The sequence below is a fragment of the Ipomoea nil genome, unplaced genomic scaffold (assembly GCF_001879475.1).
Source record: "Ipomoea nil cultivar Tokyo-kokei standard unplaced genomic scaffold, Asagao_1.1 scaffold0805, whole genome shotgun sequence".
NCBI classification, from domain to species: Eukaryota; Viridiplantae; Streptophyta; class Magnoliopsida; order Solanales; family Convolvulaceae; genus Ipomoea; species Ipomoea nil.
Window position 1 is genome coordinate 290195 of NW_017617233.1, and position 129154 is coordinate 419348.

General features: G+C 36.2%; 18 protein-coding genes and 1 long non-coding RNA gene across 35 annotated transcripts in view; 10 read left to right on the forward strand and 9 right to left on the reverse strand.

Annotated features, from left to right (window-relative positions):
- LOC109177686 overlaps positions 1–1508 on the forward strand; it is a 4392-nt gene extending 2884 nt beyond the window's left edge. For both annotated transcript variants that reach the window (XM_019327113.1, XM_019327114.1), the window contains exons 3-4: positions 62–929; positions 1009–1508. In XM_019327113.1, coding sequence (XP_019182658.1) covers positions 62–929; positions 1009–1055 — 915 coding nt within the window. In that variant the 3' untranslated portion in view covers positions 1056–1508. The remainder of the gene's footprint in view (positions 1–61; positions 930–1008) is intronic.
- Positions 1509–6139: 4631 nt separating this feature from the next.
- Positions 6140–11699, forward strand: LOC109177689 (oxidation resistance protein 1). 2 transcript variants are annotated; one of them, XM_019327118.1, is made up of 9 exons: positions 6140–6383; positions 6460–6644; positions 8887–9410; positions 9536–9608; positions 10223–10303; positions 10397–10460; positions 11012–11099; positions 11223–11307; positions 11436–11699. In XM_019327118.1, exons 2-9 carry the CDS (start codon positions 6468–6470, stop codon positions 11517–11519), a joined length of 1176 nt encoding a protein of 391 aa, XP_019182663.1. In that variant the 5' UTR covers positions 6140–6383; positions 6460–6467; the 3' UTR covers positions 11520–11699. The 2 variants fall into 2 exon arrangements, with proteins under 2 accessions (XP_019182663.1, XP_019182662.1); XM_019327117.1 differs by having other exon boundaries at positions 6140–6644.
- Positions 11700–12702: 1003 nt separating this feature from the next.
- LOC109177688 (asparagine synthetase [glutamine-hydrolyzing] 2) lies at positions 12703–19388 on the reverse strand. The gene is made up of 14 exons (XM_019327116.1): positions 19106–19388; positions 18271–18409; positions 17657–17752; positions 17395–17536; positions 16857–16952; positions 16253–16347; positions 15441–15602; positions 14858–14938; positions 14505–14726; positions 14251–14385; positions 13669–13749; positions 13424–13510; positions 13223–13330; positions 12703–13134 (listed from the first exon to the last, which is right to left on the reverse strand). The coding sequence occupies exons 1-14, from the start codon at positions 19183–19185 to the stop codon at positions 12910–12912; spliced, it is 1749 nt and encodes a 582-aa protein (XP_019182661.1). The 5' UTR covers positions 19186–19388; the 3' UTR covers positions 12703–12909.
- Positions 19389–21293: 1905 nt separating this feature from the next.
- Positions 21294–23729, forward strand: LOC109177552 (CMP-sialic acid transporter 5-like). The gene is made up of 7 exons (XM_019326940.1): positions 21294–21433; positions 21907–21955; positions 22040–22266; positions 22435–22633; positions 22732–22875; positions 23152–23226; positions 23387–23729. Exons 1-7 carry the CDS (start codon positions 21294–21296, stop codon positions 23546–23548), a joined length of 996 nt encoding a protein of 331 aa, XP_019182485.1. The 3' UTR covers positions 23549–23729.
- Positions 23730–29693: 5964 nt separating this feature from the next.
- On the forward strand, positions 29694–32745 carry LOC109177912 (protein DYAD-like). The gene is made up of 7 exons (XM_019327407.1): positions 29694–29904; positions 30017–30400; positions 30507–30569; positions 30657–30747; positions 30846–30902; positions 31212–31862; positions 31950–32745. The coding sequence occupies exons 2-7, from the start codon at positions 30051–30053 to the stop codon at positions 32166–32168; spliced, it is 1431 nt and encodes a 476-aa protein (XP_019182952.1). The 5' UTR covers positions 29694–29904; positions 30017–30050; the 3' UTR covers positions 32169–32745.
- LOC109177911 (cyclin-dependent kinase C-1-like) lies at positions 32616–38475 on the reverse strand. The gene is made up of 12 exons (XM_019327406.1): positions 38218–38475; positions 36915–36996; positions 36744–36834; positions 36611–36640; positions 36337–36446; positions 36170–36242; positions 35950–36070; positions 35717–35834; positions 34169–34308; positions 34007–34064; positions 33532–33602; positions 32616–33393 (listed from the first exon to the last, which is right to left on the reverse strand). Exons 1-12 carry the CDS (start codon positions 38325–38327, stop codon positions 32859–32861), a joined length of 1539 nt encoding a protein of 512 aa, XP_019182951.1. The 5' UTR covers positions 38328–38475; the 3' UTR covers positions 32616–32858.
- A 1543-nt stretch (positions 38476–40018) lies between these two features.
- On the forward strand, positions 40019–47387 carry LOC109177790 (calmodulin-binding transcription activator 3-like). Its single transcript, XM_019327247.1, has 13 exons — positions 40019–40467; positions 41303–41422; positions 41527–41642; positions 41765–41853; positions 42337–42379; positions 42908–43118; positions 43230–43343; positions 43457–43767; positions 44248–44778; positions 44911–45608; positions 45832–46414; positions 46545–46868; positions 46979–47387. The coding sequence occupies exons 1-13, from the start codon at positions 40425–40427 to the stop codon at positions 47087–47089; spliced, it is 3294 nt and encodes a 1097-aa protein (XP_019182792.1). The 5' UTR covers positions 40019–40424; the 3' UTR covers positions 47090–47387.
- LOC109177792 lies at positions 47314–56362 on the reverse strand. Its single transcript, XR_002053637.1, has 3 exons — positions 56349–56362; positions 54785–54788; positions 47314–47393 (listed from the first exon to the last, which is right to left on the reverse strand). It is a non-coding gene; the product is annotated as an uncharacterized LOC109177792 (long non-coding RNA).
- Positions 47751–53319, reverse strand: LOC109177791 (ubiquitin carboxyl-terminal hydrolase 4-like). The gene is made up of 6 exons (XM_019327248.1): positions 52927–53319; positions 50938–51054; positions 49955–50053; positions 49071–49256; positions 48518–48699; positions 47751–48378 (listed from the first exon to the last, which is right to left on the reverse strand). The coding sequence occupies exons 1-6, from the start codon at positions 53041–53043 to the stop codon at positions 47973–47975; spliced, it is 1107 nt and encodes a 368-aa protein (XP_019182793.1). The 5' UTR covers positions 53044–53319; the 3' UTR covers positions 47751–47972.
- A 1645-nt stretch (positions 56363–58007) lies between the features above and the next one.
- Positions 58008–59260, forward strand: LOC109177968 (protein SENSITIVE TO PROTON RHIZOTOXICITY 1-like). Its single transcript, XM_019327485.1, has one exon. It carries the CDS (start codon positions 58088–58090, stop codon positions 59153–59155), a length of 1068 nt encoding a protein of 355 aa, XP_019183030.1. The 5' UTR covers positions 58008–58087; the 3' UTR covers positions 59156–59260.
- Positions 59261–62096: 2836 nt separating this feature from the next.
- Positions 62097–63997, forward strand: LOC109177764. 2 transcript variants are annotated; one of them, XM_019327215.1, is made up of 5 exons: positions 62097–62436; positions 62712–62796; positions 63268–63322; positions 63463–63601; positions 63735–63997. In XM_019327215.1, the coding sequence occupies exons 1-5, from the start codon at positions 62170–62172 to the stop codon at positions 63813–63815; spliced, it is 627 nt and encodes a 208-aa protein (XP_019182760.1). In that variant the 5' UTR covers positions 62097–62169; the 3' UTR covers positions 63816–63997. The 2 variants fall into 2 exon arrangements, with proteins under 2 accessions (XP_019182760.1, XP_019182761.1); XM_019327216.1 differs by having other exon boundaries at positions 62099–62436; positions 62715–62796.
- Positions 63874–79399, reverse strand: LOC109177761 (DNA mismatch repair protein MLH3). 6 transcript variants are annotated; one of them, XM_019327207.1, is made up of 26 exons: positions 72479–72764; positions 72276–72401; positions 71732–71783; positions 71501–71548; positions 71020–71174; positions 70881–70938; positions 70738–70795; positions 70536–70628; positions 70286–70451; positions 70182–70197; positions 69891–70087; positions 69391–69460; positions 68082–68966; positions 67530–68000; positions 67391–67463; positions 67203–67273; positions 66959–67032; positions 66654–66851; positions 66304–66348; positions 66184–66237; positions 65976–66082; positions 65695–65743; positions 65046–65105; positions 64857–64929; positions 64488–64573; positions 63874–64369 (listed from the first exon to the last, which is right to left on the reverse strand). In XM_019327207.1, the coding sequence occupies exons 2-26, from the start codon at positions 72399–72401 to the stop codon at positions 64196–64198; spliced, it is 3459 nt and encodes a 1152-aa protein (XP_019182752.1). In that variant the 5' UTR covers positions 72479–72764; the 3' UTR covers positions 63874–64195. The 6 variants fall into 6 exon arrangements, 5 of the variants coding, with proteins under 5 accessions (XP_019182752.1, XP_019182751.1, XP_019182753.1 ...); XM_019327206.1 differs by lacking the exon at positions 72479–72764 and adding an exon at positions 79335–79399 and having other exon boundaries at positions 67530–68966; XM_019327208.1 differs by having other exon boundaries at positions 67530–68966; positions 69891–70027; positions 70166–70197; positions 70323–70451.
- LOC109177763 (amino acid transporter ANTL2-like) lies at positions 74326–76114 on the reverse strand. The gene has a single exon (XM_019327214.1). It carries the CDS (start codon positions 75793–75795, stop codon positions 74515–74517), a length of 1281 nt encoding a protein of 426 aa, XP_019182759.1. The 5' UTR covers positions 75796–76114; the 3' UTR covers positions 74326–74514.
- LOC109177762 (pentatricopeptide repeat-containing protein At2g17525, mitochondrial) lies at positions 78021–82160 on the reverse strand. 5 transcript variants are annotated; one of them, XR_002053628.1, is made up of 3 exons: positions 81999–82160; positions 79083–81155; positions 78021–78178 (listed from the first exon to the last, which is right to left on the reverse strand). XR_002053628.1 is itself a non-coding variant. In XM_019327212.1 (2 exons), exon 2 carries the CDS (start codon positions 81097–81099, stop codon positions 79210–79212), a length of 1890 nt encoding a protein of 629 aa, XP_019182757.1. In that variant the 5' UTR covers positions 81100–81155; positions 81999–82160; the 3' UTR covers positions 78950–79209. The 5 variants fall into 5 exon arrangements, 2 of the variants coding, with proteins under 2 accessions (XP_019182757.1, XP_019182758.1); XR_002053627.1 differs by lacking the exon at positions 78021–78178 and adding an exon at positions 78300–78699; XR_002053629.1 differs by lacking the exon at positions 78021–78178 and adding an exon at positions 78649–78663.
- A 1927-nt stretch (positions 82161–84087) lies between these two features.
- LOC109177516 (54S ribosomal protein L19, mitochondrial) lies at positions 84088–85055 on the reverse strand. The gene has a single exon (XM_019326884.1). It carries the CDS (start codon positions 85019–85021, stop codon positions 84554–84556), a length of 468 nt encoding a protein of 155 aa, XP_019182429.1. The 5' UTR covers positions 85022–85055; the 3' UTR covers positions 84088–84553.
- A 3046-nt stretch (positions 85056–88101) lies between these two features.
- On the forward strand, positions 88102–92627 carry LOC109177850 (glutamate receptor 3.6-like). 5 transcript variants are annotated; one of them, XM_019327320.1, is made up of 8 exons: positions 88177–88313; positions 88696–88787; positions 88881–89179; positions 89281–90634; positions 90847–91122; positions 91207–91238; positions 91329–91735; positions 91911–92627. In XM_019327320.1, the coding sequence occupies exons 1-8, from the start codon at positions 88296–88298 to the stop codon at positions 92388–92390; spliced, it is 2958 nt and encodes a 985-aa protein (XP_019182865.1). In that variant the 5' UTR covers positions 88177–88295; the 3' UTR covers positions 92391–92627. The 5 variants fall into 5 exon arrangements, with proteins under 5 accessions (XP_019182868.1, XP_019182865.1, XP_019182866.1 ...); XM_019327321.1 differs by having other exon boundaries at positions 88187–88313; positions 88626–88787; XM_019327319.1 differs by lacking the exon at positions 88177–88313 and adding an exon at positions 88354–88461 and having other exon boundaries at positions 89281–90632; positions 90845–91122.
- A 315-nt stretch (positions 92628–92942) lies between these two features.
- On the reverse strand, positions 92943–98743 carry LOC109177851 (serine/threonine-protein kinase/endoribonuclease IRE1a). Its single transcript, XM_019327324.1, has 7 exons — positions 98444–98743; positions 97764–97989; positions 95848–97136; positions 95515–95690; positions 94921–95167; positions 94205–94505; positions 92943–93407 (listed from the first exon to the last, which is right to left on the reverse strand). Exons 1-7 carry the CDS (start codon positions 98599–98601, stop codon positions 93261–93263), a joined length of 2544 nt encoding a protein of 847 aa, XP_019182869.1. The 5' UTR covers positions 98602–98743; the 3' UTR covers positions 92943–93260.
- A 3459-nt stretch (positions 98744–102202) lies between these two features.
- On the forward strand, positions 102203–111011 carry LOC109177848 (LMBR1 domain-containing protein 2 homolog A). The gene is made up of 14 exons (XM_019327317.1): positions 102203–102671; positions 104175–104251; positions 104670–104828; positions 105641–105854; positions 106206–106292; positions 106393–106532; positions 107005–107085; positions 107525–107589; positions 107812–107987; positions 108178–108308; positions 108400–108487; positions 109503–109716; positions 109815–109921; positions 110168–111011. Exons 1-14 carry the CDS (start codon positions 102504–102506, stop codon positions 110657–110659), a joined length of 2199 nt encoding a protein of 732 aa, XP_019182862.1. The 5' UTR covers positions 102203–102503; the 3' UTR covers positions 110660–111011.
- A 6480-nt stretch (positions 111012–117491) lies between these two features.
- LOC109177849 (pentatricopeptide repeat-containing protein At1g28690, mitochondrial) lies at positions 117492–119416 on the forward strand. The gene is made up of 2 exons (XM_019327318.1): positions 117492–119149; positions 119373–119416. Exon 1 carries the CDS (start codon positions 117552–117554, stop codon positions 119121–119123), a length of 1572 nt encoding a protein of 523 aa, XP_019182863.1. The 5' UTR covers positions 117492–117551; the 3' UTR covers positions 119124–119149; positions 119373–119416.
- Positions 119417–129154: the final 9738 nt, after the last annotated feature.

Sequence of the window (129154 nt, forward strand, 5' to 3'; positions counted from 1 at the left end):
TTTGATGTTGCATTGCTTATTTTACGTAATTCTAAGATATTGATTATTACTACCTATATAGGTAATTGACAAGGCGGTGCCAGCGCTCGTTGACCTAGCTGAAATTTCGACTCTAGGGGATCACAAGAAGCTTGGGGATTCCATTGTTAATGTTCTTCAGGAATGCATTGAATCGCAAGCAACGGGCCGCAACTCGATTAGTGGCCGTGTGAAAGAAGAAGTTGAAGAGCTATTAAGTTCGAGGCAGAGGTTGAAGTGGGAAAAGAATATGCCTAAAGAGGATCTTCATATCAAACAGGCAGCAGCTCTTGTGGTAAAACTCGAAGGAAATTCCCTTTTTTCGTCGGGGAACATATCCGGGGCTGCGGGTAAGTATTCGGAAGCACTGGCTTTGTGCCCGATCCGATCAAAGAAAGAGAGAGTGGTGTTGTATAGTAACCGAGCTCAGTGTCATCTTTTACTTCAACAACCCCTGGCTGCGATAAGCGATGCTACGCGGGCCCTATGTCTTCATAATCCCGTGAACCGTCACGCCAAGAGCCTCTGGCGAAGAGCACAAGCGTATGACATGCTCGGTTTAGCTAAAGAGAGCTTACTAGACGCTATTTTGTTCATTAACGAATGCTCTCAATCTACCGACCCCGATCTCTCCTTGAGGCAAAACAAAGTTCCCGATTATGCCGAGCGTTTAGTCAAGAAGCAAATGCGGGCGGCTTGGCTGTTTCGAGAGGCTGCTCTTAAGCACGGCAGCGTTCACTGCGAAGGCGACGTTGGAGACATGTGCGGTCAAGACACCGATGACTCTGAATGGGAGACGGCAAGTGAAAGTGACATTGGAAATGACGGAAGGGACGAGATGGGCGATGACATTTGTGAATGGAGAAACGGCGTTGAAAGAAAGGAGAAGTACGATAAATCTTTGATGAAAGGTAACTTAACTTTCTTGTATCCCGACTTTCCATTGTTTGCTTCGTCTGGCTCAATCTAACCCCTCGGGATGAATTACAGATATGAAACATGGATACAGCGTGCAGCTTACTGAAGACGAAGCGTGATATCTATCTCTATGTGTTACCCAGATCACTTGATCTTTCGGGAACATGAGATCGATCGATCAACCGAGCCACTTGAACTTTTGAAGGTGTAGTTATCTAGCCCCGCTTTTTTCAATGCCTCGCCAAGAAGAGGCGTCGTGTGTGTCTTGTCTTTGCAGGTTGTGGATTTGGTTTTTGATTCAGTTTGCTACCTCCCCCCCCCCCCCCCCCCCCCCCCCCCAACTCCCCATTCTCCTTTTCCATAGTAAAAAAACAGATCAAGAACAGAATTGTAGAATGTGTGAATCTATTTCTTCTTGCTTTTGCTCTAGTTTTTGACATATTCTTTGTAATCTTCAGCCAGTTTCTTCTGTATAGATAAAACCTTAAGATTTTCGACTCTAAAGTACAGTCGAATGAGTTGTTCTTCTGGCATCTATATGACCAAATTTCATCATTTGTTTTTTTGGGAAACATTGTCATTTCTAAGCATGAGTTCGAGACAATTGATAAGTGAGTTGTTAATGCAACTATAAAGTTAGAGGATCAACTTTTGTAAATGTGTAGTTGTGTACTACTTCAAACATGATTTACTGAATTCGAGATAATTGGTAAGTGAGCTACTGAAGTGTTAATGTAACTATAAGATCATAGGAGTGACTCTTGTAAACATACACTATGTTAAAAGGCTCTAACCAGACCTTTTTCGGAGTAAGAGCCAAACTCTTAGTCGCTTCTCGACTCTCGAGGGTGACAAACTCAAGTTTCAATCATATTTTAACTAGAAGATCAAGATTCTCTCGGCATTTATGTCTATTACTGAATTTAGACTAATCTCAGTACATGCTGCCAAACTCAAGTTTCAGTTAGATTTTAACTAGAAGATCAAAGTTCTTTCAATGCTTATCGTTTTCATTGTACTATTTTATCATACTTTAAACATGATTTACTGTGTTTGAGACAGTTGGTAAGTGAGATATTAATGCAATTATAAGGTCAGAGGATCGACTCTTGTAAATGTGTGCCACGTTAAGAGGTTTTGGCTAGACTTTTTTTCTGGCGAGTAAGAGTCAAACTCTGTAGTTGCATCTCGAGTCGAATTTAGACTAATCTCCTAACTGCCAAACTCAAATTTTAGTTAGATTTTAGCTAGAATATCAAAGTTCTTTCAATGCTTAACGTTTTCATTGTGCTAATTTATACTACTTTAAACATGATTTACTGAATTCGAGATAGTTGGTAAGTGAGCTACTGAACTATTAATGTAACTATAAGATCATATAATTAGTAGATCAAGGTTCTCTATTTTATCCTTTACTTTTGCAGCAGGATACTATTACTTTGGAGTTCTTTACTGCCTACTTGATCGGCCTACTGATAGGATAACACAGCCAGACAGACACTTGAACTATGAACTTTGTACAAGGACTAGGTTTTGTCTTAGGAGAGGCCTTTAGTGTTGTAAAGCACTAAAGCAGTATCTTCTCGTGATCCCAGATATCCTTTTAAGGATTTTATCACATTATTTTGTTCACTTTCTTCACTTTCAGCCTTCCAACACCACAATCCCCTTCTTCCACTGGCTGATAGAATGAAAGGTGACAACCCCCCACCCCCACCCTGTGGGCCCAAATCAGCTCCACTCTATGGATGAACATTGAACCTTCAAACAGAAAAGGAGAGACTATATAGAATATTCTTGTTATCCGTATATAATATAGTCCAGAGGATAACTATTATAGCATAAGAAATGAAGAGAAGGTGAATTATACACTATAGTTGCCACTAAGCCTAGTTGCCACCCTCAAAAGCACTCTAACCCAATACTTATCTAAAGGGTCGTTTAATGCTCATTCTAACCCTTAGCTTCAAGAATTAAGAATCCCAGCAGCCAAAAAAGTGAAATCTTAATTTCAGCAGCCAAAAAAGTGAAATCTCCATTAATTTACGAGAAAATTCACAATCGCTATTCAAAAGTCACATATTGAGTGTAATTCGTCTTATAATTTTAATTGACAAAGGACTACACGGAGATAAACTAACTTATGTGGCCTATAAGTCTATAACTTAGCTTTGGAGTGACGAATTTGGAACCTTGTGAATAACTATCTGTCAAGCTAGGTTGAAGTTGTCAAAAAAAAGGGGGGTGAAATCTCTTTTGATTTACAAGAAAGTTCGCAACTACTACTTGAAAAGTGTGTTCTAGGTGAAACTCACCTTATAATCCTAGCCAGAGCTACGAAGTGGTAAATCAGTCTCGGTTGTCTTTAACTTTAGAAAGACAACTTTGAAATTTTGTAGTTAATTACAGAGTAAACTGTCCAACCAAACTCGTATGAGTCGTTGCCAAAATATAATAATAATAATAATAATCTCCCACACAATCAAACCAGGGATTCGTTATCTGATCTCCATTAAAAATTCTTTCTTTTATCAAACATATGTAGCTGCTATATATATATCCCATCAACTCCAAACTTGTCCTTCATCACCAAAACAAAACACAACTTAAAACCCTTTAATCCTCTCACAAAACATCATTAGGATGAAGACTACATCCCATGTTTCATGTTTGTCCTGCGAGTTGAAAATCATAGGAGCTAAGAACATTGACAATCAACACTACTCTTCTGGGAGTTTCTTTGTGAGATGCTATCTGTCGGCCGGAAACGGCCAGACGGCTGAGCTGAACAGCCGGGAAATCCCGCCGTCCGGCGACCACCTGTCTTGGAACGAGTCTTTCTCCTTGGACTGCCTAGGCTCCGAGGAAAACATCAACCTCTTAAAGCTCGCCGGAGATGTGGTGTTTGAGCTCCGGTGGAGGCGGAGGAGGTTCCCAGCCGGCCTTGGCTGCTGCAGCTCAAAACTCGTGGGCAGAGCTCAGGTTCCATGGAAACTCTGCTTTGAATCCCCAAACATGGAAGTTCAGAAATGGGTTTTCATGGATTCAAAGAAAGGAAGCTCTGCTAAGCCGCCGGGTTTACAGATCGCCATGAAAGTTAAGGCGGAAGAGAGAAGAAGAAGAAGAAGGTGGAGCCATGATGATGAGTGCGACTGTGGTTGCATGGACGGTGGAGATCATGGCTGCGCTGATTATGAAATTTTTGCACTTGGAGCTGCTTTAGAAGCCTTTTAATTAATTAGGAGAAATTAACTCACAAAACAACTTTAATTAAGATTAACCTTCTTTAGTTATTGCTTGATTTGTATTCAATGTTTCGTCAACTTTTTGTAGTTTCAAATATATATATATATATATATATATATATATATATATATATAGATAAGAGAATCACAATTAATTCTCTCATCTTTCCTTTGCCCAACTTTAACTTGATTGAGTGTTTTTAAAATTTTGTATAGCTTTTCCTTTGAATTTGTCATCCAGGGATCTGTCCATTTTAAACATAATTCTCTGTCGTCGCTGAGATTCGAACATTAATTTCTTTCTCCAAATATTGTCTACTAAATCATTAAGCTAAACCTGTACTGACTGCTTTAAGAGAGGTCTAGCCTGAAGAGATGGTAGTGGAAGTGTGCGGTGAGGTGATTTCCACTATAAGATAGACATAATAGTTAGTTTGATGGTTGATTTTTGGGCCATCCATTATGGACTTTGTTTGAGTTGGGAAAGGGGTAATAAAAAAAATTGAGTTGGAGAGCAATTCATATGTATAATTGAGAAGGTATACTATATGCCACAAGGAAGGAATAGTGGAAACCCTCATTTGCGCATTATTAGGGGGTTAGAGAGAAGACTCAAGGAGGAATTGTAAGATAGCCCGTCGGATGGAATACAACTACTTTTGGATATTGACTTTGTGAGAATGAGTCCACCACAATTTATGTTACTTTCTTTAATTTGTATCCAAAAATAAAATAAAGTAAAATAAACGCTTGCAGTCGGACCATTATCTATATTGCTTCGCATTTAATTTTTTTTTTTTTTGAGTAAATTGGGGTATCCATTATTGAGTCTCAACTTCAATGGACCCCATGTTTACACTTTACGGTGATGGCCCAACCCCCACTTACAATGCAATAACATAACATGATATAATGCATGTAAATATTTTGTACCATAATGCATGCAACATTAAGAAATGATCAAATATAATTTGTATTTTTATGCCATGTCATATGATATTATTCATATTATATTATTATATATTATCCAACTAAAACTCAAAATTTGTTTTATACTAATGTCGCTCTAATACACAAATTAATGTAAGTTAACAATAATTATCTTTTAATAATCGGTCGGAAGTGAAAGCAATACCCTGTTTGGTGAAGAACATGTCATGGTCTTAGAGAGTTAATTGTGCACAATGTAACTTATGAATTTTTTCTATGTTGTTGAAGGACAATTATACCATGGATCCGGGTTTAAAATATACAATTTACATATTGAATGTTCACAATTTGAACTGTAAACATTTAATATGTAAATTATGAACATTTAGTTAAATTATAAACATTTAGGGTGGGCTCATGTCCATTTTGCTCAAAATACATTATTTAATTATTGAATGTTCATATGTAAATTATAATATGTAAATATGGGTAATCATTCAAATTCCACCTTACTATCAAATATGTAAAATACTTTCGCTAAAACTCATATCATTACCAAGTATTCGATTCTCATTCTGATTTTGATTCTCCGAATCAAACATACCTTTAGTATGTAAATTATGAACATTCAATATCTAAATTATGTATATTTGAGCAAAATGGACATGGATCCACATAATAATTTGCCGTTGTTGAATAGGTTTTCAAATGCCAAAGAATTATTTCTAAAAAAAAAAGGCCAAAGAATTATTTCTAAAAAAAAAAAAAAAACCATCAAAGAATGTACGTAATCTAATGAAATTATCACTCACGAAATCACATAAATATTTAGACTAACACATCTATGAATAGTAAATTCCACGAATAGACATAATAACAATCTATCATGGTTTTTTTTTACTAAATGTATTTTCAAATTTCAAGCATCAAGTTAAACACATTATCTTTTATTAAAATTGTGGGATCAAAGAAAAAGAAATGAAACTAATAATTAATTACTCCGGATAAGTTAAGGAAAAAAAAACACAATTTTATGGCGGAATTGAAGAAAATGATGATGGTGGACGTGGACTTGGGCAAAACGAAGGAATTGATATTTCTGAAAGACTAATTCACGACTGAACCAAAGAGAATTAGCTTCAAAGACTCCATCTTCGATTTCTCGATAATTCCAAAGAAAAGGGGGAAAGATGGAAAAAATTCTGAGTTTTTTGTTTATTTGAAAGGTGACGGAAGGCGTGCAGATTCTGCTTTGAAGCATCACGATAGAAAAAGGTAGTGGAAATCTAATCATACAGAGAATAATGGCACTATGGAGGGCGGAGTACTAATTTAGGGAGCAATTTGGAGCACAAAATGGGCAGAGAAGTAGAAGAAGAAGAAGAGAAGTGGTCGCCACCGCCGCTGCTAGAGCATAAGAATCGGTCTCTGAGGAGTAAAGCGGCGCACTTTGTATCTGATCTTACCACCGTCATCCTCAATCCAATCTCCGATAAGCCCTCCAAACGCAAACCTAGACCGCCGCCGGTACCTGTAAGTGTATCAAGTTTATTGCTTTGTTTTGTCTTTTGTTCTACGGGTTGATTGCTCTAGGGTTTAGGATATACTGTTTTGACCTTGCTGGATTCTTTTGATTTCCTTCATTTATAACTGTGTGTGTGTGTGTGTGTGTGTTCTGCTGCTAGTAGTATCATTTAAGCTGTAGTTTGAATTGGGAGTGTATATGAAGAAGAAAATTATGGTTAGTGATTGTTGTTATGGTATGCTCTTTATCTGTAAATTATGGTTAGTGGTTGTTGTTGATGGTATGCTCTTTATCTGTTTGAAGAAAAGCCCTGTACAAGCTGCATTTGGAAATATGCAGTGTTGCGTGATGTTTCTTTTTCGATTAATAAGGATTGGATAAAGGAAGGTTGAAAACAAGTTTATGATTAAATGTATGTGATATGATGATTAAGGGAATATCTTTATTATTATAACTGATTTATTATCTTTACTATTAGAATTGATTTATTTCCTTTAGAGATAGCAAATAATTAGGGTAAGGATCTTTAGTGATTCTCCTTTCCTTTTTATGTTTTTGCTAGTCTTCCTTTCCTTTTTATGTTTTACTAGTCTTTGTAACCCTCTTATATAAAGGGGATTTTCATTCTAATAAAAGGACAAGCAAGAAAGAAGTTAAGTTAAAATCAAGAGGTGGGAAAACTCTCAAAACGTTCCTATTATCTTTGTTCCTTATATTTATCTCTCAACATAGACAACCCCAATAACCCTACTCGCCCTTTGACGCGTGCTTTCACCCGAAAACATAACATTTTGGTTCCGTTGCCGGGCGTCAATATGGGCGATATCAAGAAACTCCAGGACGAGGTCCGAGCTATCCAGGCATCCATCGAAAAACTGGAACACCTTCCTGCAGCTGTGGACTCTCTAACCGAAACAGTAACCAATCTCTCCCAGATGGTGCACTCTTTCTTCACATCGCAGGCCACCACTTCCACAACTGTGGCAGCCTCTCATGGCAACCAAGCCACTCCGGAGACTGCACTGCCGCAGCCAGCTGCTCCCATTCCGGCTACACGATTCACCAGATTGGAGTTCCCCACTTTTGATGGCAAAGGGGACCCTCTTGTTTGGCTCCATCGCTGTGAGTTGTTCTTTGATAAATCACCGCATTCTGATCATGAGAAGGTTACCACAGCAGCGTATTATCTGTTCGATAGCGCCCAACTGTGGTACAAACGTCGCATGCAGGATGGTCAACAATTTTCTTGGAATCAATTCAAAGGTGCATGCACCCTCCGTTTTGGACCACCCCGGAGCATCAACCCGTTAGGTGAACTGGCAAACCTCAAACAACATGGTCGGGATTTAGACGAATTCATAGATGATTTCCAGACCCTCCTCGCTAGAGCTGACAACGTCCTTTATTCTCAACAAGTCAATCTGTTCACAGCCGGCCTTGATGAGGTTCTACGTATAGATGTTGAAAGGATGCGGCCAGTTTCTCTTGATGAGGCCATTAACATAGCACGAGATTATGCTCGTAAAGGCCTCCTGCTTCACAATGCACCTCCCCGACAAACTTTCCCATCCCAAACACCCCCTAGTTGCGCCATAACAGTGCACCAACAGCCACAATCACGCCCTCAGTTCCATAAACTCTCCCCGACAGAAATGATAGAGCGCCAAAAGCGTGGCCTCTGCTATAATTGTGATGAACCATGGGTAAAGGGCCATCGTTGCAAACAACAACTATACATGCTTGGCTTTAATGGCGAAGGGGACGATGAGCCAATTGACGCAACGACCCCAGACTAATCAATTCCCACTTTTCTAGATTTCAAGCTTGAGGACAAGCTTGATGTCCAAGAGGGGAGTAATGATATGATGATTAAGGGAATATCTTTATTATTATAACTGATTTATTATCTTTACTATTAGAATTGATTTATTTCCTTTAGAGATAGCAAATAATTAGGGTAAGGATCTTTAGTGATTCTCCTTTCCTTTTTATGTTTTTGCTAGTCTTCCTTTCCTTTTTATGTTTTACTAGTCTTTGTAACCCTCTTATATAAAGGGGATTTTCATTCTAATAAAAGGACAAGCAAGAAAGAAGTTAAGTTAAAATCAAGAGGTGGGAAAACTCTCAAAACGTTCCTATTATCTTTGTTCCTTATATTTATCTCTCAACATAGACAACCCCAATAACCCTACTCGCCCTTTGACGCGTGCTTTCACCCGAAAACATAACAGTATGGTTGTGTTGTTGTAGGAAGATGGATCAGATTCTGAGGGAAGTAAACTGGAGTTGGATGAGGGGGAGCCTGGGGATATAGTTAACGGTCCTGATACGTCCTCATTTACTGCATTCCTGTATTCCCTACTATCGAATTCAGAGCCTGGTAGTCACTCTAGTTTGAATGGGAACAATGAGAAGCAAGATGATAAAGCTGAACCATCTGAGCCACCGGTGAAGGAACCTAGCAGAAGGAGAAGTTTTATCACGAGGGGCAAACAGACGATAGGCAGGGCGGTTTACCAAGTTGCTAGATTGGGTGGATTCCGGAATCAGGGATCAAGCAAGGGAAACTCTGACATGGGGATTGATGATGGAAGTAATTCCAAAGTTGATAGACCTGAGGGAATCCTTAAGCAAGATAAGAATGAGGAAGTGCCTTCAAGCAATCTTCCTGAAACTTCTGAACCCTCGTTGCTTCTCTCAGAGAAGACACGAACAGCTCTTTACACTGCACTTCCAGCACTTGTTAAGGACCGGAAATGGGTGATGCTCTATAGGTATGAAAAGGTGGATGCAACTTTCATCCAATTGCTATGGTACCTCTTTTAGAAAAATCTGCAGGAATTCTTGTTTTTTCTTTTGTCATCTGCATCATAGGGTTTTGTGTTATCTTTTTGTCCAGTACATGGAGGAATGGCATATCACTTTCCACTTTGTACAGGAGAAGCATGCTATGGCCTGGCCTCAGTCTTCTGGTAATGCTATTTATTCTCTAATATATTTTCTTCACATGCTCACTCTTAAAGCATGCAAATATGTGTGTTTTCTTGTTCTTATCATTTAAAAAAAAAATGTTGCTTTGGTAGATTTGAAGTTTATTAGCCAGTGATCAAACATCTGAAAATAATTATAATACATATTTGGAGGCAGGCCTTTTTACGCTGTTCAAAATATGAAATTAATGGTCAAGCTTTGATTCCATTGTCAACTCCCCCTCGTGGTAAAGGATTGACAACTGAATTATATCCCCTTCATTGCCCCCGTTAAGAAGCATAAGTGATGTCCTTAGGCATTGGGTCAATAAACCCAATGCTATATCCCTATTCTTGAACAACTTGGAGACAGGCCATCTTACACTGTTACAGATATGAAATTAATGGTCAAACATTGATTCAATTGTCAACTGTCAGAAAAGGATTGACTACCAATTCCAAACTGAAGGAACTGAAATTTCATGTCTTGTCCATTCAAGACTCGAGAATGCTTGTGTGTTTCAGACTCCTATTCTTTTGACAGTCTTCTTTGAGCAGGTTCAAGTCATTTCTGACACATTTGCTATATCTATCTCTTACATAATTCTAATGTTTAGGTTGTAGGAGACCGTAAGGGTACTGTATTTGGTGGGCTAGTTGAGGCACCTCTAAGGGCAACAACTAAGAGAAGATATCAGGTAAGGCTGAATAGATGCATGTTTAGTCATGCCAATATGACTAATTTGTTACTTAGAGATCTCTTTTAATCTTGATATTCATATCTAAAACAGGGAACGAATGCTTCATTTGTTTTCACGAATGTATCAGGTCATCCTACTATATTTCGTCCTACAGGTATTGCTTATACTTTCTTCCACCTGGCAGTCATACTTTTTAAGATTATTACCCCCCATAGAAAGGGCCTGATGCTTTACTTTCAATTATTTGTGGATATTTTAAATTTTGGTTAGGACATTTCTCTGGGTACATTTATTTATTGTGTTTATGTCCAATGGAGAAAGTGCGGAGACAATTTAGTGAGAAAACTTGGGGTCAGAAAACTACTATCGTCTGCTTCACAAATGTTAGTTGCTAGAGATTCTACGTCTCCAACTATGACAAAAAGTGTATTGTGTGGGATATTGGGTTGATGTAAGTGATGAATTGATTTAGTGTTATTGTACTAATTCATATTTCAAATTAGTTGCATTGGAGTTGCCGGAAAAGATATGGTTCCTCAGCTTGATGGTCTTAACCCTCGAAAAAAAATGCATACTATACTTTTTTCCTCTGAAAGCCTGAAATAAGGTTGTCATTTTGGATCTCTTACCAATTGCCCCCTCTTAGCACATAGTATTATATCATGAGAATATTTAGTTATAACACTAACACTAGGATATATGCAGGCATGAATCGCTATTATACTATGTGCTCCACAGAGTACATAGCCTTGGGCGGTGGTGGTCATTTTGCTCTCTACTTGGATGGGGATCTGTAAGATTTTTATCTTGTTTGTATATCCTTATTTTTGTATTGGACACTTGTTTGTATGTGTATTTCCGGTGTAAAGGAAAATTTACTTACAAAAATGACTTTCTGATGCATAATTCTTTACAGCCTGACCGGATCAAGTGCAGCTTCACAAACCTATGGAAACTCGTGCTTGTCATGCAGTGAAGATTTTGAAGTGAAGGAGGTTGAGGTATTGACTGAACTACCCCTGGTTCCCCTCAATCCTTCTAAAAAAGTCTGGGAAAGCATCTGTTCCCATATCTATTCAGCGCCTTTGTTTCTTAATCTATGTAAGGATTTCTCGTTTTTGCAATGCAGTTATGGGGTTTCGTATATGCTTCAAAGTACGAAGAGATACTCTCAGTCCTGCGAACTGAGGCACCTGGAATCTGCCGCTTTTGAACATTGCTCAGGCAAGGCGTGCTGCATTTCAGTTCGCGTTTTCTCAAATAACCTCAACCGGGTGCAGATGGTGCTCATAGTTTGGCCAAGTTTTCAACCATAATGTATATAATGAACAACTTTTGGGTTTGAAACTCTTTGATCTTTGCTCAATTCTTGCAATAGAACCAATTTTCTCAATCTCATGCCTCACATTCTCATACAAGTCATATATAGCAGGCTTCGATTTCGAAATCTTTTATAGATTTGAAAGTTAAAAAATTTCATACAAGTTGTATGTAATAGTCTTCGATTGAAAATATAAACCAATTAAAAGTTCTCATACAAGTCATATATAATCGGTTTCGATTCAAAATCTCTTACAGATTTGAAAGTTAAATTTTTTATTTTTTTTAATACAAATCAGTATGTAATAGGCTTTGATTGAGGGTAATCGCGTATACAGGATGTTAAAATTTGTGTTTGTGGTATCATAATGTGGATGGGTGTTGTAATGGATATTGTTGTTGTCCCACATCGGCTGCAGACTAAAGGAGAAGGGGGATAAGAGTATTATAAAATGGGAGGCGTGGGTATAGTTGAAGGCATCTTTGCGCTTGGGGCAATGACGCAGCTAGTGAGGTTCTAACCGAGGCGCGTCTATTGCTGGTTGAAAACTATTTCCAAACCCCCTCTATGGCTTGGGTTTATCCTAAGCCTTAGAGAATAACTCTAAGGCTTGGGTTTGAAGAAAGCCCTTTCAAAAATTCTCTAAGGTCATCAGAAAAACATTTAAGTCTAATGGTTTGGTCAATTTTATTTCGTCTTTACTAAATTTGCAGCCAATATAGGAGAGTATATTCGTTGTATAATTTAAGTGTATATATATATATATATATATATATATATATATATTCATCTGTATAAATTATTTTACTAAGTTATATATATTGAGACCTATTATTTATTTGTTTTATTAATTATTATTGAGTTTAAATGTATTTCTTTAAATTATTTAATATGTACCCCGTTATTAACCTTGTTATATTAATTTATAACCTTGTTATATTGATTAATATTGATTTACATATATGTAAATTTGTATTTTGACTGCAAGGTATCTCTACTCCATGGTATAACTTTGTGGTTTAGAAGATACTAAATTGACATAGTTTTGTCCTGATTCAGCTTTTTATTAGTCTACTTCAACAGGAAAATGGATTGCTTGTTCACCGTTTGTTCAACAGTACCAGTGATATAAAATACACAATCAAACTTGCAGAGCTAATGTTTGTTTTAACAGTGTACCAGTGACATAAAATACACAATCAAACTTGCAGTGCGATATGCTATTGCTCTTTTAAATTCTGCAAAACCAAAGAAATTGATACCTTCGCGACTAAATACACGATCAAACTGCAACACTAGCCTTCTCTACTTCCAGTTTCTGAACTGAGGTTTCAGATGAAGTGGTCGTCTTTGCATCCGGGGCATCTTCATACGCTGCTGCATGAATCCCGAGTGCTGCTCTGCCAGACGGATCTAGATTCTTTGACCAGGACGCATCCCATTCTACAGCTCTTGCAGTGCTGCATGCCACGCTTGGCCCCCCGGGAACTGTTGACCTTGCAGCGTTCTGATTGATTTCAAAGTAACCAAAAAAGATGTAATGAGAGGGAAGTAGCGACAGCAGAGAGAGAAATAAGAATCGAGTTAAAACACACCTTGGGGAAGAATTTCTCGAAGATTGTCCTATAATAGTATCCTTCTTTCGTTGTTGGGGTGTTCTCTGGGTAAACGAAGCTTGCATTTGCCAACATTGAGTCAGAAACCTGTAAAAAGTAGCCACACGATATAAATGTTTACCACACTGCCCAGGCAAGGGAAGAGATCGTGTTAGAAGAAAAGCAGGGAGGAATTCCCACCAGTCCATTTGCATGATCCTTCAAGCCATCAATCCAACTATACCCAACTCCATCACTGAACTGCTCCTTTTGCCTGTACAAAATATGCTGAAAGCACAATGCGACACAATTGAACCTCCAAAATCAAAGCTGAGGTATAACTTGACAGAAAGACATGAATACTGTGCACTTTTATGCATGTGCAAGATAGAAACAAGGTGGAAATAACAAGTTACTAAAATTTACATTAGAAACGAAACACAAACCTTTGGCAGATAAGGTTCTTGCTCATCATCAAAAGCATTGCGCAGAACCCACTTCTCAATTCTTCCAAGATCGGGCCTTACCTATATATTTAATCAGAAAAATGCAAAGACTCAGTGGATGAACAAGATTTAAAGCAACTAACACGTAGTTATAATCAATCAAACAATATCACAGTCAAGATTCCAGGTAACCAACACATCTATTATTTTCCATAACAAGACCAATCTATATAGCAACTAGCACATGACGACCTCACGACATCCAATAGTATATATAATTAACTGGCCAACAACCAAAATATTTGCACTTGGTTTTTCTTAGCTGGGATTTATAGCCAGATTCTTAAATCTTAACATGGACAGCCAGAGCTTGCACTCTGGTTAAGAAATCAAACTGGGAAGGTAAAGCAAGCTCAAAATTTTCCTTTTCTTTTCCTTTTGATATATTACATTGTACAGAAACATCATAATCACATTCTTTTTCATTTCTCATTTCAGGGGATACTTCAGGTTTTATTTATTTATTTATTTTATTCAGATGAGGGAGGCCTGGGGGTACAACACTTAAGTACTCGAGCTTACCATTTTCCATTCAGGATCAATACTCATTGCAGTGTTGATGAATTCCTTATCTAAGAAGGGCACACGAGCCTCAACACCCCATGCAGAAGTCGACTTATTGGCTCTCAAGCAGTCATAAAGATGCAGAGCTTTAATCTAGTTTTACATGAAACAAATAGCCATCAGAATTGCATAATGTGCATTCAATTAAATTCAGTATATTTCTAGAAAAAATCCTTCCTGAAAAGGGTCAAGAGAAAATGTTTGAGTAACACCTTTTGACAAGTTTCCTTGTGAAACTCCTCCTTGTTCGGTGCCTTGTGGAAATATAGATAACCACCAAAAATTTCATCAGAACCTTCCCCAGATAGAACCATTTTCACTCCCAAAGATTTTATTTTTCGAGACATGAGAAACATTGGAGTGCTGGCTCTGATAGTGGTCACATCATAAGTTTCAATATGGTATATAACTTCCTCAAGTGCATCTATTCCTTCCTGATGTAGCAGCAGAAGTCAAAATAAAATAAAATAAGAGCAAAGGGATGCTTGGTTGTTATTCAAACAAGCAACCCCACCAAAAAATTGGAAAATGAGATTACATTGTTTTGTGCAGAGAGAAAGAATACCTGTACTGTAAAATGAAACTCATGGTGACGAGTGCCCAGGTAGTCTGCCACTTCCCTGGCAGCTTTAAGATCAGGAGAACTCTGAGTAAAAAGTAGAAAGAGCCTTCAGACAGGATTAAAACTAAAAGGCAAAGTAGAAGAATCTTTAATGGTTTAAACTAAAAGATAAAGGTAGCTTTTCTAAACAAAACAGAATGAGTGGCAGAAAATAACCAAGGTTTTATGGTTACAAATCTTACAGTAGTTCATCCTCAGCTTTAAGCAAAACTATAATTAGTACAATAATAGCCATGTTTCCTCTTCCATTTACATAAATTGCAGCAGACAACTAGCTCAAAAGTCAGCCCTTCAATATAGAAGCTTTATGCTATCACCGAGCATAGTTTATATAGTTGGTCATGTAAGAAAAAACACATGTATGCAGATGGAACTTCAAGCATGCCATAAAGATATTTCATGGTTATTTCTGAAAATTCATGCAAGCAAGGGCCACTGAATAAACTCAATAAATGAGAGAAGACAAGATTTGGATTTCCTTAAATTCTCTTACAGCATGCTAGAATTTCTCTATAAGAACTCATACCTTCAAACCAATGCAAAAGGTATGCAACTGTGATCCCCATTGGCAGGCAGCGTCAGCGTTGGCCAAAAACCGGCTAGCCACAGCAGCAACAAGTGATGAATCCAGTCCACCTGACAAAAGTACACCAAAGGGCACGTCTGTCATAAGTCTTTTCATTACTGCCTGCATAAATTAAGAGAAGAAAAACAGAGATTAGCATCCATACAGTGATCCAGCAGAAGGAGACTGATAGAATTTTACTAGAAACAAATTTTTAGGGGAAAAAAAAGAGGCAAGTAAAATTTAACCACATCATTCCATGAAATTTATTTTTATGCTTTGAATTATTCAAAGTTCAAGGAAAATATTAAAGCAGATGCGAATTATAAAGGACAGAAAACAGCTACATTGTTATTTTAATAAGCTACAGAGATGGTGTGTAAGGAATAGAATGATTAAAACAGACAAAATCCAGAATAAGATTGTAAAGGATTCAAAAATGAGGACGTATCTATAGCATAAAATAATAGAGTACAAAAAACACCAACCTAGATTCCTGGTTACAAGTTAAATGATAACTAATGGTTCTTTGGATAGGCCAGGTCAGGACTTAAGAACCAACAAAAAATATCTAAACATTAAAGGTCATTACTTTTCAGGCTGTAGGTGCATTACTAATTCATAAAAGAAGATGTTAAAGTACACAAACGAGTCATAGAAAGCAGGACCTTTGTTTTTTGTTCTTTGTAAGTACAAAGGAAGCAGGAATTAAATTAAGGCAGTAAATAAGTAAATTCAAATTTAAATCTCAAGAAATTCTAGAATAATCATACCTTCTCAAAGGCCTTACGTAAGAGAAGAGGATCATATGGAGTCGAAGGGATGTCTTCCAAATACCATGGTGGGTTGTACCATCTTCTGAGCCCTCCTGTGAGCAAATAATATTGAGACACCTCATAAATAAAAAACATTTTAAGGAATTCCGAAGAAGAGAATAAAATATAAGCTTAGCACTTGAAGGCATAAAAAATGGCTTCACCAACTTCTAAAAAAGTTTTGCAAAACAGGTGTACATTTGCAGAAGAAATTAAAAATAAAAATAAATATATAAAGGAAAGACAGATGTGATTTTGTGAATCAATGTGATTGAAAGTAATAGACTAAACTGATTTTCTTGAAACATTTCCGCAACATGATAAACGAAATAATTGAACTTCTGAAAATTGATATGCAGTTTATACTGTACAATTTACCCTGCACATATAAGCATTTTTATACGTTCACAAGTGTGTCTATGACTCTATGAGTACAATCATCATCATGGAATTTTGATAGAATCAAAGAGGTAGTAATTGAATTGATAATACTGTTAAAGGATTATACATGTTGAATTATATTCAGTAATTCATGGTAGCCATCAGCTTAAAATCAGCATACCAGTTTTGCTTGAATATATATGTCCAGGAAGGAAACTCATGAATCTTTCACAATCATCACTCAAGGCTTTCATTTCTGAAGCAAACCACACAGACCCTGCAGAGAAAGCAACAATTAATAGGAGTGCATTTGTAAATCTATGCCACTTTGTCTAATAACAGTACTTCAATTCTTTTCCAGTTAATCCACTGCTTGATGAATGCATCTGAGGCTCCATCTAAAACCTGTAAGTCACTATCTTCCAGGCAACTAAGAAAAACCTTTCTTTTAAATCATTTTATATTGTTGAAGATATATATATGATATAATAAATGTGTATCCACACTACCAGTGTAAGCTTTTTGATAAGGTGGAAGACATCACACAATAGGGCAACTTGGGAAGCAAAGGTCCTAGATTTGAATATCGTGTGCTACCCATCATCAAAATAATTCCATGGGAATTGTTGAAGATAAATATGGAGTATAAAGTAATAAATGGGTATCTCACTAACATCTTTGGATTTAAAAATATGATGAAGCTGTGAGCAGTAGCATACCATCAAGTCCCCAGCCCATATAAAGTGGCGTAATACCAATAGCATCCCTGGCAGCAATGAAACTGTTGTTGCGGTTGTCAAGAAGCACAAAAGAAAACATTCCATCCAACATATCAACAAAATCTTCTCCATATTCTTCATACTGAAATAAAGATTGCAAATTCAAGAAACACAAGAGATAAATAAATACACTAGAAACACAAGCATTCATGTTTCAGTTATTAGATGAAATTGTGGGAAATATATCTGCTAAAGTACTTACAAGATGTGCAATAACTTCACAATCACTACCAGTCCGGAAGGAATGAGACGGGAGCTTTTCCCTCAGTTCTTTATGGTTATATATCTCACCATTGACCTAGAAGCAAAAGCAACAGAAATGTAGATCGAGCTTGAGGACAAGTTCATAGATGGACAGCAATAGTAAGTGGCTAGTCATAAGGTTGATAGAGAGAAAATGTACTCTTACTATCAACTATCTATAAAGTCCATACATGAGATGCAACAATGTTTAACCACAACTGTACTCCTTTATCTGGTTTTGATACTGGGAGTTTGGAAGTTTAGAGACTAGAGAGAGTTCACTAGCAATCAACTTAACAACAACAAAGGGAAATTGTATACAACAACCAATCAAACAGTTGGTTATGTCTACATACCTTTCAAACAAGACTCAAAAGAGAAATAAATAAACAACTTGTAATTCATTACACATTAACCTTAAGCTCAAAAAGAGATGCAACAACTCCAACAAGTATAGTTTCACTTAAACAGCAAGGAATCAGTATAGTAAATTTTGAAATATAGGAAGATTGTGAATATAGTTTATAAAAACTGAACATCACATACAGTCAATCACAGAGAATATTCATCTACCGTGACAACAATGGTTTTGTCTTCATTGTACAGTGGTTGATCTCCAGAAGTAGGATCAATAATTGCTAATCGTTGATGTGCAAGATAACAATCACCCTGGCAATGCAATCCACTCCAATCGGGTCCTCTATGGCGCAACCTACAGTTACCAAACATCATATTAGAGACAAGTGAGGAATATTTCAATACCACATGACTTTAGAATGATTTATGCAATTTCCCAATGAGAAGTGTAAAATATAGCTGATATGTTAGCTCTGCCATTCATTTGATGAAACATAAAATTACAATCATATGTACACAGTACACAAATACCTAGATAACAAGGCCACTCTCTACCACAATATTGCTTTACACAAGCTACTAAGTTTACCTCCAAAACCAAGCACATTGTTTACTCTCTCTGTTCAAACTGCTTGACCCAGAAACATGTTCATTTTTTAACAAAAAAGTTAACCAAAATTCAGTTTTTGGTAACATAATGTTATAAAACAGAGTAACAGACACTGCACACGTGATAAATTTCACAGGTTACAGGCAAGCAGATCTTACAAACCACCATATTCAATATGAAATGGATATTTCCATTTTGCATTACTTTTCAGGAAATATATTTGCTGTCCTCTGTTTTTTTATACTTTTTTGGGGAAAAGACAAAAACAGAACTGACGGACAGAATCAATCCATTAACCTAAAAGTAGCTAAAACAATAGAACTTTGCCGATGAAAATAAATGTGCAAAACATTAAACAATCATGCTTCCTATAAAGCTGAACTCAAGCATTACAACTCACAGACATTGAAAGGAAATGAGATCCAAAGTTGAAACACACACCTCCTAGAAAGCTCGATGATTCTGGACCGCTTCGCCTGAGAGTTGTCTGTGCAACCGAACACTGCAAGTATTCCACACATGGCGGCGCCTCTCTCTCTCTCTCTCTCTCCCTCTCTCTCTCAAGTTATCTGTACGTGCGTATCTATATGCTGTCTGAATAGGACCTATGGGAGAGAAGAGATAGGTTGGAATGAAATGGAAGTGGAGGCTGGAGGCTGCTGAGAGCTGAGCCGCCCGCTATGAGCCTTTACAAACTGGTGGCTTGACCCGGCGAGCCGCTGGCTTTCAAAAGATTCCGGGTTATGTGTGATTCTAGGGTTAAATTATACGCTAGTTAGTGCGGAAGATTCGTGTCGGCGGGTCCCAGCTTGGGGGTATCTGGGATCTTCAGCCGCAATTAGGTCCAACAAACCGGCGGCTTACGCGACTGACTCGATCTTTTTATTTATTTATTGTTCTGGCCTTTGGGAATAAAAAATTAAGCAATATTAGAGCATCCACATTGGTTGGGAAGAATGGGGAGATAATGTAAGAGTGATTAGGAAAAAGAGTGTGGGAAAGGAGAGAAAAAAAAAAAAGAAAAAACAAAACAAAAAAAGAAATTAAAAAAAAAAGAAAGTAGTCAGACGCGTCAGGCGCGCCGACTGGCGCGCCTGACGCGCCTCCGGGCGCGTGCACTGCACGCGCCCGGCTTTTGCCCAAGGCTGTGCGCGAACGCGCACAGCCTTGCTTCTTCTTCTTTCTCTTTTTTTTTTTTTTTTTTTTTTTTTTCTGACAATCTCCCTACATTTGCAGGGAGATTATTTTTCAATTATCTCATGTCCACACTAGCTATTATCTCATGAAGGGAAGATTTAATTCTGAATTCTCCCCACAATATCCACAAGTGTGGATGGCCTTAGATACTATATATTAATCCTTGTCTTTAAAAAAAAAAAATGACAGAACGGTTGGTATTATGTGAAATCGTTTAATGAGTGAAGATTAATACTTTTAAAATAAATTTGTAATACTTGATAGGTGTTAATGAATAATGAATGTTACCTTTTTTAATAATTATTTTTTAATAAGTAATACTTTTTAGTAAAAATATAGTGCTTATTGATTTATATAAATATTATTACACATTCCGTATTTGATATTTATTTGATATGTGAAACGGTCTCACACAAATATTTATGTAAATAAAATTATATTTGTTGTGATTATAAGATAGTCCAATTGGTCTAATAATTCAAATAAATTGTTTAACAAATGAGTGTTCCAAAGTATTTGACCCACCAAGGGTGATCAAGAACCACAATCAAACTCACTTGCATTGAGCCATACATGCTAAGCCAACCTATACCTACCTATTTGTTATGTTGTTGGACTAACTCACCATAGCTTCTTGACAGAACTATTGTTTGTCAGACCGCTTAATTGGTCGTCCGTGTCCTTTAATCGAAGCTCACAACATCAAAGCTATGACAATGGTTGTAGACTTGAGTATAAATATGACCGCTCTTGTATAAACAAGGCATTTTCTACTTTGTAACGACAATAGTAATGTAAACTAATTGGAGTTTTTCAATTTTCCAAGATCAATTGAGCTTCAGTCACATTATTGTACTTATTCATCAATATAAGAATTTCTCATTTTATATTCTAAGCTCTTACTTCAATTTAATTTGTGCAAGAGGAGAACCTGCAACTAATGCATGAGTGCATATTGAGTAAATCCCACATTGTGATCTTAATTGACGAATGATCACAATGAGATAAATAAGTCTAAGTTGCTCCGACTAAAACTAAGAAGGCCAATAGATCACTCCCAATAAAAATTGAACTTGAAACCCTACAATTATCAAACAAACAACCCAGCTAACTTATTTGGAGTTTGCGTCATTTAATAAAATATTCATTAGGCTATACTATATATATTGAAATAAAGCAATTAAGATAGACCATATAGTCAGTATAGTTAATACCGTTACAGATAGATACACAATTCAATGAATTCATATCTTATGTAAATTATACAATGGAGACCTTTTCCGCAAGTCGTTAACCAAAACAACTGAAAATCACAAAAAACGGTTCGTCCCTCCAAACACTGAATGACATCACCGCATCTGTGCTTCATCTCCGACCGCCCTGATAACCGGCGACGATAGAATTCGTGCTTCCTTTTGGCCGGTCTCCGACAATGCCGCAGATTGTTCACAAAGCTCCGATATTAGGCATAGAGAGCCCGAGTGCAAACAAAAGCTCCAAAGTCTGGCTTTTCTCGCTACTGCTTACCCTCCAGTACGGTGCTCAGCCGCTCATCTCCAAACGCTTCATAGGGTTCGAATTTCGCTCAATGCTATTCGATTTCCACAATGTTCCGATCCTTACCTATATATGCAAATTCGTATCAACTTCTTAATGTCGATCATGTGCTTAAATTTTATTTTTCCTTCTTTTTCCGATCGTGTCCTAGCTTCAATTCGATTGTTTTACCTGAATCTATATTGTATCTACTGAAATCCTAGACTGCATTTTCATGTTTTGGTTTATATATAACATTGCCATGGATGCATATATATTCAAGTTGGCATTCAAATTCCTATCAAGTTCAACCCATGCATGGTGTGATTGTTGCTTTCAAAGAATCAAAGATCCCTGATTTGAATTAAGCATGCCTGTTTCTATTCTAATGAGTAATGATAGCCAGTTACCATAATAACAATAATAAAATATAAATTACACTGCCTACCTTGATCTGTAATTACAACAATGGCGAAAGTCCAGATGTTCATGTAATAATTGTTGTGCAGGCGAGAAGTGACTGTAACTTCATCTGTTTTAGCATGTGAAATAGTCAAGGTAACATAATATTTATTCCACTCATATAAGTCATTTCAATTCATTGCTCTGTATGTATAGTGGCATTGACATTCATTTTTTCAGGTTACTTTTGCTTTTATTCTCATAGCAAAAGAAGGCACTCTGAAGAAATTATACACGCAGTGGAATTTGGTTGGCTCTTTGACTGCTTCAGGACTACCAGCAACTATATATGCACTCCAGAATAGCTTGTTGCAGATTTCTTACAAAAATCTTGATTCGCTCACCTTTTCAATTTTGAACCAAACCAAGCTGTTTTTCACAGCTCTGTTTGCATATGTAATATTGAGGTATGTGTTTATTTTGCATCCTTCTGAGATCCAAGTTCCATTACTAGTTTCAAAATGTTGCTATATCGAATATGATATCTTAGCTCTACCAAACTGCCATTGTTCATTTCACTTCAGAATTAACACTTTGGCATCTCTGATGGGTCTTCTTTTCTGAATTTTTTCTAGGCAAAATCAATCACTTCAACAAATTGGGGCTCTTTTGTTGTTGATCATTGCAGCTGTCCTTCTAACTGTTAGTGAAGGCTCGAATAATGAATCTGGTAGTAATAATCCTGATGAAATCTTATTCTTTGGAATTGTTCCAGTCTTGGTAGCTTCTGTACTCTCTGGTCTGGCTTCTGCATTTTGCCAATGGGCCACTCAGGCAATTAAGCAGACTTTTGCTCTACCTCTTTCCTGTTGCCAAAATTTGTTTATGGTTGTTCCTTTACACCCTTTCTTTTCCCTTTCTCGCTACTACAGGTAAAGAAACACAGTTCTTACCTGATGACTGTGGAGATGTCCATAATAGGGAGTCTTTGCTTGCTGGCTAGCACCTTTAAGTCTCCAGATGGAGAAGCCATCAGGCAACTTGGATTCTTTTATGGCTGGACTCCATTAACATTGGTAACTCTTTTCTTAGTTCATACCATACTTCATTTATGATTCGATCTCTTTTTTTTGGATAAAATTGAATTGCATTTACAATGCATCTTATTATTTCGGGATGCTTTTAAATTTACAAAGTTGGAATCTGAATGTTGAATTGAAACAGACATCTGCTCTGTGACCATCATATCGTTATATATAAGGGAACGAAAGAAAATGAAGCTAAAAATGACTAACAAACTACTCGACAGTGCCATAAATTTGAAGGTAATATTTATCTGTTTCATTTTTCAGATCCCTGTGGTACTAAATGCTGGTGGTGGAATCCTGGTTGGTCTTATTACCACCTACGCCGGTGGAGTAAAAAAGGCAAGTATCATTCACTTGTATATGTAAACAACCACCTCCCCCTTTCTCTCCCTTGCTCCCTAGCCATCTTAATTCTTGACATCTGATATATTTTGCTTTCTGTATTGATTGTATGTATTATGCTTCCCGGCCCACTGTTGTTTTACATCATTACATGCAGGGATTTGTGTCTGTGTCTGCACTTCTAGTTACAGGTTTACTGCAGTTCATCTTTGATGGAAAACCTCCTTCGTTGTACTGTCTTGTTGCACTTCCACTGGTTATTGCTAGCATAACTATTTACCAAAAATTCCCATACCGTGTTAGGAAGAAGGAATCATGAAGACACAAAGGTTGTGACAAGGAGCTTATCTATTTTTCCCATATTCCCATATTGGTGGCATAACACAGAAAATGGTTTTGGTTGTGATAACAGATTCTCGAGAGATATATAGCTAGCTAGGTGAGAGTAGTTGCAGATTTGTTGTTCTTTTTTGAATGGTTACAACCTAGGATGTTAGAAAGGTATATTTGTAATGTATGGTTATTAATTAATTATTTCGTTAAATGTGAAATAGTAATTGGATTTGTGGACTTGTGGTATTTGATGTTAATTGCATATTTGGTTTCAAATATATCTATTCTATATATATATGTTAAAGTTATTGTTGTGATTCATTGATGGTCATATCGTGCATTAAGGTCTATCATGAACATTGTGAACCATGATCCAGATTAATAGCACACAATGTTATTATTATGTATATAATAATAAGGTTCATCATGAACATTATGAACCATGATCCAGATTAATGGCACACAATGTTATTATGTATATAATAATAGGTTAATTGTATATGTGTAATCTAGACTAAGATCCACAATGCCAGCAGTGGATCGTGATCCATGAATAATTTGCGACAATTCATTTAAGTCTAACTAATTCGGAAGCACAAACAAATTTACTAGTCCAATTTAAAGAGCGTTATGCTGTGCAACTGTGTGCTCCATGCAAGGTGCACACGGAATTGGGTTCATAATTCCTATACTGTAGATTCATAATTTCTAAACTGTAGATTCATAATTTCTATACTGTATAGTTATCAAATTATGAACATATAGTTCAGTGATTTGTGAATATATAGTTCAACAATTAGGAATATGAACATTGAAAATTATGAACATAAAGTTTTGTAATTGTGAATATAAAGTTCAATAATTATAAATCTATAGTATAGAAATTATGAATCTAATTCCGTGTGCACCATGCACAACATAATTTGTCCCAATTTAAAGGGTTGGTCTAATACATTGGAACAAATCTATAGAGATATATATCCAGTTAACTCTAGTCAGAATTCAAGACTATAAAGGAAAAGAAGAGAACGAGAATACCATACAGATCTCTATATATATTCAATCTCCACTACACTATAAAATGTTAGGAGGACACTCTCATTCTTTCTCTAGCAAGTAGCCAACCCATCGGAGCCCCCTTTTCTTATTTTCCTTCATTTTCTTTTACTAAGAGTGTGTTTGGAAATCAGGAAGATGATTTTTGAAAAATTAGTCATTTTTCAGAAAACATTTTTATTTATAGTGTTTGGTTACATTCCAAAAAATATTCTTTGTATGGTTGGTTCATTTTCCAAAAAATGGGCTATATTGTATAATTCATGAGTGTATTTATTTAAAAAAAAAAATAGTGTTATTTAATAAAAGAAAGTGAGTGTCTAGTATAAAATGTGTTTTTTTTTTTTTAAAGGTGCAAGTCTCTAGACTCTAGTTTTCGACTGAAACCAAAGAGAAATCGCAACTTCTTCACCTTCTTGTCCTCACAGCCGGAAATTGAGTTCCGGTGACCAGCGCTCTAGTTTTCGACTGAAACTAGATCTAGTTTCAGTCGAAAACTAGAGCACTGGTCACTGAAACTCAATTTCCGGTTGTGGGGGCAAGAAGGTGAAGAAGTTGCGATTTCTCTTTGGTAGCAAGAAGACGAAGAAGTCAAGCTATGGAAGATGAAGAAACATCGCAAGAGGATAAATGAGAATCCTGGAAAATGATTTCCCCTACAAAAAGAAGTTATTTTCCAGAAAATTATTGACTTTGTTTTCCCTTAGACGGAAAATCAATTTCAATTGACTGTCATTTTCTCCCCTTGCCAAAATGATTGTCGAGTTTCTAAACACACCCTAAAATAAAGCCTATATTAATAATTTCAAAGAATGTTTAACCATGTAACACATAACATCACACCAAAATAGTGAAATCCCCCCTTTTAGATTTTTCACATAAAAATCATGTTACACTCTTTTTCTACCTTTTTAAAGCTATTATGCTTATTATCAACATTGAATTATGGGTCCAAAACCCAAAACATCCTTTGATTTCATATATTAATGGCTAATTTTTTATTATTATTATTATTATTATTATTATTATTATTATTATTATTATTATTATTATTATTATTATTATTATTATTATTATTATTATTATTATTATTATTATTATTATTATTATTATTATTATTATTATTATTATTATTATTACAAAGGAATGTCACTTAATTTTAAATATTACCCAATATTTAATTTGTACACAAGGTCCACAAAGATAGTAATGTATATATTTAAGTGGAGTGATTATTAACATTTTCATTAGATTATCTTGCATTACATCCAAAAGAAATAAAAGACACAATTGTTTCCTTTCATTTGGCGAATAATCCAAAAAAGAAAAACAATTAAAACATAATAATACATTAATTTTGAATTAATTAAAGTATTAGTAAGAATTAAACTTAACTTGCATGTGACTTAAAATTCACCAATAATCTACTCTAAATTTTCTGTAATTGATTAATTCAAATTGAAAAAATTAATAAACATCTCATCTCACTCAAATTTGAAACTTGTAGTTACTAAATCAATCTTAAAAACCCATTACCAAACAACTTCAATTCCACACACACACATATGTTAATTGAGCATTACGCAAGCATAGTGGGGGCATTGTGGGAAATGAGAATCCGAATGACATCCCCTCAAAAAGGAGAAGTTATTTTTCAAAAAATTGACTTTCTTTTTCTTTTGACTGGAAATTAATTTTGATTGACTCTCATTTTACTCCCCCAGACACCGAATAATGATTTTCAGAAATTATCTTTCGAGATTCCAAACACATCATAAAATAAAAGCCTCTTATTAAGATTTCAAAGAATAACCATGTAACACATAACATCACACCAAAATAGTTACTAAATTAATAAATATCTAATCTCACCTCACATATAGTCAATTTTGAAACTTAATTGTAGTTAACTAGTTACTAAATCAATCTTTCCAGCCCATTACCAAACAACTTCAATTCTATACATATATATGTTATTATAATTGAGCGCTACGCAAGCTGGGGGCAGTGTGGTAACTACACAGGCTGGGACCACCGGACGCGTGACATGCAGCACGAATGCCGTTATTGCAATCGTATCTTTCTCCCTCAGTACTCAGCTAGCTGCTCAGCCTGCAACTTCTGCTACCACCACCATGCTCCTCTCTCGCCCCATATACCTTCTACCACCCTCCATCTTTCTCTCCTTTTAGCTTCTACTCAACACATATTCACTAAATATTCCTCAGAAAAAATATATCAATATTCTTCACTTTATAGCTTGTTTATCCTCCATTTTTGCTAGCTTCTGCTGGAATATTGCTTCAGGAATAACTTGTTTACACAGCTCAAATCTCACTCCTTCAGAATCGGTACTTCTCAAGCTTCCTGCTTCTAAGCTCCAGCTCGCCGATCAACATTTCTCTATTTTCGCTCTCGCTCTCTCTCTGTATCTATATGTAGGTATGTCGCGTGGTGTGTGTGTATATATATATATATATATATTATATGCAGTAGTTCGTTGATGATGGCTAGGGTTTTTTTCAGTTGTAGTTTTATCATTTTTTTTTTCTCCGGAAAAACAGTTTGGTTTTCTCGGAGAAGAAGGCGGAGTGTCGCGGTCCGAACAATGGATCAGTGAGCTCCGGAAGTCGGATTCATCAGATACAAATTTTCTGCGATTTTCTTTGATCTATATATGTGTGTTTTTATACTATACTTGCTTATTATATCTTACAATGTTATTATTCTCGCTCTCTCTCTCTATATACATGTAGGTATGTCGCGTACGTGGTGTGTGTATATATATATTATATGCAGTAGTTGATGATGGCTAGGGTTTTTGTCAGTTGTAGTTTTTTCATTTTTTTTCTCCGGAAAAACAGTTTGGTTTTCTCGGAGAAGAAGGCGGAGTGTTGCGGTCCGAACAATAATGGATCAGTGAGCTGAGCTCCGGAAGTCGGATTCATCAGATACAAGTTTTCTGCGATTTTCTTTGATCTATATATGTGTATTTTTATACTATACTTGCTTATTATATCTTACAATGTTATTATGATCGAGTTTGCATATGAGAGCCCTGGCCAGTGGTGTACTAGCTCCGTATCATGTTGAGTGTCTGGTTATATTTTCTATTACTGGATGTTCATCTTTTTGTTTTCCAGCTGAAAGTTTTTAATGCTACGCACTATATGGGAAATCTGTTGTTTTCAGGGTTTTCAACTTTTTCCTGAAATCCTAACTGCAGCCCTTGCCACTTCTTCTGGGACTGTAGATAGTGACCTTCAACTTTATTTTTTCATGTATCAATGCAAAGCCAAAACCTCCGACTTTTACATCTTTCATGAATAATATATATATATATATATATATATTTCAATCCAATTCAAGCATTGTTTTAGTTTCGTTTTGTGTTTTGCAGACTATTACCATGGAAACTTACTACAGGAAACGATCCAAAATGGCCAATCAAACCCTCCCTGTAAGCATTCTTTCTATGTCTACTTTACGTATATTTATCTATCTTCTTTGAATAAAAGTTGCATTTTCAGAGATGTGTACAGTTATGCACTCATAAAGATGAATTTGCTTTTTTTCCTCTTTTATTTTTTGTTTTTGTTTTTCCAGTTTTGTCTTCATATCCATCTTAGACACGCGCCTTTAACTATTGCCGGATTCACATATATATATTCACGCGCTCAATTTCATGCAGCTTTCGTTTTGGGTCTGTGGGTTTTGCTGCATACTGTCCAGACAAAAAGACAAAACCAGATTTTTCTCTGATGATGCTAATTGTTCATTGTTATCTGCTTTACTTTTGTATTTTATTTCTGTGCCCACAAGAACACACAACATATTATAATGTAATCAGATCATTAAAATTTTACATAACATATATATAATCACTGAATTATACTGTTGTAGTGATACTATGTTTTAAGTGTAATTACGAAGAGATGCTGGAAAAATATGTAAAAATGTGCTGGCAATACTGTGTAAATAGTGGGTTTTGATCTCTGATGGAATGGTAGTTCTGAATGTACATATATGTTTGCAGAAAATGGACTATCATGGTAGCGTGACAGGCTCGTTGGCGCCAGTTATGCCCAGACACTCTCCCATGCCCACTACGCCCAACAACTGTACCCTGCAGTGCAGTGGTAGTGTTACTGTACTGTGTGTTTTTATTTATCCTTATCTGAATCATATGTTTTCTTCTTTCCATGTGATCATCTCCATTTGAACAAGTAAATTTATTTTTATTTTTTGTGATTTTGTTTTCTAGATTGACAAAAAGTGAGTTAGTTCTAGCTAGTAAGGAAAATGAAAGCTTTATTTTATGTCTTAGTTCCTTTCATATTTTGATTGATCAGCAGAACATGGAAATCCGGCACCTAATTTTAACATTGAAGTGGGTTCTATTTACGAGGTTGATCACATGTATCTTCCACCAAGAACTCCAGTTCAACTCAAGTCCATGAGAGTTGTTATGGTAAGAAATTAAGATTTACATACCTATCTAGCTTACATGTATATGGAAAGTTGAATTAATTGGTTTAGCAAATAAATGCATTCATCTTTCTTTTTTCCTTAGGTTAGTGAGAAGACAGCCTTGAGTGTAGCAGTAAGGTTTCCAAGTTTGGAATCTCTTCAAATATACTTATGCAATAGCATGAGAGAAATGTATCCAGCTTTGGACGAGAAGTTTGTGATGGGAACAGCTTTGGCATATAAAGTGCTTTACAGGCAAGTTCCTTCTCAGGAATTCGCGGAGAAGAAACATCTTGAGAGCTTCTGGTTGGTGAGTTCTCCCTCAGTGAATCATCTTTCTCAGGATTCTTCTGCTAGTAAGGGCGTGTGCTTGTCAGAGCAACTCAAAGTTAATGGGATGGTTCGTTGGGGAGTTCGCCGGCAAGTTAAATTTTTGAGGCCACATGAAGACAACTGCAATACTACATCTTCCAGTTTTATCAAAGGTGATGATGATGATGATGATGATGAAGAAATGCCACCGGTAATAGATGCTGAAAAAGAAGAAGACAATGAAGAGGAGGAGGAAGAAGAAGAAGAAGAAGAACAAAATGATGCAGAAGATGATGAAGAACAGGAGGAAGATATCAAGGATGAGGGTCCTGATGAGACCAACAAGATCTTCAAAAGAAAGAGGTATAGTTTGAGACATACTGCGACAAGAAAGGCAAAGAAAGCAAAGCGTGAGAAGCAAAAGTTGAAGAATAACATAAAGAGAAACAAATGCAAGCTGCTAGTACAATTCAAAAACCCCAAAGATAGATGGTCAGAAGAAAGGTAAAACTGCCAAAAAATAAATAAATAAAGTAGTTCTTATCTTATTATTTACTAATCTGTAATTACTGATAAATTTATGTGCAATAACTGATGGCTGCTTGTACAAGTGTAGGTATAAATTGGCAGAGAAGAACCTTTTGGAGGTGATGAGGGTGAAAGGAGCAACAGCTAATAATCCTATTCTTCGGCCTGAACTTCGAACAGAAGCAAGGAAGCGAATTGGGGACACAGGCTTGCTAGATCACCTTCTCAAGCACATGGCAGGTAAGGTTGCACCAGGAGGGACTGAGCGCTTTCGCAGAAGGCACAATGCCGAGGGAGCCATGGAGTATTGGTTGGAGAGTGCTGATTTGATTAATATTAGAAAGGAGGCTGGTGTGAATGATCCTTATTGGATTCCACCACCTGGTTGGAAGCCTGGTGATTGCCTCACTCCTGACCCAATCTCTGCTCAGGAGTTTAAATTCTTGAAACAAGAGATTTGCATGCTGAAAAGGTTAGACAGCTACTTAAGATGAAATTAACATTAATTCATATTTACACTTTGTTGATATTGGATATATATCTTGAATGATGAGACTTTAATCCTTTATATATAATAGAGACTCGGAGGAGATGGCACTATCCAAAAAACAAATGGAAGAAGAAGTCAGAAGGTTGAGAAGGTGAGGAAGGATGAGCATACACTCCAATTTAGTTTATCCGAGAAAGGATGACCCTTTGAAGTAATTGCTCAGTTTCTGTTTGAACAGAGAAATCCGGGAGTTACAATTAAAGAAAAATCAACAGGAAACTCCAGTTACTGTCATTTCCAAAGATTCTGAGATTTCACTAGTTACAATGGTAAATACTAGCAAATTGATATGATGTACATTTGCTACATCATCAATATATTGAAGCTATGCATATGTTAACTATACTTCATGCTTCGGTTATTGCAGGAGAAGTACAAGGAGCAACTCCTGTTGATGACCTCAGCTATCATGGCAAAAATGGAGGTATACTTTTATTAAATACTTTCAGTTAATCACCCTTTTCAACTATATTCATTGAACACAATAAGTTGTTAATTTTTAAATTGATGGATTGTCATTCATGCTACTCCATGATTGTAATTGATCACTTCTTACTACTTCATGCTACTCCCTGCCTTGTGATCTTGACCTAGTGATACATGCTTTCCTCTTTTTAAGTTGATGTCGAATATGTTTTACAATGTGCAATTGCATGCTTTCCTTTGCCATAACATCTTAAGTTAGCTAATTGTGATTAGTGAAGGGATGAATTAATGATGAATTTGGATATAGGAAAAATTTGGGAATTTTGATTCCAAATTGGAAGAAAAAGAAAGGTTTTTCTCTGCATTAGTGGAGGCAATAGTTAACTACGCTGAAAAAGGGAAAAGTCAAGTAGAAGTTGAGCAGAAAAGCAACAAACAGGTGCAAGAAATTGTTTTATCAGGGGAAGAGGAGGGGTCACAAGCAACTGGTGGCCAGTGCAATAAGCAAACAACTACAGATAAACCATCAGCAGAAAACGCTACAATAGCAGCAAATGAAGAAAAAGCAGCCAAGATACAAAGGCTTAAGAGTGGCTTCAGGATATGCAAGCCCCAAGGGACATTCCTTTGGCCCAACATGGTGCGCAGCCCCTCCCAGGTCCAGGTTGATGATCTGTTCATGATTCCAACACCACCCTCAGTTTCTTCCTCTACTGCCACAGCTCCTCCAAAGCTCCCCAATTATTTTCCATCCCACCAGCACAGTGGCCCTGTTTCCCCTGTCAAACCTGTGCCAGAAAGACGTCCCATTAAGCTTATTGTATCCTCAGTCTCAGATGGCTCCATGTATACTCCAACCAATCAAATCAACCTAAACGACCCCTTCAATAATGGAGGACGACTTTGTGGAACCCCAACATCAAGACAATCTATCACCTTGACTCCTATGATGCCAAATGTGAGTTTACATCATTATATAGGCTTATTTTATGTTCACTTCTTAGATTAAAGAAAACACCCTTCAATTGATTCTCACACCATGCAGCTATTTCCCTCTACCAATGAATTGATAAAGGGAGATCTAATTGATCAAGGGGAGCATGCAGTAGAGGCTGAAAGCACTAGCATTGGTAGCACGAAGAAGGGGGAGAGCTACATCACAAGAGAACCAAGCAAATCTGCCTCCATGCCTAAGCAAGAAGGAACTTGGCTTGCTCTTGCTACTCCAAACACTTCCACCTCAGATGAGTCCTGCCAGGGATGAAGTGCATCGTATATATATATATATATATCTAGACTAGACTATACATGAAACCTACATGAATATAATGGCAGTATTAGCTTTAAAAGGAAATCTTGGTTTGAATAGTTTACAAACACAAGTAGGCAAGTAGCAGTTAGCTAGTATGGAAGACAGCTGATCTCCTGTTTTTTGCTAGGCAAGAATGCAAGTAAACATTCTTCATAGGATCTTGGAAAACAAACATGGAATTTGAGACTTGGCATATCATGAACCTTAGTATGTTCTTACTCAACTTTTTGTTTGCTTTGATTCTGAGAGGAGATCATGCATAAGTTTTCAATGGCCTAGTGCATTTTCTTAGACATGCAGATGATTTTACAAATATATAAAGGGAAATGAAAACACAGTATGCTTGTATTGCTGCTCAAATGGAGATTAGGGTTGACACATTCCTTCTCTAACAGATGATTAGAAAAAATAAAAATAAAAATTTAGTTAATCCAAGTTAAGTTGAGATCAGTTTCAATTGACAACCCCACAAGAAGTAAGCTCAGACAAAAAGCTACATCTATACATATCTAGTCACAAGTTCCTACAACAACAAAAATATCTCCTTTGCAGCATTCTATTACGATTTTAAAATTTTCTGATCCAGTGACCATTGTTGTCTAGCCATTACATCCTCTTCTACATTGCATGTACATATGACGCCTACTGGTGCCATCCATACTGCTGGTTCCGGTTACCTCCCATTTGGTTTGGACCTCTGCCAGTATTGGAACCGCCATATTGACCACTTTGGGAGTAATTAGGAGGAACTCCATACCCACCACTTGCTCCCCGTGGACCACTGTTAGCCACGCCACTTGCAGGGTAGGGAGGAGCTCGTCCCTGCGGTGGATATGGGCCACTACTATAATTTCCACCTTGTCCCCCACGGTCTTGATAATATCCACCGCTGGGGTTCCCTCCTGGAGGGTATCTGCCCTGTCCTCCAGCAGGACCTCGAGACTTTACATACTGATGATTACTAGGTCCAGCAGAGAGTGTGGCCTGGGCATTGTTCATGGGATTGTTAGGTCCACTCCAGTGCTGAGGATTAGCATGTCCAGGTTGGATGGGAGGGAGGCGGGTATGCTGTTGCGGGTGCTGCAGCTTTTGTCTTTTTGCCATCTCCTCGTGTTGTCGCTGCTGTTGTCGTTTCTTCTTTGTCTGGAATTCATGGGATGATTCGTACTTCGGCAGACTAAAAAGAGGGGAAAAAATAAAGTTTACGAACATATTGTAACAATAAAAGGCCAGCAGCAATCGAATTATACATGAACCATTGGATGGAAATAACACAAACAAGGTGAAGCAAAAGCTGTAAAGACACTTATCATACGTCTTTGGATCACAAGGTAAAGGGTCTGTCCAAAAGTATTCAGCATCCAGTGCATCCTTTGCAGATATCCTCTACACAAATTGAGAAGCAATTATGCAACGTTGGTTAAAAAATGCACAGTTAGAATGCAGCTGGGTAAAAGTTTGTATTATCTATATTCAAGATGTGCCTCTAAAGAAACATAGTCGAGCAAACCTTCCCAAGTCCTTTTCACATGCAAGCCATAGTGTACAAGAGATCAATGGGAATATGTGAAAAGAGGAATACGACATTCAATTTTATTTTATTTTATTTTTTAAAACTTTATCGGGTGAGCTTCCTGGTTAACAAATACGGAGTAACATAACTCAATCCCACTTAATAACATTCAGTGTGTTTCACAGTTTAGAGTAATTGATAGTAAAATTGTTCTCATAAAATACAACACCTAAGTCAACCATAATAGTCTGAGAAACATCATGGCAACAAAAATTACCTGAGAGGGATCAAGAGTCAGCATTTTATCCAGAAGATCCAAAGCATGCCGATCAAAGCTGTGGAGAAGTTTATTATTAAGTAAATAGTTCACAAATATGTTGAGCATCTCGCCAGATAGGCACTTCAAATGATTGTATAATAGGAAAATGGTATACTCAACTGCCTGAACGTTTCTCTGACTCGTCTTTTCATGGGCCGTGCTGGCTTGAATTTGTTGTACCATGGAACCTTTGAAACCCCGGGCCAGTTAATTTCATCAGGGGTTCCACAAAGCTCAAATATTTTATTCAACTGTTCAGGCTGCAACACAAGTTCAAAGAAGGAAAACTGATCTTCAGTAACTACAGAGTAATAAAAGAATTTCGCATACGGGGAGTAATTTTTAAGAAAACAAAGCGTCAAAAAGAAAAATAAAGAAATATTCAGAAAATTTGCTAGGTGTCTTACGGACCTTATGTATTGCTTTATACTCCCCTCAAGTATAAATTAAGTTGTGATTATAGTTTTCTCACTTTAGCTTGTGATACGGCGAGATGTTTGCTTTTCCTAGCTAAGAAGGTTAGACTCTTTGTACCCCTCCTCATTGTACTTCAAAAATTTATTTTTAATAAAATAGTGAGGGGATGCTCAGCACCCCTTACCACTACAGTGGGCACCTTGCCACCCTAAAAAAATTATGGTTATAGTTGATATCCTGTTTCAAAAACAATGTCAGTAACTTCACTTGCAGTAGTTGACAGAGAGTACATCAAAAGGAACGCCATTTATTCATGTTAAGAGATTATCATCTCCTGTCAAGTCAAGAAAATGATCCCACTAAGGGAAATGTGCCTAGTGAGACCACAAATCACCTAATTACATTATTACAACGAACTAACAGGCAAAGCCCATTATGCACTTAGGAAAAAACAAATATATAGGGGCCTTTTACTTCATTTCTCTGTTTTTCCATTTTCAGTTTTCCATTTCTCCATTCCTCCAATTTTTCATTTTTTCTGATTTTATTAAATACAATCATCCTATATAGTATTTGTACATTTCTACAACAAATATATAATAATAATAATAATAATAATAATAACAACAACAACAACAAATCTGTGTGCATAAGGAGGAGGAAAAATGAAAAAAGATAATAATAAAAATAATAATAACAATAAAAATAATAGTATATATAATAATAAGAATTTAATAATAATAATAACAATAATAATAAGAATTTAATTTAATAATAATAATAACAATAATAATAGAAATAATAATAATAATAATATATAATATATAATAATAATATATAATAATAATAATAATAATAATAATAATAATAATAATAATAAATGTGAAGGTTTTCAAAAAAAAAAAATGTGAAGAAGATGCGTCAAAGTGTGAAGAAGAAAATTGTAGGAAGAAAATTTCAAGAAGAAGGGTCAAAACATGGAAATCTAAAGAAGAAGAGCCAGCAGGGTTCAAACCCAGGACGTCTGGCGGCACCGTTCACCCGTGTATTTCCATTTGGAGAAGTTGGTTTTCAGATTCTCCAAATTCCTTAAGAAAGGTGGAGAATGGAAATGGAATAAGAATTTGGAGTAAATTTAGTAAGCAAGTTTTCCATTTTCCATTTTTCTACCTCTCTAAATTCCTTTTTTTTTGGAAAATTTTCCATTTCTCCACTTTGGTAAACAACCCCATAATTTCTGATAAAGCTAACCTCATTTTTCCCAGGTAAGATTGGTTTCCCATATAAAAGCTCAGCAAATATACAACCAACAGACCACATGTCAACAGCCGGACCATATTTTGTGGCTCCAAGCAACAGCTCTGGAGGTCTGATCAAAACATTATAAATGTAAGAGGAATTGCAAAAACCAAACAGTTTCAACTTTCAAACTATCAAAGTGACAATTATTAACAAACCATGTTCCAATTAGAGTCGGGAATTACCTGTACCACAGAGTAATGACGCGGTTTGTCAGATTAGCATTCTGATCACCAGAAAAGGATCTAGCCAGTCCAAAATCAGCAAGCTTCAGGTTGCCCTCATTATCTATGAGAAGGTTGGAACCTAAAAAATATATAAATAAATAAATGAAGGTCAAATGGTTCCATTATCCTTCTGGAGGATTAAAACGAAGATCGGCATAAATGAGGCCTCGGGGATGACCTTTGATATCCCTATGAAGAACTTGGTTGACATGACAGTAATGAAGACCGGTGAGTAGCTGCTTCATGTAACACTGGAAAAGAATACCATTAGTGAAGCTGCAAAGCAATTGGATCAATATAATCTCACATGAAGATAATTATCTTTGCTAGCTAGGCTTACAGTACTTTAATTTGTGGAATCGAGAATCTGAGTCCAGGACGATCTGCGAGGCCAGTCAAGTCATGGTCCATGTACTCAAACACCATATAAATGTTGCCCTTGTACTTATTGTTATCTGTACTTGGGAAAAAATTCCAAATCATATATGTTATTCCCACATGTTTAGAAGGGAATATATATATATATATATATATATATATATATATATATATATATATATATATATATATATATATATAGAGAGAGAGAGAGAGAGAGAGTAATGTACACTTTCAGTACCTGTCCTTTCCGGCTCATCTCCTTCGGGGCCTTCAACAAAAGTTCAGATTATCAGGTTAATGAGAAAAGGTTACAAAACTCCTACAAGCTTAAAGGGATATGGCAGCTCAGAGTATCTAGAAAACCAAGGTACCTTGGGAAGTCACAATCTCTTTCAACTTGATTACATTTTCATGCTGTAATTTCTTTAGAATTTTGATTTCCCGAATGGCAGTTATTGGGAACTGCAGAGATAGAGGAAATTTACTGGCATTTGACTATAAGATTTGAGTATATGGTACAGAATAACTGAAAAAGATTATACCCCTTCTTTTTCATTGTCCATACGGATCTTCTTTAAAGCAACAATTTCTCCAGTTCTTTTTTCTCTAGCCATAAATACTTGCCTGTCGGAAAAGACCAGTAATGAGCACATGCAGAACATACAAGTCAAATGAATAACATTTTTTTTTCAAAAAATAATAATAATCCGAGAACAAGTTTGTATCATGGACATCCCATGTATAAATGCTTAATTAGACGAAGGCCTTTAATATCCTTTCTTATTTCTAAGGGCAAACTGTATAGCCTATATGGTTGTTGTCAACCTCTCATTTTATTACTCTGTACAACGTTCGATATTAAAACTACCCAAGTTAAGTGCACTATAACTAAAACGAACTTATCAATGGAAGAATCATGATTACAAATTTCCAACATATCAATGGTCTACAAAATTTTGCAATTTACAAAAAAGAAAAACAAGGTCCCAAAACAAAAGAGAAGCTCCTGCAGTTTCCAAATAGCAGCGGAAAGAAACACCATGTGGCAAACATGTCATCACCTAATGCTTGAAATGGAACATTTGATTATTCATATGGTAGCAAGGCTAAAAGTGATTTTTTTTTTTTTTTTTTTTGGAAACAAGCTAAAAGTATTGTGGAACAAAATGGAACACCTATTTTTTCCAGCATGCTCTTTCCAGAAAAAAATGTTACAGGCTTGACTCACGCTAAGTACACGAAGGTAAAAGAGTAGCAATTGCTCAATCTAAGCAGCAAACATGATTATTCATTATCCCATTGAGAACACAAGTGCATACAGGGGGAAATTGAACCAAATTTGTAATCCTGGATCAAATGAAAACTTACTCATCCAAACCCAGCAGTTACTTCTATCTAAGAAGCATAATTTTTAGGGAGAAAAACACTAATTACCAGATGGAACAAAGATGAATAGACAAAAGTAAAGGACAATGTGAAAACATAAAGAAAATAATATGTTGAGACTCAAAAAAGATGCATACTCTACTTTTCCCCTATACACAAAAACACCAGCTGAAGATAACTGAGCTATGAAGAAAGAAATAAATAAAGAAAGAGCCTGTGTATGAAACCCCAACTAAACAACCACTAATGGACCAAAGGGGCATTCTCGAATTTGGCGGTAGCTATTAACCCTAAGTCACATATTGAAAGTTTTACTTCAACAGTTGAATCAAATAAGAAAGATATGAACCCAAACACAAAATTGGTACATATGTCGCTATTAAATCAAAATTTAAATTTCAAAAATAAAAAGCTCACGGCCTTCTATCTTTCATCGATTAAAGAAGGGCAAAAGCTAACCCGTAAGTGCCTTCTCCAATTTGCTCCAGCTTTTCGAAGCAATCCACGCTCCGAGACCCCCATACCGGAGACTCGTCCAGATTCAGCTGCCCATAGGTCGCAACAGCCATCGGGCTTTCTAAAGGTACGGACTTTTTCCCCTCGGAAAAGAGATGCCTGCGGTGGTGGCAGGGGAGGGGTTTGTTCCGTAATTTGACGGAGATAGAGAGGAGCTTCAACTAGGGATTGGACAAGACTGAGAAGTCCTATTTTGAGAATTCAACGTTGAAGTAAAATCTATTTATATCTATTTATATCTATCTTCCTCTTCAACCAACTTTTTGGTAAGAAAATTTAATAAAGCTTAATTGGTAACTAAATTTTATATGAAATTTAATTAATATCTAATGAATTGTCATCTTAAGTTAAAAATTAATATATACTTAAAATAGAAAATAGTTATCTAATTATGAGAATAATTAAATAATTAAATCATTATAATTGTGAAAATAATATAAATAAATTGTGCATAATAAATATAAAACATCTTCAGAAATTCTGTGTAATTTTATAAGGAAATAATAATTTATTAATTATTATTTACATCAATCTATATTATTAATAAAAAGTAAATCTCACTCTTAATTTTTCCGTTTATACTAATATGAATACTAATTAATTGGTAACAACAATTTATATGAAAATTAACTAATATCTAATGAATTGTTATAAAAAAAAAAATTAAAGTCTATATATGTACTTAAAAAATGAAAATAGTTACCAAATTCATAGAATAAGTAACTTTATATTCATAATTTTTGAACTCTATATTCACAATTATGACAGCTTTGGCACTGTGACCACCTTCAGTTCCACAACATAATTTGTCTTTGAATGTCATTATATTAGGATCAAATGTCATGATATTTTGTGTTTGTATTTTTAGAACTTTTATTCCCATTGTAGGATCATACAAAACCAAACAACAATATTAGTAATAATTCCAATTTCACCATATTACCAAATATGCAAAATACTTTCACCAAAACCCATATCATTATAAAGTATTTGATTCTTTATTCTCATTCCAATTCCTATGTGTGAACCAAACACACTTTTAATATTCACAATTTACATTTTACAAAATTGTGAACATTTAATATGTAAATTGTAAACATTGGGACCTGGGTCCACAGAATAATTTGCTCTAAGACGAGTAGGTCTGCATTGACACCCCAGTTGGTTGATTATTAAAAAAAAAAAGAGGAATAAAGTTCAAATTGACCACTGAACGTAACCTGAAAATACAATTAGGCCACTGCACGTTCAAAAAAGTGCAATTAGGCTACTGAACACTCCAAATATATGCAATTTTACTAGATAGCAGATTACCATAAATTTTAATAGGTTACCTGGCAGCTGAATTGACAGTTTTAATAAGTTTTAATAATAAATTTTAAAAATTTGAAAAAAAAATGACGGGGTAGCCGACAGCCACCCATCGTTTTTTTTTTTTTTTTTTTGTATATTTTTTCAATTTATTATTAAATTTTATTAAAAATGTAAACTTAGCTGCCACGTAAATAAATAACTTGCTAAAATTGATGATAATCTGTTATTAAGTGAAACTGCATACATATAAAATGTTCAGTGACATAATTGTATTTTTTTTCATTCAGTGCCCTAATTATATTTTCAAATTAAGTTTAGTGGCCAATTTGAATCTTATTCCAAAAAAAAAAAAAAACAAAAAACCCATAAAAGACTCGCCTTGCATTTGTACAACAGGCAGTAGTATCCAATAGGGCAGTACGGTGTTGTATGTATAATGTATCTTTTTCATTTTCATATATAGGTGTGTGCAATACGGCGTAGGGCGTAGAAATCGCTCGCGTCAACTTTGACTCAGGTCTTGCATCATCTCTCATCCAAGTCCCTGTCTGAACTTAACTGGATTCCAATTCGACGGCCACTCTATCCTCCTCTCTCTCTCTCTCTTGCTCTCTCTGATAACCGCGTTTTCATTCTTTTTTATTTTATATTTACCAAGCACACTGTTTTTAGATTTCCCTGATCAATTTCTCATTTTTTTATTGATCTGTACTCGAAATCAAGCTTGCCCAGAAGTTCTGTACGGTGGATTTAATCTGATGTTTTCTGGAATTCACAAAGCTTGGAGTCTTGAGATCTCGGCGAAAATTTACCTGTAGTGTTTCTGAGCTGTTTTTATGGCCGCGGAGAGCAGGCGGCACGGTCTTAATGCTCAATTAGGTGAGTTCTATAGCTGGTTTGGGGGGGGGGGGGGGGGGGGGGTTCTAATATATAAATTAGAAGCTACAGCCTTTTTGTAAATCTTAATGTTGGATATCTGGTGCTAAATATTGTTACTTGCTATTAATGTTAATTATTAACAGCCACTGTTTCGGATTTTATTCTTCTTCTAGAAGGGATTTGGAAATGATTGTTCTTTAGATTTTAGAATACTAATTTATGATTTCTTGTCTCAGTATCTGTTGTGTGTGCGTATGGATAGCTATGTCTCTCAAAATTTCATTTTTTTAAATTTGTTGTTTGAACTCGTATTTTTGGAGGTTTAGTAGCTCAAACCATCCAAAATGCAGTAATTTGATAATTTTTCAGGTGAAAGATAGCAGATTGGGATGTGTTCTTTAATCTCTGTGTGTGTGCACTGGTTAGGGGGTGGGGTTGGATTAAAACTAAGTTAGCCAAGTGTTTGTGGATTGATTTGTTTAACACTCTGTATAAAGATTGTCTAGAAGTCTAGAACAATTGTAATCATTGACTTTTTGATTAACTTATCCAGAATGGGTGAAAACCTTCAAATTGTAAGGTGGTTGTTGAACTATTGAAGGATGTTTTAGTAGTTTTAGTATCCTTGTTGACATTGTGGCTTGGCATGTCAGCTATAGTTGTAAATACTGTTATTTAAGGTTGACAGAGCTGCTTGCTTATGTGATTCCGGCCCATTATTTAATGGCTTCCATTTCTAATCTATACGCAAGTACTATCGTTTTAATTTGTTTTAAAAGATTTGCAATCTGTGACAATTTTCCAAATACTCCAACATAGCATGCGGTGAATGCAGATATTGAGCAGATACTGTTAGAAGCACAACATCGTTGGCTCCGCCCAGCTGAAATCTGTGAAATACTTTCGAATTACCAGAAATTTCGGATTGCTCCCGAGCCTCCAACTAGGCCTCCAAGTATGCTCCTTTAGCCAATAGTTTATTAACTTAGCATTGTATCAATCTTCAGTTCTTTGAATTGCTTGGATAAGTAATTAGTGTACCTGTATTTTCTCTTGCAGGTGGTTCACTGTTTCTTTTTGACCGTAAGGTATTACGATATTTTCGGAAAGATGGGCATAACTGGAGGAAGAAAAAGGACGGGAAGACTGTCAAGGAGGCTCATGAAAAGCTCAAGGTAAATTTGGGGCGGTTCATACTTTTGATGATTGACAGATAGCATACTATTTATGAAAATTGTGTTTGTGTGATACTGTGATGATGTCCATATTGATTGATCTAGCAATAACTTTTCTCCAGTCTGGAAGCATTGATGTGTTGCACTGCTATTATGCTCACGGAGAAGAGAACGAAAACTTCCAGCGGCGCAGCTACTGGTTGCTCGAAGAGTGCGTTACATAAATTGGCCAGCCTTTTTTTTTTTTTTTTTTTTTTTTTTTTTTTTTGTGTTATACCATCTTCATTGATAGTTCATGACTATTATGCTAGAAGTAATTCAAATTTGGTTTATGTCTTTCTTAAGAGGATGTTGACAATCATGTTTCGGCATTGCCATCATAACATGCCCGCATATCAATCTGAATCACGTCATGCAGTTTTCCATATACTTTCTTTTGCACTCTTTCCTCTCCTACCTTTTTCAAATATATTTTGGATATTGTGCATTTGTGATCTTGTTGTCTGTATAGAACTTCTCTCCTTATCTTTCCCGAAAATCCCGCCAAGAAACAGGCTATGCATTGTCCGCAGCCAATAGTGTTTTTTTTTTTTTTTTTTTTTTTTTTTTTCCAGTTGTCGATTGCACTCCTTTCTTTTGTAAGTGCTTCTTTTTCAAGTGCTCTAATTTTCTTACACATCTAACCTTTTTCCAGGTCACAGTCGAACATTGTTCTCGTCCACTACCGGGAAGTAAAGGTATTATTATGCTTTCCACCTTTCCATTGTGACTGCGAAAATGAATTTTTTGATTGTTCATTCTTTTTTCCCATGTTTATACTATGTTCAGTACAAGGTAAATGGGATGGGTTTGATCGTTCCCTTGTTTAGTCTAGAAGTAAAATAGGAAAGTAATCATAGAGGTTTAGTCATCTCAATTTTAAACCTCAAAACAATTGGATCGATTGGACTTACACTAACCTCCAATTTTACTAAAGAATACGGGGGTTCAAGATACACTTCTACAAGGAAAAGCATACCTCTTTTCCCAGCAAACATAGCCTTAACAATATTAAAATCTGAGCATTGAAACTTACTCCATATGAGCATGGGAACAAGAGAAGGTTCCTTTTTATTCAACTCACAAAGGTTAACAATCAAGCTCTGGAGGTTTAACTGTTTAAGATCCATGAAAGTAGCATGTTTCATATTTTCAGGAAGTCTTATTTGTTTATTTTTGTGCTCCATGTGGAACTTATAGGTGATCTGAACACGCTTAATTTGCAGGGTAACAGGATGAATTCTAGCCGTGTCAGAGAACCTCAATCAGCTATTCCTGTTTTCCAGCAAAGCGAAGAATCTGGGCGCAGCTCCTCAGATGTAGGCAGTACAGTATCTTCAAAATTACGCCCATATGATTACCAAGTGACATCTCATGTTACAGATACAACTAGCCTTAACAGTGGTCAGGCCTCAGAATATGAAGATGTTGAATCAGGTACAATTATTTCTTTATTTCCGAGCCTCAATTCAAATAGTAAGCCCATTTTGTATCTGTACATTGCAAACTAAGCATAACTTTTGTTTTGTGAAATATAACTGGCTGCAGTGTACAATCAACAATCAACTTCTGGAGTCCACTCTTTTACTGAATTTCAGTCAAACGTGATCCCGAAGGCTGAGGATGGGCTTTCTGCTCCTTATTATCCAGCCCCCTTCTCAGGTAATAAATTATTGTCATTTTATTTTTATTGTTTAAAATTGATTTGCTTAAACCGTTTCCTGCTATGGGCGTGATATATGCATTAACGAGTAATGCTTCTTAAAATTGATCAGATGATCATCAAGGCTATTATCCAGCTATTACTGGTATGAACTTCCCCTCAACCACACATGGAAACCAGAACAGGAACACTGCAAATGCATATATGCCCTGCAGAGACCTTGATTTCCCATCATGGGAAAATGTTCCCGAGAAGAATACTGCTGATTATCAATCTGTACAATTTCAACCTTCAATTTCCTCAACCCAGTCTGCTGCAATAAACACAATCAATGGACAAGGAAGCGCTATGATTGATTTCACAAACGACTTCAGTATTAAGCAGGAGGCTGACAACCATTTCCATGCCCTAGAAGAATGGCAGGTGAGCTATGATCCCGAAGTAGTAATTTCTGTGCAATTTTACATACCAAATTTGCCTTGAAAATGCTATTTCCTACGTGCGCCATTTAAACAATAGATGAAGACCTCTATCGCCTATAGAGATCAAACCCCCACCCTGAAGCCACTGCTTTACTTGCTTCTTTGTGACAGCCTGACAGGGTCTCTTGCTAAGACCACCTAGAACTTGGAAACATACTAGGCTTTGTTTCAACGTAAATAAACACTTACACATCAAATATAAATCAGTTAATAAGTTTAGTGTAATAAGATATCAGTTCATTAGTTTGTCAAATAACACTATGTTATAACTTCTTTTTTTAAAGATTAAAACACTATGTTGTAACTTAATTGAAATTAAGATTAAAAGTTCAAGGACTTGGTGAGATTTATGCCGTGGAAGTCTGAAATTGCCTGGTCATAGTTTGCTTGACATTAATGTTTGTATGACTTTGAAATGCAGGCATCTAAAGGCAATTCCTTGCAATCATCGGAGTGGTCAGTTGATCAGAAGATGGAACCGCATCAAACATTTGATTTTGCTAGCAAGTTAGATAAAGAGAAGCATGCGGAGTTTCATGATTCCTTGGAGGCGTACAATATACTTCATACTGAACCAGATAAGCATCCTATGCAAAACGGTAGATTTGTGAAAGCCGAGTCAGATGGCAGTTTCAATGTGGATGGCAAAACTGATCATTTGGCTTTCAAGCAACCCTTGTTGGGTGGGGTTCTAAGACAAGGACTGACGAAACTTGACAGCTTTGATCGTTGGATAAGTAAGGAACTTGAAGATGTAAACGAGCCAAGTCTGCAATCCAGTTCTCAAAGTTATTGGGAAAATGTTGGAAATGAAGATGGAGTTGATGAATCTGCCATTGCTTCCCAAGTGCAGCTTGACCCTTATGTGCTTAGTCCGTCCCTCTCCCAGGATCAGTTATTTAGCATTATTGATTTCTCACCAACTTGGGCGTATGCTGGAACGGAGATCAAGGTACATTACGTAGATCTTAAACAAGTCTTAGAGTGTTTGATTATTGATGAAATATGTTTCTGTTTCACTTTGAAGTAGTGCAAGGGATTTCATTTATTGGCAAGAATAATAATCTGATTATTTCACAACCAGGTTCTAATTACTGGAAGATTTTTAAAGTCTTACCAAGAGGTGGAAAAGTATAATTGGGCATGCATGTTTGGCGAGTTGGAAGTTCCAGCTGAGATTATAAGAGACGGGGTGCTTCGTTGCCACACACCTTTTCAAAAGGCGGGAAGAGTTCCATTCTACATAACATGTTCCAATAGGTTAGCATGTAGTGAAGTGAGAGAATTTGAATTCCGAGTTAGTGAGGCTCAAGATGTCAGCACTGGGAGTGAAAATAGTGGCGGCTCTAGTGAAAGTCTTATTCATATGAGATTTGTGAGAATGTTATCTTTGGGATCGCCCAGTTCCCTGAACTCTGTACCTAGGAATGTGGATGATATCTCTCACATCATCCGTAAAATTAATTCATTGCTACAAGAGGACTGCGAATGGGAAAACATGATGCACCTCTCTTCTGGCGACACTTTTTTGCGAGAGAAAACAAAAGACCAGCTACTGCAAAAGCTTCTAAAAGATAATTTACGTAACTGGCTCCTTCAAAAGGTCACCGAAGGTGGGAAAGGCGCTAATGTACTAGATGAGGGTGGTCAAGGTGTTCTGCATTTTGCAGCTGCTCTTGGTTATGACTGGGCTGTACCCCCGACTTTAGCTTCAGGAGTAAATGTTAATTTTCGAGATGTGAATGGATGGACAGCACTCCATTGGGCAGCATTCTATGGAAGGTATTGCATCGAATTTTTTAATTGTGACTATCTTTAATTACCCTTTAATCTATCTGAGTATCTGGTGCCATTATAAACTAGTTAATAGTTCTGTTAACGAATTTGACGGGTTACTTTCACGATGGAAGTGTTTATTAGTTTCTTCAGGCGTTTTCCTTCTTTCTTTATGTTTGACTAGCTCCTGAGAGTTCATTTCACTTTTTTTCAACTTGTGCTACGTCAGAGAACGTATGGTGGGTTGCCTCATCTCTCTAGGAGCAGCTCCGGGAGCTTTGACAGATCCTACGCCCCGACATCCTTCGGGTATAACACCTGCTGACCTGGCATCCAGCAGTGGGCACAAAGGAATTGCTGGTTATTTGGCGGAATCTGCCTTGAGCACCCACCTTAGTCTACTTAAATTGAAGGAAAACCGGGAGGATGAAAGCACTGAAGTCTCGGGGTTAACAGCTGTGCAAATGGTTTCTGAACGGGTTGCTACTCCCGTTGGCGATGGCGATTGGCCAGATGGATTGTCAATGAAGGACTCTCTGGCAGCTGTTCGTAATGCAACCCAAGCTGCTGCTCGCATTCATCAAGTCTACAGGGTCGAGTCGTTCCAAAGGAAGCAGATAAAAGAATATGGCGGCGGTGGTGAATTTGGATTGCCCGATGAGCGTGCTCTTTCACTCCGTGCTGTGAAGAACAGGGCAGGACACTATGATGAACCAACTCACTCTGCTGCAATACGAATACAAAACAAATACCGCAGTTATAAGGGACGAAAAGAGTTTCTTCAAATTCGGCAACAAATCATTAAAATTCAGGTGCGGTTTAGTGGGTACATAAGCTTCTCTCTCAAGCTTTTACATTTTTTCACACTTCTATTTTTATTTTTTCATATATAGTCTCATTCCTCATTGTTTCTTGCCTTTCTCCTCCCCTATCTGAAAAAAGGCGCACGTAAGGGGACATCAAGTCAGGAAGAACTATGGAAAGATAATCTGGTCTGTTGGGATACTGGAGAAGGTAATTTTGCGATGGAGACGAAAAGGGAGTGGTCTGCGGGGGTTTAAACCAGAAACAGTCACCGAACCCTCTAGCATGCAAGCCCAACCCGTGCAAGAAGATGAGTTTGATTTTCTAAAAGAAGGCAGAAAACAAACCGAGGAAAGATTGCAGAAGGCTCTTGCCAGGGTGAGATCCATGGTTCAATATCCCGAGGCCAGAGATCAATACCGAAGACTGCTAAACGTCGTCTCTGAAATGAAGGAAACTAAGGTACACCCACATCATTATGCTTCAAATGCCTTTACTCTCTCTCCAGAAAGGCGGGAAGTAAACTTAAAACTTGCCTTTTTGGTTTTTTTTTTTTTTTTTTTATCCTGCAGAAAAAATATGATGGGGACCCGAGCAATTCAGGTGAAGTGGGCGATTTTGATGAAGATCTGATTGACCTGGACGCATTGTTGGACGATGACACCTACATGTCCTTTGCGTAATAAAATCTCTAAACTCTCGTCTTGCTTGGAGTATATATCGATGCTTAAGTACTAGCATTTTATACATAGGCTTCCTGCTTCCCTGACAAAAATCATAGATGTGTCCTAACTGGAATGTTCGAAGTTGATTTGTGATGAATTTGTTGTATATGATGCAAGTTTGATTGTATCCAATATATGTACAATAAACTCGTAGATTTCCAGCTTGAAAATTACATATATAGTTGTGGCCTGACAAGAATGTTTTTCAGTTGATTAGTTATCAACGGTGATGTATGCAAGTTTGATTTGTTCAGTATTTTGTCTATGAAACATTGTTACCTTGCAGGTCGCAAATTATTTTGTAGACCCCGGTCCTATTGTTCACAATTTACCTTTTAAAAATTCATATTTATATACTACGATACGAACATACAAGGTTAACATATATATATATATATATATATAATTGATTATCTTGTTTTGTATTTACAAGTTCCTTACAAATATTGTAGTCAATATTAACATATTAGGATTTAATGACCCTGTATTGTATTCACAAATTTCCTGTGTTTTAACTTAAAAACATAATTTATAATTTAGAAGTTCACAATTTCAATTCTATTCGGTTATTTGATTACTGAAAGAACTAACCGAACAAGCACGCTTACCTGCCAGCTATAACATATACTTCATCTATTTTCCCATTTATTGCTCGAAAATTTTAAGGTGGTTAGCTTATACCACCTCTGTACAAGGAAACAACCTAGGTACTAGGTAGGGTACATATATTTTGCACATTTCATTTGAAGTACACATTGGGAGATTGTTGACACAACATGAAAGGGAGAAAATGGGACACTAAAAACACAGGAATCGTGCTCAAAATTGCTACTTCTTTTTCTCAGCTTGTGGTGCCAGAACATACGCTTTCATAAAACAGGATGTAGCCGTGATCCGTGTTGCTGGAATACTCCTGTGCTGATCCGAAAAACGTCTGGACAGCAGATTCGTCGATCATCTCCACGTTCTCGTCATCGAAGTAAAGCCAATGGTTATGGCTCTTGACGAGGCTGACATAGTGCCCGTGGTTGGGTCCGCTCCCAACATGGACTACCACCGCGAATAAGGAGTATTCTGCGTCTAACTCCTCGACTGTATTGCTCAACTTCAGCTCTAAAGGGAAGACAACGCGGTAAGATAGCTTCTTGTACCGACCTAGTTGTTCTATATACTTGAATCGCTTCAAATGGATCACTAGGATATGGGGAGGCTTCTTAATCTTCATTCTCTTTTGGGCCTCCTGCAAACTGCAATCTCAAACAAAGGCAAACACTACTTACCTTCCCAGTTTCACATGTTTCTCAAAAGAATCTAAACTACAGCTCGAAGTAATTTAACATTCGGAGTGGCAGTATAGTTTGACACCACAAAAACCAAAGAAATTACCTGCAGCACTTGTCGCAAAAAAATTTGTCTTCAGCGTTCAAAGTCTCGGTGGAACTAAAATTCTTAAGGCAGCTTGTTATTGAACTGTTCTGTTCAATATCAAGGCTCAAGTCAAAAAATGTTTCATCCCTTGCAGTTACAGTCTCACAACATAAGCACCTTGTTTCATTAGTCAAAATACCCTGAAATATGCAATCACGAAAGATGATTATTTTCTGTACAAAGTGGCTATGGAAACAATTGAACAGGATCGGTTTTGTCAGGAGCATTTGCCGTCATTCAAGTATTGCAATTGCTACTACTCATTAAAATTCCAGCAACTATGAGCTGTAAACTCGAACACTTATTAATGACTCAAATGCTTCTACACAAAATTAAGATGTAATGCAATCTTGCTGGAGTTGGCTATAATGTTGGACAAATGCTCACAGCTATTTGACTCATGCACACCTGAGACACTGACCTAATGGTCAACAGAAGGGCACTAGACTACTAGACCAAGCCCAACCAACAACCCATAAGTATGAGCTGATAAGAGGCCAGACAAATCTACCTGGAAGTTTTTGTGCACCCAGGTGACAAGAGGCTCCTTATGAGTACCATTGGCAAGGGTGGTCTTTGGTCCATTAGCAATCTTCTCCGATGGTGAAATTTCTTGATCACTCTTGGCAGCATTGGACTCTTTTTCCAGTATGTCAACAAGTTCATTCAGCAAATAGTTAAGGAATTCGTGAGCATCCTACAAGAAGAAGATTTTGACTCAGAACACAGAACCTATTAGGAAATAAAAGGCAACTATCATTACAGCCATACAAATTCAGTATTTTAGAACATTCAGTTCGAGTGAGGTGTGTTTGCCTCAATGATGGCAGTGCAGCAAAGTGTCACAAATCCTACGCAAAGGTGCAGCAATTGTCAACGAATGATCTTGATAATCTCAAAAGCAACCAGCTTAGACTTCCACATTTGAAGAAATATTTTTTTTTTTTTTTGAGTACACTCTAACCTAATTATACCATCTGCATCCTGCTCAACAAATTATGCCGATCCTTGATTGGGATGGGACTCAAACCTGAGACATTCCTTATGAAAAGTAACAGTGATGCCATCAAACCACAAGGTATTTGGCTTGAAGAAAAAATATAATAATAAAGCATGTTTTTAATTGTATGTCCATAGCATAAGGGAAGAAAACTAGAGAAGTATGCTGGGACATGCTTTATTATTATATAGAGAGTACCTCTAAAACTTCATAAATAGCATAAGAAATTTAACCTATAGGTGGAGCAGTGGAAGGGACATTTATGGTCTTCAATGGGCAAAGTTTTTGAAATTTACATCTACAATGTGTTATGTTTAAAATTTCTATTCTTTAAGATAAAAGTTGGGAATGACTTTATTAGTAAACTAAATCTTATCAGTGAGTTCATACAACACCTGATGCATATAACTGCGGAAAATCTCGTTCTGCTTCTTCAGTTTCTGCACAAAGCGTCTTGGAGAAATCACACCTGTTTTCTTCTTTTGTGAGCTAATCTGCATAAAGAAGTTCGGCCAAGTTAACATTCACAAATTTTAAAAATGTAACAACAGTAGATTCATCAACAATGACGAATTACTTCAGACTTGCATACCCTGAGATGATGTGAACAATTCATAAATCTAGAAAAGCAAAAGAGAGGAGACTTGTGAATCACTTGGCTATGGGTAGATAAAGAATTCAAAATGAGTACACCCCAACCAACATACAATTGTTATGCCGTGGAACCGTGTCCACATTGCAAGGTGGACACAGTTCTATGTTCATAATTACTGAACTCTATGTTCATAATTATAAACTCTACATTCATAATTTTTGAACTTCATATTCATAATTATTGAACTCAATATTCACAATTACAAAACTCTAAGTTCATAATTACTGAACTCTATGTTCATAATTATAAAACTCTATGTTCAAAATTTTTGAACTTCATATTCACAATTATTGAACCCTATATTCACAATTACAGAACTCTATGTTCATAAATTTTGAACTCTATATTCACAATTATGACAATTTTGGAACCGTGCAAGGTGGACACGGTTCCACAGCATAATTTGCCACCAACATATCATTAGAATTCTCTTTCACAATGCAATCCAGAAAAAAAAAAAAAAAAAAAAAAAAAAAAAAAAAAAAAAAAAAAAAAAAAAAAACAGAAAGTACCCCTACCCTACCCTTCCACCCAAAAAAAAAAAAAAAAAAACATAGAGTACCAGCAAAAAGAAAAAAATAAATTCCAGATTAAATCAGTAAGCAAAACTGGCAAACATCTTTATATTAAGATGAAGGTAACAATTACTGGTTCTGACAATCAGATAGATGCAGAAATGTCAGCCTATACATAAAAGTTTCTCAAAACAACCACCAACACTACCTGCATAAATAAGTCTGCTAGGCATGTCAAGAGACTTTCATCTGCATCAGCAAGGTTTTTGTTATTTGAATAGTAGTCCAGTAGCTGTTCCCGAAATGGAACACAGAAATAGAGTGCCTACATTTATAAAATTAAAAAAAAAAAAAAAAAACAATCGCATAAGGATGAGGACTATGATGATATAATGCTTGTTCATATACACAAAACAAAGAAGGAAATAATTTTGACAAAGTGTTACCAACAAGATAGTTTAATCATCAATGTAGTCATTCATTAAAAACTTCCAAAATAATATACATTGATTGCCACAGCTTTTGGTCATTAATCAATTATAGAACTTGTATCATATTAAATTATGCTGTCTGAGCAAAATGTTTCTTTTTCTCTTTCTTTTTATTTATTTTCTCCCTATAAACAATGTATTCATTCACAGAAAACCAAGCTGGTGATTACTTCCATGGAAAGAATGTGATTGACCAGGTGTGTTTTTTATATAATTAATAATTGTGTCACAGAATTCTATTATTTTCATATGTTTTCTTCTATTTCTTCTGCTACAACTTTAAGATTATGTCAATGCACTACAAGTCTACAATATTCATAATGTAACACTGACACTGTAAAAACTTCAAATACTCCAATATTTGTTTACCTGTTTTTTTCTATTCAATAACTTTTCTTTTTGGTGAATTTAGACAGACATTAGCACAGTGGAAATGATGAAGACTATATTCAAGAAAGTTCAGATCGAGACAACTGAGTGAGCAAGGAAATTCAGTATTCACTATTATTAGAAAATATACTTTATTATTGAAATTGTCTCAAAGGAGAAATTTTATATGATAAAGACCCAAAACCATCACGTCATTTGTCCATAAATATATTAAATGCATATATGTGCACCAGGTGCAACACTTGTTATATCTTAATGGATGTGATTATTGATTTATGCCATTATGTGTGCATTAAAGCTGTTTACCATCTCTCTAAGTGACACATAATAGAAGACCCAGCTGACTTAAATGGCACAAACATGGTCTCTTTATGTTCTTAAATTATTTGAGTGTATCCTATGTATATGAGGCTTAAGCTTGAAGAGATAAGAAACTATGAAAAAAAGCATTATAACAAGAGAGATTCGTAAGAAATCATTTGAAAGCTTCATGATGGAAATAGGATCACAACAATATACTCTAGTGGAGCATTTGAATTGCCTTTCTTCTTCTACATTTTACCATTTGAATATTTTTATTAATCTTTTCATCTAAAAGATTCATCAAATTTGGCTTTACGGATGGCTAAGTCAGCCAAAAAATGCTGTTTTAAAGTCAGTCTAGGGAAAATATGGAAGGAATATAGTCTTTATAGAAGAGCTCATTGTAGCATATACTAAACTACATATTATATACTTGGACTAAAAAATGGCAAGTTCTAGTCCTGGTTTTCCTATCCTCTTAACCAAACATCTGACATCTCCAAAAATACAAACAAACCAAAAACAATGTCTCTGTTGGAGATAGTTTCAACAAAATGAATAAAATGTGTTGCAAAATATCAGAGGATCCATATTTGGTCATGCAGTAAAACATTTTGGCAAAATGATCTCGAAACAATAAACTCATTCCTGTGACATCTTTTGGACTGATATTGCAGAAAACGGAAAAAATTACTTTAGCAAGCTCTTACCATTAGTTCAATCAAAGACTAAATTTAGGGCAACATGTGACATCCTCTATCTTTGATTCATAATTACATTAAGCTATTTTGTTAGATTCCACAGGTTTAACGCGGATGAATTAAGAACATGCCAAAAGGCAAAAGCGCACACTCTCTTCTTCCTTATTTTTTTCATAGCTCACAATAATTTCATAAAAACCCTGCGGAATTCACATAAACAACGCGTTCTAATCGGCAGATGCAAAATCAAAGCCAGTTTCAGATTCCGAAGCTTTCAATCAAAACGCAAATAAAAAACCGAAGGAATCGAACCTGAAGCACGCTGTTACAATAGCAAGTATTCCCGAAATTCTCAAGACCGAAGTACCTCTCGCCTTCCGGAAACTGGTCTCCTAGCGCTTTCTCCAGTTTCGAGCCCGTAGCCCCCATCTCAGTTCATCCGCTCCTAATGTGTACGTATGTATATATATATATATATATATATATATATCTACGTATCCACAATTATATACACGTATATATCTGTTCGTGCAAATACATATAATATTATTCCGGCACCGGCTATTTCTTCACCGGAAAAATCAGAGACGATGTCGGAAACGGCAAAATCAGGCTTCCGTATAGGGAAGGAGTTTGGACGATAAGAACAAAAATGGCAAATAAAAATAAAATAACTAAAAAAGAATTTATTTAATATTTTCCCGGACCACGCAGAGATTAAATGAAAAAAAAATGAAAGCGTACATAAATATATGGAAGTCGCCGCTATTTGCTGCCCTGATAGTGCCAGATCATCATCATTAGTGCCAAGCTGTAAATATTTCTCTGGGCCCTACTTTTATGCCAGCATTAACTTTCCTACCGCCTATATGCACACTTCTTGTTGCGTAAGGTACAATGCCTTTCGGTTAACGAAATTACGTTCGATCATTATTGACTCTATTACAATGTAATATCTGTCTATATATATTTTCTCAACATATTGAAACACAAAACGTTAATATTCTCATTGAAGTTTGAACATGTGACCTCTGATTTGGAAGAGTCACAATAAGATATGTCTGAATTAGCGTATAGACTCGAAACCCTTCCTTTCAATTATTGATTAATTAAGTTGTGTTTTGATAATATTTTTATTTTTTTAATAAAAAATCTTTTTAACCATTTTGATTTATCAATTATTGTACTTTCCAAATTTGATTCTTACTTATTAATTTTTGTAACATATGAGACTAAGTAATGAGTATCAAATTAGTGTTACATCTACATGGCAGATTATGGGCTTATGGCTAAAGTATATGTACAATTGTATCAAAAAGGTCAAATGTGACAAAATTTTAATAATCAGAAATCAAATGTTAGAAATATATAATAATAAGAGGACTAACAGTGAAAATAGCTCAATTAAAAAAAATGTATTCTTTCACAAATTTTTAATTTCTCTAAAAAAATTCTCAAATTAATAACCTTTTATTAACGGTGAATTCATTCATTATTAACCTAATTAACAAAAAGAATATTCTCCTTACAACATTTCTAATATATAGGATATTCTAGTTATAATTAGACAGTGTTTAGTGATATATAATTTAACTTTCTTTACTTATTTTTTATGAGTAAATTCACAACGTAACTATTATTATCATATATAACATAATATATGTATTGGGTAAATTTTACTGTTACATAATTGACGGGAATTTCTACTTATTCGTAGGGTACTAAGGTATGTTTCGACTATGATATTTTTTGTAGTATGTTTGTTCATTTAAGTCTTTGAGCTCGGATTATGTGGTAGTGGGCCAGAAGTTTTTGAACTAAAGGTTAGTGTGTGAAAAATGCCAAAAGCCAAAAGCCTTATTTCCTCGCACTTAATGCGGTGTTTATAAGGGGAAGAGGTGACAATTACCGGTATTTATAGGGGAAGAGGGGACAATTACAGGTTTATCAACATGTGTGGCACGTGGACCGCATGCACACGGCAAGGTCGATGCCCAAGCTGGCTCGTCCACGTGTCCAAAGATTCATGATTCAGTTGGGTATACCGCCACCAAGTTCGACTAAGGGAACTAGGCCTTGGGCTCTAAATATTATAGGTTGGGTGCTCGGTCCCGACCTTATGTGGACAGGGCATAGCGATTGATACGACTCTTCGCTCGATCAGTCAGACTGTACTCGATCTAGATTTAGGTCAAGCAGGCGAGCAGTTCAGGTCGGTGATGATTGGATCAGGCTCTACACAAGTATTGGATTCGGTACTGATCAAGTGTAGACTATAGTCCGGTCGAGAATAATTCCTATCAATAATAATTCACAAATCACACATGAAAAATAAATAACATTAAAAAGACCTATGTGACGGGGTCGATCAAATTTCAATATTTATTTTTGTTGATACATAAAAGTATTTCTAAGTAATTACTGTAATATTTAACTAAAAAAAATTAGAACAAAAGTGTATTGGGCTGGGTGGTCCTGCCAAGATCCAGTGGTGGTATCTTCTATAGTTCTAAGATGAGATGGGCCCGAAAGGCATAAAATTTGGAGAGCCCATTTTTAGATGTATCGGGCTAGATAGGCCTAGTTATAGTTTGATGGGCTGTGGTCCTAGGCCTAACCTATTATTGGGAAAGTCAAACCGGTCCATTACTACTATTGGTACCCACTTCATTGTAAGACGCAAATTATGCTGTGGAAACGTGTTCACTATGTGCATGGTGAACACATGGATAGATTCATAATGAGTTATCTGTAATATACACCAAAGATCGTGCAACTGGAAAAGATGCACATATAACAGATGACGTAGTTGAAGAAATACAAACTGAAGAACAAAAGCTACACCGTAGTAGTAGTAACCAACCAAACATTGGAATACAGTTCCCAATGTCTATTCCTTAAGCGAACCAAACAACATAATACAATTCTTATTCTATTTCCTTACATATTCCATTCCTATCCCCTCCAAATTTATTCTGTGAACCAAACGTGCCTTAAAAGTTATAGCTAGTAACAAATATCAACTTTATTTTTTTATATTTACGTAATGATCAACACCATATTTTGATTAAAAAAAATACTGAACTTGACTCTAAAAATCACCACCCAACACGTCAAACTCAATCAATCCAAACAATAAAGTCAATAAAAACCTTATATTATTTTGTGCGTAATTAATATTTGAAATCAAAGGTGACGATGATGGCTTGCCGCGTCTCCGTCGAGACAACTAACGATAACGATGAAGTGGACGGTAGTGACTGCGATATTTGTGACGAAATAGAATTCTAAGTTCTAACACGCAAATAATGTAGCAATGTCGTCGCAAATGAAACTGACAAAAAGGATGTCGTAAGTGCTTCCATCAACGAAACCAAGTCCAATAATAATCCAATAATACAAAAATGTATCATGTATGTATGTGAAGGTCCACTCAATTGCCAACTTCAATTTGATCATCAAATTTCACCAAATGTACATAATTGACTCTAAATAAGTAAATAACCACTTTTGACTTTGCTAGAAAACTAAAAATGCAATCTCAAAATGGTCAAGTAGTATAATATGATTTTTATACTTAAAAGGTCACATGTTTAAATGTTGTCAACACTTTTTTTATTGGTTGAACCTGTTACACATGATTTTTTTTGTTATGAACTGTTGTACAAGAGCAATTCACGAGTTCGATTATTGATAACACTATCTTGGTAAAACTCGTCGCACATGATTTTCACAGTGTTGTTTATCTCTTATGTGTAATTTACAGGCTATTACATTAAAGCTAGATTTATCCAGTGCATGCCTATAAGTAGTGGTTGCAAGAACAAAAAAGATTAGTAGGGGAAATAGTATTTTCAAATAAAAAAAAAAACAAACAAAAACAAAAAACAAAACAAAAATGGATATGTAGTTCTTCTCTTTGGCAATTATTGAAAGTTTGGAATTGAATTTTTAAATGAATGAATTGAATAAAATATAATGTGATAGTTTGGTTTGCATACGAGTACTAATACTACACACACATATCTTTGTTTATATCTTAAGGATATTTATGTCATTCAAATATTTATTACTACATTTCTATTCCTTCAACCAATTAAATATTCTAATACAATTCATGAAATTTATTCATTTAGTGAATCAAATAATGTAATACAATTTATATTTTATTATTTATCTATTCTATTATCTATAGAATAACATTACTATTCCTTTAAAAATCAATTCCGTGAACCAAACATGCTTAATGATTGTTATTATGAGCGGAACTAAAGTAACAATGGAAAGAGGAAAAACTCTTATATCTAAGATAATAGTTATACAAGTTTCCAAGCAAATTGCAGGTGTTTATTAATTATAGAATCGTCGATCTCCTTTATTGCTTATTGGTAGCCATTGATACTCGAGTTGGGCATTGTCCCATTCCTTGTACCAATGAGGGCTTTATATTGTTATATGGCTACATCTTCCTATTCCACTTTCTTTATGCATTGTCATTGTCTGCTATGACTCGTATTTAGGTTGTATTTTTCCATTCTTATTGGGTCACACGTCCTTTTTAATTTGATCACACGTCCTCTCTAATTTGATCAAACGTCCTCTTATTATCTAACACCTAACCAAACTTATGATGCATAGGTAAGCCCTTCGTAGAAGGTGTCAGGCCTCACCCATTAGACGTACCGCTCATCACTAGAGTTCATGATAGCCCAAGACAGGATATGAGTTGAATGCATATGGCTGGGTGACTACGTTTTTGTTTTGGTTCCGAACCACCGGTTTGATTTTTTTTTTTTTTTTTTTTTTGGTAATTCATATTTTCTATTTTTAAAATAGTCAAAATTCACTAATTACTATTTTTATTTTTTATTTTTTCTTTTTGAACTTTTTAAAACAATAGTTATATCAAATATTTAAACTTTTTCTAAGTACTATTAACTTTGTTACAATGCAGTATTTGTTCATAACTACTTTCTTAATTTACTGAAACAACTTTTCATATGTGAGAGCAACTTGGTGCCACTTGACCACAAGATCATGACAATATTTAAATTTTAAAATTAAACTAAAAAAATAAAAAATAATTTTGGACTTAAACTTAATTTTACTAAGATTAAATAACAAAAATATACATTTCGAAAGCATAAATAATATTTTTCAGTTTCCATATTCAAAAAAATATTCAAATTCATTTTCAGTATCCCCGCCGTCTCCCCCCCACCCACCCACCCAAAACATAAAAATAAAAATTGTGGGACCCAGTTATGACACGCTGTACATCACGCGTGTGCTTAAAATGCTACTATGCTGGCTTATATTTAAAATAAATTTCTTATTTTTCGTGGCTGTACATCACGCGTGTGTTTATAAATAAATTTCTTATTTCTCTCTCACTTGCATTTATTAAAATAAAAACCTATCGACTTTCAAGTTTCAACGCTGAACTAATAATTTTAAATAATTTTCTAAAAAAATGTCATTTTTCGGCGATCTACGTCATACACCTGCCGCCACGAAACCACCCGGGATAGTCACCGCGAGTGGTGGCGCTGATCCTAGGGTTCCTCTGCTCAACCTCTCCGCCGTGCGAGAGCGGGTGGACTCCCTGCACAAGTTCCTCTGCGACTCGGTTAACAGCAACACTCTTCTCGGCAAGCACGAGACGGACAGGGTCTCAGCCGAGATCACCGCCGCCATCCACCAGATTATCGTCAACGGCGTTGCGCTTCTCGCCACCACTCAAGCGGCGGACGGAACTGATTCCAAATGCTCTAACCAAACGTCACCTAGTAAGCTACTGTGTTCGGAAACTGGTCTCCTTGCGCCGAAGGAGCGTGCCGGCGGCGAGGATTCCGAGATCATCGAGCTGGACGCGGTGGAGCTGCTGGCGGAGCATATTCATTTCTGCGAGATATGCGGAAAAGGATTCAAGCGAGACGCGAATCTCCGGATGCACATGCGAGCTCACGGGAACCAATTCAAGACGCCGGAGGCATTAGCGAAGCCGCCGGAAAAATGCTCCGAAACGATCCCGGGTCGACCCGCACTGTTCTCCTGCCCGTTCCCAGGTTGTTCACGCAACAAATCGCACAACAAATTCCGGCCCCTCAAGTCCGCAATCTGCGTGAAGAATCACTTCAAGAGAAGCCATTGCCCGAAGATGTACTCCTGTAACAGGTGCAACAAGAAGAGCTTCTCAGTAATGGCGGATTTGAAGAGCCATATGAAGCACTGCGGAATATCCAAATGGAAATGCTCGTGCAGAACCAGTTTTTCACGCAAGGATAAACTGTTCAGCCACATAGCCTTATTCGAGGGCCACATGCCCACAGTCGAGGAAGCGGCGGACATGGCAGCGCCGCCGGCGCGTGAGGTAGAGGAGGGTATAGCAAACAAGGATACAGAAATGGCTGAGAATTCTCAGACAGATAACAGTTTATTGGACAGATTGCTCGATGACTTCAATTCAATTGAGAATTTCTGCTTCCAAGATCCTTTGTTCTCTGCATCTCCTATGATGGATAATTTCTTTAGCTTTTGATTTTGCAGGAGCATCTCTATATGATCTCCATTAATATGAATCTTTGTTAAGTGTACATATTAATTGGTTCTGTTAATAAAATGGTGTTCTTTGTCAGATGGTATCCAAATGTTAGATTGCTGCTTTTTAGGTGCTAACTTAGTTTCTGTGGAGAGTTTGTTCTTGTGATGAGTTTTGCTTCCAGATTGCAGCTTTTCAGTTGTTAGTTTAATGGCAATCAAATTAGTAAAACTATACTTCTCAATAGTGCTCGGAATAATCCCAGATCAATCTTGAATCAGTTTAAAGTTCTAGATTCTCCATATTTTGTTTGTTTGTTTGAGAAATGAGAAAAAAAAAAGGTGGTGGTAGGGGTGCTGGTGGTCAGGTGGTCGGCCATGACTAGTCGGTCGAGCTGTGGGGGGGACCTGGAGTGTGGCTGTTTTGAGTGAAAAACTGAAAAGGAGGTGGTGACAAGGATGCATTCGAGAGGGCACTTCTCTAGCTCTAATTGAGAGAACGTCACATGATTAAACTGGGTATAGAATACATATTACCTTGTAATAGAGTCAGTAGAACTTAGAAAAAAATAAAAATACGGAGTAATAAACTAATCAACCATCCGAAGGTCGCAAAACCAACAAAGGTAAATTACATTTTTAGTTTTTGATTATAGGGGTTTAAGAGACTCAATTAAGTGACCTTTTCCCCCTTGCATCAAAACTATTAGAGATTCATTTTGTTGGTTTTACGGGCTGTTGGGTAGCCGGACGACGGGTCAATACTATCCTAAAATAATAAAGAAAAGTTGAAAGAGAATTTTGACAGAGTAATTGTGCTTGTATTGAATTCAGAACCCTTTACAATGTGACCCCGAGTGTATTTATACAAGATTATGAGCCTTAAAAAAGAAAAGGAAGAAGACATTAATAAATTTGAACTTAAGAAAATTTCTATACTTGTGTGCAAACTTTCTAATATTGAAAAAGGAAACTCCCCCGCTAAAACTGGGAAGAATCTTTGCCAAATCTTTATTAACAGCCTCTGAGCGTGGCACCCGATCGAAACCCATATGATTGCCTGCGGACCTGCGATGGCCACTCAAACGGGCCCATTAGTGAGTTGCCCACCTCGGTCAGGCTGGGCAGTTGAAATCCATTCATCCATTAACGGTATTAATCATACCCCAATCTCCTAACCGCCTAGGGGTATACCTGACTCGGTACTCGACTAAGGGTATCCATCGCATTTCAATCTTCCACTAGACTAATAATTGGAGGACTAATATTGAAAGTGTCAATAAATGAAGAATTGGATCCATTGTCCCTAAAAATTTTTAATTTTTATTTGTATTCACCAAAAATCACCATTTTTCTTAACAAAAATGTACACTATTACTACTATTACTACTTTTTTTTTTTTTTTTTCTTTCTTTTCTCCCTCCGGCTGCTACATTGCTAGCTTGACCAAAAAAAAAAAAAGTACAACCAATAATCATGCTCTTACAGGTTTCAACTTATTTAAAGTAGTGAGAACCATCAACCATCATCCTCGGTGCATAATGCATCCACTTGTCCATAATAATTCTAAAAAAACATTATGGAAGTTTTTGCAAGTTGTGCCTAGCACTTGCAGGATGATTCTGACTAATGAACAACTGGGGTGCATCTTCTTGACTAGACCTTACATAGGTCCCTGCTTGTTGGATGAAAAAAATCAGTGATTGCACTCCACTTTTTGTTTGTAGTCTTAACATCAAATATCACACCAATAACATGTGTTGAAATATTAGTAGTTGGCATAATCTAATTGGAAAATACTACTTCGACTCCTAACTTTTACTCTCACACAAAATTTTGATGTTTGACATTTTATTTGGAATCCACAGGATGAAGATAACTAATCATCAATTGTCATATCAGAGAGTAGAAATATGGAGTACATGTATTAAAACTCAATCTAATTGGTCCAATCTAATAAATATGATGTTTTAACTTCAAGGGTCCATCATCACTCGTATCCTTAATAGAATTTCACATGAACTTTGGTCAATTAATTAGAATAATCACGCATTGGGCATTGATGAAACGGTACACCTAATTTACAATATATATATATATATATATATATATATATATATATATATATATATATATATATATATATATATATATATATATATATATATATATATTCAACACATATAAGAAACTATGTCCATTATCACGGTCTTTTTGAGAAATGAGGATTTGATTATGTTTTTGAAGGTGCATTGCACCGAGGCACTAAAATTGCAGTGAAACACACAAGGGGATTAGATCAAATCAAGAATTCATGTTTGACAGAAGTGAGAGAAAGCATAGATCACGTGTGTGGTAATTGGTTTTAAAATAAGGGGAGAAGATCAGATCATGATAATGAATACTCCGTATTAGTTAACTGCAAAAGGTGCGTCATCTTTAGCTTTTGCTTTTTACTTCTAAGGTGCGTTTTGTTTTTGTTTTTAAATTTTTATTGATTTGAGTCGTTGATCTAGATTTGATCAACGGCTCATATGTAACCGCATGTTCGCACCTGATCACACCCACACCCACATTTTACTACGTATTATATAGTTTTGTTACTCTATGATGTACCCAAAAAATAAATATATAATTACATTATGATTTATAAATATTACGGAGTAGTTAAAAGATCTCATTTCAACCCTTAGATTGGTAATTGAGTGAGTGAAGTATGATTAATGTACATAAATATTACGATTTCAATTATTGTCAACATTTTCTCAATTGAACTTGTGACACGTGATCTTCTTAGTGCAATTGGCCTCTTCAACTGAAATGATTTTTTTTTTAATTTTTTATTTTGAAACAACTGAAGTGAGATTTACTCAGTGCTTTCTCTCCTAACCCCCCAAAAAAAAACAAAAAAACAAAACAAAACAAAAAATTTTAATTTCGCATTTAGAAATGGCCTAAAATTACAGAATAGAAAGTAAATCAAAATTCAAACCTGGTATACAGCCCATCAACGCAATGGGTTTGGATAATCCATCGGGCTATATTCTGGCGTTCAACCATACTGTGAAAGGAAGCTCCGTATCGTCTTCGCCATGGTCTGATTTGCAGAGAATGGAAGGAGGGAGTAGCAGTATAGCGACCGGGAGATACAGATACGTACACGATGTTAGTAAGGGTTCGCCGGAAGCCATAGATGTCCACCATGTCATGCTTCAAACAAATGCTTCATCAAAGGCTTCGATTCTACTCTTCTTTCTTCTTCCCTGCTCGCTACTCCTGCAGGTAGATACACACTTCTATTAATTTCATCAAATTTACTGTTCCTGCTTAATTGCGCTTAAGTTGTTAATTAGTCTCTGCTTAATTGTGCTTGTAGGGTTAAAACGATTGTGGTTTATTGTGTCCTATTGATTTTGCATATATTTGATTGCTTATAATTGTGTTACCTATGCAAAGTATTTTGCATCCTAAAAGTTAAAGGCTGTTGAACACTTGAACATCTTGAGAATGTAATCACAAATGTTGTGTCTGAGGTGATGCATATGTGTGTGTGACAGCAGGCGAGGTCGATTGGTGTTCTTATTTGGAGCTTGACTGTAATGGCGGTAGTTGCCAGGATGTATCTAAGGCGGGTTGTGAGAGGTGAGGAGATAAATCTTTGAATTTGATACAGTTTCCTTTTTGGGTTTGGGGATAATACGCAATTTGTCTTTATAGTGTATTTTACTTCCTTGTACTTGTTTTTCTCAGCATTGATTGGTTATGAACTATGGAGGGTTAAATGTGAATATGTGATGTCAAGTCTCTTAACCTAAGTGTAGTTGCAATTCTAATTGGCGTACCTTTCAAATAGTTGTGAATCCATGATTGCACTTCAATTTAAACTTCGCTTGGCAATTTTTGAAAGCAATTGTGTGTTCTTGTTCTGCTGGTTGAAAATATGTTGATAGTTTCCATAAGAAGTGAATAGGCTATGGGGGCTTACATATCATGTATTCAATATTCATATGCATTTGACACGAAAAGGATTCTTGTAGTCATTGGAATCTCTTGGTTGCCATCTTTTTTAGTATAATTTTTCCTCATGTTCTGGTTTCACATTTGTAATAACAGAGTCTGTAATAATTTTGCCTGGTTTTGGAGTTCAGCTTGAGACTCAATACCGAAGGTACTTTCTGGTTCTATCATGAATATGAAACCTCTCGTTTTGTGTTGGTTGAGCACGTTTTCTGTCAAGGTATCATAGTAAATTTTTCTTGTACTCAATATAGTTAAATGGTAATGGCTGATTCAGTACTTCTATAACAGTGGGAGAATCATTCATCGCTTTGTTCCTTCCAGCATGATCTTGAAACCGGTCCTGAATGAATGTGTGACCCCTGTTACTTGTTACTGGAGCCTGTCTCTGATCATTCATGGAGAAGAGCAGCTTCTTGTCGTTTTCAAGGTAAAACATTTCTGATCTTTCACATATCCTAGTGAAAGTTCACCTGCGACCCTTACCTGTCAATATGAAGAAGAGAAAAACAGATCCTCTGCAATATGAGTTGCACTTACTGTACTTTGAATTCAATTCACAGGAATTACACCCTCCGGTTAAAACTTTGGTTCCCATCTGGAAGGCTTTATGTGCTTCCATTGAATGTGGAACACATACATGAATGATATCTCTCCATGCTGATTTAGTGATTTGTACACTACGGCTAACAGATTCTTTGATACAAGAAAGAAGTCCCTGTGGATAGCTTCTGTTTTAAAGCAACAGTGTGAAGAGAACTCAACTTTAGTGATTCTTTTGTAACCACAACTAGGTTATATCACATGCTATTTTTTTTCTATACTATATCTATGCTATGTATGCTTCTGTTGTCCACTCAACAAGGGAGGGGGGAGTAGAAACTAGAAAGCCTCAATGGGCAGTTGTTTTCGACGGGTAAATCCAGATAGAACAGCCCAGGTTTCATGGCTCCGATAATCAACCAACTCCCAATTGAGTGAGTGATCTGCAGTTGAATAGAGACAGCTTTTCGTTTGATGATCATTAATGTGTAGCAGAGCTCAATCGCTGTGCAGTCCGCTGTAAACTAATTTCATGACGACGCAAACCATGCCATGACTCACATGAACTGCTGCTCCACGATGTAATCTTTGCTATCTGCTCGCTTAAGGCATCCAGATTGACAAGTGGGACAGTTGTTGGTCGACCATGAGCACACTGAGGCACAAACTTGGCAGTGTTAGGAAATCAGATGTGTTATTACTATGCTGAATAGTGCTTTCAAAGGCCCGTTTTCTATAGATTTCATCGAACTGAGATTTCATCTTTTACTCACTTGAAAACATAATGAAGTCTGCTTTAGCTCTTCAACAATGAGGGAGCACTCTGAAGGCAATAAAGCGTCTCCAAACATAATTGCACCTGCATTTGGGATAACAATTATTATACCATAGTTCACCTTGCAATGTAAACCACTAATATACAAGTTCATTTTTAGCATACTAATGTACTAATTTTGAAAGTTCAATTTTTAGATATTACCTAAAATATGAACAATTAGTATGCTAAAATTGAACATTTATCAGTGATCCACATTATAATTTACTGAAACGAAATGACTCAAATTGTTTAAAGATTGGTTCATAATCTCTTCTGCTCATTAGCCCCTTATCCATTTTGGTTTTAAAATTTAAGCAGACAATACCCCTGCAAGCTTTGTTATTCAGAACCCTATGCACTGATGGCGGTACTGTCGATGATCCATCTGTATCAGCAAGCTGCACACCACAATGGAGATGAATCAAATATATTCAAAGAGAAGAACAATGTAGCCCCTAAACAAGAATGAACATGCTCCTAACAAAATGCAAGAGCTGCCAGCTGGTGAACAAACCTGCTGAAGAAATTCTAACAGATCCACATCGGACAAATTAACACCTAAAATACATGGTACCTGTATTTTACAAAAGAACAAACAGATTCATTTAACACAGCCACCACCATTATTCCACAAAAAGTAACTATCCAATAAAAAATGGCATGAACCACATGACACAATTAGGGGAAATTGGAACCCCATATTTGTCAAAAAGCGGGTATTATAATTAACAAATGAGATGTAAATTGGAACACCATGAATTGATGCTTCATGATTAAATATTCGCAACTGCCCTAGAATTAATAACATATTTAAGCTTGTGCCTTCTTCAGAAAAGATCCAACAAAAAGTAAAAAAGAAAGCTTGACTATGCAGTGCCAAAGATTCCAAAAAATTTTAAGCCTGACTACGTCTATAGAGCACCCTACCACCTTTTTAATAATATTAATGAGGATATAAAAGAATACAAATCTATGTGCAAATGGGAAATACACAAGCTACCAAGAGTTTATTGTTAAACCAGGTAACCAGCCCCAGTCCCTCTAAACAATCAATGGAACATAAAAATAGAAACAAAAGGTGATGTATGAGATCTTGTTCAGTCAGACATTTAATTAGTAATATGGAAGAGGAAGCTCATTGGATTAAAAAAATGCAAGTGTACCGCAAGAAGTGTGGCAATAGCCTGCTGCTTATGCATAATATTCAGATCCCTGCAGGGGAAAGAAGATAAGAGGTAACAAAGAAAATATCACACCTAATACATTATTAGTAATACTAGATATTGAGGAATATTCTGAATAGGGACTAAAAGGAGACATTTAACATTTTAACTTAAATGCAACTTCCTTTTAATGATATAATGTCATAAACACAATTTACACAATAAAACAAACAAATCAGATGGGTACTTGTTGACCCCAGATCCAGGAAGCCAAGAACTACCTTGTAAAAGATCTTGAACCCTGACTATGAACATTGCAGATCCAACCCCAATTTTGAATTTGTTCAGCATAATCATGTAGCAATTGAAAGCCAATTTCAGGCATGACCTGTCATTTTACATTCAAAACAATTTTATTAAATATCCTATTATATGGCTTCAAAAATCCATGTCAAACTTGTGGGAACCACAACTTATAAATGCAACTACCAGTTCTTGCTCACTATCAAGATAGTTTGTTCTCCTCAGTTCTCCAGATAGGACCTATAGAGTTTTGCTTGTAAGTCAGTGAAAATGTCACATTAAATAGTTCAAATATAACATCAATACCTTCCGTCGCAGTTCTTCAAGACGAATCCTCTCATCTGCAGCGTGCTGTAGAAAATACCAAAATTGCACAACTAAATTACAGTGATACTAAACAAACTAAAAGTGTCACTATCACTCCTTGTGCATGTAAAATAGTTAAAAATTCTGCATGCCAATATGGGAGATCTTAAAATGCACCAAAAATGTTACAATGTTGTGGCTTAAAAAAATGTTAGTGTGTCTTGAGAATCACAACCAGAGGACTGAAAGCAAGGAAAAACTAACACTAGGAAGATATGTAAAAACCAAATGTGCATGAGTGAGATCCTCAAAGAAAAAGGCCAGAAGTCATTGAAAAGCATCTTGCACACCTGGTCAATCAAAGCAAGTGTTCTGGTGGCCACAATGGGAATAAATTTCTTATCAACTTGTTGGAGAACTTTGGCATTCTCCAAGCAGTTTTTGTCCAAGGAACGAGGGATTAATGAATCTCCAGCAAGGTGCAAGATGCCAGAAGCTATATCAAGTATAGCATCCTGATTCTTAGGATGAAGTAATCTACTTCCACTCTGTGTAATGGAGATATTATGTTACAAAATCCATAACTGAAACAGTGCACATTATGATACATAATGGTAATGCAGAAAATCATAGTGAAATTTATAAGGGACAGAACTGTAAGATGCGGATGGCTGTTCTGCCATTTTTCTCCAGAATCTAGAGGATCTTGAATCTCCTTTGGTATGAACTCTGAAAGTGATATGTAACTTGGATTAGTTGTATACTACTGAAGAATCAAAAGAAAATATCACACACTTTTCCAGAGAGTAAATATATAAAAGGTGCCTGGAAAATATATAATGTGCCCCTCTAGGAAATGAAAATAGTATGATCTTCACAGCTAAGAATAAAAGCTTCACCTTCAAAGGAATCCATGCTGCATTTGTTGTTGCATTTCCCCTTATCACTTTTCAAGATCCTCACATCGGGTCTGGAATGAAAAATAAGAATAAAAACACAAGTCCAGTGTTATGGCAACATGGAGTTGCATAGTTGATCCAAAACTGTTCAAATAAGATGCAAAAAAACATTTAAAAGAAACTATTACATGTCATCTGAGAATGAACTATTCACACCGTTTACTTCTGAAGGGTGCTGTATTTGCTTCATGTTGTTTGATCCTGCACATCAATGATGGTAATTAGTGTTGGAATCATTCATTTCTACATTGATGACTACAAATTTACCTGGAAAACCAGGGCAATGATGGATGGTCTGCAGATTAACCTTTCCTGTTGTCATTGTCAAGGAATCACTCAAGGCAAGGAACTTCTTCCTGCCTCTGTAAAATGGAGGAGCTGAATTGCTTCTTCTACCTCTCCTATAGGGATCAAACATTTTACTTAGATTTCTAGGATGGACCCTTGTGCATGAGTCACAATCAAAACCAATGGAAGAGGCGTGGTGCCTTGAAGTAGAGCAATTTGTAATACCATCTTCACCCCAAGTGTTTATGCAATCAGTAAAAATATTGAAACTATTTGGAGAGAAAGCATCCTTCAGATTATGATCTTGGAAGTCAGTACTTATTTCCATTGGAAAGAAAGGATCATACAGATCATGTTCTTGGAAGTCACTACTGTTCTCCTTGAAACCAGCACAATCCTTGACATCAGAGGAAAGTGTCTTAGAGCTTGAAAAGAAGCACTCCTCTTTTCCTGGATCAATTGAGATTTTGTCGATGTCATATCTCCAATTCTTTCTTTCTTTGTTGGCCAAATAATCATATCTCACATTACCATTATACTCAGGAGAATTTGCAACCAAATCTTCACTAATGGTGTGAGCTATGTTTTTAAATGGTATCCCAGTCAAATAATTTGATGGCACAGGAGATGAAATGCAACTATCAGAATGAAGGCAAGAAGTAGATCTTTGAAATGGCTTGACGAAGTCAGGTAAAAATAACCCCTCTTCATATGAGAGCTCAGGGTTCAATGATGAATTTACTGAATCTCCAAGCAACAAATTTAGCCGGTGTTGTACATCATGTTGTATAGTAGTCTTGGAAAACCTCAGAACATCTGTTTGTTCATTGTCCCATACATTCCTTGGACTCATAATTTTGTTAATATTATTGACTTCTTCAACAACCCTATCATTAGCTCTAAATGCATTTTGCTTGGAGTGATCTTCAATTTTAAACTCAAGTCCTTCATCAGAAGCAAGAGATGTTTCACCAGGTTCCAGTCTTCTGTGTAAAAAACAACTCTGAAGAAAGGGTTTTCTTACATCCTCGTAAACACCTGAATTGTCATCAAGTTCAGGAGAATTATTAAATTTCATATGGTCTTTAAGTAACCTATTTGTGCCAGCATCAATCTTGGGAGATTCACTCTTCCATCCGGAACTAAAAGTATAGTTCAATTGTTTGTTGGATCTATTTAGACCAAGAAGATCATTGTCCCCATGAGAGAACACATTATGGGGCAATGGAGATAGATCACTGCTGCATTCAAGGCTTATTACTACTCCGCAATGTGATGGAGATTTATTCTCTCTGCTGGGGTGGAAATTATTGCACTCTTCAGTTACCTTCTTTGATTGTGGAGAAGTTCCCTGAGAACCCATAGAATTCAAGGCCCTACGCCTCTTTTTCCCAATTTCACATTTCACAGACAAATCTGAGAAGAGCAGTGCAAAGGAAGGAATTAGGAGAAAAATACTTCCAGCCTATGTTAAACAAAACCACAGACAACCATAATATTTTCCTAAGCTTTATTGTGAAGGTGTATGTAAAGTCTCCCCACGTTGGCTTGGATGTATTGAAGTTTTGAAGCCAGATTATGATAAGACCACTAAACCAATTGTTAAGCCTTAGAGAAATGTTAGTTCGAATCCTCTTAATGCATGTGAAATAGATTTTTTTAACTGAAATATGCATGTCTTTGACTGGCACATGAGATATCAAAATAAAAACTACAACAATAATAATCATGATATGAAAACAAAATGTAAAGGGGTCAAAATATAAAATATTTAAATACCACATAAAATAAAAATAAAGGGGTGCTGGATGATATATTAATTATTGCTATTGTCTCTTACCAGCAGATTTACTTCCACTCCAGAGACATCCAACAGCATCCCCAATGAAAGTAAGCACAGAGTCCCAATCCTTCAATACAAGTATATATAAGAAAAGAAACAAATGTGTATTAAAGGTGAGACCAATATTGGTAATTGGTAAACATTTTTAATTTTATTTTACTCTTCTAGATTATTTTGAATGTTAGTTTTTGTGCATTCAGATTCTTGAAGTGCAAGCCTGCTTTTGTGTTGAAGACACTGAAGATTCAAGAATGAGGTGGAGAAAATTGAATGAAACAGAAATGAACGAGAAAAGGAGTGTGTTTTCCTTCCAAGAAAGCATAGGAAAATTATTCAATTTTAAAGATATCACCATGTATATACATATATGCGAACACAAAATTCAGGACATAGATAGAGAACAGTCAAAGTGATGACAGGGAAAAGGTAATTCTTAATGATTCGTAATTATTTACAACAAACATGCATTTTCTCACGATTGGCAAATAAAATTTTACCTTAAACTCCACAGAGGTCTTTGATGGTTCAAATGTCAGATCATAGCAAGATTTTGGGCAGTTTAGGTTCAAAATGAATGCTGGACATATCTGGGGTCTACTCTGCTTCTCACTTTGGGAACCAATGTTAAAGCTTGCTGCCAAATTATTTAGCATTTTATGTATTGGTCCTTTACAAATAAATCTTGAATTGATATCTGCATTAGTGGAAGTCAATAAAAACAAACAGAAAATTTAGCTGTCTAAAAACAGTCTTTGCCCACCAGGAACCGTACATATAGAAAGGGATACAGACATATTGAAAGGCCTGCAAATTAAGCAAAAATTAATTAGAGAAAGATATGGAAAACTAGAAACCACAACCAACATACTGTATGTTTACCAAACCACTATACCTTCCATGAAAAACTATCAGGGGTGCCAGAAATATACCCAGAAAGCTTGAATCCATCACCAGCAACATTCAATTCTTCAAGAGAACTGGAAGCCTCAATCCCAAAAACTTTTGCTAGTAGTGGCAATGAAGAAGGAAAGGGACGTGTGTGGAGCAGCTCTTCTTCACTGCATACCAATAAATAGATGAAAAACATAAACAGAGAGGAAGTATCTATGAGTTAGCAGGTAGCAGGTGAAGCGAGGGAAGACCTTTCAATATCAACTACTTTGAAAGAGACATTGGGATGAAGAAGTGCAATTCTTAGCACACACTCTTTAACTACGTGTATGACTTTCTTTGGGCTGCCAATTTAGATATGAAAATTACAACCATATCAAGTTAGTCTACAGCTGTAGAAGAACATTAATCATTCCACAAAGTAAGAAATTTGGTCAAAAGTAAGACTGGTACTTGGATAGCATATGCTTCCTTCGGACTGGTTGGTTGTAAAATAAATCACGCACGGTGACTGAAACAAGTATACAGTCAATAAACTTTTTCGTTAAGAAAACAAATTAATTACATTGTCAATGGAAAAGGTTAGACAAGTTTACCTGTTGTGCCTACATCGTGTCTATCATCACTAATTCCAAGATACAAACACTTGTGGCCCTGTGAAAATTACAAAGATATGAGGGCAGCAGTTACATGTAACAAAATTCATATTAACTGAAATAAGTTTAGAATACCTACCTTCAAAACCTTGCGATATCCATTTGGCCTCCCATGAGCTTTTGTAACAATTTCCACCAAAGAGACAGCAGTAATGGAGCTTAAAGCCTCCCCACGGTAGCCAAAGCTTAAAGGAACGGAGTTCATATCATCCAAGGGGTCGTATTTTGATGTTGCTGGTACATCAATAGTATGTGTATCAATTATAAGAAAAATTCAATTATGCTCCTAGAGACTGAAAGTTATAACCAGTTTTCTGAAATGTATTAGAAAAATAGAAAAACCTAAAAGTTTGTGCCGAGGATATAACCTACATTTTTTAATTGATTGGCCTCGTCCAAAATGATGTGAATTCATAAGTTTGAAAATATAATTATCAGTGACATGCTGGCCATGAATCAGCAAACAGCTACTGTATCATCAATATGATCGTTGTATATGAAGAATGACACTGGAGGGCAAAACAAAAGCAAAATATCTAAAAAATGTCAAACACCCTTACCATATTTTTCTCCCAGCAGCTCCAACCCATCTCGGGAAACACCATATCCTACAACAGTTTATATTTGAAAAATGATGTCAGAAACAACAAGTTGAACTTTTACAAAATGTTTGAAGAAACATATTCATAGACATACATACATACAAATGTATGTAAATATAGACCCCCATGCCCCTCTCAAAAAAAAAAAAAAAAAAAAACAGTCTAGCACATACGGACTAACGGACATACCATTGTCCACCACTGTAACATAGCAGGTCCCAACACCCACAGCAACGGAAACCTGGCAGATCAACTGGGATTAAGCCAGGTGCACTAAAACAAAATCAAATATGAATGATTAAATAAATAAAGCATACAAGTATTAGAATCAGCTGTTCTCCAATTTGAGAAAGTTACATGCTGAATTCTAGAACATAAATTACAATAACATGTACACTGGAAATATCAAATATGCCAGTAAGTTATCTCACAAATTGCAATTAGTTCCCAATATCAGAACAAAAAACTTCCAACTTAATGGAAAAATGTGTAACTTGGACAAAAATCACAAACTACAGGGTAGAGGGACCTCGAGTAATCCCTATACAGAACATCGCAACAGCATTTCTCTAGTTTTTTAATAGTCAAAGACACTGTTTTGCAACCTATTATAAATCACAAATATTCACAGTTTTGGAATATTAAACATATCTTTCATCCGAGTTCATTAAGTTCGAGGACATTTACATACAGCATTCCAATTTTGCTGCCCCAAAAAATGTAATATACTTACCTTGTTAGCACCAGCATCGAGGCTGTTATACACCAACTCCTCCACGACCCTTGTCAAGTCATACAGGACGACTCCAGAACGGATCGAGCTGTGAACAGCCTCCGGCAACTTCGCAATGCTCCTCATCTGCACAAAACAGACATTTAATCATACACCGAAGCAAAAGGAGGATGCTACATGTAGAAAACGAGTGATGCACATACGGAGAATGGAAATTGATATCATTGGCCAACTAAATACTCTCAGAAACGAGAGATAACGGAAAAGGAACGCCGGGGAAATTGAATTAGGGTTTATCGTTTCAATCGGACACGGAAGATTAATTGGGAATTTTTCGCGACTGAAGTGTTCTAGAGTGCGCTTGCTTCGGTGAGAATTCGAAAGTAGGAAGAAGGCGGCAGTCTCAGATATGGCGCCCAACTTATATGTCTCTGCGATCAGAGACTCGCACGTGGAACAAAGCATAATTACCATAATATCCTCCGTTTTGTTTTTGTTTGTGTGTGCGCGCTTTTTTGGTTGAAAAAAAGACAAATAAAAAGGACCCACCGGTACTCGATTGCTCCCCTATGTGAGAGGTAGATGATTCAAGCTTTAGTGGAGGTGATTATGGTGTCATTTGATGTAATAGGTTGGAGTTATTTGCACTTTTAGTCCCACGATTATAGTGGCACTGGCAGAATTGATCCACGACTTTTGAACCTTGCAATTTTAGTCCACGACTATTGATTTTTTTGCAAAAATAGTCCTTCCGGCCACTTTTTCGTCAAAATTTTACCGAAAAAAAAAATTCTCTATTTTTAGCTGGGTTAAAATTGACATTTTACTTATCTCAAAAAATTAAAAGAAAAAAATTGATATTTAACTACATACAATATTACTAGGCTACATACTGCTGGCCCAAGCGGCGGAGTACATGTACCACTCCAATGCTGCTGTCGGATAACCCAACTAGCCCGGGGAACGCCACGGCCGCTCCGCCTCTTACTGACAGCCCTGCCTGCTCCAGGAACTCCGCCGCCTGGGGCAGTAGTATGTAGCCCAGTAATATTGTATGTAGTCAAATATCAATTTTTTTCTTTTAATTTTTTTAGATAAGTAAAATGTCAATTTTAACCCGGCTAAAAATGGAGAATTTTTTTTTTCCGGTAAAATTTTGACGGAAAAGTGGCCGGAAGGACCATTTTTGCAAAAAAATCAATAGTCGTGGACTGAAATTGCAAGGTTCAAAAGTCGTGGATCAATTCTGCCAGTGCCACTATAGTCATGGGACTAAAAGTGCAAAAAACTCTAATAGGTTGTATATGTGGATATCTCCATATAAACCTATAACACGTTATTTTTATACATATGGACTTAATAGTCAATTATCCACTTTTAATAAATATTGATAATGGTCGCTTCTCTTCAAATAAAAGAAGAAGACCATCGGCCTGTGACCTTCTTCTGATCGAGGAAGAATTGAAAAACATACGGAGTAATAATTAAGAGATGAAACTATAATTAACCCTTACAAATTACAATTTACATACAATGTTTGTTGATCATAAATCCACTAACTCTCTATTAATTGCTTTAATCTTGACTTTGGATTCAAAGGGTATTAGGATTAAGCCCATCTAGCACTTGTTTTATTTAAAAATTGAGCAATAAGTTTAATTAAATAATAAGAATGTTGAATCTTTTTTCAATTTAAATCAAGCCAAACTATTTTAGTATATTGTGGTGGATGTATTCATGTACAAGATTTACAAAGAGTTTGTTGTCCCTAATGAAGATTATGGAGGGAGAACATTCATTTCACTTTCTCAATGTTATGTTTCTTGTTTTCGAAAGATTCAACTAGTTTATATTCTTCCCTCCGAAATACCAAACTAGTTTACATACATAATAATGGCAATAAGAAAGACCGAACTAGTTTTATATGTGCATGATAATGTCCTCTTTGTACCTGATACACGAAAACTATCAAGTTAAAGCGTTTTTGCGTTATCCGTTTGTGCTACTTTTCAAGACTATGGTGATTGTTAGAGAGTAAGAAATGCAAATTTAAGGGAGAAAGAAATCCCAATAAAGAACTGCATTTAAGACAACACAAGTAACAACCAAATGATGATAACACACTACAATAAAGCCCAAGCCTCTTAGTAAATAAATGGACTTGGCTGCAAGAATAAAGACACAAAACTATGTGGTAATAATCTACATTTCCACAAGACTATATGTGAAGGAAAGCCAGTTAAGCCTTGACAGCAAAGATCTCCATGAGAGAAGAAAAAGTTCCATAGGATGCAAAACAGATGCCAATAACAATGAGTGCTCCATCACTGGCCAATCCAAAAAGGCCCAGCTCTTCCTTGAACACAATGATGTGAAACAATGAAGGCAACACAAAGCCTAGCAAAATGCACACACTGCTGCCCACGAGGGACAAGAAATCGGCAAAGTTAGGCACCAGGAGAGCCACCAAGCTAACCGAAAGCACCCCGGCCCATCTCAGCCACAGGGAATACCTTCCCTCACAGAACCGTCTTTCCAACACCTCGTAAACCGGGTTCATCATTAGTGGGAACGTGAAGAACAGGTTGATGCATAAGCCAATTTGGACCAAACAGCTAATCAGGCCTTGGCCAAGGTTGGTGGTGATTATGTCTTTGGTTTCATCACCAAAGGCAAAGTAGCCCAAGACCCCAAACCCTCCATACATGAGAGAAATGAGGGCCATTGATAGACCCAAGACCTTCCCAAACTTAGCCTTGTCTCTCATCTCTGATTCTAATGGAAGGACCATTCCAACACCTTCAAAAGCATACACTGCAACCCCAAGACCATAGAAGAACACACTGAACCCACCAAAGGCTTGAAGAACAGGCCTGGTCTGTAGGTACACTAGCACATCCTCCACCATCACCACACCCATGGCTCCCAAGTCCACAACATCAGCAAAGATGCTCAAGGGGGCTAAATGGGTGAGTGTGGGGATTGAATTCAGACCTAATTGGAATGGAAAACAGCCCCATATATACACAACTTTGGGGGGAATCCCCAAGATTTTGGGGTTTGGGTTTGACACAGTAGCATAATTAAAAATGTAGGCTAAAGTGTTTGCTATAAAAATCATGTAGCTGACACAAAAACCAGCTTGGGAGAGAACAATCATGGCATCAACAGCAACCCTCCCAACTCCCCCACACACAGCAAAGCCCAGATCACCAAAAGACGAGATCTTTGAGGCCTTGGGATGGGATTCAAGCTTCCTCCTTGACTTGATTAACAGCATCATACAGTAGTAAGTCAAGGCTGACACAGAGAACACCATGAGAACACCCATCACCCACCCTGTTCTCTTGAAGGTGTAAGGAAGGCCAAGCACACCCGCCCCCACTATTGCTATGAAAACATTGGCAAAGGTCTTGAATGAAGACGACAGGCGCTTGTGATCGGAAAGGAGTGGGGTGTCTTCTCTGGGGATGTGGAGGACATAGGAGGATGAACTCGCTTCATCTTTCTCAAGCCCCATTGTATCCTAATTGGTCGCCCTTAGAAACCCTAGAAACCCAGGAAACCCAATTGAGGCAGCTTCTCTGAATCTCTGAATCGCTGAATCTCTGGATAATTAAGGAATTATGGATCAAGAAAATAAGAAACGCTGTATCAAATAATTCAAATCAACTGATTAACTTTTCGCTATCTTTCTTGATCAAATTTGCTTCAGAAAATGAGCAGAAAGAATGGGATTAGAGAATAATGGCAGGGTGGAAAATAGAGGCGTGATGGTGGGGGTGAAGTGAGGACGCGTGAGGCCATTTTATTGTTGGACGGAGATGGCGCAAGTTGAATGAACATTTGCAACCTCGCAGGAAGCCAAGAGGCGCAAGACTCTTTTATTTTTATTTTTTTAATTTTTTATGCAATTGGAATATAAAACACGACAAAAGAAATTTGGAAAAATGATAAAATTGAAAATGACATGTTGACATTGACCTATAAAAGATGTCTAATTGTTTAGGTATGTTTTTTCATATATTAATATTTTATGTTTATTTGGATAAGAAAATCGTAATCACTATCTAAATATGTGTAACATATCGATTTTATTTGAGATTAAAAGAGTGTTAATAATAAGTAAATTTGTAACATCTAGGTACAATATTTATTTAGGTACATTTTATACTTATTTGGCCTATAATTTATTGTCTTGTAGGGTTTTAATGTTTTATAATGCTTTTTTTTTTTTTATATAATAGCACGTTGGTCCCTCAATTGCTGGACATTTTATAGCTTAGTCCTTTATTTTTAATTTAAATTTACGTGGTTCTTCAATTGTTTATTGTGTATTTGTGTTGTACATCTAATCCATTAAGTTATAAATAAAGTTAATTTAGTCTTTTAATTTTTTGAAATGAAATATGATAAACTTGAAAATTGATGGACTATATTGCCTATTCAAGTATATAGCTATACTTAGAACAATAACATTAGGTTGGTGTGACTAGAAAAAAAGAAAGTGGAAGGCAGAAGGGAAAAAAAAAGTCTTTTAACGCGCCCAACAGGTGCGTCTCAAGTGTGTGTCACGCGCATGTGAGGCGAGACAATTATTTATTGTGGGAAGGTCCTACAAAAAATCATATATTGCAGTATTTATTTTCCTCTCTCTAGCTCCTCTGTTCTTTCTCTTCCACATGTGGCAAAAAGTTGTAAAAATTCACAAAAGTCATAAAGGGGTTGCTCTTAAGATAGTTAAGGGTGAGCCAAAAAAAAAAAAAAAAAAAAAAAAAAAAAAATATATATATATATATATATATATATATATATATATATATATATATATATATATATATATATATATCTACTGAATAATCAATAACCAATGACCGATAATCAAATTGGCCAAAAAATTTTATTTTTGTTTTGTTATTTAGTATGAAGTTACAACTTGTAAACTGACCAAGACGATATAATGCACATCCTTAGCTATACTAAATTTACAACAAAATATATAATTGAGAGACCATATTGACTAACAAAAATGAGAGACTAAATTGTATAAAAATCTATCCTTGAAGAATCAAAAGTGCAATTACCTCATATATTTTTTAAAAAAATATAAAATTTATAATTTTGAATTCAAATATTAATTCTAAGCAAGTACAAGTGGGAATATATTTTAAATTCTTTATTAAAAAGAATATTTTATTTCTTATAAAGTTGGTACGATAAAAAACAAAACAAAATACGAGAGAGAAAAAGAATTGTCTTTGTGATCTTTTAGGTAGATGGCCAAGAATGAGTTGTGTTGAAAATGACATAAATTGGGAAAATATTATTATGAATTTGTATTATATTCATTCATTTAGTATTTTCATAAACTAAACTACATGCCCCCCAAAAAATACCATTATACTTGCCTTTTATCACAAAAGATAGTAAATAAACAAATTTTGGTCTAAATTTTGATATTGTAATTATAATTTTTGTTTAAACAAATTTAAAAAATTAAAAAATTATAATTATAAACAAATTTTGTAATTATAATTTTGGTTTAAACAAATTAACAAAATTATAATTAATGATATTGTATATTTTGAAAAAGGATGTATTACAATGACGGGGAAGGAATTCTCATTCTCACATCGATTATCTAATTTTTGATCCCCGGCCTAATTGAAATGGAAATTGTGGATAATTATGAGTTTGGGAAAAATTATCATTCTTATGTGCAATAAACACGGCCTCACCATCCAATTGTAAAGAGAATAATTTACTAAAATTGAGTATATTGATTCAAAACCATCTCGAGAATTCCAGAAAAGTACATACGGAGTAGTAGTGCACCACAAAAAAATAAAGCACTAATTTGTCCAAATTCAATGTTGGTGAGAAGTCCTTATCCAGGTGGGTCCCTAAAAAAATGACAAAATCTTCAAGAGAAATTAATAAATCATCATCATTACTTTATAGAAACTGCAAATATACTCATATTATATCGGGTCGAGTGGATACTAAATTTAATTTTGAATTAGTTAAAATCTAATGTGACATAATACAGTAATTGTTGTACCAAAAAAGTAGATCGACAAAAAGATATGATCATTCTACAGTAGCACAAAAGAAAAAGAATATTTACGTATCTCTCATAACCTGATAAGTGATAACCACAAAGCAATGGTTGTTAAGTTGCTTTTAAAACAGTAGGGACCGTGCTTTATTACGCGATTTCTGTACTGGAAACATTTGTCTAAAATAGACGCCGAAAATGAGGGGCCCTGTCGAAAATGACAGGAGAAACAATCTTTTTGATCTTATCATCAAATTGCCACCCTCTTAAAAACCTCATCTTCAATATAATCTTCAAGAATTTTATCATTTGCAGGTTGCCCATTCTTCCCTGTGATGTGACACATAGCTACCATGAAATGGATACCTGCTATGTTCAAGTCTAGTTTTCATGGTGGATATTCAGAGTCATGAAACATGTTAATATGAGTGATTCAACTTCCCCCTTGAGAATGGCTCAAATGGATCTAGCAAAACTAGATTTTATCACTTAAATAATATAAATTCATAATACATGGAAATTCTTTCCGGTTTCCAGTGCTTAACCTTGTCAAGCACTGGAATTAATTTCAAATTTCAATGTTCAAAATTAAAAAAATCAATTGCCAAATTCTATGTCAAGCCTAAGGGAATCAACCCAGAAATCAAGTTCAAGGGCTCAAGGCAATCACAAATTTCCAGAAATCAAGAATCAAAAATCAAGTTCAGGCCTTCAAGAATAAAGAATTTCCAGATACAAAGGAGGAGTACCTTTGTCAGTTGGGCCATGGAGCTTCATCTGTTCGCGGTTCGCCACTTGGAGCAGGCAGCCGGAAAGATTAACTCATTCAAGCTTCAAATCAACTCATGACAAGTATAATGGTAAAACTCAGAATGGTCAAGTTTCTATAATGGACTGAAGTTGGTTACCTACCCGCAACAGATTTTGGTCTTCCAACCACCCATTTTCCCGACAGAGACATAGAATCAATGTATTCCACGAAGAAGAGTTGGGAACAATACCTCTTTCCACCATTTGTAGGAAGATAATGAAGGCCTTGTGGAAGTCCCCTTTACTGCAAAACCCTTCAACAAATGGACTGTAACTTTCTATATCAGGAAAGCAACCTCCTCCTCCTCCTCGACCAACCATGTCCTCCAGGAGTCTTGAGGCATTCTGGATTTTACCCTGCCTGCAAAGCCCTCTGATCAAAGAGTTCAAAGTTGAAGCCACTGGGGAGTAGCCATGGCTGACCATCTCGTTCATCAGCTCAAGTGCTTCTCTTATCTGTTCTTTCTGACAGAATGTATGAATCAAAGCTGCATACACTACTGCACTGGGAATGCTGCCTTCGCCGATCATCTGAACATAAATGTTCTTTGCTTCTTCCATGCTTCCGTCTTTGCAGAAACTGAGAATTCTCAAGCTCCGGTCGACAGCTCGGGGAAACAAACTCTCCATTTTCTTTAAAAACTCGAATGCTTCTTCCAGGCGGTTTTCCCTGTAAAGGCCATAGATGATTCCATTATAAGGGCTTATGTGACCTCTGCAGCCCTCTTTACTGTCCTCCATTAAAGCCAAGATCTTCAACCCATCCTGCACCCTCCCAACAGAGGAGAGCCCGCGGATTACAGTATCAAACGTTGCAAAATCCCACTTTATCCCAGCCCTTTGCATCTCATTGAACATGTCAAGAGCCATGTCCAACATACCACACTCACATAAACCAGATATCAAAGCATTATAGGTTTCTGCATTTGGTAGATATCCCTTCATCTCCATCTCCTTCAGAAGACGCTGCCCGGCTTTCAGCTTCCCTAGCCTGCAGTAGCCATTGATCAGTGTGTTATAAGCCACAACATCAATCTCCCCTCCCCTTTCCTCTACTCTTTCCAAGACCTCAACCGCCTCGGGGAGACGCCCTTTCTTGCATAGAACTCCCACCACCTTTGTCACGGTTATCACATCAGGAATGAACCCTTTGCTGAAGCTTTTCTCCAGCATCACCATGGCCTGCACTGAATTATCCTCTTTACAGTAAGCAGAAATCAAAATGTTTAAAGTCACATCACTGGGCTCTGCTATTTCCCTCATCAAACTCCTGGCTCTCCCAACCTTCCCATTCTCACAAAGAGCATGAATCAGTGTATTGTATATCACAATGTTTGGCTTCATTCCCCGGGTCTTCAACACTTGCAGAAGTTTAAATCCGTCGCCAATTCTGTTTGTGGCGCATAACCCCTTCATCAGAATCCCATAAGTGTAATCATCGCCTTCAATGCCGCATCCCATCATTTTCTTCCTATAGAACTCCCTGGCAATATCAATATCTTCCTTAACCAAAACATCAAGAATTGAGTTCATCAGCTTCAAACTCGGCTTCAAATCAAACCTGGATACCAAGTCAAGAACTCTGATCACTTCCCTGATCCTTCTAGCCCGCCCAAGGCCACGGACAATAGTAATGAAAATGCCCTCGTCCGGGGGTAAACAAGTTGAGCTGCGCATTTCGTCGAGCAGTTGATGGACAATCTCGAAATGCCGGAAGAGGCAGAGCTTGTGGATCAAAGCTCGGTAGGTGGACTGGGAGTGAGTGAAATTCGGGAGATTGGATGCCCATCTGAAGGTTTGGAGAGCTTCAAAAGCGGATTTCTGGTCTAGTATTAAACGGGCTATGTTCTCTTGTGTAGGAACTGGACTTGTTACAACTGGAATTGATTGACTGGAAATGAATCTTCGATATATCCTCCGGTTGAAAAGAACAAGGAACTTGTTGGCTTTGATCATCAAGATTCCATTCTGATCGCCCCACCACTTCCCTCCGACTAATCTCCGATCTTGAGCTGCAAATGTTCGATTATGCAGAGTAGGGGTGAGCAAACGGTCGGTTGATTACATAACATACTGAAAAACTGATTAAAATCGTTGACCATCATAACCGACCGAAGTATATGCTATAACCAACTGAAAAACTGATTGTCGGTTTCGATTGGTTATATCGGTCACCGAAAAATCCATAGATTAACAAATTATTCCACAATTAATAGAGAATTACACTTAAAAAAGTTTTAAAATAAAATATAACACTGCCAAAATAACTCAAGTCTAAAGTCTAAACTAACAATTAACAAACACACTACACACTGCCAAATTGCCCATTGCCAAAGTGCAAAAATCACACTGAAAAGCTGGAAGCACATTGACAAGTGCAAAATTACCAATTTCAAACCTATCAAATGAGATATTATAAAACCTATCAAATTAAACAAACAATGAACAAGCGCACTGTACAATTGACATCTACACACTGTACAATGAAGACACAATTATACTGTACACAAATTTACATAACATTTAAATAACACATTATCCAAAAACATTAAAATTTCAAATATTAATGAACAATTAAAGCAACAGCAGCATATAATCCCTTTTAATTTTAATATGTAAAAAATTAAAAAAAATTACCTTACACTGAGCTTAAAATGGTAAACAAATTCAGGTTCTCCATGATTTGCCGGTACATTCATAGATGAAGATACAAATACAAATACATGAAGATGGTGAAGATGAAAATATATGCAAATGATTTCCTAAACTGAAGGAGAAGAGATTGCCTCTGAGATTTCTTTCCATCATCTGATCAACAGCAAATGGAAAGAAACAACCACATGTATTGTTGTTACCTTTAGGTTCTTCAGCAAACCAGAGGATGTGAGGACTGAGGTCGGTCCGCGCGTAGAGCGTCGCCTGTGGAGTCTGAGACTGACCGGAGTGTCGCCGATGCAGAAGGCAGAAACCGAGCTGCCGAGGGAATTAGGGAATTATTGGATTTGGGCTGTTGGATATTTGGATGCGCAAATTATGCTGTGCAACCGAATGCACCTTGCAAGGTGCATACGGTTGCAAAACGGCGCTGTTTTGGTTAAAAAAACGAGCGTCCCACTTAAAGAAGAAATCAGGTTCGATTCCCGACAATAGCATTTTTATATATCCAGAAATTCATAACTATATAACCACAATTTCATAACTATATATCCACAGTGAATGAATGAAGTAAAAATCCACAATGAATGAACTAAATATCCACAATATATGATTGAACTAAATATCCACAATGAATGAACTAAATATCCATAAATTCATAACTATATAACCACAATTTCATAATTATATATCCACAATAATGCTATTGCTGAGAGTCGAACCTGATTTTTTTTTTTTTTAAAGTGCGACGCGCGTTTTTAATCAAAACGACGTCGTTTTGAACCGTATGCACCATGCTCATGGTACATTCGGTTGCACAGCATAACTATTGATTTGGATGGCATGGGCCATTGGCAGCATAAATCACTGTATTGGTCCATTGGATTATATATATATATATATATATATATATATATATATATATATATATATATCTTTCGCCGACCGAAACCAAAAGTCAATAATCGTAGAATAACCAAAATACTGAAAAAACCAAAAATATTTTAACAGCAATAATCGAAACCGATAGAAAATCAATTTTTTCGATCAGTTGGGTTATCAGCGACAGAATCAATTTTTTTCGATCAGTTGGGTTATCAGTTATTTTGCGGTTATTGGACGGTTTCATATTTTACCCACCCTTAATACAGAGTTATTTCAGTAGTATTATGTAGCCTAAAAGTCTGCATTGTTTATGCTCTTTGCTCTTGTGCTTATATCATTCTGTGTTGCCAGTTATTAGTGGAGAGATCCATTTTTTCAGCAAACAGCTCCTCCATTTGATGCATGGCAAAACACTGGGCAAATGCATGTTTAAATTCCAGATAGACACTCAAATTGTCAGCAAATATTGTAACAGAAGAATAGTTTAAGCAATACATGATGACAACCCAAAGCTTCTGCAAATGATGGAACATAAAAGAAGACATACACAAGCATTCCAACTATTTATTTTTTGAGTGCCAAGGAAAACACGCACCACCATCCAAATGTGTACACCGAGTAAATCCCACATTCCCACCTTGTGATCCTAGTTAGCAAAAGACCCCCTCCAATTTGGTTGGGGTTCCAATCCAACTATTTAGCAAAGGCCTTATGGACGCAAGACTGAGCACAATTGCAACGTGAGAGTTTCACCCACTTGTGAAGGTGGCTCATTGTAAGCACTAGAAACTGGTCCTCTCACCTAATGGGGAGCTGGGTTAGAGTGATCCCGTGGCATGGGTGCCCTTGGGGCGAGGGATTTCTGTCTTTTGTGGGCAAAAGAATCTTAACACCAGCAAGATATTCAAACCAGCGTAGGAAGCAAGGACATTACTTAACCACTGTCATCATACTTCCAAACCTATCATGCTGCGAGTAAAATAGGTATAATTTTACCATCATCCAAGAATACAGATCTACAGTTCATAATTTGACTAGGTTCCATATTCTCCACTCAGATACAAAGTATATCTTTAGCAGGTTGTGCACTTCTGCTGACACATTCTGGACCAATCTATTGCCTGACCATATTGATCCAAGCAGCAAGCCCTGTAAATAGAAACCTAATAAAAGTAGCTCTAATCCTAGCACAAATGCACAATGTGCCTAGCCCTTGTTTGTAATTGTATACATCATACAGGACTAGAAGCAAGACAGCATGTTCACCAAATGCAAGGAACCTGCAGCTCGTTTCAGCACAAGAAAAGAAAAGACTTCCAATTCAATCAAAATCCAATTAAAGTAAAAAATAAATCTAGTCCTCTGTGAACCATAATCAAGCTGAATACCATACATCAGTACACATGACAAATTCTATGTCTTCATAGTTAATTAAAACACCCAAGAGTTTCTGAACAAGCAAAACCAATGCTTGATCTTTCAAGATTCAATTACAACAGAAGCAGAAGTAATATGAAGAAAACACATATGATGAGTTCATTCTGCATTGATCAAACCCATGATCTTCCAAAATCACACAGTAGTATTAGATTATTACAATAACTATCTCTACAGTTTGCAACTCATATGCTCTCATTTATCGGGGAGGGGGGTAGCAAAAACTAAGAAGTAGAGCTGACAATTTTCTACAAAAAAACTGATGCATTAATTGAAGAATTGTGCAAAATTAATAACTAAAAACACTTCAGTCTAATGCCATTAGCACATCAAATGCATCTCGTTAAAACATAAGCACCAAATGAAGTTCCAAGTATCACTCATTTCATGTAATTTCAAGGATCGTCCCCTAATCTGATTTGAAATTCAAAGATTAATCAAGCTCTTTCTGAACCTTAATCCCCATTGAGTTGGCAGTGCCGATGATAGACTTACAAATCGACTCGAGCGGCATGTATTGACAAAAAGGATCGCTCTGTTTGATCTTCGCGATTTCGTACACGTGCTTTAGGGTTATGGTGGAGGCGGCCACGTGACCGGGGCGGCTGCTGCCGCTCTCCACCCCCGCCGCATGCTTCAGGTACCACGTCACCGCCGGAGATTTCAGCGTGAACTCGAAGGTTCCGTCCTTGAACGCCGTTATGGTCACGGCCATCGGCGTCCCGGGCTTGTACTTCTGCGTCCGCGCGTTGAAGTCCTTGCAGAACGCCATCGAGTTCAGCTTGTATTGACCTAGAGCCGGTCCCACCGGTGGCCCGGGCTTTGCGCCGCCGGCATCGACCCTTAGTCGGATCGTCGCCGCCACGGGACGTCGCGTTAAGATCTCCTTCAACGTAGCCATGCTTTTCAGCTCACTGAGAGTGTGGAATGAAATTCATAAGAGATAGTTTGAGTGGTTTTATATTGGGCTTTATCATGTACAAAAATGGGCTGTCTGAAATAACACACGGCCCATTAACACCTCAATGTTCTTTTTGTTTGGTGAAACAAATTTTGTTTGAAGTAATGCTCTACAAAAAATGGACCGTCCGAAATAACACATATATTTTTAAAGTTCGAACTTCAAACTTAAGGGTTTTTCATTGCTCATGTCTCTGTTAGAGTTTTAGAGACTAATGAATGAAATAAATCACAAAATTTGTCTCAATCGGTCAATAGGCCCACAAGCCCCCAAAATCATACCTCTCCTTTTTACTCATTGGTAGGCGCATATTATACCATTGTTTAGGGTTCTAATAGGGAATATCTCTCAGGTATATTTACTTATATGTACTGCATACCAGCTCGGTATCCAATCAAGCCACCCTTAAAAACTATTCCCGATAATAACTGACCTCAAATGGACCTACCTGATCTAAGCGTGAAGGTCGAGCAGAAGCTTAGTTGATAGTAGTCTTCGCCCCGCCTTATAATCCAACCCAACCTTCTTAGGTCGGGACGGCCTATCCGACCAAGTCCACTTAGAGAGCTGAGTCTTACTTCTTTATTTCAACCCGCTCGCAACAAAAACGAGGACATCAGGAACCTTAGCACGTGTGGGGGAATCAGGAAAGCCTTCCCCCCACCCAACCCCTCTCTTGTACATGGGACACACGTGTAGTGCATGACGACCCCCGTCATGTGCTCCCTTCACCCTCCCCATACATATTGCATTAAATGTTAGGGGGGGATTTTTGGCATCTTCGCTTAGCATACCATAGTTCGACATTCCCTGACATCGCCTTACTACCCGAGCTTAAAACTGAAACCAACAAGCAGACTGTTAAAGGATCCATCTATAACGTATTTACTACATCAGGTTCATATTGCATTGTGAACCTTAGTCCAAAATTACATTCATATATAATCATATTATGTACGTGCAAATTAACTGTAAATACATAATATATTAATTATAATTGGTATATAATATGTTAACTGCTTGTACATAATTTGAATAATTTTATTTTGTGTTGATTGACTAGTTAAGTTGTGACATAGGACTTTTAAAATAAATTTATACTCCATAAAGTGGGAGGCAAAAGTCAATAATTAGTGGACCCTTTAAAGTTTCAATCCTACAATTACAAACTCTTTGTGCTAACCCCACACTCTGCACGCAGCAACTATGTTTTCATTTCATTCCATGACAATGCACCGGCACCCTTAAAGTGCACACTAAACACTCTTGTATATCTTTTCAATAAAGTTTTTGTTTATTTTGTAGTGTTACTTATTTTAATTAAGCTTAATTGGTATGATAGTTATGTAATCACAATATTTTAAGTTTAACTTTTTTCACACTTTGATAGCCTGATAGGTTAGATATCCTTCACTAAGGCCTTGCTTGCCCCAATTTTTATGGATATGGACATGCTGATGTTTGTAATTATGTATTTGTGTTCTTATTTGAACGAGGATTATTACATTTTGTATTTTGTGTTTGATAGTTGGATTGTAAATGATGATATGATACATATTTAAGTATTTTAAGGTTAAAAAGCTAAATATTTTTTTAAAATAATACTCTGTAATTGTATTAGGTTGATTAGGATTAATGGTGGACGAAGATTCCTTTATCCTTCTTCCCCCTAAATGTTGAATCTCCAATCTTAAAGGTTCCCCACACCCTGATCCGACAAAGCATTTTGGAGGGTGTAAATCATGAGGATTCAATAACTCAGATAAGTCAAATGCTGGTGTACGCAAAGAATCTGTCTACTTTGATCTTGGACATAATCCCACAATCCCACACTGTCTTTGTCGAAGTTTGAACATTGGTCTATTCTCTCAAATACTATACACTGACAAGATTCCTTTATCTATTATATTTCATGTGGGGGTGAGAATAGAGAGAGAGAGAAAAAAAAAAAAAAAACATCATTTTCCCATTGTGAATAAGGGCGATGAAGTGGGAACTGAGAAAGGATTTGAGAGACAAAGGCGGGGAGTGTACTCCGAGCTTAATACCCAAACGAAAATGACAAATGATCATGAGTAAAAAATTACGTGGGATGACCAATTCAACGTTTGTCTTTCCCTCTTTTAACTCTTGAGTCAATACTTTTGTTGGCCCTACACATTATTAAGTTGATATATAATTCCACATTTTAATTAAGGAGTACATTTTTTCCAACCCCACATTTGTCTGGTCCACTGCACTCTTCCAACTTCATCCAATGAGGTGCTACACAATAGTAGCAATGGGGCCCACTCTTTCTTCATGTTTCTTCCCCACTACATGGAATACATGTTTTTCCCATTCCTCCTCCATTCTTGACTCTATTTTTTCCAAAAAATAATACTAGGAGCCCCTAGTCAAGTTAGTTAGGAGCCAATTATTACTTTATTGGTTTGAGCTCGTGACATTTTTCTATAAAAATTCATAAATTTACTACTTTATTGGTTTGAGCTCGTGACATTTTTTTATAAAATTTTATAAATTTATTACTTTATTGGTTTGAGCTCGTGATATTTTTCTATAAAAATTCATAAATAAATTTTATATATTATACTCTCTGACAAAATATATAAATACACATTATATACCTACTTTTGTCCTAGATAGCACCAAATAAAAACAACAAAATATGAGAAAAATATATATAAGTTATGTCTTTGTTAGACATTCAGTCAATATTATTATTCATTCATTAGCTTTAGCTATACCTATCAGTTTTATGTCTGATATGGGGGAGTGGACTACCGGTCCCCTTCCGCTTCTTTGTAATGTTTTGAATCTTCATTAATATAAATCGTAGTCTTTGTCAAGATCTTGTGGTCTAATAATACCTGGGTTGCATTCTTATATGGAATGATGTGGGTTCAAATCCCAGTAAAGGCGATATTGACTTTTTGTGCTTTAATTGTATTTTTTTTTTTTTTTGAATTATGAAAACAATTTTAAAACATTCTGTGAGTTTCTGTAAATTCTTTAAGGAATGTTTACCAGAGTTGTTAAAAGTTTTGTGTATCATACCTTCTCTTACAAGTTCCAAGCTATATATATGTATGTATATCCAAATCCAATCTATATGAGCCATACATGAATCTAGTGGATTTCCAAGAAAGACTGAAGGGCAGAAAAAGACGAGAAGGAAATATGGAGGACGTTTACCACTTCCACTGTTCATTAAATGAAAGCTTGCTTTCAGGTTTGTTGAATCCTCCTTTATTGTGATTTTTGGTTAAAGGAGGTATCATCCCAACCTGTAAATGTATAAGCTTTTTGCTGTCTACACTCTCCACTGTGCCCTTCCAAAGAGGCATTCTTTTGGACCCTTTGGTTGTTGGGCTTGTAGTGTATGGCTCCTTCCCTTTTTTTGAATGATTTCTTGACCCTACATACTTGAATTTTTTAAGATTTTCGTTTTTGTTACTTTGGGTAATCTTCATATATATTCCCTTTCCAGTTTCCACTCTCAGATACTGTTTGGATGATGGAATAATTTTGGGCTTTTTTAAAGCTCTGGTAGTATGGTAAATACACTTGTGGAACACTGTTGCTGCTGTTCTAAGCTTTGGTTCTCTGTATAGACTTTCATATCCTCATGGGTTTCTGGAGATTTTGGAAGCATGGGGTTCTTTTGTAAATCAAAGATCAAAGCTTGTGTTTTTAAGGTTTTGATGTTTGTGTTCTTGACATAAGTTGTTTTTAAGGTTTTGACGTTTGTGTTCTTGACATAGTTGTTGATTGGTTCTGAATTCTGTGTGTTTTGCAGGGTGAAATCTGGGGGTTTGGTGATTGAATTGAAGATGAAGGGGTTTTGGGTGGTGATGTTTTTAACTTTTTACAGTGGGTATGTTTGTGAAGGGGTTAATTCAACCCTTTCTACCAGGCCTGATGTGGTGAATATTGGGTGTATACTGACTTTTATTTCGCCAATTGGCAAAGTTGCGAAAGCTGCTGTGGAAGCTGCAGTGGATGATGTGAACTCCAATCCAGATGTTCTTGGGGGAACCAAGTTGAATGTCACGATGCTCGACAGCAATTCTAGTGGATTTCTCGGCATTGTTGAAGGTATATATATATATATATACTTTCGCTTCTGTGTATCCATTAGCGTTTTGTAGGATTCGTGTGCGATTTCTGGGTAATCTCTGATGTATAATCGTTAACAGCTATGCGGTTCATGGAGACCGACACGGTGGCTATAATCGGTCCCCAAGCTTCAGTCATAGCTCACGTGATTTCCCACCTTGCAAACGAGCTACAAGTCCCTTTGTTGTCTTTTGCTGCGACTGATCCAACGCTTTCGTCTCTTCAGTATCCGTTCTTCGTTAGGACCTCCCCGAACGATTTGTTTCAGATGGCTGCAGTGGCGTCGATCGTGGACTACTACGAGTGGAGGGAAGTGGTTGCCATTTTTATAGACGACGATTATGGGAGGAATGGCATAGCTGCGTTGGGAGATCAACTTGCCACGAGACGGTGTCAGATTTCTTACAAAGCCGCTTTGAAACCCGAGGCCACGGAGGATGACATGAAGGATCTGTTAGTTCGGGTGGCGTTATTGGAGTCCCGAATTCTAGTTGTTCACACGTATCCCGACAAAGGTCTGAAGATATTCTCGGTGGCGAAGAGTTTAAGGATGACGGAAAGCGGGTACGTGTGGATTACTACGCATTGGCTCTCGTCTATCCTCGATACCATTGGCCCTCTTCCAGCAGAAACGATGGATAGCCTTCAGGGGGCTATTACGTTGCGTATACACACTCCGGATTCACAATTAAAGCGGGACTTTGCCTCCCGGTGGAGCAATATAACCCGAAGGTTGGGAGATAATGTTCATTTAGGATTGTGTACGTTTGGTCTGTATGCCTATGACACCGTATGGCTACTTGCTCGTGCTCTCGATGCATTCTTTAAGGAGGGTGGAAACGTTTCGTTTTCTAAAGATCCAAGATTGGAAGGAAAGGAAGGAGGGAGTTTGCGTCTCGGTTCTATGAGCATCTTCAACGGGGGGAATTTATTGCGTGACATCATTTTCAAAACCGAGATTATCGGTGTGACTGGAACGTTCAAATTCACGTCCGAGAGGGACCTATACAGCCCTGCATTTGAAGTCATTAATTTGATTGGCAATGGATATAGAAGGGTCGGTTACTGGTCTAATTACTCCGGGTTATCAGTTGTGCCTCCCGAATCTCTCTACTTGAAACCACCGAATACCTCGTCTTCAAATCAACAGCTACATGGCGTAATCTGGCCTGGACAACAAACGGATAAGCCTCGAGGGTGGGTTTTCCCGAACAATGGGAGGCAACTGAGAGTCGGGGTCCCTAACCGAGCTAGCTTCCGTGAATTTGTAGAGCAAGTGTCAGGTAACGATATGTTCAGAGGCTACTGCATTGAAGTCTTCACAAGTGCTGTAAGCTTACTACCATATGCTGTCCCTTATAAGTTCGTCTCGTTTGGGGATGGCATTACAAACCCGGATGACACAGAAATAGTTCGCGGAATCACTGCAGGGGTAAGTCAACTAAGATTGGGTCATGGTCATTCAACTGGGCTATAATGCACATGGGCCAAACCACACTAAAAGATTGAATTCAACCAATTAGCTGGCCTAACCCGTGGCCTTATAAACCCATATATCTTCTCTTATTTTATCAATGTGGGACTCTTAACACTTCATATTGCTAGAGCTTTCTGTGTGTAAACCCGTGATTTCTTTGATTTCAGACTTACGGTGCAGCTGTAGGTGATATCGCAATCACAACCAACCGAACAAAGATGGTCGACTTCACTCAACCTTATATTGAATCGGGGCTAGTCGTGGTGGCACCGGTTAAAGAATTGAGCTCTAGCGCTTGGGCTTTTCTTAGCCCGTTCACTCCTAGGATGTGGGCTGTTACAGGATTCTTTTTCCTCGTTGTCGGGGCAGTTGTCTGGATTTTGGAACACAGAATGAACGAGGATTTTCGTGGACCTCCTAGAAAGCAAATCATCACCATTCTTTGGTAAGTTTCTAACTAGTAGGAGACTGATATCTGATTGAATTGTGTGATGAAAACCGACATAACTTTGTGATTTTCCTATTTCAGGTTTAGCTTGTCAACGCTCTTCTTTGCACACAGTAAGTGAATTTTTCCGTTAACATCTTATGGACTTAACGAGTCATACGAGCATTCTAATGAGATTGTTACCGTAATGTTCTGTCCCTCAGAGGAAAACACTGTGAGCACCCTAGGCCGGATTGTCCTAATCGTATGGCTGTTTGTGGTTCTGATAATAAACTCGAGCTACACAGCTAGCCTGACCTCAATCCTTACGGTGCAGCATCTTTCTTCCCCGGTTAAAGGAATCGACAGCTTGTTGACTTCGAACGATCCCATTGGTTATCAACTTGGTTCTTTCGCTCGCAACTATCTGGTTGAAGAACTTGGCATTCACCCATCTAGACTCGTTGCTCTTAACCTGCCTGAAGATTATGTCAAGGCTTTAAAGAACGGCCCCAAAAATGGCGGTGTTATGGCAGTGGTCGATGAACGTGCATACATGGAACTTTTTCTCTCAACACATTGCGAGTTCAGTATTGTTGGTCAAGAGTTCCAAAAAAATGGATGGGGATTTGTAAGTCACTTTCTTTTTATCCAATTCTCTAGCTGTTCAAACTAACTATCATCTGACCGAAATCACTCAACTGGGCTATAATGCAGATGGGCTAAACCACACTAAAAGACTGAATCCAATCAATTAGCTAGTCTAACTCATGACCTTATAAACTCATATGTTTCTCTCTTGCAAGGCCTTCCCGAAGGACTCTCCTCTGGCGGTTGACATGTCAACTGCGATTCTGAAACTGTCAGAAAACGGGGAGCTTCAGAGGATCCACGACAAATGGCTGCTGAGGAGCGCCTGTACCTCGCAAAACACAAAGCTCGAAGTGGACCGCCTCGAGCTGAAGAGCTTCGCGGGTCTCTTTTCCATATGCGCGGTGGCGTGCTTCTTAGCTCTGCTCGTGTACTTCATACTGCTGACACGCCAGTTCACGAGGTATAGCTCTGATCCCGAGCAGACACCTTCTAGTGGTGGAAGCTCACGATCAGCTCGACTGCAGACTTTCCTCTCTTTTGTCGACGAAAAAGAAGAGACAGCGAAAAGCCGGTCCATCAAGAGGAAGCAGATGGAGGGAGATTCAGCTAGGAGCATTGATGATGATGATTCATATGTGAATGGTTCTTCCAGGAGTATAGGCCATTCACAGGTGTTCTCAAACAGAGCTTAGAGTCTTGGAAATTCTCAGTCTGTCTTTTTTTAACAATAATTGTGTGCTTCTTAAATGTTATTATTGTTTAGGCTAATATATACGTAGATATAGATAACTCTTTTCTTCTTCTCCCAATAGATAGCATATTTTGAAATGTTCATATGCTTGTCATGTGGACATGTACTAGCTTAGAGGCTCTGACATAAGGAGAGTAGAAAGTCTGCTTTCAACATGTTAGAAATTAGGGATTGAAAAGTCCGCACAGACACTTCAATTGGTTCTTAGTGGTAGATTGTAGGCAAGGGCACAAAATCGAATCTTGGCAGCTATAGTGTGCGAGTTACACCCAGAATGTGGTAGACTGCTTGTGGGCATCCGGCCCCAAGCATTGGTCATCTCACTTAATGGGTCGTTTAGTTACCGTGATTTACCCATCAACTATCTTGTCAAACTGGGGTGTGAGAGCCCTAAGAGTGAAGAAATTTCGCCTTTTGTAGGCATATTAGAGATTGAAATGCTAAGACGAATACTCACTCCCACCGTTTAAATGGAAGCAAAATATGTGAGAAATTAAAGAAAGAGAATATATTATTGGATTTATAATAATAAATTACAATATATTGTATCTCTATGTATTGAATTGTTGTACAAATACCTTACATTTATACAGCATTGACTAAGGCCATTCTCACTAAGAATCGGATTAGGGTTTCTATATTGTCTTACATGTATGCCGATTCACTAAGGATTATGCCTTACATTATTAATTTATTAGTGATTAGAAATATTTACAGATGGCCATATATATGTATATATAGAGGAAGTGTTACAGGCATTAAAGGGCATGTCATTACTGTGGAGGGTAAGTGTGCCCTAAAGAGAGATACATTACAGTGCTGAGTCTGTGAAGTATTTCTGGAACCATTCTTGTCGCCTACAGTGCCTGGTCATCACTTTATAAACTTCAATCAGCAGGCGTGGGAACCGTTTAGTGAAATAGGCATCAAATCCTTCTGGGATTGGCCCTAAAATTGCCTAAAATGAAACCAACATGTATAATTTAAGTGGAAGTATACAATGTTCAGATGAACAGAGTTGAAATGTGAGTAGGAATGTTTACAGTTGTCAAAAAACATGTAAACATAGCAACTTAAGGTGGTTGGGGCATGCAGTTGGTAAAGCATGTTAAAGTGTTCTTAGCTAAGCCTTCATCCGAGTAAGAGTCAAATGTTGTAGGCAGTTAGGGGTGAGCAAAGAACGGTTAAATCCACTCCAATTCGCAACCCATCCAATTCGTATCCACTTAAAGTGGATAGAATGCAGATCCATTTAGTATAAATCTATTACTAGTGGATTGAATGCGGATGTGACTTCTCAAAATCCGCTATATTTAATCCACTCTGTAAATTCGCTACTAAAATGCATATGACCTCTCTCTCTCTAACTTGAATGAGTGTGTGTGTGTGTGTGTTTAGCCTAGGGTTTTAAGTCTCTCATTTTCAATTGTTAGACTTTCCGCCTTCTTCTCTCTCATCAAGTCAGATAACTACGTCACAATCACAAGCTCAATAAACATTGATTCAAGTTAAGACTTAAAATCCAGTCATTTGATCAGCATCTAATCCGTCAAATCAATTATTAGTGGATTAGATTCAATCTGCACCCCTAAGGCATACCGCATTACATATGCAAATGAAAATTTTCAAATTCACCATTAACCGATTGAATACAGACCCACCCCAAATTCGCTCCGCACTCACTACTAGCTTATACGTGAAAAAAAAAAAAGATGTTATATGTAAAAAAGGTAAATTTTGGCACTGGGAAATCACCTGAATTTTAGGACGAAGCTCTCTGTAATGATTAAACACGTTGCGTATGGCCCTGAGCAAGTCCTGTACGCTGTCAAAGCTATAATCCCGGTACCAGAGTATAGATTCGAGTAGGTTAGGATCCAGCTTTAAATGCCATCTTCCCCGCACAGAAACCCGTGATGTTCCTTCCAATGCTTCTAGAATTCCAGAAGTCTCCCAGTCTTCTAGTTCTAACATATCGCTAGTGTCACGAAGAAATGACAATCGCTTCTCACAGGTCCAAAACAAAGGATGAGCAATAACCTCTGCTGCCTTTGGTCTGCAATTATGGGGGAAAAAAACAAAAAAATTGAAGCAGATGAAATGGTGCACAACAAAACAAGGTTGCAGTTTACTGAGTGGAAAGCATAGGAACTGCAGCTCACATTTTAGGTTGTTTGGTAAATAGTTGATAGTTGTTGGCTGTTAACCGATTGAGTTAGTGGGTTTGAGTAGTTGATAACATTAGCTGATTGTAGAAAGATATTTGGTAAATTACCTGTTAGTTGTTAGCTGATAGAATTACATGCAAAATGACTTTTTCAAAAAGTTGTTTTTTGGAGCAATAAGCTGCTACAAAAAGCTAATTAATCGAACACTTATAATTAAATATTTAACCAAATCAAACAGCTAATAATGGTCAAATAAACTAAAATTGGTTAATAAGCTAATTATGTTACCAAATAGGCATTTACCTCTTTTCAGCATTATGATGTAATAAACGAAAGAGGAGGTCCACAGCTTCTGGAATATGGTTCACCAAGAATAGGTCAAATTTATTCTTTGTAATGTTGATGTCACGTTCCAGAGGGCTGCCAAAGGGATGACTACCACCAGTAAGACAATGAAATAGAACACAGCCCAGACTAAATAAATCTACTGCGCGTGTTTGACGCCTATGAAGCAGCTGTTCTGGAGCTTGCCATCCTGAGCTTCCATAACCTGCAAAAATGCATAGAAGAGTCAAGTTAGTTAGACTATTGGCTCAATAACTACAATGTTACAAGCCTGACTCCCAGCATGAGCGATTTAGTAGTCTTCTTGGTTTGAATCAGCCAGCTATGAGCAACTTAGGTTAATTTAGTTTTTTGTGGTCTTTGTTGGTTAGAATAGCAATGCGGAATTTAACTCCTTGTGGTCCTTTGCCAGTTAGAATTACAAGGTGGAATTTACTCCGTGCATCCTTTTGAGTAGTGATTGCGGATTTTTCAGTCACACCCAAAAAAACAAGAAGAAGAAGTTGATCACATGCTTGTAGCTAATGAAACAGCTAGGAAAAAAGTAATTGCCTGTTGCATGGTGGCTCAGAGAAGACATATCCCCAGTAAGGCGCTTGCTGATACCCATATCGGACAGTTTAGCACACAGTACTCTTTTTTCTTTAGTTATCAACACATTTTGGGGCTTCAGATCTCGATGAATGATTCCTAACTCATGTAGATGGGCGAGCCCAGACACCACATCCCTGTATTCATGTGGGAAAATATAAAATCAGCCAAATTCCAAGTATAAGATGATATCTCAGAAATCATACTTTTCCTCCAAGTTAACACCATAATCAACTTGATTAATGTTAGCATGGCAGCAAAAAGTTTACTGTCAACCTCAAACAGTTAACTGACCTCATCAACTTGACTAATGTTGCTGAAGGATAGCCATTTTCCTTCCACAAAAAAACACCCTGCAGATCAAGTTTCAGGGAGTCCAACCGCATTCTGTACTGCATAGATTCAGCATCCATGCTGTTGATGGGGCAATTCTCTGAAGAGACTGAACAGATCTGAATAAGATCATTCAAGCTGCAAATGCAGCGCTCTAATGCCAGATAAATAAAATCCTGGTCTTGCTCCACGCCATACCACCGAACAATATTTGGATGCTGATCAGATGCAATAAGGTTCTGAATTTCTTTCAAAGCAATATCGTGATGCGCCTTGACTAGCCGCTTCACAGCAACTGGACGCCCATCATAGATTCCCTCAAGGACGACTGTCCCATTGCTTCCTTTAGCAATCTCCTTATTGAACACAAATAATTTACCAATTGTCCGGCCATCACCACTGCATAAAGTTGGATGGTTGAGGTTTAACAACAGTTTGTTATCAGAGGATGAATCTTCATCCGTTTTCTCTCCACTGTCCCCACTCTTTTCCAACATCCTTGATTCTTCCTCGTTTGCAGATACATTTCCCACTTGAGAACTATTCAGTTGTCTAACTATAAAATACAGACAAATGGTTCCCACAAGCATAACAGTGAAACTAATAATCAGAATAAACATGCTGAATATTTCAGAAAGCCCACTTAGTATCGTGTGTCCATTTTTAGGATGGATAAGAACTTTGCCAGCCTTTGGCTGTGCAGGGAGGATCATATCAGGACTAAGAGCCTCAGGCAACCAATTGTGGCTAGACAATCGTTCTAGTATATTGTGACCGCGAAAGCGATGAACTTGAGCCCGTGAGTTACATGGCAATGGCATACTAAAACGAGTACCAGGCTCAACAGATCCTGAATCCAAATCAGCCCCACCAAATGCATCATCACTACCTTGACAAAGAAAAGCGGCACCAATTTCAGCAACTGTCACATTCCACAGAACTTTATTCGAGTTTGGAACAAAAGATGTCAATGTATAATCTGTCCTTGTGATGTAAAGTGGCAGTTCGTTAGGTTTTAGATTCACAGATCCAGGCAGCCCATGCTCCCCCTTGGCGCTCTTGTAGTGGATATTAGATTCTCCATTACCATGAGGTGTTGGAGAATCAGGCATCTTATATGAGGAAATTAGCCTTCCAGTCTTTGCATCAACTTGGAATACAGTACTTCTTTTAGACCCTAAAATAACTCCTCCATCTTCTGCTATTTGAGGTGTGGAACTGACATACACTTCAATGCTCTTCCTGAGTTTCTAAAACAAAATAGGTTCAGTCAATTGACAATGGGAAAAACGAAACACATAAGTTTTGCTCAATTATGAATGCAAGAAGTGTGTGTGCACCAGATAGTTTTGAATGCTTGCTTTTCCTATTGCATATCCATACATGGATATAATCAACAAAGCACACCATCTATATAGGGCAGACATGACATAACAGATAAATTCAGAGTACTAGAAAGAATGTAGTATCTGAACCTGCATTGGCTGCATTCCATCAAAACCTTTTTTCTTTCTTTAACAAATCAGTAAATATCTATCTACATATGGCATGCAATATGCAATTAAAATTAGGGTGCAGTACATTCTCAGAAAGCAAGAAAGCAAGGGGTAACCCCAGCCAAGTTGGTCGAGCTGTTGGCTTAGTAACCACAAGGTTCAAAGTTTAACTCCCAATGGGAGCAGCCAATTGTCCTTCTTGATTTGACCCGGTTAGTTATGGACAACCTAGACTAGTTTGCCTCCTTGTGGCTAGGGTCAGAAGACGGGATTTACCCAATGTATACCCTTGGGTAGTGGCTGGAGGTTTTCCTCGTCACCCAAAAAACAAGAAAGCAAGAGGAGTTAATCCATGTACATTTTAAGAATTACAGACAATACCAGTTTCCCCAATTTGCTGTGTGCATAGAGTTCCCAGTCATCTCCAGTTCCAATATCAATGAAATAACCACTTCCTATGTTAGACAAATTATCCTTGTCCACAGGAGCCTGATATGCAGAGTAAATTGGTGGACCAGATGTAAATGACCAGAGTGGTTTCTTAGTTGTAAGGTCAAATAAATAAACTGTTCCATCCATGGCAGCGACTAGAGCAGTTTCAGGTTCCCTGCCAAAAGAAAAGATTCCAGAACAAGAAGTTTAACTGATTGAATTACCATGACAGCTTATCAAACAAAATTACAATGCCATGAAGAAATAAGAATCACAAATTAACCACATTTCCACGAAAAAACAAAAAGGAAAACTTTCCACTAAAACCCGGAATTCACACACTAACGATAGGACATCTGATTGTTGACTTGATAACAATAAGGTCACAAGTTTAACTTCCTGCAATCACGGTACACTAAACTTTTTGATTTGAGCCTATCCATAATAGATAAGACGGAGTTTAGTCAATACTACGCATTTCCCTAACTAAATTGTTCATCTGTTTACTTAGTAACAACAATGTTATAAGTTCGAACCTTGCTAATGGGCGAAGAAGACTATGGTCATAAGACGAATTTACTCATGAATTTCTAGCATAGCTTAAAAAATGCAAAAGTAATCGAGCTTACTTCGGATCAGACAGCAGAGAGCGTCGTGCCGGGGCAACTCGATGGACGTTTACCCCATCGAAATTCATCCCGGTTGGGCTCAAAAAGCTGCTCGCCGAGCTCAAAAGGCCAAAAAATACCGGTAAGGCGAAGCATAGCAACATCCACTGGCATTTCATCGAATAATTTCGATTGAATAGTTTCGCCGGAAGCCGATCCTCGGAATGTGATCGAGAAAAGCTTTGGTGTTTGCCTTTTAGCAGTTCATTGTTATCAAAATTTTGAATAAGTAACCTGCGTTGTACAGCGATTGCCGATTACATGGGAGGATTGAGATGCAGGGAACCGATAGGGTGTCGGAAACGAAGATTCGAAACTTGTGAAGAGTCGTCCGGTAATGGTATATGTTCGAGTTTTTTGAGCTTGCCGCGCGTTTTTGACTTCCGTCAGCGTGAGGTTTTAAAACTGGATTTTGAGTTTTTGACGTCTTCATTTATTTTGGGAAATAATTTTTTTTGGGCACGTTTCGACACTTAGGTGACCGTATACGATGTGATGGTCAAATTATAACTTGTTAGAGTTCTGGCTAAGAATTAAATTTGAAATCTAGTTGATTGATTTGTAGGTAATATCCATTGTGTTTTATTTAATGAACATAAATAAATCGAATGCCTTACTCTTCAATGACACACCGTCTCTTGACTAATGTCGTACTTGTTAATTGATATTATTATGCGCTCAAAGTCTTTGCTTGAAATTGACTTTGAGTCAAATCTAATCAACTAGTGCAGAGTTGATGTCTGTTGTGCCCGCTTTGATTGGTGTGTCATGGTCATACATCCCACTTAACTTCATATGATGCAGGCATCCATACAACCAGGCAGAATGAATGAAGATGCGACAACCGTCCTAACCACTGGACTAAGCGAACCGGCCTGGTCGACTGGCACCTCAAGTACCTTGCCCCCTTAGGGCATCCTTAATAGTGAGAATTTTGGTGTGATATTTTATGTGCCAACTAGGAGAGAGGTGGGGAGAGAGAAGAAGACAAAAAAATTAAAAATAAAAATAAAAAACAACAAAAAGCTGACACCTCCAGAAAAAAGTTTGATGCCTTGGCGCCCCCCATTGCTCCACTCACGATCGACTTTCCAGCCTTCTCTTTCACTTTCTCTCTATTATTGGGTTCACAAAAACCTCCACATTCGCAGGAAAACAGTTTGGCCAAAGTCTTCATCTTCCATTTGTGAAAATCTCCTCCATGTGATTTTGTTATCCTAAAACTTGGTGAAGACCCCTCTAATGGGGATGCCCTTATAGTTATACAAGCTCAAGAGGGTCGAGTTCCTAAACAAAGGGATCGTAAAAGAGTTCAAGTTGATCTGGTTGAGCGAGTACGCATGATTTACACTCAGTCTATCCCATCAAATATAATATATATCACAAAATTATCTAACTATTTTGTTTTATTATATACATAAATTTAATAAGAGCCTATAATGTTAGGGAGTACTTTTTACCTGAAATGTAAATTGTGTTGGTAGTATCAGTTATATTAAGTGTTTGGTCGCTGTGTTATTTGTATTGTTTTGGACTCTTTGCCCCAATTAAGGATGGTGAGTTGATTGCATGTCTTTTATGGCAATATGGGAGATGTCTATAAAGAAAAATTTATGTTAATTGTGGCCTCATGATCTTCGACTCCATCCTGCATTGGATGGTCTCATGCTGACAGATATGGTTGGTGCTCTCGATTATCGTTCAGTGCTAACTTAGTCAGCAGCGAATCTACAATAGGTGCAGTTGTCCCCACCCCCTACTCCATTTCCAAATATAGTATATCTTGTGTATATATATATATAGTAGTGTTTAGATATAAATAAAATATACAGATACAAATAAACAAAAAATAAACTAGATATGATAGTAAGTTATGTCCTTAGTGTAATATAGAAAAGATTAAGAGGTTGAATCTCATTACTTTCTTTGAATTTTTACACGATCTCTTTTGCCTTTGTTTTAGATTTCCAATAAAAAAAATTTTTATTAATCCGCCTATGAGCTTAGTGCTTTGGTTTTGGGGTGTCCCATGTACCAAATTAATTAATTAAGAAAGCAATGCAGATCCAAACGCGTGCATCATTCATTGCTCGTGCAAGTTGTTGGGGTTTCTATTAACTTTGCATGGGTTGTTGGTTCATTCATCCGTCCCTCTTGCGATCAACAACCTAACGTGTGATATAGTCACTTTGGTAAATTCTTCTTCCACACTCATAAATATTTCATTACAACACCTTTGTTTATGGACTAAAATTTGCACCAATATAAATTTTATAATAATAAATGAATTGTACTATGAATAAAACATGGTTTGTACAATTCTTTTGGTTGGTGATAAATTTTAAATTCAGAAGGACTATATTTATCACTCGCACTTGTGCTAAAGTTGTGTATTATAATTAAATGGGGGAATTTGAATTAAATAATAATACATGGGCTGAGTTTACAATTTATGTATAAATAATTGACGGAGTCCATAATTATTCAATTGTTTGGTTAGTTGAAAATTTTTGAGAATTTTATTTGTTCAAGAAATACAAATAGCATAATCAATCAAAATACATAAATACACTTGAGCATGTTTTTTAGAGAGTATTTCATTTTTTTTTTTTGTTGACATGACATGTTATGTTTACTTTTTAGAAATGTCGTATTTTCTGTTCATTCATTTTTGTCCGTTTAATAAAATTAACGAGAATTTTTAATAATCTAGAATTACATTTATTAGTTTTCTTGATCTAGTTATACATTTATATATTTTTTTGCAATAGTTATTGCGTAGACCGTGGTCAATACAGAAGTTATGTAGATCACGGTCAAAAAACGACATCGTTTCACGTTTTTTTTTTTTTCTTTCATATAACCCACTGCAACATACATTTTTATAAATTATAATGTACATTATTTTATAACATAATGTACATTATTCTAATTTATAAAGTACATTATTTTACTCCAAAAATATTATTATTCTAGCATAAAATGTACATTATTCTGATCATGGTCCACACAATAATTTGCCTTTTTTTTGGAATGACGAAGGAACTATATAAAGGTGCGATGAATTCGTCCAAGAGGTTCAACCCTGTGACATTTTCTCAAGTGCAGCCGCAAAAATGTCATCTAACAACAAAGTGTTTGGCGGTTCATAACATGAATTAAACGCTAAGGCGGCGTTTGGTTCAGATTATATAAGATAACCAAGGTTATATTTGCTTGGTAATATAAAATTTTCATGTTTGGTTCAGGTTATGTAACTTTTTTCAAGGAATGTCAGATAACCTCCCCATTAAGTTTTTAGCTATTGGAAAAGAATGTGAGATACCCTCTAATTTCTTAGCTAATCTCACATTTCCTTGTCTTATTACTAATGTTAGGCTTTGGATATTTTAATCAATTTATCTTATTACCATTGTCTTATTTACATATCTTAATTTTAAAACCAAACACAGAAATATAACATTTCTTAAGGTAATCTAAGATTCCGTGAACCAAACGCCCCTAAGTTTTAAATAAAATTTGTCAGCACAATAGAAATTCAATGTAACATTACGTATTAGACCACTTAGATTTTTAAATTACTTAATGAGTAAGTTGAGTGGTATAAAATTTTTGTAAAAGTAAATGGAAAACAGCGTACGGAAGAGATTGCGCGTTAGCAGTACAAAGTATTTGCATTCCAAGGCCTCATAATATAATAAATTTCACATTACACCCAAAAAGAGCTGAAATGGAGCTATCAATTTGCCACGGCACGTCATCGCAAAGACAACAGTGAGACGCCTCCTATAACGTCGTCTGAGGGCGCACGGTAGGACGACGGAGGTGCAGAGGTGGCGCAAATTAGCTGCAATCACCGAGCTACCGATTAATCGGCAATTGCAGCGATCAGCACAGAACAGGACAGAAGAACCTCCGAATAATCTCCGATCAACCTCCTACAGGCTACAGGTGAACCGTACGCATACCAAAATACACAGACATATACATACAATCCGTTACAGAGAGGAGGAGGAGGAAGATGTGGGTGTTCTATCTGATCTCGCTGCCTCTGACCCTTGGAATGGTGGTGTTGACTCTCAAATACTTTGCTGGTCCAGACGTGCCTAGATATGTCTTCTTCACTGTCGGCTATACTTGGTTTTGCTCCATCTCCATGATTATTCTAGTCCCGGCCGATGTTTGGACGGTACGCTTGTTGACTTCTTATACACGTTTTACGGATTTCAATGCTCAATTCGAATGTTTTTTGCACTTATTTTTTTCTGAATTTGAGTTTAGATTGCATTATAGAGATTTTAGAGCTTATTCATTAAACATTTTGAATCCGGTTTTGAATTTATGTAATTTTCCCTTCACCACATAAGTTTACTTCGGATTCAGATTAGTTGTTGACTGCAGTTTTTAGCTAGCTGAACTTTACTGTGCTGAAGATTTTTTGCAAGTTACAAGTATTATTAATATTGTTGGTAAATGGTTGGTGCTTCCCTTATAGATTAAAGTTAATGTGGTTGTTGGTGAACTGAGAGTATGATGTTGTAAGTGGCTTTTAGGGTGCGAGGACTGAGGAGGGGGCAATCCCAAGTTGTTATCTTAAAAAATAGGTTTTACTGGTTGAGTGGTGGTGCTTGGATCTCAAAATAGGTTTTACTGGTTGAGTGGTGGTGCTTGGATCTCAAATTGTTGCAATAATAGGATTTTGGGTGGTTATAAATGGTGGCAGAAATGGATTTATGTTTTCCAGGTAATGAGCTATTTTCTGAAATGTATACATGTTTGGTTGGCACGGGAACAAGTTTTGGTGTATTTGGGAGGAGTTGAGCAACATGTAGGTCTCATTAGAGGTCTATGTGATGATTGTTACAGTATTAATTAGTAATTACAACTGAAGGAGCAAAGATGATGGTCATGGTGGTTGGTTGGTCTGCTGTTCTTGTTGTTGTGCCCCTGTTCATCTGTCCTAGTGTATATGATGAATGGAATCGAGGTTTTCTGCGGCACTTTTACTAGCTATAGATTGATGGTTGTTAGTATTAGGTTTGGGAAATGAGTAATTTGTTAATCTCTGTGATCTAACCGAGGACATCATTATCATGTTGTGACTAAAGCTCGTGTTGTAATCTCTTTCTCTGCCATGTCTAATCAAATGCAGTCACTTTTTTTCAAATCATTCATGTATACTTTTTTCACAACTTATATGTGGGAAGGAAGTTAATATTTTGGAGTATTCTTAAGAATTACCAACTTACTTCTTGTGATGTCTCCCTTGATGGGCAATTGTAGCTGCATGAACAATGGCTCCCTTGATTACTCACCAGGAAGGTATGTGGTCACTAGTTGGCCACTATAAAACTTGTCAGCCTATAGGAAAAATTTTCAAAGAATGTATAGTTGTACACATGTATCCAAAAGTAAAAAAAATTTAAAATTACATGTTAGATGAAATTTAATCTCTATTTTCTTTCCATTTGGCTCATAATATTTTTATTACTTGTTAGTTACCTTCCTTCTCAGTATCTGACCGCAGTGTTATTTCTGTATCTCACTATGTCTATAACTAGTTAGACCATTATTTTGTGTAAATCATAATAGTTTCTTCTGCTTCTCATTATCTTAAAAAATCTAAAGGCTGTTCTTTTGATGCTCCTTTTTTTTTTTTTTTTTTTTTTTTTTTTTTTTTTTTTGCATCTAGACAATAATTGGACATGATAATGGAGGCATCTCATTCTTCTGGAGCTGGTCATATTGGAGTACATTTCTACTCACATGGTATGTATGCCATGGGTAAACCTATGCACTTCCTACCCTTTAATTGTTATTTCCTGCTTGTTGTCTGGTGATAAATCAATGTTGCATGATTGATATGCAGTTTACATTTTCACCTTAATTCTCTGATTCTTACGTTGTGGCATATGTTGTTCTATGCTTCTTGGTTAGAATAAAAGGTTCGAGATGAGTGCTTTTAATTAATATTCAATTAGAGTAGTAAAAATCTTAAAGAGTCTCATAGTTTAGTTGATGCCAAATCATAATCATTCTTATTCAATATTTTCTCGATATCCACAAAGTATTCAGCTGAATAAAGTTCATTGTGCAGTTTTTAAATGCATTGCAACCAAATCTTCTCCTCTATCTCAATTACTTGTGTAATGGTATGAATTATTTTTATTCATTTTCCTTTGAACAGGCTTGTGGTTCCGCTTATTCAGGGTTTTGAAGATGCTGGAGATTTTTCTTTAGTAGAAAGATTGAAGACGAGCATACATGTAAATTTGGTGTTCTATTTAATTGTGGGGTCCATTGGTCTTTTTGGGCTTATTCTCCTAATTAGTATGCAGAAAATTAGGTTTGTTCTTGTTCCCTGAACTGTTTTTACATCTTTGCATATACTTGTTCTTCCTGTGCATGATTTAGGTTACCATAAGTATGTGTTCTGTTCAGTTGCCATGAAATTATAGTATACTGATTAAAAAGGAGTTAAGTTCACATGGATTTGAGCCATGATTTAAATTTAAGTTTTGTGGGTCTGTGGTAGATGCTATTTTTGTCACTGATGGACAATTTGTTAGCCAGTGAGAAAATGTTATTGCAATCTCACAAAGACAGCTGAGATTATGAGGGTAACATTTCTAGTGTTCTGAACCTGCATAATCCTTGTACAACTCACCTTTATTAAGTATAGCAATGACTCAACATTAAGTGTTCTTGAGGCAGAGCTAATCTGGAATCTATTTGTATGAAATTTGAAAAGAGAGTTTTTTTTTTTTTTTTTTTTTTTTTTTTTTTGAGGATGGTTGAGGTGGTATAATATTATATTTACATTTATTTTTGGAATTTCTTTTAGGAAGCCGATTTATTAGAATTATGATGATGAAACTATGAAAGGGGGCTATATGGCTAATGATACTGTCTTTCAATAAAAAGATACAGGAAAGAAAGGGGCAGGATGGAATGGGAGGGAGAGGCATGTGTTATATTTCCTGCTCTGTTTGTCCAAATAAGACAATCAGAATTCCATTTTTGGAGTTTGAACCTTTTACTCTGTTTCCTCCCTTATATTATTCCTTTCTTTCTGAAACAAATAAATTGTCCTCAGTTTATATTTCAGTATGGGAATTGTTTATTTTCTTATTTATCTGCAACATTTTTCTATGATAGGGGTGTAAAGCTACTAGGTTTTGCTATGGCATGCTCCAATACTTTTGGACTGGTAACTGGTGCATTTCTTCTTGGTTTCGGTTTAAGTGAAATTCCTAAAAGCCTTTGGAGAAATGCTGATTGGACCACTCGGCAGAAGCTGCTTTCACATAAAGTTGCCAAAATGGCTGTGAAACTTGATGATGCACACCAAGAGTTATCAAATGCCATAGTAGTAAGCATTTCCTACAACAGTTGGCTATAAATTGGTCTATGAATGATGAACTGCTGGATTTTCTGATATCTTATAGACTCATGCATATATTAGATGTAAATTTTTTTGCGTGATGATTGAGTTGCTACAGATACACTTAAGCTTGGTTTCTCCTTTAGGAGAGTGAACTGGTTTGGACATACACTCTGTGTTGAGAGAATCTTCTCCATCTGTTAAGATCTCTTCTGTTTCCTGCTAAATGCAGCAAATAGATTTTTTTTATATGATGTTTGCATATAAAGTTAATTATGGTATTAGTTAACCTTGATACATTCTCTCATTTTATTTACTCGGTATGGTGAATATTTTTAGGTTGCTCAGGCAACGTCAAAGCAGATGTCTAGACGTGATCCTTTGAGGCCTTGTATGGATGTCATTGACAATATGATAGTTCAACTGGTACTTCTATGGCTTAGATATTGATTTAACCAGAAGTTGTTCCTCTGCTGTCATTTTATATATGTGGGTAATTTTGATATACCGTTCTGGCATTCTGTAGTTCCGAGAAGATCCATCTTTCAAACCACAAGGGGGTAGATTGGGTGAAAATGACATGGATTATGATACAGATGAGAAATCAATGGCAACTCTTAGGCGCCATCTTCGTATAGCTCGAGAGGAATACTATAGATACAAAAGGTAATAATTGCAGCATGTCAACCATATGCTCTACTCTTCCACAGATAGTATTTTAGTGAGGTTAGCTGTCTACATCTGCAGCCTTTTAACAGTCCATGGTTGATGGTTTGAATCTTTGTATTTGGTCTTATGGGAAAATCTAAGGGATACGAGTGTACGACTGTTCAAGCCATCTTTAATAAAGATCATGTTTACAGTTGAAATTTATCTTATGAGTCCTCAAGTTTCTTGTTCCTAACGATTCCTTTTAAACCTTTATTGTCGTTTCTTCCGACAACTTCCAAAAAGGAGGGAACAGCCCCCCCTTTCTCAACCCCATATATTTGTTATTATCTTCTCCTTAAACTTGTCTACTATGAGAAAGTCGTATGAGATCTTTTATTTTAGTCTTCTGATGACTTTTTAGTAGGGATTTGTTATACTTGTTCTGATTGATAAGTGATAACCATATATTTGATCGTCTTATATGCAGTGAGTATCAGACATATGTTACTGAGGCTCTTGAATTGGAAGATACAATAAAGAATTATGAACGGCGCAATATCACTGGATGGTTTGTATCATCTAACATTTTTCCAATGTGACCCCTCCCCCTCTCCGAAATAAAAAATAAAAAAGAAGACAAAAACAAAAACCCCAAAACAAAGAAGAAAATCTAATGAAATCCAACCAATTTATAACAAGAATGATCTCTTTAGCTTTATAATTTTTTTTTTTCAAGCAATTACCTTCTTAAAAATTGAATTTTTAAGCAACACTTTTCTGATATATTAAAAAAAAAAAAAGAAGATTATCACTGCCTAGCTAATGTTTCAATGCCAATTCTGTTATCATATTTGATATTTTAGGGCAAGTAGTCCTTGAATAGTCGGAGACTTAATTTCATGTGAAAACAAATGAGCTGATTCCTTTAGTATTCTCCTATGATATTAAGCCTCATATTTATTTAAAAAAAAAATTAAAAGTTCTTAAATGTCAAATCTATCATGTAGGAAATTCATTTCTAGCTTCAGACCTGAACGGACTGGGACGTTAGGACCCTTTTTGGATACAACAGGTAACCAGAAAATGCAATCTGTTTCTTGATTTCAAATATATGCTGTAAAAGTGGTTGGTGAAGGATATTTAAATGTGGCACTGCTAGTGCTAGTTATTATGCTCATCATACCTTGCCAAACTTTGCAGTAGAGTTTTGTTATGTATTTTTAACTTTTTTGTTACTTTGCCTTCTGAATGTTCTCAGTATACTTGATTTTTTACTTCCTTTTTTTGTTTCCAGAATTGATATGGCGATGTATTCTTCATAAGCAATTGGAGAAAGTCTCAAGTGTCATGCTTGGTTGCATGTCAGCTGCAATTCTTTTAGCTGAGGCAACTTTATTGCCCAGAGGAGTTGATTTATCAATATTTTCTATTCTAATAAAATCTGTTGGGAACCAGGAGGTTCTTGTTCAGGTATGTCAACGATTTTCCCGTGGAATGTGCACTGTATTAAATTATATTTATACCCATATCCTGCATGTGCTCAAGAATTGAATGAATATGGTGCTTCTGGGATAGGCTTGTCTCCCTATTCGAAATGGATTCTATGTGATTTTAATAATCTGTCTGCAAAGCTTGGCTTAAATAACTTTTCTGTCTATAGGTGTTTGCATTTGTTCCATTGATGTACATGTGTCTTTGCACATACTATTCACTGTTCAAAGCGGGAATGCTAATGTTCTATTCCTTGACACCAAGGCAAACAAGTGCAGTGGGTTTGCTAATGATATGCTCGTAAGTTGATATTGTAACTTTGTTAACATAACTGGGTTCATGCTTTAATACAATAATAAATGATAAATGATTATACATCAATCCTTTGCAGGATGGTTGCTCGCTATGCACCTCCCATTTCTTACAATTTTCTTAACCTCATTAATCTGGGTGATGGCAAGAAAACTATTTTTGAGAAGGTTAGTTCCATTATGTTATATATTGATTTTAGCCATGGACCTTCTATTGTCCATAGCATTTTCACTTAGTTTAGGCTAATTTCTCTGTGATAATGGCATTCCCTGACTACAATTTCATGTCCATATAATTTGTAAATTGTAATACAAGCATGGTTGTAGTAGGCGCTAGGCGCTAGTCGGGCGCCAAAAAAATAAAATAAATAGTGGTAGACTTGCCGTTTGACAATTTTAATGAGGTTGTTTTCAACATTCAATCAAATAACACAGCCAAATAAATGAAATAATGATAATTTTTAAGTCATAACATCATAATAATATTAAAATCAATAATTAATGAAAGACGACATCAGACAAAATCGGATGAAATTGGTCAAAATCGGATGACTCAGCCGAGTTGGCCGCCTAGGCGGCCAGCCAAGGAATGGCCGCCTACACCCAAAAACGGCAAGGCTTGGTGCCGCCTAGCGCCTAAGCGGGCGCCTAGGTGGCCGAGTTTTGCAACACTGAATACAAGACTGCATAAGTTTTTCTTTTGAATTTCTTTTCAGTTCATTAATTTAAATTCATTTCTTTTCATGCCAATAGGAGGATTTTTGTGGAAAAAAAAGATGAGTCCTGTTTGAGAGGGGGAAAAAAGTTAACTGTTTTTAATAGAATGGAGATGCAACTTTTATGCAAAAATAAAAAAGTAAAAAATCAGAAGGTCAATCTGATCACTTCTAAGAGGTCTGTTTTAAGAAAGTAGAGAAGGTGTAACTTGCTGATGGAACAGTCATCCTGTTCAATTATGGCTACTAAATTTTATTTTGCATAAAAATCCTGATGCCTTGGACTCTCTTACTGATTGCCTACACACATGACACAATACACCCTAGTGAAGGCATCAAATTATTTCTAGTTCTGTCGATGATTGCTTTTCTCAAATAAGAAAATCTCATGAATTTGACCCTCCAGTAACATGGATTTCCCTGTAGCCATTCTCTACTTATGCTTTATGGTGAATCACTGATTGCAGAGAATGGGAAATATTGATGATGCTGTACCTTTCTTTGGGAAAGGATTCAACAGAATTTATCCGCTTATTATGGTTATATACACACTGCTAGTAGCCAGCAATTTCTTTGATCGAATCATCAGTTTTTTTGGGAACTGGAAGATATTTAGATTCCAACCGGAAGCAGATGACCTGGACGGTTTTGATCCATCAGGATTGCTTATATTGCAGAAAGGTAAGCACTAAGCAGTTGTGAGTAGGTAAATCATATTGATTGACTAGACTAAACTCTTCAGCATTGCCTGTGATTCATTATTATTACCTAAATTACAGAACGGAGCTGGCTTGAAGAAGGAAGGAAAATTGGTGAACATGTTCTTCCCTTGGCAAGGAATTTCAATGGGACAAGCACAGATTTGGAGTCCAGTGGGAATGGCACAGTAAGTGACTTTTCTCCATCTCCATGATTTTTGCTTCATGTTCATTGTTATGTTGCCATTAGTTCTTTGTGTACTTCACTGGATAACTATGCATCATATTCAAATTTCAGTATGCAGCATCCATGATTTTGTAAACCTGACATCAAAATCATCAGTTTTTGTTCTCCATAATATTCAATGCACCTTGTATGTTCACTTCATTTATGTGGAAGGGTTTCGATTTCTAACCAGGCTGTAAATTTCCAGGACAGGAGTGGTTTTGAGATGAAGACATCTGATTCAAACAAGGAGGATTTAAAGGGAAGCTCTTCAAGACATCCAAAAAGCGAGGCACGTAGATACTCTGGGAGCAAGGAAGCTATTAGCAGCAAGTATGCAGCTCTAAAGGAGCAGAGCAAACCTGCAGTGAATACAGAGCAAGCCAACGTGCCCTCTACTAAGGTCTCCTTGCTCGACGCTGGCACCTCCAAACCCATTGACAGCGTAAAAGGCCCAACAGGGTTGTTGGCTGCAAGATGGGCATCAATGAAGGCAGGCCTCCAGACCTTCAAAACAAACTTAGAAGCAAAAGGATTCCCTCCTTTACGCCAAGTTGGTGAGTTCGTTCCATTACGCCAATCTCAGGACACCCCTTACCTATCTCGTCTTTCCTCATCCTCATCTGAATCTCTCGATGAGATTTTCCAAAAACTGAAACGACCTGCTGCAGAAGACGACGATATCATGGATAGCAGGTAACATTCACAAAGCAAGGATGGCAACAGAAATGTACAGGCCAAGATTACAATTACACATGGTTAAAGGCTTTCTCGCTAGCTTTATACTCCCAGATATAACCACGGAAGCGTATGGAAGAACACTGAAGATAAGTTACTGTCCAAAACTTAAAGTTGCAATAGATTTAACTTCCAAGTGTTCATAATATTGTTTTCTATAAACATTATTCTTCCATACTGTCCGACCGCAGCTAATCCCAATTTTGATCCACCTAATAGTGCGGTTTATATCTTATGTGTAGTTTGCATACTCTTAAATCGTGGATACAAATTTCTCTTTTTACTCAAAAGAAAATTCCTTTACTGCCACATTTTCGAAATTATCTTATGTTAGTTTGCATACTCTTAACCCCAATTTTGGTCCACCTAATAGTGCGTTATGCACCTGATGTGTAGTTTGCATACTCTTAATAGTGATTACGAATTTTTCGGTGACAATTCTCATTCTTCTTGGACCAACTCTCTTTACTGTGACGATTCTCATTCCTTTTGGACTAGCCCCCATGTCTCTCAGAGAGGATAGGAATTAATTCGTAAAATTTAGATCACCTCAGTGATTACGAGTTTTTCTCTTTTATTAAAAAAAAAAAAAAAGAAAGAAAATTCCTTTACTGTCACATTTTGGAAACATTTAAACAAATTTCAACATATTTGTTTTACAATTACTACAATTTATACAGATCACCATGTAAAGTTCTTAATGTCTTAGGGGACTATTTTCTTTCTTATTTGTTGCCCTAAGAGGCCCTTCGATCTCGCCTGACCACTCTGCAACAAACTACGGCAAGAAAACCCTCCTAGTCTTCTTCCCGGTAGAGCGGATGAGCTTCGACCAGAACCCTTCTTTCTTCTTCCCGGAACCGTGAGAGCTCCCCGCGCCGCTTTTGGCGACAAAAGCAATGGACCTGCTCTTCTTCAGCGCCCCTCCGCCGGCTACGCTAAAGATAAAGGAGAAGTGGCTCATAACGTCGGAGGTGATGCGGCGGTGGCCGCGCGGAGAAGCGCGGCCGGAGGAGGAACCAGAGGAATAGTAATAATTATCAGCAGGGAGAGGCGAGCAAGATGCGGAAGAAGCGGCGGACGGCGGCGAAGACACTAGCACCGCGCCGGGAATCTTAGAGAGCCTTTCTCTGAGACAGGTAGAGCAGACGCCCGGCTGATGCCGGCGATTCGGGTGCTTCCTGCACGCCATTTCCGGCTCACAAGACCACGCCATAATCACGTATTCTTCGATCTTCCTAGAAAAGAGGAGAGGAAGTTAATCAGGCCGTCTTTGATTTTTTTTTTTCCTGGAGCAGTGTAGAGTAGTTACGTGTGGGAGTATGATAGGAATGGATGCATTTATAGTGACAGCGAGCGTGGCCGAGTGGGGTGGGGGGGCTGATCGTTTCAAGTTTCAAGGATGGATCATTAATGAAGTGGTACGTGTGAATTGGAATCAGAAAACGAGTAAATATCGGTTGTGTACACTTCATAGACCTCCTAAATACGACACGTGTTATTTTTTAGTTTGTGATATGTTAACCAACAACATAGAATTATAGGCCCAATAAGAAATAACTAAATGGTGGATAGTTATGCTGTGCATCCGTATGCACCACCATGCATGGTGCATGCGGATGCAAAAACGACGTCGTTTTATTAAAAAAGTGTGTCTCTCTTAAAAAAAAAAAAAAACAGGTTCGATTTCCAGCAATAACATTATGTTGTTCATTCATTCTTGAATTTTAGTTTATAGATTATGAAATTTTAGTTTATTGATTCTAGAATTATAGTTCATCGATTATGGAATTGTAGTTCATCAATTCTGAAATTTTAGTTCATAGATTCTTGAATTTTAGTTCATTCATTATGGAATTTTTAGTTCATAGATTAGATTCTGAAATTTTAGTTCATAGATTCTGAAATTATAGTTCATCGATTCTAGAATTTTAATTCATATGTTGTTGCTGAGAATCGAACCTGATTTTTTTTTGTTTTAAGAGGAGACGCGCGTTTTTAATAAAACGACGTCGTTTTTGCATCCGTATGCACCATGCATGGTGCATACAGATGCACAACATAATTTGCCCTAAATGGTAAAGCATGATTATTGTATATAATTACATAAAAAATTAAAATTATTTTGGTTGAGTCTATTGTATACAGCCCCATTAAGCTTACAATTTTAATTTTATATAAAATCATTTCTCCAAATATTATCGGTTTATGATTATTTGATTGATCAAAAAGAAGTTATAAACACAAGTTATATACTCCGTATAATTTTAAAGTTTAATCCTATTCATATATATATATATATAGGAACGTGAATGTCTATGCGGATTGGATGATTATACATGTTAAGTTATATTTTAGTATATGTATTTGTGACTTTATAGATAGTCTTCAACAAGAGGATAATCCTTCCTCGTCATGGATGGTAGGTTTCTTGACAAAAGTTTTAATAGGGTGGTGTTCTCCCGTACATGTGTTGAGAGAAGATAACAAGTGTGCGAATTTCTTGACGAACCTTGGACTGATTAATTTTTGAGGGATTATTGTACGGTCTTCGAAGATCCTCCGGAAGAGATGATGATTGGGCTTCTTCAGGTGGATGCGGGAGGAATCAAATTTAGAAGAATTAGATAATCACAGTGTGAGTGGTACCAATCTCACAAAAAAAAAAAAAAAATAGTGTTTGTCACCTCCTAATCATCATGAATTGTATATAGGTTGATGCCTTAATTTTATAATGTAATTATTATTTGTTAATATCTTAACCCCGGCCAAAAAAATCAATCTATATATACCATGTAAATTTATATTACAATTTACAATGATATATTTTCTACTAATTATTAATATATTCTCCATTGAAAGTTGAAATGTTGGTTTATATACATAGAAGATAGAACATTCCATGCATGCACGTGGGGGTGCCCCTTGAACAAACAACCAAATATTTTCTTTGGGGAAATGAATTCTTTGTACTTAATGCGACTGTGAATTGAATCGTCAACCATGCACGCACACTTCTTAGTTTGTGTGTACATTCTTCCCCCCTTCCTACTCCAACATCAATAGCCAAAATACTTAATTATGTCATATTTAAATATATTAAAACTTGCCCAACACCCCAATGACCGAGTGTTTAATTAAAGCATAATTTTTGTATCAAAATGTTACAACTTCAATTTTTGTTCATATTTTTTCGATTGAGTATGTCATCGTACATAGTCTTTTTAGTTCGATTTTAAGCCCGTCATACCACTGATGAAATAAAGTGTTAAATACAATTTTTTATGCACTAGACCAATATTCTAGGAGCATCCCCTTCTTCTACTTCGATATATATGATCCTTTTGGCTATGAGAAGAATAAACTCTACTAACTAAAATGCTAAGTCTTTACACTACTAAAAAATCAAAACTATAATGATCACGACATCACGTACTATCCTTCTCCGTGAGATATTTAAAAAAAAAAAATAGTTTGGGACAATGGAGAAAGTATTGATTCAATTATTTGTCTCATTTTCATATATTGCATGGTTTCATATAATATATGCATGTCAATTTTATAATACTTCAAAGTTGACCAAAAATTATAATTTTATATTATGTCTCAAATATAATGGACTCATATATACATTATTAATTAGTTTCAATAATTTGTATCATTATATTATAATGTGAATTGAAGTACGTTGAATTTAAGCTTAAAATTATCATGATAATAATACTCAGTATCATGTATATAGTATATATACTAGTTTAATTTCTTTTTTGATATATATCAGAAGAATAGTTGAGAAAATGTTGTCAATCATAGATTCATAGCTCCAAACGAAGCGTCCAAGTGAATATAGCAGCTTCTCAACTTCTCGTACTAAAAGATCACAAACAGAATTTATTTAATTCACAATATCAAATAGTAGCTGAGAATTTTTCTCGGAACAAAAAATTCAAACACTATAATAATTAATTTAAGTTCACATAAACTTGAAGAATCTTAAATATACATTCTTGGAATGATTTTCGAAGTGGTTTTGGAGTAAATCATACGGAGTTGATTTCCTTGGGAAATGCCCTCGTTTGTGAGAGATTCTTGATCACAAGAATAAGTTTTTTTGTTTTTTTGATTTGATTTTTTTTTTTTTAAATAAAGTTAGGGAAATGCGTCGTCATTATTTAAGGATGTGTACGAGATAAATTAAATAATACACTTAATCAAGAAAATGTTGATAATAATCGAACTCGTGACCATCTGATATAAGAATTATGGTCCACCATTTGGCCACCGACCCCTTTCAGTGCACAATAATAAGTTTTGATGCTTAAAAGTTAAAATGGATTATTTTCATAGGTAATTAATGAAACTAGGTTTAAAATAAAATTTAGCACTTTGGGACGTTTAGTAAGTGAATTGTTAATGTAATTGAATTAGATTTTCCCAAGAATAAAAGTTAAATTTTGTGGACACAACTCATGTCAAATCTAAATTAGTTGAATCCGGATTATGTATGTAAAAAAAACAAAAAAAAAAAAAAACAAAACAAAAACAAAAGATTTGTAAGAAGATTAATTTTATTTTTAAAATGTGTCTTATAATTCATTAAAAAAAAAACCACTAAAAATATAACTTTTGTATAATTAGATCACTGAACTTACTTTCAAAAAAAAAAAAAAAAGATCACTGAACTTAAAACATGTGTAACTGGACAATTAAACAATTAAAATACATACAATTATGACATATTTTGATTTTTTCCAATGCAAGTTGAATTGAATATTTTTTGAAAGCAAACCATAGCAGATTATATTAAAGCAAAGCAAAAATAGAGTTAGGAGCGACCAAATTTCAGTACATAAAGTTTGCATGAGAGAAGGTTGTTGAATCAAGAGTGTGATCAAGTAAATTAGTCGATCTCGGCACTAAACTAATGCATAAATGAGGAAAAAAAAAAAGGCAAAGTCTGTCGGCAGTCGTTTATTGCAATGCCGGCATAATGGCATATGACCGAATGTTAAATGTGAGGACACTATGAACTCGGGAGCTCCGAGCAGTCGGTGAATATATTTCAATCTTTCATCTCAGATAGTATCGTTGATGAAAAGGAAACTATTAGGGTGTATTTGGTTCATGAGTTTAACTATCAGGAATAGGAATCAAAGTTATTTATTTATTTGGTTGACAGGTTTCTAGAGCACTACTATGCAATTTGATTATCCCTTTAATTATAAAACACATTCCTTAATAAAATAAGGGTTTCATTTCATTATTCATCCTCTTAATTGGTAATTTGATTTTTAAGTTTGGATTAGTGCTTTTAAATCTTTTTTTTTTTCTTTTCATATTGGTGTTTTGGATGTCTTTATATTATTGAATAAATTGTCTTGATTTTTTGTTCTTGTATTTTTTAAACCTTAATTCCCATTCCCCTAAAAAAAAAAAAAAAAACCCCACAAAAAAACCTTTATTCCCATTATAGGGTCATACATAACCAAACAACAATATTGGTAACCAATCCAATCCCACCCTACTACCAACCGTGCAAAAATACTTTCACCAAAACATATTACCATTACCAAGTATTTGATTCCTATTTCGATTCTGATTCTCATGTGCGAACCAAACACACCCTTAGTATATACAATATAAGTAGTGTGATTGGATTCTATTGGGAAAAAAAAAAAAGTGTCTCAATTGCACACATTTTAAATTTATTCACAAAAATTATAAGTTCAATGATTTATTTGATATTTTTTCAATTAAATATTAATTATTATACAAAATTTTTATGAATAAATTACTTTTAATAATAATACAGTGACGAGATTACGACAGTTATGCTATGGACCTGGGTCCACCTTGCAATGTAGATACGGGTCAAAATATATAATTTATATATTTAATATTTACAATTCAAATTGTGAATATTTAGTATGTAAATTGTGAATATTTAGTATATAAAATTGTGAACATTCAATATATAAATTATGTATTTTTAAACCCGAATCTACAAAATAATTTGCCACTGGACCATTGAACTGGACTATTGATCGGCCTACAGCCACGACATAGTGACCCAGCCCATTTGTAACTTTTTAAGCTCAAGCCCAAACGGGTTTGCCATAATTTTGCAATCGTTATACCGTGCACTAGGGCGCACATTGTCGTTTTATATTATGTTATAAAATTATGTGTTTTTTGGTATAAAATTATGTACATTCAACATAGGAGATTTTTATCCTTTTAAAAAAGATTATGGGTCTTCAAGTATAAAAATTTGTGTTTTCTATTATATAATTTTGTACATTCGAACATGAAAATTTTTCGTTATAAAATTGTGTTTTCAGGTATAAAATTCTGAGTTGTCTATTATATAATTATGTACATTTGAAACATGAGGATTTTCAGTTATAAAAATTCTGTGTTTTCAGGTATAAAATTCTGTATTTTCTATTATACAATTCTGTACATTCGAAACATGAATTTTTTTAAGAGGTTAACAACAGACACGCGTAAAGGTACAAAACGACGTCGTTTTAGCCTAGAACGCACAATGGTGCACGGTATAATTTGCCATAATTTTGATTACATTTAGCTTTTGGTCCTTTTTTTTTTTTTTTTTTTTTTTTGAGAGAAGCTTATGGTAACTTAATTTTTATGTTTGTGCCGAGTACAATCTCATTAGAGCATTCATATTTGTGATTTTTGTTGGGGATTTTTTCAAATAAAAAGTTGATTTTTTTTTTTTGGGGGGTGAATTCAAATAAAAAGTTGATTGTATTACGTGCATATGCATTGCCTGATAATTTCTAGGATTCCTCGAGGTGGACTACGTTGTTGTAGCACAGAAGAGTTTAGTCATGGCGAAGCATTGCAAAATAATTCAATTGAAAACTTTAGTAACGCCAACAGCAACTAACTACTTCTACCCACAATCTTCATGCTCTGTCTCCTCCGCCCTGCAACACTACATTAACTCAGATCACCCTGCGCACGGCCAAAAGATCCATTCCTACATTCTGAAAGCTGGGTTCGAACCCAATACCAATATCTCGATCAAGCTCCTAATACTCTACATCAAATCTTCCTGCCTCTCTTACGCGCGCCGGGTGTTCGATGAATTGCCTCAACCAACACTCTCGGCTTATAATTATATGATTTCGGGGTATGTAAAGAGCGGGAAAGTCCAGGAAGCTTTTGATTTGGTTAGGAAACTGAGTTTTTCCGGTGAAAATGGCGATGGGTTCACGTTTTCAATGGTCTTGAAGGGGTCTACTTGCTTGGATGTTGGATCGCACACTGGCTTTATAGCGAGGCATGTTCATGCCCAGATATTGAGGTGTGGTGTTGGTGGTGATGATGATGTGCTTTATACTGTGTTGGTTGACTCCTATGTTAAGAGTGGGAGGGTGCACTATGCTCGGAAAGTGTTTGATTTAATGTTGGAAAAGAATGTGGTTTGCTCTACTTCAATGATAACTGGGTACATGAACCAAGGGAATGTGGGTGATGCAGAAGAGGTGTTCAAGAAAACAATGACAAAAGATGTGGTTGTTTTCAATGCCATGATTGAAGGTTATAGCAAATCTATTGAAACTGCTAAGAAAGCAATTGAGTTTTATATTCTCATGCAAAGATTGGAATTTGAGCCCACGATTTCTACATTTGCAAGCTTAATTGGGGCTTGCTCTGCCTTGGCAGCTTTCGAAGTTGGCCAGCAAGTCCAAGGACAACTCATGAAGACTCGATTCATTGAACACGTAAAAATTGGAAGTGCTTTGATAGACATGTATTCAAAGTGTGGGCAAACTGAGGATGCGAGAAGAGTTTTTGACCACATGCCTGAAAGGAATGTATTTTCATGGACTTCAATGATTGATGGATATGGGAAAAGTGGATATCCAAATGAAGCTCTTGATCTATTCAACAGAATGCAAGTAGACCATCGTGTTAAACCGAACTATGTTACATTTCTTAGTGCTCTTTCTGCCTGTTCACACGCTGGGCTAGTTGCTAAAGGAAAGAACATTTTTGACAGCATGGAGAAGGGTTATTCAATGAAGCCAAGGATGGAGCATTATGCCTGCATGGTTGATTTGTTAGGCCGTGCAGGGAGTCTAAATCAAGCACTGCAGTTTGTAATCAGTATGCCCGAAAAGCCAAATTCCGATGTTTGGGCAGCTTTGCTTAGTTCTGGTAGACTGCATGGAGATGTCGAAATCACTGATTTAGCTGCTAAGGAACTCTTCAATTTAGGCGGTGATTGTCGGCCAGGGGCATATGTTGCACTATCAAATACTTTGGCGGAGGCTGGTAAATGGGATAGTGTAAGTGAACTTAGAGAGTTAATGAAGTTACGAGGAATATCAAAAGGCACCGGCTTCAGTTGGGTTGGGAGAGATGGAGGTCTAGAAGCTTTTCATGCGGGATAACATATTTAAACAAGGTATATGTTACCGGGTCGCTCGAATAAGGTTGGACTCGATGTACAGGGTGGCACTAGGAGGTAAAGGTTGGAACTGTAATAAGGTTGGCATGGAGAGAATGGTTGGAACAGGGCACTAGGAGGTAAAGGTTGGAACTGTAATAAGGTTGGAATGGAGAGAATGGTTGGAACAGGGCATAAGGTTGGAACTTGGTACTCATCTTTGATTGTGAATCTTGTCTCTCATGGTTTATGAGAAAGCAAGAAGAATCTCATGATGCTGTTTTAGTTCTATTGCAGGTGAGAGTAGCTAAACTTTTCGAGGATTATATTGAGAGGTCTACACTTCTTTGTGCAACAGTTTTCATTATATACAAGAACTGACAATATATTGCATTACAGAGTCTCGATAGATGAGGTAGCTGGAAGCCTGCAAAGTAGACTAGTTTGCCGTTTGGTCCACCCTATCATGTCTCCCCCATCTTCATCGGTATCTCCAGGAAAGCGGCTCTCATCTTCAACTCCTATATCTGTACTATGATGACACTTGTTCCATGGTGGAGCAACTACTTAGTCACCTCAAGAAACAGGCTGGTAATACCTCTGCACTAACTCCATATCCACACTTGTTATGCTATCCTCAGTCTTGACAATCTGAAAATAGGACCACTTTGAAATGTTGTTGATTATAAGAGTAATGAGAACTTCTACGGTGTAAACCAGAACCAGTACCGTGTTGTACCTAGTACAACCACATACGTGTAGCGGGTTTTTTTGGGTAACGGGTAACAGTACTCAATACAACCTGCTATACCTACACGGTTGTAATAGGTACAACACAGCACTACTGCTGATCGACACTTTAGAAGTTTTCTAGTATTATTTGATGCATTCTTTTAAACTACTAATTTGTCAAATGATGAATTATGATCGAGTAAATAACCTAGAAATCGAAGCTGTCCTGAAAGCTGCATTTATGTACCATGTGTGGGATCTTGTTAGTGTCTATTAAAGTCAGGCCATAATTTTAAGGAAAATGATATATTCTATGAATGCAAATATGAACATCCTCATTTTAATCACATGGCCATGAGCACCAGTGTTCTTATATGTTTGGAGCAAGAATAATGAGGCTTGAATGTTCCCATTAAAGTTATGAAAGATTTGTTTTAGTTGGGTCCATTTTTGGTCCCCATTGATAAATGCTTTGTTTGTGTTGTCTACTTCTCTCTTAAGTTACCTATTGACACTGATATATTTTGTACCAGATAAATGTTTAAGTACCGTTGACACAAATATTAATTACATAGTTGTACTTGAGCTATAATGCACATGGGTCAAACCACATTAATTGAATCCAACCATTTATTATAATTTACTAATATTTTGCCAACTATTACTAATTTGGTTAGAAGAAGAGTGGAGATTCCAAATATTTGCCCGGCTTGTGGTGCTTTTGAAGAGGATGTTTTGCACATTTTATGCACTTGTGCTTATGCTAGACGTGTGTGGAATGTTTCACATCTCCAAATCCCTAACTTTGATGATTATGATTTTATGCAATGGGTGGAAGTTTGGTTGGGAAGCTCAGCAACATCTGCTGGATTTCTAAAAGAACAGATTTGTGGAATACTCTACGAAATTTGGAGGGCTCGGAACATGGCTGTCTGGGATCTCGCGATGCCGACTCCTTTGCACCTATGCCACGCTTTCCAAAGCACTTGGGCTGCCTGGACTACATGCAAATCACGCCGGCACACTGCCTCCCCACCGCCTGCCTTGGCCGAACACTCACTTGCACTGCCGCCGCCTGTAGATGTGGTAATCTGCAGCACGGACGCCGGTTTCTATGGCGCAGCATGGAAGGCGCCTTTGTTGCAGCGGGCCAGTGGCCAGTGGTCCTTTTTCATGTCCATATGACCCCCTCCTAGCTGAAGCCATGGCGATACGTGAGGCCCTATCGTGGCTACAAGAACACAACTACCACAATGTTCAGATCTTTTCGGACTGTGCGGTCCTTGTTTCTAGCTTTCGGGATGCCAGTTCTTTTCATTCGTATCTTGGTATTGTTTTAGATTCGTGTTTACGTTTAATTAATTCTTTCTCCGCTTGTTCTATTAATTTTGTACGCAGAGACACCAACTTGGTAGCTCATGCCTTAGGTAAACATGTAAGTGCGGTCGAAGCACGAACGGTCTGGAGGGATTCCCTACCTCCTTTTATTGTTTCTACTATGAGTTAATGCAATCCGAAGTTTTTGGCTTTCTATATATATATATATATATAATCAAATGAGAACCTGTGAACCAACATGAATGATTGAATGCACACAAACTATTTAAGGGTAGATTGTGTGCATTGTGCACTAAATTATGTGCATTTATGTACAAGTTCGCAAGTTCTAACAAATGATAAGTTCTCACTTGGTGTCTCCTTAAATGAACGTTCGCCTAGCGTCTTCTGCAACATAATTTATGATTCAGATGTTTAATCTAGGAGCAGACTGAAACACCCTCCACCGTGATTTGAAAAAACTTTTAAAAAGGTATTTAAGATAAATTGTAATAGAGCCAAACATTAATAGTAGATGCATAAAGTCATAGACATCCACTTTATCAACTATTGACTATGTGACTTACAAGTAGCCTAGTCCCCAACTTGCATGCAGCTTTGTCATCCCGACACGAAACTTCACGACGTTATGATGTGTTTAATTAAGGGTCCGTTTGGAAAGCAGGAAAATGACTTCTGGAAAATGGTTTTTGGAAAATGAGTCATTTTTCAAAAAACATTTTCCTTTTCCAGTGTTTGGTTGCATTTGGAAAACTGTTTTGGTGTGTTTGGTTCATTTTCTGAAAAATGAGTAGAATAGTATAATCAAATATTTTATTTTGAATTAAAAATTCATTTTATATTTTTAAAACAAAAAAAAAATAATAAAAAAAAATAAATTGGCTTCCGGTGGAACTCAACTGGGTTCGCCGGAAACCATAGCCATGGTTTCCGGCTTGGGTTCCGCCAGAAACCATGGCTATGGTTTCCGGCGAACCCAACTGGGTTCCGCCGGAAACCATAGCTATGGTTTCTGGCGGAACTGGGTTCCGCCAGATTTAAAAAAAAAAAAAAAAAAAATAACGAAAGAGAAAGGCGGAAAACGACTTCCGCCCAAATTTGGCGGAAGTCATTTTCCGCCAAATTGGGCTCATTTTCCCCAGTCAACGGAAAATGTTTTCCGTTGACTGGATTTTCCAGGTGTAGCCAAACACCAAAAACTCGGAAGAAGTCATTTTCCGGGTTTCCAAACATAGCCTAAGAGATTGATTGAAGCAATTGTATCGTTTCAATTACATATTTCTTATCAGATTCTTATTTCTTCAGTTAAAAGTTAACAATTAGGATTTCAATCTCTCATTTAAATGCGCAGCCGGAGGGTTTTGGAGTACAAATTGTAGGTGTTGAACAATCGCTTAAAATCGGTATGGGGGAAGCTTACAACGGATTAGGCCGCTCCTGGTGGGCCCTAAGTGTCAGGGGCCCAGGACAGTATGCTCTGACCCATTGATCCTGTATATTGGCCCCTTTTCCCCTTAATTTAGTTGGTGGCCCAGCCCAAGGAATCATGGGGCCCCACCGTTCTTTCAAACAAACATCATTGCGTATAGAAGTATAGAACTAGGTGGGTATATATATATATATATATATATATATATATATATATATATATATATATATATATATATAATCGCACTCAGGTGCGAATGCTTCGTCCAGGCGCGAAATAGGAATGAATTTTGTTCATTCACGTGTCCAGATCTAATGGATGAAAGACACTGATTTTTTAAAAAAACGCGGTGGCATTTTCGTAAATAATTGAACATCGAAGTGCAAGTAAAATGTATTATAAGTACATGTAAAATGTATTATAGGTGCAAGTAAAAATTTACACTGAGCATCAATACTTAGTTGCACCTATAGTTCTAAGTAGTTGCACCAATAGTTCTAAGTAGTTGCACACATAGTTATAAGTAGTTGCACCTAGGTGTATGAATGTTTGCGAGTGGTTTTCAGGGGTATTACTACCCGCTGAACTCAGATTAATGAATGTTAACAAGCCAAAATTACATGCACTTATAGGTGAAAGTAGGTGCACCTATAGTTATAAGTAGTTGCACCTATAGTTATAAATAGTTGCACATATAGTTATAAGCACACCCAGGTGCATGAATGTTTGCGGGAAGTGAATGCTAACAAGGCAAAATTACATGCACTTATAGGTGAAAGTAGGTGCACCTATAGTTATAAGTAGTTGCACCTATAGTTATAAATAGTTGCACATATAGTTATAAGCACACCCAGGTGCATGAATGTTTGCGGAAAGTGAATGCTAACAAGGCAAAATTACATGCACTTATAGGTGAAAGTAGGTGCACTTGTAAGTGATTTTACTTGCACTTCGATGTTCAATTATTTACGAAAATGCCACCGCATTTTTTTTAAAGTTATTAGATCTGGACACGTGTCGCGTGCTGATTCGTTCGCATTTCCCTCCTGAGCACTTATTCCGCACCTGAGTGCATCCCTATATATATATATATATATATATATATATATATATATATATATATATATATATATATATATATATATGTATATGTCAGCTCAAATGCGATCATGTCTTAATGTGCGGTCAATGAAGCCGCACTATTAGGTATGTAAAAATGTACCAATAGTGTTAGAAAACATATAACAATGAAATGTACTAATGCACCACAAAACGCACCATACCTCCTCACACCTAATTGTGCGTTTTCGAATACTATATGGTGCGTTTATGTATATCTAGTAGTGCGTTTTTGGGTGCATTGGTGCATTTTTTTGTTCTGCGTTTTCTAACACTATTGGTGTGTGTTTGCATAGCTAATGGTGCGGCCGCACTGGAACTTGGCCTTATATATAATTCTAATCATATGAGAGCCACAAGTGAGAACTTATAGACAAATTCAAATTATTAATTTGCAAGATCTGAAATCAAGTAAAAAATGAACGGAATCATTTTCATAAATATTACAGAGTACAAAATTTTGTTTATTTTTAACCCACACATTGGGCAACAATATTTAATTTAATTCGCAAACCTAGGGTCCCTTGCTACTTGTCACAAGTTTTATTTTCTTTAATTAATCTATACAGAAAGTGAATTGAAAAACAATTGGCAGAATAAAGTGTATACGTAACAAATAAATGATGATTTCGTAACGCAATTAGCATTAACTTGAGATTTTTAAGATTAACCAATATAGGAAGGACTAGGTTCATACCTCCATGGAATAATAATGACTTCTCTCTCTCTCTCTCCCCCTCTCTTTCTCTCTATATATATGTGTGTGTGGTGCTATTGTGCTAAAATGATTTGTCGTGTGAAAATGTAAAAAATATACTCTCTGTCAATACATTTACACTTTTATTTAGTAAAACATGCACTTTTTTTAAGAAAAATTATAAAATTGTTAAATAAATTTAAATAGAGTAATAAATACTCGATTTGGTCTATTCGAGTATTAGATTTTACCACTTTTGTCCTCGACTTCAAACTTGCTCAATTTCATTCATAACTAAACAAATTTTACCTAAAATAGTCCCTTGCCCAAATCAAAATAGTCCTGATCAGGATCATTTTAGTTAACATCATTTTAGTTGACAATTGCAGAGGAAGAAATTGAGCACATTTAGAAGTGAAGGACTAAAGTGGTGAAATTAGTCGAGGAACCAAATTAAGTATTAACTTATTTAAATAGTTTAATAACTTGAATTACAGAATTGATGTTATTGTGCATTTTCTGCTGCCAATAGTCATTATCTCTCTCTCTCTATATTTATATATACACACATATTCATACTTGATTTAGACTTTAGTGTTATTTTAGTCAAATTCTAGCGACCCCATTATAATCTTTGGATGTACTTTGGATTATAATATAATTATTGAATAAAATATTGTATATGTCAAACATTTCAAATAATAATGTGAGATGACATCAACATATATATATATATATATATATATAAAAACTTTAATTCAAATGAAAAAATATATGTGACTCCATATATATGTGTATGTATTTATATATATGAAAAATGTTATTCTTCCCTCTTTAAATTATCATGTAGTGTGATGTGCATTAAGATAGCCAGATACGCTTGTACTCTATATGCTCAAGTTGCTTGTGATGAATGACAATGAACTAATTAACACTCATTCTTGTTTAATCATGGATGAGATTTGAGGACAAATCAAATTCAATAAGGGGTGGGCCGGGATGTCGTGAATCGAGCTCAAAACTTAAGAGATCATCGTACTATGGAGCATTTTGCTAGGATATCGCATGACCATGCACTTGCCTGTTCACAAGCATGAAAGTGTCATCTTGCTTTTTTCATTACACCATATTTTTTAACTGTTAAATCAATATAGATGGACGAATAGGATTAATTCACATTTTTATAGAAAGGCGTGTTCCACATATACATATAAGGAATCATGCAACAGATACAAAGGTGCATGGTATGGAAAAGTTGCATACAAGACCAAAAAATTAAGTGCACTTTCTCACTTGCTAAAAGCTAGTACCCTAACATAGTATAATGCAACTATGAAGTATTGATTGAACAAAGTTGAGATTGCAACTTGTGCCCTACTGTAAAGAATCTTAAAATATATTTTTTTTTCCCAAAAAAGAATTAAATATTAAAGTGGGTATGTTAATTATAGTTAAGTAGTAGTAGTTAGTAAGCCTAGTGGGGGAAAATGACCACCATTAAGCCTAATAATGAAGATAAACCAATGTGAAGCATTGAGGTAAGCAAAGAGATTCTATGCACTTAAACTATATTTGGAATTGGAAACATGAATCCATCTTCCACTACTTTATACCATTTTGATTCTCAAATGGGAGAAAACTTCATAATGTAGTTCTTTAATTTATTTTCAAAATTCAATAAACAATTAAATTTTGTTTGATTTATTTTACTGTGGAATAAAAAGTAGTTTTTTTTTTTTATTACAAAGGAAGGGGGACACCCACATATACTATCTACACCTTCACCAAGGCTCGAACCTAAAACATCCCACATAAAGGGCCAATTGAATACTAATAGACTACAAGCCACTTGGTTGGGATAAAAAGTAGTTGAATCGTACGTTTATATATATTATTATATATGCTCAACATGTGCCCTCAGATATGTGTACTGATTACTTTTATACAAGTTTCAACAAAAAGATTAATTCTCTAACTATTTTTAGTATGTATACATACACACAATATTTTTACATACACGTGATATTGTAAAAGAATATAAAACATATCAACAACATTATTGTTGTGTATGTCTCATACGTTATAGAGAGATGATATGCGCTACAACGCTGACTAAGATGTAGAGGAATGTATTAGAGCTACAACACTTCTTTGTGGTTTGAACTTAAATTAAATTTGCTAAGTGAGTTGGGGTGCGGGGCAGCTCCGATCCCCTGTGGTATGGTACAATGATAATTTTATAAATGTATTGTTAAGATTGTCTATAAATATAATGTTTGTAATATTTAATATTTTATTATCATAATTAATAAATAAAAAATTTCGTTCCCCTAGATGTAAGCTCTTAGCCGAAGCACATAAACTCTTCATATTTATTTATTTATTTACGTTCTTAATTTTTTAATCTCATTTTTTTCTCAACAATTATTACATACAATACCATATTCATAAATCATTAAAGATATAATATATATTTTGGATTTTTGGTCTTACTTTATTTTCACTGTTTAATTTGTAGTGAGAGTTTTGCGATCCTAAAAAGGATTTGGGTGGATGGAGCCAAGACTCTAAGACCAAAGGGGTTTAAAGTGAAAAGATGGTTTGCTTTATAGGGATTTGAAGAATATAATTATGACTATTTGTAGGTTTTAACTCTTAACCTCACGTAATATTGTCACTTTTTATTTCGTTTTTAATCCATTTTTAATGTTATGTACACTAAAATTATTTTTATTAAGGCTATTTTTTATTTTAAAAATGTCTTTCACTTTTAAAAGCAAGCTTTATTATCATATTATTGTATAATATAACATTAAATTGGTTTACCTCTTTGTGATCCTTTATTAATTAGAATTGCAAAGCGAGTTTCACCTATATCACACCTTCAAACAACAGCTAATGGAGTGTTTGGTTAGCATGAATTGCAATCCAGTGTCACTTTCAAGGAGAAACTGCATTGTTTGGTATGAGGGAGTTGCAATTCCATTGAACCTCAATTTGATGCATTGCAATTTATAGGCCCCTATATGAATTGTAATTCATCCATACAAAGGAAAGGGAAAAAAAATGACATATTTACCTTTGAATATTATTATTAATATTATTGCACAAGAGTATTTTAGTCTTTATATTAATTTTTCCCTTTCCCTTTCCATTTTTATTCTTCTCTACCCAATAATGTAATTTAAATTCTTACTTTATTCCAATTTTATTCTTTTACAACGAATTACAATTCATTTTCTTCTTAATTCCTTCTTTTCAACCAAACATGTTGCAATTCATAAAGTAAAGTAATATTTGGGATCCAATCGTGTCTCGCATCTTTTAAGAATGCTCTTTGGTTAGTCCTCTTTAATATTCTCTCCTTTCTTCCATTTAAACTTTTTAAATTTTTTCATTTCTTTTAATCTATAGTGGAGGAAATATTAAAAAAAAAAAAAAGAATAAAAATAAAAAGTAATCTAAATCGAGGGTTTGTTTGGAAACTCAGAAAATAACTTCTGGAAGTCATTTTATGAAGTTTCTATTGTTTGGGCACTCAAAGAAAATGAAATCAAAGAAAAATAATAATTAAAAAAAAAAACTCAATTTAACAAAAAATGTCTTCCTAGTTTTTTAGTTGGAAGACATTTTTCGAATTCTTTATTTTTCATTTTTCTTCCTTCTCTTCTTTTTAAGTTAGTTTTCGAGTTATTACCATTACCATCACCAAACCACCACACCACAACACCACAACCATACCACCACCACTGCCACCAACACCAACACCAACAACAACAACACCACCACCACCGTCGCCATCACAATCACCATATATTATTATTATAACAAATAATATATATATATATATATATATATATATATATATGTGTGTGTGTGTGTGTGTGTGTGTGTGTGTGTGTGTGTGTGTGTGTGTTCATTTTCAGAAAAATGAACCAAACAGAAGAAAAAAAAAAGAAGCAATTTCTTAATAGTGAGTTTATAATTGTTATTAATGAGATTAATTTCTAACTCTAATTGGATTTTTTATTTGTAACATTGTGTTTTTTCCTTCTTTTTTTTTTTTTTAAAAAAAAAATATGAATAATGATATGAATGATTTATAATGTGTTTTATATTCGAACTATTTAATCTAATTAATTATATTTCATATTTTGTTTTGAATATTTTTTATATCATTTTAATGTATTTTAATTTTTCATCCTTAGTCAACAATATTGATGGCTCGGCTCTAAGTAGTTTGTTTTTGTTTTTTTTTTTGTTTTTTTTTTTGTTTTAATAATATCTCATTGATTTTTAATATTTTACTTCCACTAACAATTTTTTTTTTGAATTTGCCCCTAATTAGAATCTACTATCAGAAAATTACCAAAAGACATGGTTATAATTTATAAATCCCTAAAATTCATAACCATCTAAACTTTGTTTTCAAACTTCAGATATAAAACTATAAAACTATTCGTCACAATATTAATTTTAAAGTCTCAATTCAACCAAAATATTATATGCAAAGATTCATATCTAATATTCAATATTTATGACTCATACAAACAAACACTCAACAACTCACGACTCTAATTGGTTGTGTATTATATTATATAGTGAAGAGATTAGATTTTAATAATAAAATTCTTAATGACGACTTATAGGTTGTAGACATGTGGAATGAACTAAATTAAGGTAGCAGATCGATTCTACGTGAGCAGGCTTGGTCTAGCCA

What these genes read in the sequence shown, in the direction of transcription:
- LOC109177689 (XM_019327117.1), top strand. Translation starts at nt 6,468, where the DNA reads ATGGGCAGAGAAGTAGAAGAAGAAGAAGAGAAGTGGTCGCCACCGCCG. An exon ending in CAACTAAGAGAAGATATCAG is followed by an intron (nt 10,304 to 10,396) that starts GTAAGGCTGAAT and finishes TATCTAAAACAG; the next exon opens with GGAACGAATGCTTCATTTGT. An exon ending in CTCTACTTGGATGGGGATCT is followed by an intron (nt 11,100 to 11,222) that starts GTAAGATTTTTA and finishes AATTCTTTACAG; the next exon opens with CCTGACCGGATCAAGTGCAG.
- LOC109177688 (XM_019327116.1), bottom strand. Translation starts at nt 19,185, where the DNA reads ATGTGTGGAATACTTGCAGTGTTCGGTTGCACAGACAACTCTCAGGCG. An exon ending in GTGAAGTTATTGCACATCTT is followed by an intron (nt 17,537 to 17,656) that starts GTAAGTACTTTA and finishes TCTTTATTTCAG; the next exon opens with TATGAAGAATATGGAGAAGA. An exon ending in AAGAACCTTATCTGCCAAAG is followed by an intron (nt 13,511 to 13,668) that starts GTTTGTGTTTCG and finishes TTGTGCTTTCAG; the next exon opens with CATATTTTGTACAGGCAAAA.
- LOC109177552 (XM_019326940.1), top strand. Translation starts at nt 21,294, where the DNA reads ATGCCGCAGATTGTTCACAAAGCTCCGATATTAGGCATAGAGAGCCCG. An exon ending in ATCTCCAAACGCTTCATAGG is followed by an intron (nt 21,434 to 21,906) that starts GTTCGAATTTCG and finishes ATTGTTGTGCAG; the next exon opens with GCGAGAAGTGACTGTAACTT. An exon ending in TAGCATGTGAAATAGTCAAG is followed by an intron (nt 21,956 to 22,039) that starts GTAACATAATAT and finishes TCATTTTTTCAG; the next exon opens with GTTACTTTTGCTTTTATTCT.
- LOC109177912 (XM_019327407.1), top strand. Translation starts at nt 30,051, where the DNA reads ATGAGGGTGAAAGGAGCAACAGCTAATAATCCTATTCTTCGGCCTGAA. An exon ending in AGATTTCACTAGTTACAATG is followed by an intron (nt 30,748 to 30,845) that starts GTAAATACTAGC and finishes CGGTTATTGCAG; the next exon opens with GAGAAGTACAAGGAGCAACT. An exon ending in TGACTCCTATGATGCCAAAT is followed by an intron (nt 31,863 to 31,949) that starts GTGAGTTTACAT and finishes CACACCATGCAG; the next exon opens with CTATTTCCCTCTACCAATGA.
- LOC109177911 (XM_019327406.1), bottom strand. Translation starts at nt 38,327, where the DNA reads ATGGCTGTTGCGACCTATGGGCAGCTGAATCTGGACGAGTCTCCGGTA. An exon ending in TGGACAATGAAAAAGAAGGG is followed by an intron (nt 36,835 to 36,914) that starts GTATAATCTTTT and finishes CTATCTCTGCAG; the next exon opens with TTCCCAATAACTGCCATTCG. An exon ending in TGACTCTTGATCCCTCTCAG is followed by an intron (nt 33,603 to 34,006) that starts GTAATTTTTGTT and finishes CAATTTGTGTAG; the next exon opens with AGGATATCTGCAAAGGATGC.
- LOC109177790 (XM_019327247.1), top strand. Translation starts at nt 40,425, where the DNA reads ATGGCCGCGGAGAGCAGGCGGCACGGTCTTAATGCTCAATTAG. An exon ending in TCCACTACCGGGAAGTAAAG is followed by an intron (nt 42,380 to 42,907) that starts GTATTATTATGC and finishes CTTAATTTGCAG; the next exon opens with GGTAACAGGATGAATTCTAG. An exon ending in ATGCTGGAACGGAGATCAAG is followed by an intron (nt 44,779 to 44,910) that starts GTACATTACGTA and finishes TTTCACAACCAG; the next exon opens with GTTCTAATTACTGGAAGATT.
- LOC109177791 (XM_019327248.1), bottom strand. Translation starts at nt 53,043, where the DNA reads ATGGGGGCTACGGGCTCGAAACTGGAGAAAGCGCTAGGAGACCAGTTT. An exon ending in TAGCAGACTTATTTATGCAG is followed by an intron (nt 50,054 to 50,937) that starts GTAGTGTTGGTG and finishes TTCTTTATGCAG; the next exon opens with ATTAGCTCACAAAAGAAGAA. An exon ending in GGGTGCACAAAAACTTCCAG is followed by an intron (nt 48,700 to 49,070) that starts GTAGATTTGTCT and finishes TGCATATTTCAG; the next exon opens with GGTATTTTGACTAATGAAAC.
- LOC109177968 (XM_019327485.1), top strand. Translation starts at nt 58,088, where the DNA reads ATGTCATTTTTCGGCGATCTACGTCATACACCTGCCGCCACGAAACCA.
- LOC109177764 (XM_019327215.1), top strand. Translation starts at nt 62,170, where the DNA reads ATGGGTTTGGATAATCCATCGGGCTATATTCTGGCGTTCAACCATACT. An exon ending in CCTGCTCGCTACTCCTGCAG is followed by an intron (nt 62,437 to 62,711) that starts GTAGATACACAC and finishes TGTGTGTGACAG; the next exon opens with CAGGCGAGGTCGATTGGTGT. An exon ending in TCTAAGGCGGGTTGTGAGAG is followed by an intron (nt 62,797 to 63,267) that starts GTGAGGAGATAA and finishes TTGTAATAACAG; the next exon opens with AGTCTGTAATAATTTTGCCT.
- LOC109177761 (XM_019327206.1), bottom strand. Translation starts at nt 72,401, where the DNA reads ATGAGGAGCATTGCGAAGTTGCCGGAGGCTGTTCACAGCTCGATCCGT. An exon ending in TGTTACAGTGGTGGACAATG is followed by an intron (nt 71,549 to 71,731) that starts GTATGTCCGTTA and finishes AAACTGTTGTAG; the next exon opens with GATATGGTGTTTCCCGAGAT. An exon ending in GAATAACAAAGCTTGCAGGG is followed by an intron (nt 64,574 to 64,856) that starts GTATTGTCTGCT and finishes TCCCAAATGCAG; the next exon opens with GTGCAATTATGTTTGGAGAC.
- LOC109177763 (XM_019327214.1), bottom strand. Translation starts at nt 75,795, where the DNA reads ATGGGGCTTGAGAAAGATGAAGCGAGTTCATCCTCCTATGTCCTCCAC.
- LOC109177762 (XM_019327212.1), bottom strand. Translation starts at nt 81,099, where the DNA reads ATGATCAAAGCCAACAAGTTCCTTGTTCTTTTCAACCGGAGGATATAT.
- LOC109177516 (XM_019326884.1), bottom strand. Translation starts at nt 85,021, where the DNA reads ATGGCTACGTTGAAGGAGATCTTAACGCGACGTCCCGTGGCGGCGACG.
- LOC109177850 (XM_019327319.1), top strand. Translation starts at nt 88,375, where the DNA reads ATGTATAAGCTTTTTGCTGTCTACACTCTCCACTGTGCCCTTCCAAAG. An exon ending in TGTGTTTTTAAGGTTTTGAT is followed by an intron (nt 88,788 to 88,880) that starts GTTTGTGTTCTT and finishes TGTGTTTTGCAG; the next exon opens with GGTGAAATCTGGGGGTTTGG. An exon ending in TTCGCGGAATCACTGCAGGG is followed by an intron (nt 90,633 to 90,844) that starts GTAAGTCAACTA and finishes CTTTGATTTCAG; the next exon opens with ACTTACGGTGCAGCTGTAGG.
- LOC109177851 (XM_019327324.1), bottom strand. Translation starts at nt 98,601, where the DNA reads ATGAAATGCCAGTGGATGTTGCTATGCTTCGCCTTACCGGTATTTTTT. An exon ending in CATCATAATGCTGAAAAGAG is followed by an intron (nt 94,506 to 94,920) that starts GTAAATGCCTAT and finishes CCATAATTGCAG; the next exon opens with ACCAAAGGCAGCAGAGGTTA. An exon ending in AGCTTCGTCCTAAAATTCAG is followed by an intron (nt 93,408 to 94,204) that starts GTGATTTCCCAG and finishes GTTTCATTTTAG; the next exon opens with GCAATTTTAGGGCCAATCCC.
- LOC109177848 (XM_019327317.1), top strand. Translation starts at nt 102,504, where the DNA reads ATGTGGGTGTTCTATCTGATCTCGCTGCCTCTGACCCTTGGAATGGTG. An exon ending in ACAATATGATAGTTCAACTG is followed by an intron (nt 106,293 to 106,392) that starts GTACTTCTATGG and finishes GGCATTCTGTAG; the next exon opens with TTCCGAGAAGATCCATCTTT. An exon ending in ACCCTTTTTGGATACAACAG is followed by an intron (nt 107,590 to 107,811) that starts GTAACCAGAAAA and finishes TTTTGTTTCCAG; the next exon opens with AATTGATATGGCGATGTATT.
- LOC109177849 (XM_019327318.1), top strand. Translation starts at nt 117,552, where the DNA reads ATGGCGAAGCATTGCAAAATAATTCAATTGAAAACTTTAGTAACGCCA.